The sequence below is a fragment of the Sturnira hondurensis genome, unplaced genomic scaffold, assembly GCF_014824575.4.
Source record: "Sturnira hondurensis isolate 20B ecotype Veracruz unplaced genomic scaffold, ASM1482457v3 Scaffold0020119, whole genome shotgun sequence".
Lineage (NCBI taxonomy): Eukaryota > Metazoa > Chordata > Mammalia > Chiroptera > Phyllostomidae > Sturnira > Sturnira hondurensis.
This window is the reverse complement of record NW_028092750.1, coordinates 4,580,583-4,710,395: the sequence shown is the minus strand read 5'-3', so window position 1 is coordinate 4,710,395 and position 129,813 is coordinate 4,580,583. Positions and strand designations below refer to the sequence as shown.

Genomic DNA, 129,813 nt, shown 5'->3' with positions numbered 1-129,813 from the left:
TCCTGGGAGGGCTGGGTTTGGAGGCAAAGAACAGTGTGCTTCTAGCAGTAGGTTTCTGGGTGCTTGCTTCTTAAAGTGCCTTGGTAGGCAGAGGTGACCCTCCCTCTGCCCTCCAGGCCCTTCAAGGGGCAGCGGGCTGGCTTTATTTTCTGTCAGCTGCTTTAGCAGGAGCCTCCATTTCAGTCCCCAAGTTGCATTTGACTTGCTTCTCCACCTGTGGTTGGGCCCACACTTCTGCCTGGCACGCCTCCCTGTGGTGTTGTGGCCACCTTCCTGCCTGGGCCTCGGGAGCCCTCGCCTCTGTATGGGAGCTGGGTTCGATCCTAGTGGTTGTCCTTCCCTCTTGCTCCTTGGCCAGGCTGTTAGCACGTATCCAAGCAGCTGGGTGGCCACATGTGTGGGAAGTCCCCCCTCTTCAATCACTTGGCCCTGTCTCTGCTGTCTGGGCTGGGGGAGTGCCTCATCAGTTCCTCCAGGTCCAGGCCTGTCCTCTTACCATGGTGGGGACTGGGGGAAGAGATGGGGACTTTTTTATTTTAAGAACATCTACATGTACATAAAAGAGTTTGGTTACCATTAGACTTGTACGTAGAACTTTTTAAAAATGGCCTTAATAAAATTACAAGCAACCTTCCTGGATGCAATTTTCAAGCAAGGCATTGGGGATCCAGTGAGGGAGCCTTGTCAGCCCACGCTCCCCATCTGTTCAGTGCCAGTTCTGGGTACAGATGGGCAGGAGAGACCGGCGGCCTCTGCCCGTGAGAGGCGTAGGTGCAGAGCTGTCCTGGGCTGGGGGTGGGAGGCTGCCAGGAGCTAGAGGCCAGGTATCCCCATGTCTTCCTGGGCCTTGGGAGGCCTCCCAGGGTCTGCAACAGGGAATTTTGGTTTTTTATTAAATATTACTTCTCTACTAACTATTCTTGAGTTGCCAAGACTTTCTGAGTCAAGACAGCCTAAGGGAATCAGCCCTTTGACTTGTGATGTGAAAAATACTGTGATTTCAGGCAAGCTGCGCCATGAGGGCCAGGCCTGGGCCTGTGTCCTGTATGTAGACCCGCCACCCGTGTCCTACTCACAAGCTCAGGGCAAGCCTGGACTTCAGACCTGGACACTGGGTCCACATGGACAGGCTCAGAGGCCAGCCGGGCTGTCCCCCTGCCACACCCCCACTGAGTGCTCCCAGCTTTAGCCAAGCCACCTCAGCTTGTGCAGACCTTTCCCCGGGAGCTTGAGCTGCCCAGCCTATCCCCATTGCTTCAGTTTACCCCCTACCCTTCAAACCGAGGGCTGTAAGTTTGCTCCCCCACGCGGCTTGTGGGCTGAGGATGGAGCCCAGGGCCAGCACCTTTCTGTGTCCTCCAGAGAAGAGGGTTGTGCCCAGGGCTAACTGGAGGGGAAGGCGGCCTCTTGCTCTGGTCACCCATCACAGGTGCCCATGCTGACCTCCCCCTCCATGCTCTTACGGGGAAGACAGGCGGTGCTGTTTGGAGCGTCCTGCAGCCCCCTTCCCTTGACACTTCTGGGCAGGAAGGGTGAGTGCCAGCCACTTGGCGCAGGGGGACCTGAGACCCTCAGTGGAAAGCTCGGGGTAGGTCAGCCCCTCAGCAAAATCTGGGAACCCACAGCCAGCACATTGGAAAGCTGGTGAGGCTCCCCTCTGGGGAAAAGCCACAGCAGAAGTGGCCCTAACTGGGGTGGGTCCAGCTCTGCCACTGTAGGTCACAGGGCTCACTGGGACCAGCCTTTGGGGGCTCGGATTCTTTTCCAGGTGACGCTTCTCTGTGCTATTATCTGCTCTTGGGTTTTCAGAATGAAGGAGGGTTTTGAGTGATTAGTGTGTTGGACCCGATTTTCATCTGCTGAGCTCCTGGAAGGATGCCCAGAGGGATGGTCCATTGTAAGGCCCGTGCGTCACAGTGGGGTGGGTGAGGTCACTTTTGTCAAATGAGATGCTGCATGGAGGGCAAGGGGCCCTATGTCCATTCACGCATCCTGCCAGGGATAGATGTCCAGTATGGGGACCGTCTAGTCTGTTGGGCGTCCTGGGTCTGATGAGTGCCCGTGAGCGACTTTCACTAAGGGGCCTCCGGGACCCTGAGCTGGTTCATAACCAAATATCCTTCCAAACTCCCTGTCTGCCAAACTCAGCTTTCTGCATTTCCACAGGAGGCACCCCCCACTCTGATGTGGGCTGTGTGTGTGAAGTCTGGAGGCACTGGGGTGCTAACAAAGGAGCCCCTGGGTTCTGACTAAGCCCAGTGTAGGACTGAGGTACAGAGGCCACAAGACCAAGGATACTGGGCACCCTGGTCCTGGCCCATTGCTCCTGCAGGTGGCATTCCAGGTGAGGAGGTCTGTGGCTACCTGAGTCCTCCGCATGTGGTCTGCAGAGCTGGGGGAAGACCCAGTGTCTCGCCTACCCTGGGAGGCTTGCCTGGAATAAGTAGGCAGCTAGGTCTATTTCTACCCCCCTTCTCTTCAGACCCTGGGTGCCCACCTTCGGGAGTCCCACAGTACAGATGTAACTAGGGGCTCTGGTGACATTCCTTTAGGGGTACTGGCTGAGTGGGGCTCAGGTCCCTCATTACCCTCCTCTTGCCACAGGCAACTGGCCACTCCCAAGAAGAGGGAGGCAGGACAACCTGCACCCCCAGGCTGGACACTGGGCTACTCCCCCTGAGGGCATGGAGAGCAGAAACATGGCCCTTGTGACCGGGGCCTTAGTTTCCCTCCTGTCACTGGCTCAGACCCATGAGTCTCAGGACCCCCCCCCAGTCAGAGTGAGGGGCAGGGGTTGGACCTCAGGGTGATGATGGCTGCAAATGGCTCCCTCTGCCTTCCACACTCCCGGCCAGTCCCCAACAGCCCATCCCGAGGAGCCAGGGACATGTGGCATGTGCCAGGGCAGGAGGGGAGTGTTGCCTCCATCTCACGGGGTTCTGGGATTTGGGGCAAATGATGCCCAGTCCATCCTAGCCTGTCACTTCTGACCTCTTGCCCAGTGGGACAGGGGACACTGCCATAGCCTCTCCACACAAGGTCCCGGGAGGGCTTTGGCAGCCAAGGTCCATTGCCCCCCATCTGCCCCCCCGAAAACTGCCCCCAAGGGGCTGGGTGGCACCTCTAATATATGCAAGCCCATCAGTCTGAGCCCTGCCCCACTTGTGTCCCTCTGTTGCCAGGCTGGCTCTGCCCCCCCAGCATGTACACTCTGCTGTGGATGTCCCATGGGCCGTGCGTGTGGGTGCCCATGGCGGGCTGGGGCGGGCGGCTCAGGGTGCACTCAGCCGGCCCCTGCCTGTCCTCTGGCGTGGACGCTTTTGTCTTTGTACCTTTGCATCCTTTGTAATGATACCTAATAAAAAACCCAATGTTTTCGTCTCTGCCTCCTCCCCTTTTTTCCTGCCCCCTTTCTCCCCCCTAGAGATGAAATGTGGGTGTCACAGGGACATCTGACGGAGCCACACAAAAGTACATGTGAATATGGACATGCAGACCTGCTCCCCTCACCACCTCCCCTAATAGGCAGCTACTTGGACCTGTGTTTTGAAAGGGGAGCAAGCCACCTTTCAGGGTCCTGGAGCAGACACTCTGGGGTGGGGGTGGGGGGCTGCAGCCCCAGGCCTGGGGCCTCCTGAGTCAGGGCTGGACACTCCTAGTCAGTTGGGAGGGGAGTCAGCTGCAGGCCCTACTCCCGAAGCCAGACCCCACCATCTCCCCAAAGCAGAGACCACAGCGCCATCCTGCCAAACACTTTATTTCATCCTCTCTGATCTCCCTCCCCCAGGCTGGCTGCCCCTCCGTGCTTCCGCCCTGAGGGTGGCCACCATCTCATTGCAGGTCCCTGTCCCTGTCTGTCCCTAGGCCTGCAGCAGCTGCTGGATCTCATAGTCCTCCGGGATGGTGTCTGTAGAGGGAGAGAGGGCAGGAGGGTGAGAAAGGGCGAGGCCAGCAGAGCAGACTCCACGCCCCCTAGCGGGCCTTCCCCTCATCCCCTCTCCTCATTCCCTCCTCTCACCGTTACAGCGGTAGCGCAGGTTGGCCCAGATGATGTTCTCCTGGGAGAAGCAGAAGACACCTAGGCGGCCACCCCGCATGGTTGTGTCCAAGACCACATTGCTGTCAGCCACCAGCTCAGGGCCCTCATAGAACCGTACTCTGTGGGGGGCAGGGGACAGTGAGGCAGAGGACTGTGAAGCCCCTCAGACCGTCCGTGTCCTGCCCTGAAAGATGAGCCCCCTCCTCTCTCTGAGTGGGGGCCACAGATCCCTCCTGTCTGGCCCATACTCAGGGCAGGTAGAGCCCCTGACCTTAAGCTTCTCTGTGGGAGAGAGTAGCTATCCAGGGTCCTGCATACAGGAGGTGCTAGGTGGAGCACCTGGACTTTTCTGCCCAGAGCAGGGGTTGAGAAATGGGGAGTGGGTGAAGCCTCACCTTCTCACTGAGGCCCCACTGTGTGCTGGGCCCCAGGAGGGGTGTTGTGCCCTGGGGCCAGTCACAGTTAATTCTAGCTGCCACATTGCTCCTGCTTTACAGATGAGGGGACCGAGGCCCTCAGAACCTCTCCTGGGAGCCAGGGTGGAGCAAGGACTTAGTCCCTAGGCAGGGCAGGGTCCCCACCTGATGTAGCCCACTTGGGGCCGGTGCTGTAGGAACCAGCGGTAGGATGTCTTGTCCTTCCAGCCCACATTCCGGGGGTCCTTCCAGAGCAGCCGCACTTGTGACGCTGTGTCCCCCGTGTGCCACAATGCATTCCGGAGGTGCTCCCCAGGGCCCGTGGAGGACTTCACAGCCTGCCACGCCAAGAGACACAGGCACAGGATCAGAGACTGCACGGGCCCCTGGAGCCCCCCTGAATCCTGGTGGTTGCTTTAGGTCATGGAAGAGTGATGGGGGCTTTGGGGGACCTGGATGGGAAACCCACAAGGACACCTTGGGCACCACATGGAGATTTCTAGGTGGGTCATGGGGACAGCAGTGCTCCACGGTCTCATAAGAGGATTTGAGAGTCTGAATAGATTGGGAATCTGGGAAGCTTTGCGGGGCTGCAGGAGGATTCAGTAACCTATATAAAGTTTTGGGTGTCTATGGGATAAACCGGGGTCTAGAGGGAAATTTGGGAAATTTGCTGGGAAGTTTGTGTGAGACAGTCTAGTGATTGTGCAAAGGGATTTGGAAACCAAGGAAGAGTTTAGGGCTCCATGAAAGGGTTTCAGGGCCCAAAAGATGATTGGCAGATGCTGGGTGAGGGTTTGAGGGCCTGTGGAGTCTGGAGGAGAGCTGGAAGCAGGCAGGAAGAATTTGAGGCTTATGGAGTGACGCTGGAGGACTGTGAAGGCTTTGGAGGTATGTAGAGGACATGGAACTAGAGGTCAGGTACCCTGGTATTCCCACCACTGCCACGCCACACCCCTCACCACACCTTGAGCTGGATGCCAGGTTCAGCCACGGCGCGGAAGGGGTTAGCCTGCCAGTATGTCTGCTCCATCTGCTTCCACATGACCACGTAGAAGCTTGAGCTGTCCTGATAGCCAAAAATGAAGCCAGCGTAGTCATCGTCTGTGGCAGTGTTCACGTGGAACGTGCCTTCAAAGTCCACCCCATTGAAAGCCGTGTAACCTGGGGAGGTAGGAGGCAAATGGGGTCCTAGACACCACAGAACCACCCCTTCCAGGGTCCAGCTTGGCCCCTGAGCCCAGATTTCCCTTCAGTAGACCCACCCCATCCCCACTCCCTAAATTTAGACACAGCCATGACCCTGAGCCTTCAAACCTGCCTTACACCACCCTGCCCCAACCCAGACCCTACCTGGCCTCACCCCACCCTCCCTCTGGCCCTGCCCCTGAGCGGCTCCCTGCAGAGCTTTCCCCTTCTCCATGTCTCACCCACAGCCAGGCCAGGGTCACTGTTCATCGTCTGCACAATCTCCATCCCCTAATGGGGTCAAAGGAAGAAGGGCATCAGGTTGGCCATGGAGCCCTCGGCTTTCCAGCCCCTAGGCTAGGACCCTAAGAGAGGGTCCTGAGCTCCTCCCACCTGTGGTCCCTGCCCCCACCTGGTTGAGCACCACCCAGTTGGGGTCTATTTGCGCATCACCCTCGGGGTCCAGCACCACGGTCTGGAAGGCTCGAAAATCAGTGAGGGTGACCTCGGCATTCTCCGGACAGACATCAATCTTGTCCACCACCTTGTCAGCGTCGAAGTCGCCCTGGCAGGCATCACCTACACCGTCCCCTGAGAGGTGGTGGGAGACCCTGGGGTGGTGAGGTCAGTGCCAGGTGCCCACTCCATGCCTAGCCCCGCTCACACCTTACACTGGCCCCACTGTGCCCACTCCAAAACCTGCCCCAGTGCCTCTGCATGTCCCATACCCACCACAGGCCCCAAACCCTGCCTTACGATCTGAGTCTGCCTGGTTTGGGTTGGGCACCAGGCGGCAGTTGTCCCGATTGTCAGGGACCCCATCGTTGTCATCATCGTCGTCACAGGCATCACCCTGTCCATCACGGTCTGAATCCTGCTGGGAGCTGTTGGGCACTGTGGGGCAGTTGTCCCGAGAGTCCTGGTGCCCATCCCCATCCCTAGGGTGGGGCAGAGAGACAATGAGATACCCAGAGGGCCCTGTAGGGGCCACCTACCCTGAGCCCCCACCCCCTGTCCCAGAAGGCCTCCTTACTGGTCTTGGTCGCTGTCACAAGCATCTCCCACAAAGTCATGGTCCACGTCCCCCTAGGAAGGTGCAGGGTTCCTGATTCCTCCACAATCAGGGTAGAGGAACTCAAAAGCCTCCAACCCATGCCCAGTTCCAGAGCAAAGATACACTCCTCAGGCTGCTTTGAATGGGCTATAGTCTTATTAACACAGCCTGGGGCTCACGCGGGGGTCTGACCCAACTGACCTGCCCTCACCTGGTCTGGGTTGTTCTTCTGGGGGCAGTTATCACAGACATCTCCTACACCGTCACCATCCCTGTCCTTCTGGTCTGAGTTGGGCACCCTGGGGCAGTTGTCCGCCGCATTTTTGATCCCTTCAGGGAGCAGGGGAACCGGACAGGACCCCATGATTAGGCGGTGCCAGGCTGAGCAGGGCAAGTGCAAGCCTGGGCTGGAGTCCTACCCTCCCCTAGTGCCCAATTACTGCAAAGTTAAACCCAAGTACTCATACAGACGTCATGAATAGATGGCCAGGGAGGAGACTGGCCCTTCTCTTGCCATGTGAATGCACTCACCTGAGATTCTATGCTCAAGGTGTAAAAAGGACACCTCCCTGACCCTAAACCACACACCATGTCCTGCTTTTTCTCCCTGCAGCATCCAACACAGCGGGCACTTTTCTGCTCCCCTGAGCAAGGTCCATGGTTCAAATGGGCGCCCAAGTTAAGCTCATACCCTCAGCTTCTGAGCCCCGTCCCCTGCTGAGTCCGGACTCTCGATGCCTCCCACTCCATACCAGTCCCCACCCCCAACGTGCTCACCGTCACCATCGATGTCGTCGTCGCAAGCGTCCCCTCGGCCGTCCTGGTCTGTGTCTTTCTGGTCTTCGTTCTTTTGGGTTCTGCAGTTGTCGCACGCATCTCCCCACTTGTCGTTGTCCGAATTGCGCTGGTCTGGGTTCCGTACCAACGGGCAGTTGTCCTGGAGGACAGGATCAGTTAAGGTGGGAGGGGAAGTCAAGCCAAGTGGAGCAAATGTCACTTCCAAGATTAGCCCACCTCCGAGGCCCCGCCTCCTTTACAGAGCCCCTCAGCTCTCCAGGATCGGCGAGTCCGCCTCCGAGGCCACCGCCCTACACAAAGCCCCGCCCCGCAGCTCTCCTAGGCCCCGCCTTGGCCCCACCTCCTCGTTGAGGATCTTGTCACCATCGGCATCTGAGTCACAGGCGTCTCCGATGCCGTCGCGATCTACATCCTCCTGCCCTGAGTTGGGCACAGTCACGCAGTTGTCCTAGGGGCCGCAAGGGTAGGCCTGAAGGGCGTTGTTTGGGGGCCGCGCCCATCCCGTGAGGACCCTCCGCTGGCGCCGGCCCCGCACCCTGTGCTCGCCCACCTTGCGGCAGTGGCGCTCGGAGCAGCGCAGCTTCTCGTCGGGGAAGCCGTCAAGGTCCGTGTCTCGGCCGCAGAGAAGCCCGTTGCCAGCCCAGCCGATGGCACACTGCGGGCGAGGGGTGAGTGGATGCTCCGGCGTCACCGACCGCTATTTCCCCATCCCACAGCCCTCCCCGCGTGGCTGCGCTCACCACACAGGACCGCGAGCCGTCACGCTCCACGGTGCAGTCGGCCTTCTCGTGGCACGTGCTGAGCGAGCCGTCTGGGCAGAAGCGCTGGGCGCGCGGCCGGCAGCCGGAAGCTTGGTCGCCCACGAAGCCGGGCTGGCACTGGCCGCACTGGAAGGAGCCCTGCGTGCGGGAGGTGAGCCCAGGCCGCTGCCACTGCGCACACCACCCCACCCCCTGCCCAGTCCCTCCGTCCTTCTCCTCTCCTCCCGGGCCTTACCCGGGTGTTGACGCACACGGAGTTGGGGACACAGTTATGCTGCCCGGTCTCACACTCATTAACGTCAGTGCAAACCTGGGTGGGAGGGAGCGCAGAGGTTACCGCCCGACGCAGTCACCCTCAGACTCAGTCCGCTGTCTCCTCTGCTACGTCTCCCCTCCATCCTCCTCTGACCGTGGCCGTCCCTGACGCGGACCCTTTCCCACCGACTCCCTCTAGACCCCAGTCCCTACTACCTCTTGCTGGAGCCAGCAGGATAAGGGCCGCGCGAGGCTGGAGAACCAGTTTACTAAGCAAAATGCGCCGTCCCCCAACTCCTGGCTCCACTCCCCAAGGCCCTCACCTGCTTGTTGGTCTTGGCGAAGGCTAGCCCCACGCCCTGGTGGGTGGAGCCGCTGTACCCCGGCGGACAGGCCTCGCAGCGGAAGCCGGGGCTAGTATTGATGCAGCGGACCCGGGGGAAGCAGGGATGGGCGTTACACTGGGAGGAAAAGGGCCATGGAGAGTCAGAGGACTCGGAGCTCTTCCCCAGCTCCCCGCCCCCCGCCCCCTCCGTCCAGTGACGCCTTATGGTTCCTTAGGCTTGGAGTTAGAAAGTCCAAGTGTCGTCAGCCAGCACTTGAACGGGGGCGGGGGGGCGGGGGGGGGACGTGGGGCAGAGGTGGGATCAGGAGGGTGACGGGAGCGCCAGAAGGGGTCTGCTGCTGAGACCCGGTGGGCTGGGTGGTCATGGACAGGGGAGGGAATTGTAAGGACGCGTGTCCCCAGCAGAGGGGGAAAGTTGTCCCTGCGTGCGTGCCCGGGTGTGGGGAAGTCGTCGGGGCGGGCTCCCAGCTGTGGTGGACGGGTTGTTGAGGCTCCCGAGCCTCGGAGGTGAGGGGGGTCTTGGGGCGGACCATTCCTGGCGACCCGGGAGTCGTTGGGACGGGCGTCACTGGCAATGGAAGGGGTTGTCCCTGGTGGCGAGGGAGGGGGTGGGGGTGGGTGACCTCCAGTGGTGGGGGTAGTCATCTGGAAGTGCGCCCTTGATGATGAGGGGATCCTCAGGGTGAGCACCCCCAGCTGAAGAGGAGATCTTGAGAGCAGTAGGGAGTTGGGGGATCACCGGGGCGGTGGGGGCAGGCACACCTCGTTGATGTCGGTGCATTGCGTGCCGTTGCCTGTGAAGCCCGCCGGGCAGGGTCCGCAGCTGGCGCCGCTCGCTGTTTCGGTGCAGGCCACTCCGGGGAAGCAGTAGCCGGGTGCGCACTGGGGTAGGGGCCGCACGCTCACGCCGGGGTTTTTCACCTGTTGCATCCCTGGCGACGGGAGGGGGGAGGACCTAGGCAGTCAGGACCTACCAAGCCCAGGGGCGGAGCCTAGCAACACTCTGCCCCTACCGGGGGTTCAGCTCGTCTGGACCCCACCCCGGCCGGCTCCCGCTGCCCTCAGATCTCTCCAGTCTCCCGCGTTTTTCAGCTTTTCCCTCCGCGTCTCTCTACCTCCCTGCACCTCCCTCATGGCTTCTGCCTCTCTGAGTGTCCCCTTCCCATCCTCTCGGTCTCCCCTCCCTGTTTGCTTCTCATCCACTCTCTCCATCTCTGTTAGCCTCGTCCTTTTCCTCTTCTCTTCCTCCCAGTCTCTCCTTTGCTCTCGGTTTCTGTTTCTGTCTTCCCACCGCTTCTTGATGTACCGCCGTCCCTTCTCTGCCTCCTTAGCTCCACTTACCGCACGCGTCACATTCCATCACTGTGTTTTTCAGGAACGTGATTTCCTTGACCTGCGGTGCAAGGGAGACGGTGTACGGTCAGCGGGGATCCGTCCTTCTCCTCCTCCCCTGGGACCTCCCTCTCCATTCTCCCCCACTCACTCCCCTCGGACCACCTACCCTCCCAGCCCCTCTCCCTCCTTGGGACTCCCTCTTCTCCTGGGGGACCCCTACCCTCTTCCACAGAACCCCTTATTCCCGGGGGCCCTCTTACCAGCTACCCTCCCCACCACTACCGGGACTCCTTTTACCTGTCTCCCGCCCCCACGCAGACCCTACCTCCCAGACCCCCACTTCCAGGCCTTTCGCCCATCCTCCGCACTCCTGTACCCGTCACCTGTCGCCCTCACCTGCTGACGCAGCAGCTCCCGCACGTCCTGTAGCGCCGCGTTGGTCTCCTGCAGTTCGCGCAGCATCTGCGGGCCTAGGTCTGCACCCGAGCCAACAGGGGGCGCTGGTGGGGTGTCGGGGCATGAGGACTCTCCCCCGCGCTGCTCCTCACGCTGCCACCGCTGCAGGGACCCCGACACTCAACCCATTCCTTGAGCCTCTGCCCAGCTGCCTGCTTTCTACACCCTGCACACCCCCGCTTACTGTCCCAAGCCCCAGAAAGCCGCGACCCCAGGCCTCCCACGGGTCCTCCTGTCAGTTTGGGCACTGGGGGCACGGTATGGGGGGAGGCGCGGCTCACCTAACCGGATCTGGCCTTGACCCAACACGCCAAGGGCGCCCAGGGAGAGCAGGAGAACGCAGGCAGCTGAGAGAACCATGGCGGCGGGCGGGGAGTTCAACAGCGGCTTGCTCTCTGCCGCCCACCAGGCCCGCGGGGCCTATTTATCCCGGCGGCGCGGCCGGCCCCAGGGACGGCCCACCACCGCCCTGCCCAGCGTCCAGCCGCAACGTAAACAGCCGGCTCTGGCCTCTTCGTTCAAGGCCCCACCCAGCTTGACTGAAGCGGGACCTGGTGAGGAAACTGAGTCACGGGAGCCAGTGCAGGGTCCGTGGGGCGGGGAGTCAGATGGGACCACCCTCCAGCTGTCTCATTCACTTATTCCTGAGTGCCTGCTGTATGCCAAGTCTGGCGCAACTGCTGAGAACACCGCGAACCCCATGGCAGTCCCGCTCAACATCTCACTTGGGGAAACAGAGTCAAGAGTGGAGAAAGGTCGCCCTGGCTGGTGTGGCTCAGTTGGTTGGAGCGTCGACCCTATGGGTTCGATTCTCGGTCAGGGCACATATCTAGGTTGCAGGTTCAATCCCGGGTCCAGGCACCTATGATCCTGGTCCTGGCACATACAGGAAATAAGAAGTCAATGCTTCTTTCTAACATCGATATTTCTCTCTCCCCTTTCCTCTCTCTAAAACCAATGAAAAATCCTTGAGAGGAGATTTTTTTTAAAAGAGTGGCTAAAGGTTAGTACCAACCTCTGCCTCCCTCCCTGCTTTAGGTCAGGCTGACTGACCCTCCTTTCCCTCTCTGTGCCTCAGTTCCCCCCTGTGCCTTGGTGGTAAGTATTATTGTTAATGCTGATGATTACTATAGGAAATGGGGGGTCAGATATAAGAAGGGACTCTCAGTTTGCCTGTCCAGGACCACGGAGGCATGCTCCTGGGCCCCTCACCCCAGAAAGCTGCAGGTGACTCCCCTCACCACTTTGTCATCTCCCCTTTCTCTGAGTGCTGGCGGGGGGGCAGCCTTGTTGCCCACTGGCGGGAGCCCACTCAGTTTCCTAGTCTGTGCAGTGGGTTGCTCATGTGTCAGTTGCCATGGGGGTTGCACAAGTTAAAGGGCTCCAGCTGGAGGTCTGAGAGGGGCCCCAGAGTTCTGTTTGCTGAGACTTCACTGCACCTTCGGAACTCTGCTCCAGCTACTCTGGGAACAGCCTGTAATGAAAATAAAAATTACTGCTAATTAGGAAAATCATCTCTGTCAGCCCAGCCACACTCTTGAGCTACAAAACACATCAGTTTTCTGGAGTTAACCCTCTCCACCCCTACCCTCTGGAGACTTACAGCCTCTATTTTTAAAATGGGGAAACTGAGGCCTAAATGGTGGAAATGATTAGCTTAAGGCCACTGCGAGAGGAGTAGTGAAGCTAGGGTAGGGTTACAGCCTGATCTATTCTGAAAAGCTGCAGAGAAATCAAAGGGGGCTTCCTGAAGGAGATGGCAAGGAATCCTAAACAAAAGGGAGGACTCAGCCCTGGCTGGTGTAGCTCAGTGGATCGAGAGTGGGCCTGCAAACCAAAGGATCACTGGTTTGATTCCCAGTCAGGGCACATGCCTGGGTTGCAGGCCAGGTCCCCAGTAGCGGGTGCACAAGAGGCGACCACACACTGATGTTTCTCTCCCTCTCTTTCTCCTTCCCTTCCCCTCTCTCTAAAAATAAATAAATAAAGTTGTTGTTGTTTTTTTAAAGGGAGAACTCAATTCAGCAGAGGGAAAAGGTGAAGACAGTTCTGGCAGAGGGAAGCATGTGGAGTTTGCAGGTGGGGAAATTTCAGGCACATTTATTTACCCAAGTTTGCACTGAGCACCTACTGTGTGTCATGCCCTGTGCTAGATGCTGGATTCACAAGGTGAACAAACCCAACCCAGCCTCTCCAGCTTGGGAAGCCCAGGTTGGTGGGAGGCAGCTACATAATCATTGAAAGGGGCCATGACTGTGATGGGGGAACTCCAAAGAGGTTCCTGACCCAGCCTGGGGTAGGGGGAGTCTGGGCTGGCTCCCTAGAGGGGAAGAGAACACTGAACTAGGACCAGGAATATGAAGAGGATAAGGCCAGGCAAAGAGATGATGGAAAGCATTTCAGATAGAGGAACATTGTACACAAAGCCCCTGAGGCAGAAATGAACCTGATGTACAAATTGATCTTATGGTGGGGAGGTCTTGGGGCTCAGGAGAAGCAGTGTGGGGCTCAGGCTGTCTTCTGAAGGCAATGTGCAGTCACAGGGGGTAATTGAGGAGGGGTGGACCTGGAGGGGAGGCTGGGTGGGAACAGCTGGCCCCAGCCCGGGCATTTCCAGTGAAGCACCCGCCTTGCCTGCTGCCTGCGGCTGGGCCATGAGCTCACCTCCTGTTTTCCTTGGCATCTGGCACACCTGGGGGCCGGCCCCGGCTGGTGCTGGAATTCTTGGGAAAACTACTGTTCCAGGAGGACCAGCAGGCATGCGTGTGCCTCATGCATCTGGGACAAGAGCACATGGAAGCCAGGCCCCTGCCACAGGCTTGGCACGAGGCTGGGGCTTGGACACACGTGGCCTTGTTCAGGCCATGGGGAGCAGCGGGGAAGGGCACTCCAGACAGAGGGAACAACAAACTAAGGATGTCCCAGTTTGCATATCAGACAACAGATGACCTGAGATGGGCATTCTAGTTTTTTCACGTTCTTGCCTCCTGGATCCTACCAGCCCTGAAATATATTTTCTAGGCAGTGTCCCCTTCCTCCTCATTCTGGGAGTCTTTCCCAGCCTTTGTACCTGCTGTTCCCTGCCACTCTAAATACCTTTCCTCTGTCCTTCTAGTCCTGGATCTGATGCCTCCTCCTTCAGGAAGCCCTCCCTGCTTGGGTAGGGCTCAGGGACTTGTGCTTATGTGACCTTCAGCAGAGGATTCCTGGCAGAGAAAGGATGGCTTGACCCTGGGGATTGTGTTTAGTTGTGTCCCTCCCAGTCTGGGGGCTCGTCAGGAGCCTGGGGGCTGGTGTAGAGAAGGAAGGCTGGAGGGTTTGGTAACCTGTGACACCTGCTACCATAAATGTAACATTGTTATTATTCCCTATAATTAATGCAGCATCATTGCTATTGATAACAGTAACCCTTGCCAGCCCTGTTCTTGAAGGACACACTTGAGAGCCACTTGGCCTGGGTTGGAACTTCTGCTAGGCACAGCTTTGCTAAGTGACCTAGTTAGGTTGCTTGACGTGTCTGTGCCTCAGTTTCCTTGCCTGTAAAACAAGCGTGATCCTTGTTGAGAGGACTGAATGAGCAAACCTGCGTGCAGCATCTGGCTCCAGTGTCAGCCCCCTTATACAGTAAGGGGATTATACACTATGCCACTTACACCGTAGAGTGTTTTTATTCACATTTTCCTGGGAGAGAAGATGAGACACCTCAAAGTCACACAGCCAGGATTAGAACTGGGGAAGGCGGGACCCCTAAGGCTTTCATACACCCCTCCTCCCTGCCCTTGGCCACAGAATCCAGACAAGAAATGCTGGCCCAGGCCCCTCATTAGCTGTGAAGCCTCTATTGCCTGGGACCTCCTGGGCTGAGGCTTTGGCCAGTGCCCCAGCCAGCTAGCTCCCCTTCCCACCACACCAGACCCGTGGTTCCAGGAACCTGGCCAGGCGAGGGCTGAGGGGCTGGGGCCTGTGTGATGGGGCCCCTGGGGCCCCTCCTGGCAGAGGTCTGTTGGGCCAGGAGACATGTGGGCGCCCCCAGCTTGCCCAGCTGCCTCCTCTGGTGAATCCAGAGGGAAAATATGTCGGGAAGGCAGCTGCCCTGCCCTGGGCGGGCCTGGCCACAGGCTCAGAGTCTGGGGAATTCATCAGGGTGGAGACGGAGGCCACAGCCGAGAAGCCTGACCCAGCCTGCCTCTGACAGCCCCACTGGGCCCATCTCTCCAGAAGGATCAAGGGGCAGGGGACAGGCTGCCATGTGGGCACTTGACCCAGCTATGAGGCTGATAGACCCACCCTGACTTGCTGTGTGACCTTCAGTAAGCCCTGCCTTTTCTCCTACCGTTCATTCCATCCCAGGCTTCCTGAAGAGTGATGATAAAGAAAGAAGGTAACAGTAAATGTAGTGGCTACAATTTTATTTATTAAGACCCAAACGCTTAAAACTTTGCCAACCACTTTTGTGGGGTTTTTCTTTCTATCCTCCTCTCCTGTCCCCTCTACGGCCCCAGGAGGCAGGAACCAGTCATCATGGAGACAGCAGGGCAGGGCAGTGAAGGTCTTGGACTCTGGCATTCAGGTTCTGAGTTTCATATTCCAGCTCTGCTGTGGAACCTGAGGCGAGTTGTTTGACTTCTCTGTGCCTCAGTTTTTTCCTTGTGTTCTCTCTCTCTCTCTCATTCTTTCTGGTAGTAGAGAGGATCGCCTTTAAAACTTATTATGCCCTTGCTAGCATGGCTCAGTTGGCTGGAGCATCGTTCCATACACCAAAGGTTGGAGATTTGACCCCCGTCAGGACACAAACCTAGGTCTCAGGTCCAATCCCTGGTTGGGGCACATATGGGAGATAACCAATCGATGTTTCTCTCTTTCTAAAATCAATAAGCATATTTTTTAAAAATTTAAATCTATTATAATGTACATTTTATACTTCTCAAGGTTAGCAAGGAAAGTTGCTTCAGAAGAAAAAGAACCTCTCTAGGAACAGGAGGCCCACTGGATTTTAAAGGCGCAGCTTTCAGTGGGCGCTGATTTCCTGCTCTTCCCCCCTTTGCTCTCACATTTAATGAGAATTTTCTTTTCTTTTCCTTTTTTAATTTGTTGATTTTAGAGAGAGAGGGGGGATTCTTCCTCCCTTTAGAGAGGGAGGGAGAGAGAGAGAGAAACATCAATTTTGCTGTTCTACTTATTTACACATTCATTGGTTGATTCTTGTGTGGGCCCTGTCCGGGGATTGAACCCACAACCTTGGCATCAAATGACACTCTAACCAACTGAGCAACCGGCCAGGGCCAAGACTTTTAATAAAACTACTGTGTCTGTTACAGAGAGACTGCCTGTGGAATAACTACAGGACTGTTTTTCTCTCCCTCCCTTCCTCTCTCTTCTCTGTCTGATGAAGTGAAAAATGGAAATGCCTAAAGATTTTCACACAGTAACAGGAGCAGTCAAAATCAAGGTGAACGTGGATTGCAGGAAACCCACTTCTTATGGTCATTGTGAGAACTGAATGAATTAGTCCGTGGAAAGCGATGAGCCCTCAGTTGGTAACATGCCCACTTTCCAGATGGGCAAACTGAGGCTAAGCAAGCAGGTTCATCCTGTCTGCTCAATTTGGGCACTGGATGCTCAGAGAGGGAAGTCACATACTCCCTTCCCTCCTCATGGAGGCACAGAGCCTGGCCGCAGGAAGAGAGTTCCCCCCCCTCCCAGGTTTCTGGGCCTCTGTCTGGGGATGGTGGGAGAGTAGACAGAGCTTACCTCCTCAAGCTCCTCCTCTAGCCTCTCTCCAGCCCCCATCCCAGCTCATTAACAGGAGGCCCTTGTTCAGCACAGTGATGGATGAATGGAGGCCGAGGGTGGAGTGTGTTTACCCATTAGTTGCCTGGCCGTCAGGGGCCTGACTGGGGCATTGGCCAGGAGGGGAGGGAGCTACCAAGTGGGGAGGAACCCCAGCCTCAAAGTAGGAAGTCTGGCACACAATATGTGCCAAATAAGTGACTACTGATCAGTAGGATGGGCAGATATGGACCCCTCCCCACACGTGGAGCGGGGTGGAGGAGACACCTCTCAGCCCTGTGGTAGGTGGCCTCAACAGCTGTCAAGTGCACACGCTGCATGGAGCACTCACCGCCCAGGAGGAGGGCCAGCTGGGCTGGAGGAAGGAGGGGGCAGTCAGGGAGGCCCCTCTGCAGGGGGGGATGTCAGTGCCAAGACTTGAACAGGCCAATGGCTCTGGCTAACTTCGAGCCCCCCAGGCAGAGGGCACAGCACAGCCAAAGGCTATGGCGGGAAGTGCCTGTACCAACCACAAGGCAGGTACAGCTGAAGCAGAGGGGCCCCGGAGGAGGAGAAGGGCCGGACTACAGGGAGCAGTGCAGGGATGGGGGCCTGTGCAGAGACTAAGCTGGGAGCTGGGAGCCATGCTTGGGCTTCACAGACCTCTCCAGCCACATCTCTTTCTTCCCTCGGGCCCCTTTACCTGGGCTGTGACTGCTCCCTGGTGCACCACTCCCTTTAACAGGCTCACTTTTTATTGTTCTAGCTGGGTTAGTGGCCTCTCCTGGCCTCCAAGGTGCCCCCAGTGTCCTCCATCACAGCTTGGCCACACTGTGTGGCACTGCTGGGTTACATGAGGTGTGTGTCTATGTCACCCGAGCCCCACCATCTTGTTCCCCACCGTGTCTGCAGCGTCATGCACACGTGGTGGAGTAAATGAATGATGGATGGATGTACAGATGGGTAAATGGATGGATGGATGGGTGGATGAATGAATGGGATGGCTGGGGGGGTGGATGGTTGGACAGATGGATGGGTGAGTGGACAGGCGGGTCTGTGGGTAGATGTATACATGGACTCTCTTCGGGACTTCTCTGGCCATGTGGCAACCCCATTCAGAGGTCACTGTGAGGATTCAATAAAAGAGTGAAGGTGAAGCACATAGTAGGCACTTACCTATTGAGCCTTGCTGACCTTGTTTCCCAGTAGGTTAAAGAATTACTAGAGCCAAGGAGTTCCAAATCCAAGAGCTATGAGAACACAGAACAAGGAGCCACGGAACTGAGAAATCACAGATGCACAACATCATGGGCTGATGGAGCCACGGGACCACAGAGTGCCAAAGCCACAAAACTGGGGTCCTAGAGCTCCGAGAACCCCGTGTTAGAGAGCCAGGCATCAGGGTGATATGTCCACCAGAAGCTCAGAGCTACAGGATGGTAGCCACAGGACCCAGGAGGGCTGAGATGCCAAACCGGGGCATCCTGCATCCTTAGGTACCACAGGACAAAGTCTCAGAATTGACCCCAACAGAACCACTCTCTCAGCCACACCCTCACTTGTCACCGGTCCCAGGAAGCTCCCAGGGGCCACGGGAGCTACCAAGTGCTTTCTCCCCCATGTCTGGGGAAACCACAGGAGAGGAGGACCACGCCATCACTGACTCCTGCAGCCAGCCAACCACCACTCAGTGAGTCCCAGTGCCAAGAGAGGCTGCCCAGGTGCTGGGAGACGGTGCCAACCTCCAGCCAGGCACACCGGGACACTGAGTGCTCAGTAGCAAGTGGAAAAAGAATCAACAAGTTACTTCTACATCCATATCCCTTTAAAAGCCAACAGCAACATAGCATAGAGGGGAAACTGTACCCTGGCACACCCGCTCTGGGCGGTGGTAGACTGCTGAGTCGTGCCTCCCCCACCCCCAGCTCAGCTCTCACTTCTGCTCACGCCAGGAGTCACATCCCCGCCTATATTCCACCAGACATGTCCATGTATTAATAAGCTCTCCTGGGACAGCAACTTCTCTCAGCAGACCCCACCCCTGATATCCTAAGCAATCAGTCTGTTTTGGAAAGAGGAAACTGAGGTCCAGAGGAGGAGACTGCTGGCCCAGGATCACAGAGGGCTGGAGACAGAACTCAAACCCCGCTCTGTCGGACGCTAAGCTTGAGCTCATCAGCACCCAGCCAGACTGCCTCTTGGGGCCCCAGCCTGCCTCCTCCTGGAGCCCTAGTCATTTGCTTCCAGACATGGCACAGCAAGGAAGCCAGGGCATGAGGCTCAGTGAAGTTTTCCTTCCACTGAGCTCAGAGCATCTTGCTCATGAGGGCTGAGGTTGGGACAAAATGCGATCACAGTGAGTGCACACTGAGACTGGTATTGCTGGCACTCGAGGACCTTGCCCCCCTCCCATCTTACACATGGGAAAGCAGAGGGCCAGGGAGTGGGGTTCTCCCCATTCTGAGGCCCTGTAATCTTCAGTGGGGACTGTTCTCATCCGGATGGGGACATGGGAGTGAACAAAGGCAGCTGATCTCTGAAACCAGGTTGCAGGGACAGAAAGCCCATCCCTCGCTGCCTTACCCCAGCAGCCGGGCTGCCTTCAGGCACAGCTGGACTTAGAAGCCCAAAGGATGCCTTCCGGATTTGTCTCTCCATCAGTTGTCTTCTTCCTTTAAAAAAGGGGTGTTAAAATATACATGACATATAATTCATCATTTCAATATTTTAAAGTGTACAATTCAGTGGGTTTTAGTACATTCACGCAGTCATGCAACCATCACCTCTATCTACTTCCAGAATATTTTCATCTTCCAAGAGAAAACCTCATCCCCATTAGTAGTCACTCTCGATTTCCCAGCCCCCACAAGTCCCACCCACTCATCTACTTCCTCTTTCTACGGATTTGTCTTTTCTGGGCATTTCATATAAACTGAATTATAAACATGCATCTTTTTGTGTCTGGCTTTTCTCACTGAGTATGTCAAGTTTCATCCACGTTGCCGTGTGTATCAGTCCTTGTTCTTCTTTTTTTTTTATTGTATTTATTTATCTTTAGAGGGGAAGGCAAGGAGAGAGGGAGAGAAACATCAATGTATGGTTGCCTCTCGTGCATCCCCTGCCAGGAACTGGCCTGCAACCCAGGCATGTGCCCTGACTGGGAACCGAATCGCAGTTGTTTGGTTTGCAGGCCTGCGCTCAGTCCACTGAGCCACACCAGCCAGGGCTGCTTCGTTCCTTTTTATGCCTGAGTAGTGTTTCAATACATGCATAGACCACATCTTGTTTACCCATTCACCAGTTGAGTGTCACTTGAGTCGGTTCCACCTTTTAGCTATTATGTATAATGAATGTATGAACACATGTGTGCAAGTTTTTGTTTGAACACCTGTTTTCAGTTTGTTTATTTGTTTGGTTGGTTTTTGTATACACCTGAGTGACATTGCTGGATCATATGATGACTATGTTTAACTTTCTGAGGAACACCACACTTTTTTATGGCAACTGCACCACTGGACACTCCAACTAGCAGTGCACGAAGGTTCTAGTTTCTCCACATGCTTGCCAACACTTGTTTTTTAGGTTTTTAATGATGGCCATCCTAGTGAGTGTGAAGTGGTATCTAGTGATAGTTCTGATTTGTATCTCCTGGGCAGCTCTCTTCCTGCCCCTTGGTGTGCAAAAATTGGTGAGGTTTACGTTTCTCCAGCCCCCTGGTCCGAAGGACTCAGAGCACCTCTCCCCTGATAGGCCCAGCAGAGATCTCAGGGCTGACTCTCATTTGCCCAGCTCAGGGGGCCACCCTCCCAGAACCAGTCACTGTAGGGAGTCGGGGAATGGAAGACTTTGATTGGTCAGGCCAAGAGTCTGAGTCAGCCTCTCCAGATGGGGGAAGGGTCAGCCCGTCCTGGACAGCACCAGACGCTAAACATGTGAAGCTTGGGTCCCTTACTCCAGATTCCTCCCTCAGGGGCTTTCTGCATCACAGGCTGTTGAGTCTGACCTGCTTTAATGGGAGTGCCCTGGTAGTGTGCCAAGACTCTACCCTCTGCCTCCAACTTCATGTGCTACCTTGGAGGCCCCTCTTGCTGTGCCCTCTGTCCTCGGAAAGGGTGGAAGTCCCAGCGCCAGCCCAGGCCTCCCTGGGAGGCTGCTGCTGAGGGCAATTCCAGGCCCAGCTGAGGCCCTTCCCTCCTCTGCTGGCCTCTGGACCTCCCTTGGGTACCAGGCAACCTTAAACATCCCAAGGAAACAGGGTTGGCCCAGAACAGCCGCCAGTCTGTCATTTCCAAAAGACTGGCCGGTGGCAGAGGAGGAGCCAGTAGGAGGGGACTCCTCAACCTATCACCGATTCCAAAGTTGTTCTTAGCCCTTTTTCTGGTCCTGAAGGTTGAAATAGGGAGATGTGGAATAGTATGAATCATCAATGATCAAGGCAGTGACAATGACTCAGAGCTTGGAAGGAGGGTGAGAGGGAGGCAGGGAACAAACGGAAGTCCAGAGAGGGCAAGACATTTGCTCAGGGCCACACAGCAAATGAGTCAAATCTGATTCCAATTTCCACATTTCTAAAAAAAAATTATGTTTTATTGTGAAGACATATGACATAAAATCTACTACTCTCTTAGTAATTTTAAGTGTGCAGTTCAGTGGCACTAAGTGCATTCACAGTGTGCAACCACCACCATCACTTAGTTCCACAACTCTTCACCCCGAAAAACTGAAACTGCCCCCATTACACAACTCCCCTTTCCTGCCCCCAGCCCCTGGCACCGGTCTCCATCTTCTCAACTCACACTTCAACTACTTCCTCTTCGCAACGGGGATCAGAAGACCTGAAAGTGATTTAACCTACCCGAGTTTAAACAGCTGAATTGCACCCCAGCCTGGGTATTTGGGACCACTGGGGTCTTGTCCTTGGTGCTCCAAGCTGAGGTGTGTGATTTCAGATCAATGCCACATGTTCCACACGGGAAACTGAGTCAGAGATGTTGAAATCCCACTTCTGACCCCCGCCCCTCTTCCTGGACAGGCCCCGGAATGGGTCTCAGGCCTGTGGGCTGGCAGGGGTCCCAGGGTCTGTTTTTCTGCCCAGAGCTGGGGTTGATCCTGGAAGGGGCGAGGTGTCAGTGCTGGTGATTATTTTTTTAACCTATGCATCCAGAGACTCAAAACTGAAGCCATCCTCCCCCACAACCCCCCACCAGGCCTGGCCAGCAAGGCCACCCGGAGGCCTAACCCTCTGGATGCCGAGCCTTCCCAAACCGCACGGTCACAGGACTATGTCCAACTGCACATCTGGAATTTTTGATTTGGTACTAGTTTCTAGCTGGAGCAAAAGGGCCTGGGTTGGGGAAAATAGGGGCCCCACCTGCTTGTCCAAAGGTTGGGGGTCAAAGGCTTGGCCCATGCCCCCTGCCTGCCTCTCTCAAGTGGATCACATCCAGGCTTGGCTGTCAAAGGCTGCTCCTTGTCTCCAAGGCCCATGGAGTGGGAAGATTCTGACCCAGACATATGGGTCCAACCAGACACTATAGCACATGGCCAAGGTGGGGCTGTTGGTCCCCGACTTCACCTCTCCAAGGCTTCCGGTCTTAGGCAAGGGCCCTACCATCACTCAGGGCTGGGCCCGAGAGCTGGGCAGTGTCTGAGACTCCTCCCTACCCTCCACATCCAGTACACCAGCGGCTCTTGTTCCCTCCGAGTCCAAAACATACAAGTACAAACACCTTTCTGCCCTGGTCTTAACCCTACTGGGTCCTGCCTGGACCTTGCCCTGGCCTATCCCCAGGGGAGCCATAGGGGATGTCTCAAAATTATAAATCAGGTCACACATCCTCCATGGCTTTACTCTCCAGGTCACACATCCTCCATGGCTTCCCATTACTTTCAGAATAAACCTCATCTCCTCCCCAAGGCCTGAAAAGGCCCGTGTGATCTGACCTCAGCCTGTGCCCCAGCCCATTTTTTTCTCTTTCACTCACTCTGTCCAGCCACGCTGGCCTCCTTTCTACTCCTCCAACAGCCAACCCCTTTCCCTACCCCAGGGCCTTTGCACAAACTGTCCCTTCTCTATGAAATGTACATCCTCCATATCTCCATACTTTCCTGAGTCTCCACTTAAGGATCACCTACTCAGGAGGCCTCCCCCAACTCCTAAGCAAAAAATACATTCACTTAACTTTCTTCCAAATACTCTTCATGTTTTGAAATGATCTTCTTTGTTTGTGTTTTCATACAAATACAAATTGTATTTTACCCGCCCCCAGTGCGTACCATCCTGGCCCAGTATGTATTAGGTGGGGTTGTGTCTTCTTGGGAGCAAGGGGACATGCAGTCCCAATGCCAAATTTTGAAAAACATCTACCTGTCCAAGGTCCCTTGAGCACCCACAGCAATATGCTGGGATTTACAACCCAGAACTTTGCTCTTAATACATGCCAAGGTGGTTGGAGCTGTGATGGGAGTCTCAGAGGCCACTCTAGGGGGCCAGGACGAGGGACCTATAAGTTCCAACTAAAGGAGAAATAGGAATCAGCCAGGTCAGAGGCCACAGAGGGTGCTCAGCGTAGGGGAACAGCACGTGTAAAGGTCTGGAGGTGGTGAACAAGGCAGCGTTCCTGGAACTGGGTGGGGTGGGAGACAGGGTGATGGAGTCTGGGCTCCGTCCCAGGGTGATGGGAAGCCATGACAGGTGTGTGAGCAGAGGGTGCATCAGACTGGTTCCCCATCACTCAGTACTGGGCCCAGGGAGGTTCCCTCCCCAGACCTTAGCAGCCTGTGGGCTCAACATGCTCACACTGGCTGGGAACATGTCAAAATAGCTTTATTTTTCCTATGGAGTAAATGGTGAGGCCATCTGCCATCCCTACCACCACAGGGCTCAGGGGGATCCACCATCCCAGGTAACTTACTGACGGCTACCTGGGCCTCCCAGGGCCCCTCAGGCTCCCCCAGAATGGCTGTGTACCCCCAAGACCCTGTGTCTGGCCAATTCCTGCTGGCCCTCAGTGAATGCCAAAGACCTCTCTCCTTATTCCCCTGGAATTTTCCTTGCAGGCTCTGCCAACATCTCCAGGAACATATAAAGGAAAATGTTTCCAGTCCCAGCAGGCTGTTTTATGGCATTTGGGGCCAGGAGTCTAACTGCAGAGTGGAAAGGCCTTGCCACGCCTCTGTTCCTCCTGCAGAGTCCCTAGGATCCCGCCCACCCTCCTCGGAGGCCCAGGTTCTGCAGGGATTTTCTAGCTAGACTAAGTCCCCCATCCCCCTACCCCCTGACTGGGGAGAAATCCCCTGGAAAAATAGAGACTCGGGTTACAGGCCAGAGATGATGCATTTTTCATTGTTTATTCACTCAACAAACACCTGCTGTACTCCCACCACGAGCTGGTCTATGTGTCAAGTGCTAGAGACACAGAAGGAATAAGTAGGACCAGTTCTGCCCTCAGGTGGGGGTCCGGATTGGGTGGGTGGGGGCTCTGCATTACCCTCAAGTCACAGGGGTGAAAATGGAGGCCAGGGAGGGTGGCAGCTTGCCCAAGATAGTGCCGGGACAAGCAGAGCAGTTCCAAAGGGATGAAATTCACCATTTTGAAGTGGCATTTAGCACAAGCACCATGTTGTACAACCAGCACCTCTATCTGGTTCCAGAACATTTCCATAACCCCACAAGGGGAGCCTGTCCCCATCAGCAGTCACTCCCCTTCCCACCTCCGCCAGCCCTTGACAACCACTGATCTGCTTTTTGTCCCTGTGGATTTGCCTGTTCCAGACATTTCATGTAAAAAGATCATACAGGCCTGACTGGTGTGGCTCAGTTGGTTGGGCGTTGTCCTGCACACCAAAAGGTCTCTGGTTTGATTCTGGGTTAGGGCACATGCCTGGGTAGTGGGCTCCATCCCTGTCCTGGTTGGGGTGGGTGCGAGAGGAAACCAATTGATGTTTCTCTCGCTCTTTCTCCCACCCTTTCCCTCGCTCTAAACAGAAATAAATAAAATCTTATTTAAAAAAAAGGATCAGACAGCCCTGGCTGGGTGCTCAGTTGGTTAGAGCGTCAGCCCAGCACACCAAGGTTGCAAGTTCTACCCCTGGTCAGGGCACATACAAGAACCATATGAATGCATAAATAAATGGAACAACAAATTGATGTTTCTCTCTCTCTCCCTTTATATCTCTCTAAAATCAATCAATAAATAAAATGGAAATAAATAAAAGGATCACGTATGTAGCCTTTTTTGTATAGCTTCTTTCACTGAACATCATGTGTTCAAGGTTACTCTATTTTTAAAAAATATTTTATTTATTTATCTTTAGAGGGGAAGGGAAGGAGAGAGGAAGGAAACATCAATGTATGGTTGCTTCTCGTGCATCCCTTGCAGTGAACTGGCTCCTGCCGGAAACTGGCCTGCAACCCAGGCATGTGCCCTGACTGGGAACCGAACTGCGATCATCTGGTTCGCAAGCCCGCGCTCAATCCACTGAGCTACACCAGCCAGGGCTTAAGGTTACTCTATTTTTAATTTATTATTTATTTTATTTGCTGAGACATTTTAAAGCAACCCAAGGCCCAAAGCCATTTCTCCATTTCTTTGCTACTTACACAGCTCCAAAACCATGGGGATTTCATATGTAATGATGTGTTATTTATATTCCAATTTCCTCAGCTGTCTCAAAAGTTGACTCTTTACCATTGGTGTTTGAATCTGGTTCCAATAGAAGTCCCCATTTGGTAGTCATGTCTCTTAAGTTTCTCTTGATCCCCTCTCTTTTTAAAAAATTGTGGTAAAATAACATAAAATTTACCATCCTAAATATTTCTAAGGGTTCAGTTCAGTGGCATTAAGCACCTTCGCATTGTCGCGCAGCCTCCACCATCTGTCACTAGAACTCTTTCATCTTGCAAAACTGAAACTGTCCCCATTGAACACTAACCCCTCTCCCCCTCCACCAGCTCCTGACAGCCATGATTCTGTCTCCATGAACTTGATGATTTTGTGACTCAAGTAAGCAGAATCACACAGCCTTTGTCCTTTTGTATCTGGCTCAATTCACTTAGGATAATGGTCTCAAGGTTCATCCATGCTGTAGCATGCGTCAGAATTCCCTTCCTTTTTATGGCTGAATAATAAAATATTCTATTGTATGACTATGCTATGTCATCTGTCGATGGACACTTACCACACTGCTTCCGTGTTTTAGCTATTGATGCTGCTGTGAACACGTGTATGCGATCATCTGCTTTCAGTTCTTTTTGAACGTGTTTTATCCGTGGGCCAGGTGAGCTAGAACACATCGGGATGGGGGTTACTTTCTTGGAACCTGGGATTTAACATCTGGGCCAAACCCCCAGGGAATGCTAGTGCCTCTGGTTAGAAGCCTGGAGAAAGCACCAGCCCAGGCTGAACAGAGTGAAAAGCCCCAGGCAAGCTGTCCTGGTAGAAACAGAGGGCGGTGGATGTGCTGGAGTGGATGTGGAAACACCCTCTAGGGTCATGCTCCGTGGAAGGATCCACAGGACACACCATCTCCCAAGGTATTCAGAGAGTGGTGCCAGCATCAGGAAGAAGGCAGGCAATGGCCTTCTCGGCAGGCTGTCCCAGAGCTGGGCTCATCCATGTCCTGATGTACTAAATACTAGAGGTTGGGTAGGCCAAATACCAGAGCCTTCAATTATCCTGAAACAGCGTGATGGTGAGATTTAGGTGTTGCCATGGTAACATTCACAACCAGGTGATCCTAACTAATCAGGGTGGACGTCACCAATAAGCTGAAAGGTCTTAAGAATGAAACTGAGCTGTGGCTGGTGTGCATCAGTGGACTGAGTGCCAGACTGCGAACCAAAGGGTCACCATTTCTATTCCCAGTCAGGGCACACGTGTCTGGTTTGCAGGCCAGGTCCCCAGTAGGGGGTGCTAGAGAGGCAACTACACATTGATGTTTCCCTCTCTCCCTCCCTTTCCCTCTCTAAAAAGAAAAAAATAAAATCTTTATTTTAAAAAACATTGAAAGAATAAAACTTAGGTTTTTCCTAAGGTAGAAGATACTCCACCTTGTTAGAGAGAAACAATGCTGGACACTAAAGTAGTCAGGATAGATTTAAATCAGTAACATACTGCAACAATAGGAAAAGGGTACAGTGTAGCGTGAACTCAACTTTAAGGAGAGAATGAGGGAACAGAGTGGAGATTGAGTGGGGGCCCTGGAGTGTCAGGGAGCTGAGAAATTACAGAAAGCAGGAAGAGGGGCAGGTCCACATGGAACCCACCTGGCCTTGCTAAGGGGCACTCAGGGAAGTTCAGCGGCTCCTCTTCCACACAGGAGGGGAGTAGGGGCCCATCTTCAGGTGTAGCTGCAACAAATAGGCAGTTCTTTGGGCAGGCCCTTTAAGAGGGGTTGGAGTCTTCCTAGAGATGTGGCTTGGGGCTGTTAGATACCTTTTCAGTGTGTTTTTCAAGTCTATATAGGCCAAGGTGAGATGGATGGATGGCCACTTAACTAGCACCCACAATCTGAAAGGGCAAGAGCAGAAGAGTGGGATGTTGAGGGTGGGAGTAAAGAGCTGTGACCCCTTTGCTGGTTAACAGGCCTGAACCCCACTGAAGAGCTAGCTGGTCGGCTGCCAGGAGGGAGGACTCAGTGGTGAGTTTGTACTATGACAACCCCCTACTCTGTCCCTCCCCACAGTGACCTGTGATCTTCTGCTTGAGTGACTGTCTACTGCAGAAGGGGGTGCCCAGATAGTTCGAGGACTAAGAGTCGTGGGATGAGCTGACATGGATACCTGCAGAGCAAGGAATCGCTGCAGCAGCCTGCAGCCTGACAGTACAGAGATGGGGAGTCAGGTAGTGAACGGGCAAAATCCAGCTCACAGCGGACCAGCTCGTCCATCCCCAACTGTGTGATCAGAGGTGATGAGAATGAATATGCTTACAAGTGGGAGAAACTTCCACCTTTGAGTCACTATCCTGGGGATTATAAGAGTGGAAGGGGTAATAAGAATCCTCAGAAGCTGCCCCCACCCCCAGCCCAAGTAGTAAAACGGAAACAATATCCCATCCATGAAGATTAGGCCACCATCAAAGGCCTCCAGTGTGCCGGGAGGGGTCCCTGACTTCTCTGTTTAATCCTCTGGTGGGCCATGCAGGCACCAGATGGGCCCTGGAGAATGGTCTGGACTGCCACAGGCCTGAAGGAGTGGACGCCCCATCCAGCTACTGGATGGACAGGGAGGTCAGGCCAGAATGTATTCCCAAATCTTCAGGTATGTTGCATGTTGCCATTGGTTTGACCACTGAATCCTTTTCTATTTTGATTGGAAAGAAGGATCAGAAACAGTTCATGTACCCATGAGATGGACATGCATTCACTCTTTTCCACAGGGCTAGGATCGCCAGACAAAATATAGATGCCCTTTCTATTTAGGGGGATGATGGAAAAGTTCTGGAACTAGATAGAGGTAGTGGTAGCACCACCTGTGAATACACTAGATGCCAATAAATTTGTACACTTAAAAATGGTTCAGCCCTGGCTGGTGTAGCTCAGTGGACTGAGCGCGGGCCTGTGAACCATGCAATTGCAGTTCGATTCCCAGTCAGGGCACATGCCTGGGTTGCAGGCCAGTTCCCAGTAGGGGACTCACGAGAGGCAACCACACATTGATATTTCTCTCCTTCTCTCCTTCCCTTCCCCTCTAAAGATAAATAAATAAAATCTTTTAAAAAAATGGTTCAAATGGTAATTTTGTTATGTATATTTCACCACAATGAAAAACAAATTAAAAAATACAGGATGCCCAGCTGAATTTGAATTCAGATAAAGAACAAATAATTTTTTAGAATAAGTATATTCCAAATATTACTTGGGATATGCTTATGCTAAATTTTTTTTGCTGCTCCACTTGACTAGTCATCCGGAAAATGCAAATCAAAACCACAATGAGATACCACCTCACACCCATCAAGATGGTTCCTATCAAAAAACCCTGCAGAAAACAACCAATGCTGGTGAGGATGCAGAGCTGTGAGAACCCTTGGGTGCTGTCAGTGGGAATGTAAAATGGTGCAGCCGCTACAGAAAACTGGAGGTTTCTCAAAATAAGAAACTAGAACCCAACCACTTTCTGTTTATCTATTCATCTGCTGATGGGCATTTGGGTTGTCTCCATCTTTTGGTGACCATGAATAATGCTGCTGTGAACAAGCCTGTACAGTATCTCTCTGAATCCCTGCTTTCAATTATTTGGGATATATACTCAGAAGTGGAATTTCTGGGTCACATGGTCACTCTATATTTAACTTTTTGAGGAACTGCTAGATTTTTTCCACAGCGGCTGCACCATTTTATATTCCCACTGGCAATGCCTGAGGGTTTCGATTTCCCCACATCCTTGACAACACTTGTTATTTTCCATTTTGGATTATAGCCATCCTAGTGGGTGTGATATGGTTCATTTTCTATTTGATCCTTTATCACTTTCTTTTCCTTTAAAAAAAAAGATTTTATTTATTTATTTTTAGAGAGAGGGGAAGGAAGGAAGGAAGAAATGGAGGGAGAGAAACATTGATGTACAGGAGAAACAGCTATCAGTTACCTCTTGCACACCCCCAACTGGGAACCTGGCTCGCAGCCCAGGCATGTGCCCTGACCAGGAATCGAACCTGCAACCTTTTGGTTTGTGGGACCATGTCCAACCCAATGAGCCACACCTTATCACCTTCTAACACACTGTACCAGTTACTGAGTCCTGATGACTTTGTCTGTTGTCCCCCTTGCTGCTGGAAGAGGCTGCACCGCTATCTGCAGTTGGACACAGTGACATGGGGTTGGACCCACAGGGAGGTGCTAGCTAGTTTCCTACCCCAACACCTTCTAAAATAGCCACAGTAAAATTCCACTCAAAATGTATGCCAGCATGCAGCCTGGTGCTGGAATGAAGGGGGTCCCCAGGGGGCTGTCTTCCTCCGGGAAACCCTGGATGGCCCCACCACCCTCAATGGCAGCTTTGAGTCTCTGTGGGAGCCAGAGCTCTGAGGCCAGGCCAAAACCATCTCTCCAGACACCTCAGCACATCCTCCCGAAAAGCAACCTGTGATTGAATTAGAATCAAGGTGGCTGCCTGCTGTCCCCCACCCACCCAAGGCCTGCTGTGAACCCATCATCACCTTCAAAGAGACCGTTCAGAGAGCAGAGGAGGCAATAAAACATACATACATGCCTACTGTATTTTTCTTTTCCCACCAGCATTGCTGGGGCCTTGGCCACACATCCATGGCCCACAAGGGGCTCCTTTGAAGCAAGAATGGGGCCGCAGAAGGGCGCCCCACAGAAACCCACAAGTGCCCACTATTCCTGGGAAGGCCCCAGACAGGGTCCAGTCTACAGTCCGGCAGGGCCAGCCACCTCTCAACAAGGGTGTGGTCTCCAGGGCCACATCTGTGGGAGCCGGGAGCCTTACAGAGAGTTTCAAAGAGGCTGGTGGCTAGATGGGGGGAAGCAGCTGCAGGATCCTAAATGTCCTTTTCCTAAAGTCCTAGAATGTCCCTGTGGTAGCCACAGTCTGCTCACCCTCAAGGGATCTCTCTTGCTACGTGAGAAGAATTCCACTTTCCTGGACCTGGAGGCTGGCATGGAACTGGAGGATAGGCTGGACCAGCCCTTGGGCACAGTTGTCAGTTCAAGCTGGCTTAAGTCACCAAGTTGGATGGGCCTAGGATTGGTTGAGATTTACCTGGGCTAAGAGAAACACACCTGAAGTGGAGGCCAAAGGGAACTTTATATGGTCTGAAATGTTTTAGTTTAGCTACTTTTTAAATTTTAATAATGAATTATTAAAATGTAGAAAAAGCAAAAAAGACGGATAATTTGCCAAGAGCTGACATTTGAGGGCTGGTGGCCAGGTGCTGCCCTAAACTCTTACATAACACACTTTGGGTTGTTGGGACCATCAGAATCCCTTTTCACAAGTGAGGCACAGAGAGGCCAAGACATTTGAGAGAGGTCACACAGCGAACCCACAGCTGGGTGAGGATGTGAATCCAGACCTACTCTTGTTAACCCAAATTCAGCAATGGCCTGTCCTACATGGTTAGAACACAGCCATGTGTGATGTTTTTCTTTTTCTTTGATTTTTCTTTGTTAAGCTTTTATTTTGGTAAAATATAACAAAATTTGCCATTTTAACTGTGAAATATAGTGGCATTAAGTATATCCACGAAATGTTGTGCAATTATCACCATTACCTAACCTCTAAAACTTCTCATTGTCCCAAACAGAAACACAGCATCCATTAAGCATCTCCCCCCACCCAACCCCTGGCAACATCTGATCCACTTTCTGTTGCTATGGATTTGTCTGTTCTGGATATTTTATATAAATGGAATGGTATACTCTGTGGTTTTTAGTGTCTGGCTTCTTTTACTCAGCATGATGTTTTCAAGGTTCATACATGTTGTGTGTAGCCTGTATCACTGCTTCGCCCCTTTTCATGGCTGAATAATATTCCATTGTGTAGCCGGGCCATTTTTTTATTCATTCATCAGCTGATGGATATTTGGCTTGTTTCCACCTTCTGGCTACTGTCACTAGTGCTGCTATGCACATGGGTGTGTAAGGATCTGTGAGTCACAGCTTTTAATTCCTTTGTCATTCAGAGTGGGGAGAAAGTAGGTTTACAGTTGTGAGTACAAAAATCAGAATTTATTCTTGTACTATTACTTATTAATTATTGTATTATTTTTCCATACAAACAACTGTAAATCTACTTTTGCCCCACCCTGTATTTTTCTTACAGACATTTTTCATATAATACTAACCGTCATGGACATAACTTTGTAAAACGGTGTTACTGAGTTATGACTGACATACCAAAAACTGCATATAGACTGCAGTTTAACATGTACAATTCAATGGGTTTGACATACACTTACACCTGTGAAACTGTCACCTTTATCAAGATGGTGAACACAGCTATCATCCCAAATGGGTTTCCTCCTGCCTTTGTCATCCCTCCTTCCTGCCCCTCCCCAGGCAACCTCTGACCTGTTTTCTGTCTGTTTACACTTATCAGTTCTCACTTTCTAAAACAGCTTATAGTGTATGTGCTGCTGAAGTGAGCAACTGAATAGCTTATAAATGGAATTTTCTAGTATGTAGCCTTTTGGGTTTGGGTTCTTTCACTCATCATGATGCCTTGGCGATACCTCTGTGTTGTTTCGAGTGTCAGTAGTTTACCCCTTTCTATCAATGAGAAGTATGTTGTTGTGTGTTCCATTCTCCTGTTGATAGGCATTCTGGTTATTTCCAGTTTGGGACAATTGCAAATAAAGCTGCTGTTAGCATCTGCACACAAGGTCTGCTTTCTCTCTGGTAAATACCAAAAGGGAGAAAGGTTGGCTCCCACGGTGGGAGCCACTCCCAGTTTAACTTTTTTTTTTTAGGTATATGAAAATTTTTTACTACTGCGTTCTCACCATCAGAACTTAGGATCTTGGTCTTCCCTTCTTGCCTTTCTATAAGGCCGAAAGAGAGACTTTGCTACTTTGACAACCTTAAAGGGAACTCCAGGAATGTCACCAACAGCATGACCTGTGTGACCAAATCCAGCAACCAGAACTTCATCATTTTCCTCAGTGAAATTCAAACAACCATCACTGGGTACAAAGGTTGTGATTTTTTTCACCATTGTTGGTCAGCTGGTCACTGACATACTTCCTCACAGCAGAATTCGGCTGCTTGGCTTTGACGCCTACTTTTCCCAGCTCTATTCCTGCTGCATGGGAAGCACCTCCAAAAGGGTTGGCCTTCAGGGCTGTGCCCAAATGGGCTTTCTTGTACTGCTTATCATGCCATTTCTGATCTCCGGAGCTTCCTGACAGTATAAGACCGCGACACTTGCCCCATCCTGCCAGGCCATGGGCCTGAGCAAAAGCAAGAAGCAGCCCAGGCCACGTTTAACTTTTGAAAAAAACTGCCAAACTGCCTCTCCAAGTGGCTGCACCGGTTTGCATATCCAGCAGCATGGACAAGACTTCTGTTTACCTCCCATCCAGCACATAATAGTGTCAGTCTTGGTCATGCTAACCATTTCTGGGAGGAGTCATGGGAGAAACGTGCCAGAAGTGACTGGAAACAGAAGATTTTGACAAAAGGTAATGATCCTTTTAGTCGTCCCTTCAACCTATAAACATAGGTATAGTAGGACTCTTTCTTGTTCTCTCTGAGCAGTGACACAGGTTCGTGAGTTGTCCTGTAAAATATTTGTCAAGCACTGTGTGCTCCTGCCGTGCCAGGCCTTGGGCATACAACAGCAAACAAGACTGACACAGTTTCTGCCCTAGGAGAGCTGGCTTTACCTTGGCTTGAATTGGTTCTCTAGAAGCAAAGCCTGAGATGAGATTCAGGGTCATATGAGTTTGGGAGAAATGTATGAGGGAGGAAGGGACGCACGGCAAATTAAGGAAGGATCAGGCAAGGAAGTGGGCTCCGTTAGAGTCAAGCCTCAGTCTGGCCTGGGTGAGAGGGTAGCTCTAGAGCTTGAAACCACCAGAGTGGTCCCATTTTGGTGCAAGGGATCCAGCTTCGTGGGCCCCATTATCATTCAATGTGGGCTTCCCTAGGGTATGTGTATATGTGTGTTTTCAAGGGGTGCGGGCAGACCCTCCCTGATGAGGCAGTTTGATCAAGGGCAATTAACAAGGGGTGGCCGTGAGCTGTTAGTAGGCAATACTTGGAGCAGCTGGCATAGGAGTATACCAGCCAGTAAAAACATTCTGGGTGGGGCACCCACAGCATCCTCTACAAAAAATGGTGCCCATTAGACAAATGATCACACTGACAATAATTTAATCACAGTTACGATGAAAGCAGCCTATGAAGAGAGCTCCATCAGAGGAGGGGAGAGGAAGGTCTGGGGGCAACAGGGAAAGGAGGGCTAAGTAATAGGTCTGGCTACTATGTCATTGGAACCTGGGGGCTTCTCCAGGACACTCTACAAAAAAGGGGGCTGAGCCTCAGAATTTAAGGAGATTAAGGCTCCTAAACCAGTTGTTGAACTTGGACGACCTTTTTTCTGAGCACCTACTGTGTGTGGTTATTATTCTCTGCACGGGGAAGACCCTGTGATTAACATAGCCAACCCCTGTCCACGTGGAACTTTATAAATACCAAGGGAGTGGCTAGTAGCTCATTTTTTCTTTATTCCATCTTACTGATGATTATTTCCCTCTTCCAGGAAAATTGAGGCTCAGACAGGTGAAGTCACTTGTACAGAGTCACACAGCTGACAGGCAACCAGGTGTGGATTTCACCCCAGAGCAAGTGGTCCCAATCGCGTATACAGTGGTTGCTATACATGTCTCTGAATATTATTGTCCAAAGCAGCAGACACCATTTCCATGCACCAGAATCTGTGCTAAAGGATGTCCCCATATGTTTATTCAACAAGAGCACACTGAGCACTTACTATGTGCAGGCACCCCCAGCTTACAGATGCAGAAACTGAGGCCCAAGGGGCATCTCCAAGAGATGAGAGTGCACTGTCCCTGCCACGCCTCCTCAGCTAGGTGTCTGTGGAGAGCAGAACCAATAAAATAGCATTAGTCTGATCAAGATAGCATAAGGTATATAAAACAAGGTAGAGTCACTTATGTCAACCAAAATGACTGTCAGTCAGTCATGACACTTTAGATCAAGAGGGAAAATACCTAAGTTAGAGCAGATATGTCTGGCAAGGAGATGCACCTAAGATACTTGCAGAATAGCCAAGTCTGCAGAGTGGGATCACCCATAGAGAGGCTTCTGGGGAAATTACACACTTACCAGCAGAAGTGTCAAGGAGAGAACAGCCATGTACCACCCATAGGCTCCTGGGCAAATTCCACACTTGGCAGCAGGGGTGCCAAGATACTTATTGAAAAGACCCAGAAGGGCAGAGTACACAATTTTCAAGGTATAACTGAGGCAGGTTCCAGACCACTGCTGAGGCAGCCGAGTTCCACACACCGAAGTGCTGCTCCAGGCCACGCTGGTCTCCTTTGGCATCATCTGCCAGAGGCTCTGCCCTGTTGGACTGGGCACTTGGTCTGCCCTGCTGCCCACCTGGCTCCGGAGGTGCTTCCTTACAAGACCCTGACAACTTCCTCACCGACCGTGCTGTCTCCTGGACCTGCAGCTGAGACTCTGGGACTTGGGTTCGTTATTCCCCATTAATTGCTGTGTGTATGTCATATTTCTGTTAGATTGTTAGAGTGTGAGTAGGATATTAATGCACTTGATGTTCTACTTTGAGTGAACCTGCATTCAATAAAAGCTCAGTGAATAGCATAGTTCCTGTGTGTGACTCCTCCCTATTCCTTAGTGACAGGCTGCTCAGCAGGCACCTAGCTGAGCAGTTGTCTGGCTGACTTCAGAGCAAAGACTGTATCACGAACATACGCTCGTCACAGTATTCCACCTATGTAGAGCATTCAGTTTGTGCTCAGTTAATCCAAGGGATAACATATACCACCACGTTCGCACCGCCTGCCGCCCAGGCGCCACGAAGCAGAAAGCTGGGACGGGGCCACGTGTTCGTGCAGCTGGGGCCAAGGCGCTACAAGCCCCGCCTCTGCCGCCTCCGCCGCCTCCCTCTGCCTGGGTCAGCCCGGTGAGTCTGGAGGCCTCAGAGAGGAGCGCTTGCGCTTGCGCTGGCGTCAGACGCGCGCACGCCCGAGCACGCCTGCGTGAGACGCGCGCGCGCACGTTGGCGGCAGCCGCGGCGGTTCCTGCTGGGGGTTGCTAGCGGCTGGCGGCTCCGAGGGGAACGGCGACGCTGAGGGTCTCACAGGTGGCGGCTGCGGCGGCTCAACACGAGGCTCACGGCCCAGCTAGCGCCTCTGTGGGCGTTTCGGTCCGATCCAGGGGCGCAAACGAGGCGACGGCTGCGGCCGGAGGCCGGCGGCCTAGGCCTCAAAGCGGCGGCGGGCTTGAGTGCGACGCGGAGACGGCCTGCGGGCCCTGCGCGGCGGCACCATGAGCGTGGAGGCGTATGGGCCCAGCTCGCAGACGCTCACTTTCCTGGACACTGAGGAGGCCGAGCTTCTCGGCGCCGACACGCAGGGCTCGGAGTTCGAGTTCACCGACTTCACTCTACCCAGCCAGACGCAGACTCCTCCCGGAGGCCCCGGTGGCCCCGGAGGTGGCGGCCCAGGGGTACCGGTCGGCACGGGTGCGGGCGCTGCTGCCGGACAGCTCGACTCCCAGGTGAGCGGCACATGGCGGCGCCGGAAGACGGGCTGGGCTTCAGCGCCCAGGGACCTGATCCGGCTCCCCCCTCTGGCCGGTTAACCTGCCCGGCCAGCCCCGGAGTAACCTGTTCCGGGTCCCTCACTCCAGTCGGGTCCGGAGTAACCTATCTTGGGACCCCTTACTGGTCAGATTCAAAGTAACCTGTCCTGGTTCCCATACTCCTACTGGGCGCAGGGTAGACCTGCTCCGGGTCTTACGGTGTTCGTCTCTGGTGATCTGCCTTGAGTACCTCTAAGGCTGGGTCCGGAACTAGTTTAGGCCAGGCCCGAAGTCCTCTTCTGAGTCCGTCCGGGGTGACCTGCCCTAGGCCCGTCTCCTCCCTGGTCGGGGTGACCTGTCCCCGAGTGCCCCTCATCTGGGTGCAGGAAGATCTACCCGGATCCTCCTTCCGACTGAACCGGAGTCCTGCCCCACTCCTCCCACCTGTGGGGGCAGCCACCTGGGCAATCTCCGATTCACACCCACCAAGCGTCGGGATCAGATTTCCCCAGGCCCAGGGACTCTGGCTTGGGGAAGATGGAGGCTCCTGGAGCAGAAACGGAATTTTTGCCTCCAGTGGAGAACTTCGTAGTCGCTGGCTACTGGTACTGTTTTAGAGGCAGGTTGCATTTTGTTTTTCTTGCATTGCCTGTTGCTGAAACTGAAGTGTTACATAACTCCGCAGCCCTGCCTTGGAAAAGTTGGGTTTGAGTTTGTTCCTCCAGTGGGCAGTGATAGTGGTTTTGCATAAATGAGTCTGCCACATTGGAAACTTTTGTTTTTAATGATGTGAACATTTACTGAAACCTACTTGGTTATTTTAAATTCGGGTTTGGGTTATGAGAAGTATTAAGCATGCACTTCCTAGACCTGGGTCCCAGCTTCAGTGGTGAGGGAATGGACTGGCTAGAGTCCTGGGGAATGTGGCCATCATGTTCTGTATCTCAGATTCCATTCACCAGCTTTCCCTCTGCCTGGTACCTCCCCCAGGTTTATTTTCCTGAATTCTAAGCCAGGGAGGAGGTACAAGGCTCATCTTGTCACAGGTGTCCCATGGCATGAGGACCCAGTGCCAGGGCTGGGGGAGCCACCCCAACAGTCAGCCAGAGTGAGCTCACACAACCCTTTCTGGGAGGTGGGGGCTTGCATTTTGATTGGGAATCTAGTTGGTTGAGTCACTCCTGTGGGTAGACCACCCACTTGGACTTTCTTTTAGCCCTTAATAGAAGCAGAATACGTTTGACTCATTCTAACCCCAGATTCTTTAAAATAGAAGCCTGATGGATGGGACTGCAGGGAGAACAGGTGTGCAAGAATGGGTGTGTTTTTTAGTTTTTGTTTACATGTGGTGGATGGAGGGAGGTGAGAGGGGAGAGTTTGGAGAGAAGAATGAGCTGTGGGAGGTGTATGATCACATCTCTAGTCTCAGACTCTAGACATCTGTGTTTCTAGAGCTATAAAATGGGACAAAGCAGTTTTGGTTTTGTTACTTTTAAACATATGAAATCTGGACTAATGTATGAGTGGACCTGAGAGTGCTCTCTCTCACTTGTGCTCGGTGTGTCTGGAAGACCAAAGATAAAGATCTCTTGGTTGAGCAGTGTGCCATGATCTGTGGCAGCCCAGAGTTGTGAAAGGTAAGTTTTATTATAGATCTTTTTAACCAGCTAATACAAAATAGGAAACCTGGGGCAGCTCTGGTTCTAGTTTTGTTCCTTGTGTTTTGAAGGTATGTCTTTCAGGAAATAATCGATTTATTTCCCTGCACCTGAACACTGAGCTGTACAAACTAGAAGCATTAAAACTCTCCACAGGAGGTAAACATTGCAGTTGAGCTCACTTGAGTTCTGATGATACCAAAAGGAACTGTCCTTTCTCAATTTTAGTTAACCTTGATGACCTACCCACTTGTAGCCTTTTTTAAAAAAGATTTTATTTATTTATTGTTAGAGAGTGGGGGAGGGAGGGAAAAAGAGACAGAGAGAAACATCGATGGGTTGCCTTTTGTGCACCCCTGATCAGGGACCCAGCCCACAACCCAGGCATGTGCTGTGGCTGAGAATCGAACTAGTGACCCTTCTGTTTGTGGGATGTCATCCAACCCACTGAGCCACACCAGGCAGAGTTGTAGCCTAACTTTTGATTTGTGTATGCGGGAGGGGAGTAATATCCTTTGTGTCACAAGAGGAGGCCCTGAATTTGGGGGCAGGAAAGTCTGAATAGTGGAAAAAAGTTGGTTATCTCCTCTGCCACTTGGTGGCATTGGCTGCCTGCAGTATTTGAGAAGGCTGTTGTTCGTCCTCAGGAGCTGTGTAACCAACTATATGATGGGACTTCCAGAGAGACTGAGAAAACCTCCCATTCGGAATGCCTTTTGATTTGATCTTAGTGGATGAGTGGTTGTAAAGTGTAAATGCTGTGTAGCCACTTGTGTGTGGACAGACCACAGTTTGTTTGCCCACACATTTGTTGGTGGACATTTGGGTTTCCACTTGTACCTGTTATGAACAGTGCTGCTGTGAACATTGGTGTGTAAGGTTCTTTGTGGATGTATGTCTTCAGTGAAATTGCTGGTCGTGTAGTAACTGTGTAACTCTTTCAGGAGCTGCCTGGCTGTTTTTCAGTGTGCAGCCACTTTTGATATCAGTCCCGACTGCCAGTCTTGCACAGTTGGTTTTTACCTTAAAGTTTGTTTAGAGGCAGAACATCTGTCCTGGCCAGGACAGGAGAACGGCAGATAGGAGTGAGTCCTGCTGAGTTCATGAGTTGGTCCAGGTAACACTCGTTTTCTTGTTTATGAAATGAAACTGATATTTATCAAATCCCTGGAGATCCTGGGATGAAGAGTGCTGACTTTGTCCTGCCAACTATCCTTAGGCAGTTTTCATTTGAGCAGCTGGCCCTTTCCTGGGTTTTCCTCCACCCCCAAAGGACAGGGAACAGTGATTTCAGAAGTCCTTTGCCTAATAGTCGGTGTTGGAACCCTTCTGGTCTGTATAGTGGGAATATTTCTTCTTGACTGTTGCTACAATTGTGTTTCCTTCAAAGGTTGGAATTAGGGTGAAAATCTAAGAGTTAGGAATACTACCCAACTAAAAAAAAAAAAGAGTAAACTGTTGATACATGCAGCAGTGTGGCTGCATGTCCCAGTAATTACACTGAGTGAAAGAAGCACTTTGACAAAAGAAAAGATGCTCCTTGACTTACGGTGGGGTCACACCCAGATAAACCTATGGTAAGCTGAAAATATGATTGAAAAATGCACTTAATACACCTAAACTAGTGAGTGGCATAGCTTAGTCTAGCCTACCTTAGGGCTCAGAACACTTATGTTAGCCTATAATTAGGAAAATCATCTCACTATTGCCATCCTGCCTTACAAGTGAGTATTATACCACATATCACTAGCCCAGGAAAAGATCAAAAGTTTGTACTGAATGAACATTGCTTTCTCACAGAAATATCATGTCAGGAACCATCTATATACATTTTATGATTCTGTTCACATAAAGCTCCAAGAGTGCTGGCTAACTTTGAGTAGTAGAAAGCAGGTCTGTGGTTGGGGAGAGAGGAGGAGAGAAAGGAGGAAAGGATGACAAAGGGCACCAGGGGATTTAGGGGTAGTGAGTCTGTTCATTGTCTGATTGTGAGTGTTTACATACATTGACATGTGTAGAGTGTATAAAATTACACACTTTAAACGTCATATATTATGTCAGTTGTATCTCAAAGTAAGGTAAAAACCACATGGACATACCATGGTCCACTCATTTGAGTGGCTCTGGTTTTTTGTTTTGTTTTTTAAGCTGGAAATACCACTGGGAACCCTCATACCTTGCTGGTGGTTCGGTCACCCACAGCTCTTAGTCCAGCAGAGAAACAAGGCAGTCGCCCAAATGTGGAGCCACTCAGAGTGTTACAGCAGCTTTGTTCATGAGAGCCCCAGAGCAGAGACAACCCAGTGGCTTTAAACAGGTATCTGGATACACAAAGGCTCTTACTCAGTTACAGTCCCGAGTACCCAAACTGGGGCTGCTTTCTCCTTTTTCAGTGGGAAGATCCTTGGATAGAGTTGTTACCGAGTCTTCAAAACCATACTCCTGCTGCCTTCAGAATTCGTGGAATGCTGTCTCCACATATCCTTGACCATCAGGGAAACAGATCCTCTTTCAATAACTGGCCCATAGCTTATAATGAGGAGGAATAAGTTTGGTACAGTCCAGAGGTTCCTAAAAATGATGAGTTTAAAATCGCAGGGGGGCTTTTTCATCTGGTTTTGTGGCTGTGCAGTTCAGCTGTGATACAAGTGTGCCTTGAGAAAATCAGAGATAAGACTGGCAACCTTGCAGGGGAGCTCTGGCAAGTGTTCATCTATCATTCCCCTTGTTGGATTTCCCAGGTTTGTTTCCAAATGGTGAGGACTTGACCAGCAATTAGAACAAAGGGAGGTTTTGTGTCAGTTAATGGTGAATAAGTGAAATAGCTTCTTACTCAACTTACCTGTTTCTTTACCCTGCAGATTTAGGAACATAAGGGGAAAAATTAATGCCAGTGCAAACCAATAGTAACTAAATAAAAACTGAAGTCTCTCAGTTCAGCTCCCACATACCAGAAAGAGACATCTTTCCAGTAGCTTCATTGAGATATGATCACATACTGTGGAGCCCTCTCATTTGTAAGTGTGCAAGTCAGTGTTTTTCTAGTAACTTTGCGGGGCTGTCTGACCATCAGCCTAGTCACTTGCTGCCTTTGATTTCTCTTCCAGTTTTGCTCTTGCTAATCTTTGTAGTCTTTGGTCAACAGCTGTAACATGGGGAGATTGGGTGACCTGTGCCCTGCCACTCCTGGTTATACATTCAGAGGCAGGAGGTGAGGCCTGGGAGCCCTCAGGGGTCAGTCTTGGTTTACTTCTGTCCCCTCTATGCAGGGTACAGAAATGAAGGCTAGCCTCTTCACCCTGGTCGCTGACTCCTTCGTTCTCAGCAGTTCTGCTTATTCTGCCCTCTTCATGCACAATCAGTGAGTCCTTTGCCAACTGTAGCTGCTTTGTTAGAAATGACAGGTGCTGTCTAGACTGCTGTTGGCCTTAGGGGTGGTGAGGGCCCAGAAGGGGGAGTGGTCTGCCCTGAAAAGGGAGAGACTTTGTAGTGGTTCAGGAACGTGTGCCCACTGGGTTGTGGGGGGCACGGGGTGCTGCCTGGGGCTTGAAGTAAGAGTGGGTGTGGGCGTGGTCTGATATGCCATGCCGACCGGTTTGGGCTGGATCTGAAGCCTTGTGGAGCTGCTGTGGAGCTGCCAAGGGGTTCCCTAACTTCACTTGAGGGGAGGGGCTCTTCAACACATGGCTGGAGACCCAGTAGAGTGTGGCATAGGCCAGAAGAGTTCAGACAGAGGGTGCTGTGGTTGGATGTGTGCCTGTGTGCATTCAAGTGAATATATAAATTACCATGGTACCAGGCTGCTGCAGTGGTCACTCCTTCTCCAGGGCACCTGCTTGTCCTTACTGGCGCCCCATTGCTCCCAAGTCCCCACAAGGAGTTAATGTCTGGAGCAGGCATTAGTTTCTGCCATCCCCAATTGCTTTTAGAGGAAGAGGAAGGGATAGACAGGAGTGTTAATTGATTGCTTCCCGAACAACCCTGGACCAGGGATTGAATGAACAACCCAGATGTGTGCTCTGACTGGGAATGGAACCCACAACCTTTTAGTCACCAGACAGTGCTCTAACCAGCTGAGCCACACCAGCCAGGGCCCTGTCTGTGGTTTTTATCAGGGCCCAGGATCGTGGGGGCTGAGGCAGGGCTTCCCTTGGATTGGAGGTGTGAATGGGGGTATTGCTCATCAGCATACCCTTTGAGGCCTGAGAGGGGCAAGGTCCTTACTGAAAAGGGAGTGGCCTCAGCAGAGTGACGAATATGAAGTCTGAAGGGTTCATATTCTTGGCAGCTGTGGTGATCACTGTGGCGGGTTGCTCTTGTGCCCAGCAGCCCTGCAGAACAGAGCCATGATGCCCAGCTGTGTTCAGTGGGTCCAAGAGCATGTGGCCTTGGAAGGTGCAGAGGGGGGAGGTGAGTCCAGCCAAGTCTCCAGGTCTCAGGGGGGTCCGTGAACTCTTCTTGGTGGAAGCGCTTTCCTTGAAAGCAGAATGCTGCTTCCTGGGATAAACATGGGAGGCAGAGTGGAGCTGTGGCTGACGGAGGGTCCTGTTCCTTTTTATATGTGTTGGTCTAGTAGCAGCTTGCAAGTTGGATGACTGAGCCAGGCCTCTCAGGATCCCTGTGGACTGTTGCCAGGAGGCTTCTAGACAGAGCAGATGTAGGCTGCCTGCTGAGCTCTGTGAGCCTTTTGTCACCACTGAAGATGGCACCTGCCTGTCTACTTCAACTCCTTGCAGAGCTCAGCTGCAAGGGATGACAGCCTGGGGAGGTGGCTCTCCTCACCTCAGGTGAGAGGCATTTGCTAGAGCTTCTGCAGGTTCCAGGTGGCCACCTGTATCATGTAAAAATGTTTACTGTAGATTCTCTCATGTGTGAGTAGTGAGAGTAAGACCCTGTCATCCATTGCCTTGTTTTGACAGTTGTGAAGATTTTTCTCTCCCCTTTTTTTGTGTTTCTTCACTGTTTTAAAGTGTCACTTCACCTTCCTTCTGAGGTTGTTCCATAAGAATTAGCCATATCAAACCATTGACCTACAGTATTTAATCTGCATTTCTAGAAACATAAAAGGGCATCTTTCCTTCATCTCTGTACTTCTGTTGTCAAGTGCAACAGAAGTGCATAGGGCCAACAGTATTTCGGGACCATCTAATACATGGGGCTTCCTTTCTCCCAGTCAAATTCTTTGTTAGTCAGAAAGTGTTGCATTTGCTTGGTCAGGACCTCTTAGAGGTCCAACGTTAATGTGATTGTCATGTCTACTTGTCTGCTCTCCACAGAAGCCCTTCCCCCTTGTATTTATGCCACTAAACTGGGTTCCAGTTGGGTCATTGTCCTGTGAGGTGTCCCACCTTCTGGACACACCCTGGCTGCTTCTTCCTGCAGGTGGTTGGTGGGTTTCCCCTCAGTGTCAGGCTCCTTTGAGAGCTGGGCAGGCTGGGGCAGCCCAAGGTGGTTGGGGACAGGATCCATAGAGCATGGACATGAACTGCAGGGTGGACTTAGCCTATTGACCAGATCAAGGGTCCACTGTAAGGGGGAGGAGGACAGGTACCTTTTGTCTAGAACCCAACTCTCTGTTGGGTGGGACCATACCTTTGTAAATCTAAAATGTTCAACTCTCGATGTCATGTGGTTAAAAGATGTCATGTGGTTAAAGCTAATAGGTTAGAGGAGGCTAAGAGACATCACTGATGATGTGTGTTTGCTCACTGGATCTTGAATTTAAACAACCATGAAAAATATTAGGACACTGGAAAAATGCGCCTGTGTGTATTGGATAGCAGTATTGTATCTGTGTTGTCTTGAGCGTGATGCCTGTACAGGCATGCCTTAGAGACGGTGTGGTTCCAGACCACTGCGTTGAAGTCAGCCATGCCAGTGTTTTTGTTTCTTGGTGTGTATAAAAGTTATGTGTATAATATACTATAATCTATATTAAGTGTACATTAGCATTATGTCTAAAGAAACAGTGCACATACCTTAATTTAAAAATACTTTATTGCTGCTCTTCCCGAAAGCGACCAGAGGTGACCTCTGAAGATGGTTTGCTATTCACTTGACCCGGAAAACCCCACAAAATCATGCAAATCAAGAGGTTCAAATCTTCACGTCATTTTAAGAACACTCATGAAACTGCCCAGGCCACCAAGGGTATGCATATTTGAAAAGCCACCAAGTGTCTGAAAGATGTCACTTTAAAGAAGCAGTGTGCCCCATTCTACAGATACAATGGTGGAGTGGGTAGGTGTGCCCAGGCCAAACAGTGGGGCTGGACACAGGGTCGGTGGCCCGAAAAGAATGCTGAGTTTTTGCTGCACATGCTTAAAAATGCAGAGAGTAATGCTGAACTTAAGGGTTTAGATGTGGATTCTCTCTGGTCATTGAGCACATCCAGGTGAGCAAAGCTCCCAAGATGCAGCGCAGAACCTACAGAGCTCACGGGAGGTACTTGAGCACTCCCTGCCTCGTTGAGATGATCCTCACCGAGATGATCCTCACCGAGAAAGAGCAGATTGTTCCCAAACCAGAGGAGGAAGTTGCACAGAAGAAAAAGATATCCCAGAAGAAGCTGAAGAAACAAAAGTTTATGGCTCGGGAGTAAATTCAGCATAAAATGAATATCTAGTAAAAGTAAAATAAAAATAAAAATACTTTTGCTATATAATGCTAACCACCAACCGTCATTGGAGCCTTCGGTGACTTGTAATCATTTTGCTGCTGTGGGGAGTGGGGAGGTTTGCTTTCAATTTGTTAAAAAAAGAAATGCGATATTTGCAAAGCGCAGTAAAATGAAAAATGACTCTAAATTTGATCAGGAAAATAAAAGTGTATGTGCAGAGTGAGGAGGAGAGATCAGGCATAGTGATGTCTGAGTGGCTGGTGGATCCTGGTGTCGGATATGTGGGTATTTCAATTTGGAACCTGTTCAAAAGCAGGGGAAGGCTGGACCTTCTGTTACCCTTTTCCTGAGGCAGGTTTCAGAGGCCCTGCAGCTCCTCTCTGCCTCAGGCACCCTGAGGGAAAGGTGATTTCCCACTCCCTCTTTTATATTTAAACCTTGGGAATAAAAGAATAAATGATGAATCACTTCACAGCCTTTGTGTTTTGGATGAGATATATTTATTTCACCAACACCATGAGGGCCTTCTGGGGTGTGGGGTTGCCAGTTCTGGATGCCAGGGTCCCAGCAGGGAGAAGGATAGGCATAGTGGCCTCATCATGTTTCTTCGGATGGAGTCAGAGGAAGTCTCCCTGAGAGTTCCTCTGTGGGCTCAGACCTAAAGGACTAGGAGCCAGCTCTGCAGAGGCCAAGGGACAATGAGTGGTAAGGCCCTGGGGCACCAGCTTACTCAGAGACTGGGGGACAGAAAGGTCTGTTTCCTGTTGAGTGGTATGATGCTTACCAAGTTTGGAATAAAAGCTGTGGTCTAAAAGTTCTTGCCAGCACATTGAGGGGTAGTTTTCAGATGTATATACTTTCCTCTATGGGAATGAAGTTACCTCTCTTCATGCTGCTCTGATGTGCACCGTCTGTGTTCTGTAACAGGTAGTATGGAACACTCTAGGGCAGAAAGTCCCTGCAGGCCTCGATCAGCTCAGCAGCTCATAGGTGAACTTCGGGTAGTGAGTGTTCAGAGCACTGAAGGAGAGGGAACTATTTCCCCAGTGATGTGGTGTCTGGAAGTAGGCTTAGGGTACCCGTGGATGCGGGGTTGCCCTGCCCCTCTTGAGCCCAGCAGGATCCAGTGATCCTGGCTGGAGATGAGGGGTTGATGACCTGGGAGGACTTCAGTCCTATGCAGCTAAGGACAAGGACACCCTGCATTCCTTCCATTGTGTCACCTGACATGGGCTGTGGGTCTTTGCTGTGCCAGGTACTCTCTAGTGCTTTAACTCATTTAATTACAGTTCCTAGGGTCAAGTGTATTTTTGAAGTTAATGTTCTATTAAAAATTTCCAGAAAATAGAGGGAGAAACTAACAACCAGCTATAAAGGCCAGTTTGTGTTGTGGCCAGATTATAGCTGGGTAGGAGTGGGGCTTGGAAGCTAGGAGTGTGTGTGCGCATAGCACACGAGTGAGGGGGACCACACCATACTCACCAGCCAGACAGCCGTAGGGCCCTGGGCCTCAGGGGACCTGTACTTCTCCTCTGCTTTTGTGAGGGTGCAGGAAGTCCCCCTGACCTTGGCTCTGTGTATTCTGTTGTCTCCCTGGAGTTCTGGAAGTGAACCTAGATTTCTGTCCCTTGCTAAGCCTGAAGAGGTTGGTGTAGTTTAGAGAGGGTTGCCACATGGCTGTAGCAACGTGGTCATGGCACAGCTGGTCAGGCACCTGCCATGCTTCTGAGGTGCTTCACCCCCTCCCACCCTTGTGGAAGGGAGGTGAAGGGTAAGGCAGGAGTGAGTAGGATGAGGACCACACAGGTAGTGTGTACTTTCCTTTTACATATGCTAATTTTGATGTTTCAGGAAAGTAAAGATTCAGATTGCACCAAGAATAAATCTTTATGAAGCAAAGAGTCGCTGGTTCTTGTTCCCAGTCAGGGCATATGCCTGGGTTGCAGGCCAGGTCCCCAGTAAGGAACACACAAGAGGCAACCACACATTGTTTCTCTCCCTCCCTCCCTTCCCCTCTCTCTAAAATAAATAAAATATTTATTTTTAAAAAAGAATAAATCTTTATATGTAATAGCTTATGCAACCCGATAAGAGACTTTAGAAGTTTTTCTAGACTAGGAGTGAGTAGATGTTTTATTGAAGGACTAGATAGTAAATACTCTATACTTTATGGGACAAGGAGCAAAATTGAGGCTATTTTTAGGTGTTTGTCCAATCATTTAAAAATGTAAATACCATTCTGAGCCCATGAAGGTAGCCTGCAGGCTGATCCCGTTCTAGACCACCTTCTCAGCCCCTCCCTCCAGCATTATGTATATATGTGTACATGTGTGTGTTAGATAGATAGATAGATAGATATCCCCTTGCTGCCATGAGTTGAAATCAGGTGCCCTAAGCTGGCCACACGTGTTCAGAAAACCAAACAAATGTGCCTAGGTACAGTCACACCAAGAGACATTGTGAGCCAGTAGTTCTGGTCCTGTTGGCAGCCTCACACCAGTGTCGCTACTACATGCGTCAGGACAGGTATTGTCAGATGGAGAGGTAACTCTTTGAAGTGATAACCAGTAACATTTAATCAAATTAAAAATGGGCAACAGACTTGAATAGACATGTCTCCAAAGAGGGTATACAGGTGGCCAAGAAACATGTGATGAAAAGATGTTCAGTATCGGTAGCCATCAGAGAAATGAAAATCAAAACCACAATGAGATACCACCTCATGTCCATTAGGATGGCTTTTTTATTTTTATTTATTTTATTTTTTTAAAATTTATGTATTTATTTATCTTTAGAGGGGAAGGAGAGAGGGAGAGAAACATCAATGTATGGTTGCCTTTTACGCATCCCCTGCTGGGAGTTGGCCTGCAGGGAACTGGCCTGCAACCCAGGAATGTGCCCTGACTGGGAATCGAACCGCGATCCTCTGGTTCGCAGGCCTGAGCTCAATCCACTGAGCTACGCCAGCCAGGGCTAGGATGGCTTTTTTATTTTTAACAGAAAAATTATAGCAAGTGTTGATGAGGATGTGGAGAAATTGGAACCCTTGTACACTGTGATGGGAATGTAAAAATGATATAGCTGCTGAGGAAAAGTCTGATAATCCCTCAAAAACTTAAACAAAATGACCATGTGACCCAGCAACTCTACTTCTGGGTGACTATCCAAAAGAAATGAAAGCAGGGTCGCTAAGAGGTATTTGTATGCTGTGTGCACAGCAGGGTGATTCACAGCAACCAGACGGTAGAGGCTGTCCAAGTGTCCACCGACACATAGCTAGATAAACAAAACGTGGTACATTTCTACAGTAGAGTATTCAGCCTTTTAAAAAAGGAATATTATTGGGCCCTGGCTGGTGTAGCTCAGTGGATTGAGCACAGGCCTGTGAACCAGAGGATCGTGGTTCGATTCCCAGTCAGGGCACATACCTGGGTTGCAGGCAGGTTCCCTGCAGGCCAGTTCCCAGCAGGGGATGCACGAAAGGCAACCATACATTGACGTTTCTCTCCCTCTCTCCTTTCCCTCTAAAGATAAATAAATAAAATCTTAAAAAAAAAGGAATATTATTCTCCTTATTATTATTAAGCCTTAAATATAGGAAGGAAATTCTGACACGTGCTATAACATGGATGAACCTTGAGGACACTATGCTTAGTGGAATAAGCCCAACACAAAAGGTCACATACTGTGTGACTCCATTTATATGAGGTTCCTAGAGGAGTGAAGTTCATAGAGACATAAAATGGAATGGGGGTGCCGGGGGGCGGCCAGTGAGGAGTTAGTGTTTAATGGGGATGGAGTTTGGGAAGACAAAGTTCTGGAGCTGGATGGTGGGAATGGTTATACACCACTTAAATGTATTTAAATGTATTCAACTGTGCACTTGAAAGGGGGTAAGATGCTACATTTTATGTTATGTGTATTTTACCACAATTTTTTTAAAGCGATAAAGAGCCCTGGTGGTGTTGCTCAGTGGATTGAGCACCAGCCTGCAAACCAAAGGGTCGCTGGTGCAATTTCCAGTCAGAGCACATGCCTGAGTTGCTGGTCAAGTCCCCAGTGTGGGGGTGCGGGGGGTGAGAGGCAACCACACATTGATGTTTCTCTCTGTCTCTTTCTCCTTCCCTTCCCTCTCTAAAATTAAATAAATATAATCCTTTTTAAAAAAAATAGGAGATAAAGAATTCACAAAGATGTTATAGCACTGTTTTCTTTGCATTAAAATCTAAAAGTTGAGCCCTGGCTTGTGTAGCTTAGTGGATCGAGTGCAGCAGGCCTGTGAACCATACAACCGAGGTTCAATTCCCAGTCAGGGCACATGCCTGGGTTGCAGGCCAGTTCCCAGTAGGGGGGCGCAGGAGAGGCAGCCATACATTGATATTTCTCTCCCTCTCTCCTTCCTTTCCCCTCTAAAGATAAATAAGTAAAATGGTTTTTTTAATCTAAAAGTTGATTTTGATTTTTTTTCCAAACAAAACAACAGTCTTCATGTAGCTAATGTGGCTGTTGCCTTCCTGAAAAAAGCGTATTAATGTGGCTGACACTGTGAAATGGGGTTCTGATCTGTGCTAAAACCATCACAGACAGGTGTTCCTACAACAGGGTGCTGACTTCCTGATACCCCAAATGTACCTTTGAAATATCCGGAGTGCCCCTCTTGAGAATTGCCGTCCTTAGGCTTCTACAGGTGACTTGGCCAGAGTGTGGGTAGGGGAAGCCCCAGTGGGCACTGCTGACTCAGGCCGTGCTGGATCTGAGTTTTGGTGCCCCTGCTCTGGGTGTCAGGGGCTCTGCAAAGGGTCAGGGCTGGTGTCTGCACTAGGGCTCCTGTCACTGCTCCCCACATTTTGTTACCACATAGTGCTCCTATTGTCTGACCCAGACTTGCATGGGCTGTGGCCCCTGGGAGTAGATGACATGACTCTTGACTGCCACCTGAGGTTCCTGGGATTAGGATTGTGAGTCCCCTGGGGAAGCTGAGTCTGTGTGCTCCTGAATGGATTTGTGAGCTTGGCAGAAGTGCCTGTGAAATTCATGGCTTAGTTACTTCAAGTTGCCTGTTTATGTGTTTTTGCTGTTGTAAAATAAAAGGTAATACATTTAGTAAGATTATTGCCTGAATTTGGAAGGTTATCCTAACACTCAATTTATAATTTATAATCAAAAAGGGCTGCTTTCTGGAGAAGGTGCTGGCAGTAGAAATCTGTAGGAGATAACTGCTCTCTTGCATCTTCAGGGCTCACAACCATGACATCTGGGGGCTCTGGGAGGACCATTCACTTTGTGGAATTCCAGGTCCTCTGACTTGATACTGTGCAGCTGTCCCCAGAGCGGACTTGAGCTTGTTTCTAAAAAGTCATCTTGCTCCTGTGACCCTCGGTGATAGTGAAACATTTTCCTCTGCGTCCTGGTTGTAGTTGTGGCTCCAGGGGCGTTAGGTTCTCCCCCCCCCCATACTGTGGGTCTGGCTACTCAGGAGTAAGGGCAGATGACCAAGGCCACCTGTGCCCTGTTTTGGTGTGGGTAGGTTTGATAGGGAAGGGGAGAGTGTGAAAAGTCAAAGCAGAAGACACTGAACTGTCTCAAAGTGGAGAGTAGGCCAGTGCTTCACAGGAGGGTTGCCATGACTGCTCACTTCAGGAGAAGCCACTTGCTCAAGGCCTGGAGGCTACAGGCTTGCCTGGTGATGCTGCTATTCTGTGGTAGGTTGGAGGACCTGAGGGCATCCTGCAGAATGGGGCTGTGGATGACAGCGTGGCCAAGACCAGCCAGTTGCTGGCTGAGTTGAACTTCGAAGAGGATGAAGAGGATACCTATTACACAAAGGATCTACCAGTACATGCCTGCAGGTGAGTGCCAACAGCAGGGGTGTCCCAGTGCCTCTACATTCCAAGTGTGTCTGCTGGCTTCACAGAGACCACTCCAAGACCAGGGACTTGAACAGTTGATAATAAGGAGGTTGCTCTGGCCTGTGTATACTTGTTATTGGTCAAGAGGATGGGCTCAGCACCCTCTGTCACCTGATTGTTTCAGCAGGTAGGGAAAGGTTCCCTTCTCTGCTTTCACGGCCTGGGGGTGTTTCTGGTATCTGTCCCAGGCACTCATCAGAACTCTTTTCATTGGGTGAGCATTTGGGTCTCTAGGGTAAATAGAGCTTTCTCTTAACAGAGATTTCTCTTACAGAGATTACTGCCAGATTCTTTAAAGTGTCTGCCTCTGATGTGTTCAAGATTCTTAAAAGTTGGAAGTGAATAGTCAGTGGGTAGACCTGCACGTTGACCAAATTTGGAATTCTCATCTAGGGCAGGACCTATCCCTTACATTTGGACTTATTCTTGTTTTTTTGTTACACATACAAGAGGAAGTTGAGACCAAAAGAGGTGAAATGATCTTGCTTAGGGCACTCAGCCATTTGGGGCCACTTTAGGTCTGGGCCTGGGCCTCTCTACTCAGCTCTGCCTGCCCCTTGGGCATGCTGCCCCTCTGGGGTCTGCTCATGGAGGGATTGAGTGCCACATGCCACTCGCACATCCTGCAGAGGTTTTTACATTATTTCGGCTCTTTGTTCCCTCTCATTTACAAATGTTTTTGCGTATGTATGAGTGATGTATTAATGTTCCTGTCATATACACGTTGCCAGGTGTGGTGAAGCTGCATGTGGTTAAAGTGTACAGCCCCTGGCTCTCCCGGCTGTCCCCATGTGTGGGGTGTTGTCGCGGGGGAGGCTCTTGGTCTAAGCACATTCTGGTCTGAGACTGAGTTTTGGTTTCATACGCATACAGAATTCTGTTGACAGCCAATGTTTCTGTTTTTGATGTGTTGACTTTCAGAAAAAAAATGAGGCTTAAGGGTTGGGGGTGGGTGGACTCTCCTAATGTTCTCCTTTTGAGCTGAGCTCTTTCTGCACGAAGACCCTCTGCTGGTCAGTCTGAGTTGAGTGTTCCTGGGAGCATGGCGCCCTCTGCTGGAGTGTGAATGAAATGTGGTCATAGCTCATCTTCCATGTACCCAGAGCTGCACATGGACACTGACTGGTTTCTCTGCTTATAAGTCACATTCCTGACGCTTAAGTCCGCGAGAGTAATTAGATAGCCTTGGGGGTGTTGGGCTCACTTGGCACCTTGCACAGAGCTTGTCCACCACTTGGAAGGGGCTCCACTGCTTTCTGGGGTATCTCTAAGGTCCTCCACAGCACCCCAACCCCTTCCTGCATTTAGAGGGCCAGGAAGCCTCAATAGTTAACTGATCGAATTGTGTTAGTAGGATCATTGGGTTTGAGTATGTGTTTAATGAGAAACATAAAAATGTTGTAAGAGGAAAGAATTTTACATTCTGCCAAATTAAAACCAGAGAATGACCTTCCAGCTTTACTGTTCATGTTTTGACTTTTTTAGTTACTGCGGAATACATGATCCTGCTTGCGTGGTTTACTGTAATACCAGCAAGAAGTGGTTCTGTAATGGGCGTGGAAATACTTCTGGCAGGTAGGTATCAGGCTGCGCATGTGTCTTTAATCAGCCTGTGCTCAGATTGGTGTGTAAATTATGGAAATGTTGAAGTGAAGCAAAATATAAAATCACGCTAACAAACCTGGGTTTTTTCCTCCTCTGACGGGTTTAACTTGAAACAGATGGTGGTGTGTGAATGCCTTCATGTATTTACCCTTGATTTATTCTCTGGTTGTTTTATTATGCCAGTATGGTTGGCTTAATTCTCGTTCCAGTTTTTATTTATATTTTTCTGCAAGATGAGCTCCTGGCACACCCATTCATCTTCATTATGGGGTGCCCAGGGCCGATGAACCCAAGACAGTAATGGGCATCCATAGGAGCTGCTTCCTGAGAAGGCTGCCTCAGTCCTGAGCTCATTGGGTAGTTCAGAGGCTAACACAGACCAGATCCTGAATCAAGTTCCAACCAGTGGTGGCTCTGGGCTCCCTCCCGATCAGTAGCAGTTGTGACTGGGCCTGTGCTTGTGCTTGTGCTTGGCGTTGGGGTGTGAGCAGTGTTTGTGTTCTAGAGACAGTACATCCATCTAGCTCAGATGCTGGAATTCCTTGGCCCCTACCTCTGGCTCACTCCACTGCCACAAGAAGCAGAGCATAGTCCCAGTGGGAAAGGGCTCCAGTCTCCAGCAAGGAAGCAGCATCTTCTGAGGCTCATGTGTGGAGCAGTAAAGTGACAAAAATCCACAGGCAGGTTTGTGTGCAGAGTCCCCACCCACCCTTCCTGTGCCTTGGCAGCCGTGTGTTGAGCTTTAACATCATGTTGCCTCAGGACACAGAGTAATCCAATCTTGGGTCATCTCAGTTGTGGGGTTCTGAGCAAGGCAAGAAAGGAGGCTGACGTTTTTAAAAGACTTTAAAGAAAAGGCATCTTCAGGGTGACCAAAAGAGATTCATGTCCCATTTTCAGAATGTTCTGGGCAGTTTAACTCTCACCATGTTTGCAGTAGGTCTTCTGCAGGAAAAGCAATTAAACAATCCCAGCTTCTGGTCAGCAGAGCCAAGATCTGGGAAGTCAGGGAAGGCTCAGTTAACCAGCATCACATGCGCTTTGCAAGGCTCGAGTGAAGCTGATGGGCGGCTTGTTGTCAGTGTAGTTGGGTGAGGTGGGCACAGAAAGTACAAGAGGAAACCCCTGGTTCTGGTTACATGCCCAGCAGTGGTGGTCCCAGAGAGGAGTGGGGAACTTTGGGGGTTGCTGAGAGCTGTGATTGTTGGTTAGATCTGATGGTGGGGGCCAGAGAATGTTGGCGTCTGAGCTTAAGCTTATGACGAGAGGTTTACTGATGTGAAGGGAGGGCTGCTGCAAGGAGTGTTCCTCAAACCCATAGCCAGGCTGCAGAGAGCCTGAGGCAGGGCTTGTACTACCCATGGGCCCCAATGAGGCTGGCTTGGCATAGACCCGGGTTTAGGTGAGCTGTAGCCCAGAAATGAGAACGACAGCGGGGTTTCAGAGGATTTCATTGGGCCCTTGTGCTTTCTGAGAGTAGCCCTGAGCCCCCTATTTGATATTTTTTTTACTGTCCTCAGGTTTCTAATATGTGTACTTATCAAGTTTCCTGGCCTGCAGCAAATTAGGAGGAGCATTGCTCCTGGCAGCCGGCACAGGGGCCACAAGTGACTTTGAAAGAAGCAACAGAGAAGCCACAAGGAGCAAGAGGAGCTGGGAAAGGGGCAGCAGCTGGGGCCCCAGCTGTAGATCCAGTGAGGCCCAATAAGTTGGATTTAAGAAAGCAGGAACTGAAAGAAAGAAAAAAAAGCAGGAACTATGTGAAATGTGTTAGGAAAATTTTCCTTAACAGTGGTTCAAGGAGGGCTGAGTTTTGCACTCAGTGGGGAGCCGGTTCAGGGGCGGGCTGTTCTCCCGGGATGCCAGATGGATGAGGTGTGACCGCCCTGCTAATGGACCGTGAATGGTACCGGAACTTTTAACGGGGGCTTGAGAACTGGAAGTGGTGAAAAGCCAAACTTTGGGTGTTAACTATTTATCATTTCCTGATTTAAGCCACATTGTAAATCACCTTGTGAGGGCAAAATGCAAAGAGGTGACTCTGCACAAGGATGGGCCCCTTGGGGAGACGGTCCTGGAGTGTTACAACTGTGGCTGCCGCAACGTCTTCCTCCTCGGCTTCATCCCTGCCAAGGCCGACTCGGTGGTGGTGCTGTTGTGCAGGTGAGGGCGCTCCGATTTCTCTGGGGGCTGGCTCTGTCTCAGTGGTTTCTGCTGACCGGCTAGGTGTGAGGATGTTAGGGGGTTGGAGTTTGTTGGAGAGCTGGGAATGTCGAGTAACTGGAGGGGTGTGTTCTGGTTAAATCATAAAAACATTCTGTAAAACCAAAGTCTGTTCTGAATTTTAAGAGTTCAGAGCTCAAGTGTGTGGGGAAATCCAATTTATTACTAACAATTTAAAGGTAATGTGATCACATAATAAAAAGTAGAGACTGGCACCTTGGGGTGAAAGGTAAGTTTTGGGGCAAAGGTCATCCTTACCTGGGCTCTCCTGCCCTCGGGGCTTCTATAGGCAGCCCTGTGCCAGTCAGAGCAGCCTCAAGGACATCAACTGGGACAGCTCGCAGTGGCAGCCCCTGATCCAGGATCGCTGCTTCCTGTCCTGGCTGGTCAAGATCCCTTCAGAACAGGAGCAGCTGCGGGCCCGGCAGATTACTGCCCAGCAGATCAACAAGCTTGAGGAGCTGTGGAAGGTGAGGCCTGCTGAGAATGCAATCTGCCTCAGCACTAGTTTCCTGTAGACCTGGGGGGTGGGGAGTGGGGAGTGGGGAGCTGTCTTCATAAACAAGAGCCTGGAAGGAACTTCTGGGAGACCCTGCAGTCTCTACCTGGAGGGGTTCTGTCAGGAGCTGGCCCTGGACAGCTGTGGGTGAACGTGTTGGGGGGAGCCAGGGCCTGCATAGATAGGACAGTGAGTGCATTTTAAAACCTTGCTGGGCCTTTGATGTGTCTGAGCCAGGGCAATACCAGGCCAGGGCGAGAGTGCAGTGGGAAAGGGGTCGGGGTCCCAAAGGTCAGCGATGTGCAGTGCAGCGACTGAGGAAGAGAGGAGCCCCCAGTTGTGTGGTTGGACACCTGCTCTGCATGCGTTACCCACTTCTCCAGGATAGCCCTTCTCTCTAATGAAACTGTATTACTATGCAGTTTTAATGACAGGGTTAGAAATTTCAATTAGGTGCCTGTATAACCAGAAATCTTAAATGTGAATTTATCTTTACTTCAAGTGCAAATTAAAATATTTTTCAGACATTGTCTACCAAGGTGCCGTTTCACTTCCATTTTCATGTTGCCATATTTTTTTCATATTTCAGCAGCCCGCTTAACTGTTCTGTCCCTGCTGGGAAAGAGCACAAAGCCCTATTAGTGTAGTGTAGGATCAGGAGGAAAGGGGGAGGTGGGTCTCATCTTGCCTTCTGTTTACACAGCCAGAGGAACTGGTCTTTCTGACAGCCTGGAAGAAGTGTCGTCCCTTCCAGTTCAGGGCCAGGTGATTGTGGAGGATGTGGCCATTTGATGGTGTGGGTGTGTTAGTTGTGTACCTGGAGTGTGACTGCCAAGACTTGTCAAGACTTACCCTGTTGGTTTGTTAGGAGCAGGAGCTGGGGCACGAGCGTGGCCTCGGCGGGCATCCAGCCTCCCAGTGCCACATGAACTTCCTGACAGGAAGGCTCTCCCACAGGGTTGACACCATGGACTGTTGGCACCTTTCTTGGTGTTAGCCCAACGTTGGCTCATTCCGAGAGTTGATGGGTGTGCCCCTCTGGTGACTGGTGAGCTTGAATACAGTCCATTTCATACACAGGTGAAACCAGGGATGAACTCAATGTTGTTCTTGTCTTCTAGGAGAATCCTTCTGCCACGTTGGAGGATCTGGAGAAGCCGGGGGTGGACGAGGAGCCGCAGCACGTCCTCCTGCGGTATGAGGATGCTTACCAGTACCAGAACATATTCGGGCCTCTGGTCAAGCTGGAGGCCGACTATGACAAGAAGCTGAAAGAGTCACAGGTGACGTGGTGTGTGCAGGAGAATGTGGTGGTTTTAACACATCTTTCCTGAGATACAGGGAGGGTAGTTTTCCCTGCAGGCTGCCGATGCTGTCGTGACTAGAGATGGAGCTGTGGATCGAGGGCAGATGCCTTGTCACTTAGAGCTAGACACCAGCCTGAGTGTTAGCTGATATTAAATCTAATAAAAGTCCTTCACAGTTGGGTTTGCAGCCTTTGGAGCCATGGTGGGCACTCCTTGTGCTGGTCCCAAGAAGAGCATGTCTAGGGAGCCGGAGCCCTGGGGCTCCTGGGCCGTGTCCTCAGCCTTCAGCTTCCTTTCTCTCCCTCTGAAGACTTCTGAGAGCTGACGTCGTGTGGAGGTTCCTGGCCGTTTTGTGGGGGTTCTGGGTATCCTAATGTCTTCTCTCCCAGCGGTGCCCTTGTTGGTGTTTCAGGCTGCTGGGTGTTGCTCGCTGCACACCAGCGTCAAGGCTCATGAAGTTGCCTTAGGGCACATGCCTGTGGAGTCCCAGACACAGGAGTCCAGGCCGTGTCTGTGTCGCAGGCTAACAGGGCTCTTATTTTTCATGTGCTCAGACTCAAGATAACATCACGGTCAGGTGGGACCTGGGCCTTAACAAGAAGAGAATCGCCTACTTCACTTTACCCAAGACTGACTCTGGTAATGAGGATTTAGTCATAATTTGGTTAAGAGGTGATTTTAAGTTTTAAAATATTTGTGACTATAAGTAGCATAAAATTCCTAGTTGTGCCCTTGTAAAGTGACCCTTAATTTAAACTCTTCATGGTGGTGGCCTAGGCACATGTTGAAAATGATAACTTTCTTGCTGTCTTTTTCCTGGAAGACATGCGGCTCATGCAGGGGGATGAGATATGCTTGCGGTACAAAGGGGATCTGGCACCCCTGTGGAAAGGGATCGGCCACGTCATCAAGGTCCCTGACAGTATCCTTTGTGTGAAGAACAGCTAGCGCAGGAGACCTGTGTGTGGGCCACTGGGGAAACGAGTTGTGGGGCCTTTGTGCAGGGTATGGCCATGGCTGTTGGGGCCCCTTTGAGTTAAGTTTGTTTCAAGCCACTGAACTCTTTCTTCATGGAGACTCTGAGGGTGTACCATTTATATAAAATAACAAGAAACACTACTAAAAAGAACCTGGGTTCTAGATGTGGCCAATCCATCCCAGCATCATGCACCCATGATACACCCAGAGGCTCACGGGGTAGTTGTTGGGGGCTGGCTGCAGGGGACTCAGCTACCGTAGACAGAATCTGTCAGTGAGAACATGGGTCTCGCTGGCTGCGTTGTCACCTTTTGGTGCAAAGGGAGAAATTGTCTCCGTAACCAAGTGAGGGCTCCTCAGAAAGGTACAGCCAGCTTACGACGAGGATGAGCCTTAACTCAGCTGCGCAGATTATGGTGATGAGATTGCCATTGAGCTGCGGAGCAGTGTGGGTGCACCTGTGGAGGTGACACATAACTTCCAGGTGGATTTCGTGTGGAAGTCCACCTCATTTGACAGGTGCGACCGCCTCAGCCTCCAGCTCCTCATGAGTCTCCCTGTGGTGACCTGGTGATCACCAGCCCAGTGAACATGTGGCCAATCTGTCACTTCCCCACAGGATGCAGAGTGCACTGAAGACCTTTGCTGTGGATGAGACCTCCGTGTCGGGCTATATCTACCACAAACTGCTCGGTCACGAGGTGGAGGATGTGATCATCAAGTGCCAGCTGCCCAAGCGCTTCACAGCACAGGGGCTGCCTGACCTCAACCACTCTCAGGTTCTCGTCATTCTGAGGGTGGTCAGGGCCTGGCACAGAGAGCTGCTATGTGGGGGCCCCGGGGCATCTACGTCCTTAACGGCCACTTGTATCTGAAGGTTTACGCTGTGAAGACTGTGCTGCAGAGACCGCTGAGCCTGATCCAGGGACCACCAGGAACAGGGAAGACTGTGACCTCGGCCACCATTGTCTACCACCTGGCACGGCAGGGCAACGGGTAGGGGACCGAGGGCCTGGCTACGGAACATCTTGGGAGGGTTCCCTGCTTGTTGTGTTTTACATTGTTTTTTGTTAGGTCAGGCCTCTGGTTGCTTTTAACAAGCCAGTCTGGTGCTCCTACAGCTGCGCTGGCACTGGTGGGCTCACCCCGGGGTGCTGTGCTATGTGTACCTCAGCTTGGAAAGTCTTCACTGTGAGACGAGGAGGGTTGAGGGTGAAGGTCTTTTATTAGCAGTGCTTTGTACCAGTAGAGTGAAAGCTGGGTAGGGACAGGAAGCTCTGGACTGACTTGAAGTTTTAGTGTCTTCTGCATTGTGTCCTTCCTAGCTTTATTCTTAAATTGAGCTGTCTGCACTGCTTATGGTTCAACACAACAGTCTTGGCACTTAGTATTTTGTGAATCTCCTCTGCGTGAGCACTGAGACGTTCATTTGTCTTATGTTGAAGGCCTGTGCTCGTCTGTGCTCCAAGTAACATAGCTGTGGATCAGCTGACTGAGAAGATCCACCAGACAGGACTGAAAGTCGTTCGGCTCTGCGCTAAGAGCCGTGAGGCCATCGATTCCCCGGTGTCATTCCTGGCCCTGCACAACCAGATCAGGAACATGGATAGGTGGGTGTCATCAGGTACCCCGCTTCAAGTGAGAGGGGTGGGTCTCTTCTCTGTGGCCCTGACACACAGTCCTTCATGCCCCCTGACATGCCCCCATGCTTCCAGCATGCCAGAGCTCCAGAAGCTGCAGCAGCTCAAAGACGAGACTGGGGAGCTGTCGTCTGCTGATGAGAAGCGATACCGAGCCCTGAAGCGCACAGCTGAAAGGGAGCTGCTCATGGTGAGGGCCTGGGCCTTAGGGCATCTGGGCATACGATGGCACTTTTAGTCAGGTTGTTACTTGCTTTTGGAAGAAAGCTTAGATACCCCATTTTGTTTGCTTTCTGAAAACACACAGACATGATTTTTGAGTAGTTTTGAGTAGTAGTTTCTACTCCCTGCCAGGCCCCTTGCTACTGGGAGCCTGGGACCCTGATCAGCATCACCCCCAGTGGGTGGCTATTTCTTGACAAACCAGCCAAAAGTGGATCCCAACCCAGCACTTGTCCCCTGGCTCTGCACTGCCCCTTGGAGGCTGTCTAAAGCACTAAGCCATCTACACTGAGAGCTTTTTCTGTGGTAAGTGGTGGTAAGGCCCCACCACTTTAGATCTTAAAGTTTCCTATCACTGCAGCCTGGACAGTGATCACTGTCTAGGAGAGACAGCTTGTTTTCATGGCTGTATAGAGAGAAGGGACCATAGTGGTGTTCTGTCCTATCCTGCTTGCCTGCCCCTCCGGGGCTGGTAACATGTACTGTTGTAGGTTCCTCTGATGTCACACACTCTTCTTCCATAGAACGCAGATGTCATCTGCTGCACGTGTGTGGGTGCAGGAGACCCCAGGCTCGCCAAGATGCAGTTCCGCTCCATTCTAATCGACGAGAGCACTCAGGCCACAGAGCCAGAGTGCATGGTCCCCGTGGTCCTTGGAGCTAAGCAGGTGGGCCCCGCCACTTCCATTGTGGTCTTGTTTGAAAACTGGTTGTACATTCTCTCTTGTTCCAGTTATCTATAATTCTTAGTGCTGGAGGTTTGGGTGTTTTAACGTCCTTTGAGGCTGTGTAACACCCTGGCAGAACCCAGGGATGCGTGGTGAGCCCTTTTCGGGTTCTTTTTGTGTGGGTCCTGAATGCAAGTCTGAGTGTGTTTCTTGTCTGTGGTGGGCAGCTTTCCCATTCCCAGTCAGTATCTTACTATTGGACTTGACATGGCTGGGGCGCTATGTGGACCCCAAGCCTCTGTCTTCTGAGAGTGGACATCACAGCTCCTTCATATTTGAACCTCTCACCTGTGTGGGCCTCTCATAACAGCTGATCCTCGTGGGCGACCACTGCCAGCTGGGCCCTGTGGTGATGTGCAAGAAGGCAGCCAAGGCAGGGCTGTCTCAGTCGCTGTTTGAACGCCTGGTGGTGCTGGGCATTCGTCCAATCCGCCTGCAAGTCCAGTATCGGATGCACCCTGCACTCAGTGCCTTCCCATCCAACATCTTTTATGAGGGCTCTCTGCAGAACGGTGTCACTGCAGGTAATACTTGGCAGGGGGTGGGTGGGGGGTATGGGAAACCTTCAGTCAGTTCCTTCTTGAGTGGCTTCACCTAGCAGCCACTTGTATGTGGGGGGCACTTCTGAGAGGCACTGTGGTCAGCAGGACAGCATGTCCATTCTGGAGTGTGGGGTAGCCAGTTCTCAGAGCCCATACCCCGGGCTCCATAAAACGGGGGGGTGGGGGGGTGGAGAGGAGAGACTCCTTTCAGAGTGATACTAAACTGGCAGGTACCCTTCACTGTGCTAATGCTGACGGTGCAGAAACAGTTCTGGGGGTCAGTGGGGACCTCAGCATGAGTCTGGATGGTGTCACCAGATTGGTGTGTGTCATCACTGCCACATGCTCATGGCAAGCAGCACCCTAAGTACATATCTTTGTGACACTGGTGGTATGCAAGGTGCTTGAACAACATGTCACAGATGCAGTGATTGTTTAGAATGGGGTGTATTTGTCAGGTGTTTTCCTGGAAACAAAGCAAACTTGTGGCTTCAAGGAAAACAACTGACAGTATTTATCACCAATGATAAAATCCAAGGACTCAACAAAATTAGTATTTTAGAAAACTCATGTCCCCTAGGATGAGCTGACCAAGTGTTCCAAATGCTAAGTGATTTTTCTGATGAGATTGAGGTGGTGACAAAGTTTTGAGTCAGGAAGTACTTCTCATCTCAAGAGCCAGCGAGCATGTTGCAAAAGTCACTCAGGTCAAAGGCTGTCCAAAGCGCAGGATTTCAGCTTTCAGCATAGACCTTAAGGGCACCTCCCAGACCTTTGGTGGAGAATCAAGTGAATCCCACAGTTGTGGGAAAGGCTATAAAACATGTCACTAGCTCACAGGAGCAGATCCCAGTGAGCCAGATTGCGTAATAAATTGTACAAATTCACTGTTTATGTTTTAGTGGAAAATACGATAATTTTTTAAAGGTTTTATTTATTTTTAGAGGGGGGGAGAGAGGGAAACATCAATGTGTGGTTGCCTCTTGAGCACCCCCTACTGGAGACCTGGCCCGCAACCCACGCATGTCCCCTGACTGGGAATTGAACCAGTGACCCTTTGGTTTGCAGGCCGGCACTCAATCCACTGAGCCACACCAGCCAGGGCGAAAATACGGTAATTTTTTTGTTTAAAAAAACCCCTAAAGTTAATACGAAACGGGCTTGTTTTTATTTCATTTTTGTTTTGTTTTGTGATTTCCTTTTTTTGTAATGGATCTTTTTTTTTTTTTTTTAATTATAAAAAACCTCTCTCTCTCTTTTTTTTTTTTTTAGATTTTATTTATTTATTTTTAGAGAGGGAAAGGGAGGAGTAAGAGAAGGAGAGAAACATCGATGTATCTCATTTTGCCTCTTGCTCACCTCCAGCTGGGGACCTGGCCTGCAACCCAGCATGTCCTGACTAGGTATAGGTATTTCAGTTCGCAGTCTGGCACTCTCAATCCACTGGGTCACACCAGCCACGGCTAATTAAAATTTTTTTAATTTATTGATTTTAGGGAGATGAAGAGAAAAACCTCGATTTGTTGGTCAACTTACTTATGTGTTCATTAGTTAATTCTTGTGTATTTTCTGACTGGGGATCAAACCCACACACTTGGCGTGTTAGGACAACGTTCCAGCCAACTGAGCTACCAGGCCAGGGCTAGTGGACCTATTTTTTTTTTTAATTTATTATTTTTTACCCTCACCTGAGTATATTTTTTATTGCTTTTAGAGAGGGGAAGGGAGAGAGAAAATCATTGATGTGAGAGAGAAACATTGATTGGTAGGCGCCCCAGCTGGGGATCAAACCTGTGTCGTCAGTCTGTAGGAACAGGATGACATTCAGCCAACTGAGTCACACCAGCCAGGGCCTAATGGGTCTATTTTTAAATGAAGTAATGGATGTTTAAAATTTTTAGGTTTTAAAAGAGTAACTATCAGTAGATGGAAACAGTAACTGTTTTGCCTCTTCAGCTCTGTTCAGAGTGTACAGGGGCCCTGAGACTGGTATTTGAGAGCCACTGACTGAGTATGTTGTTAACTCCAGCAGCCCCACTTTACACAGATGAAGAGGTCGACAGCACGCCCATCCAGGGCCACGGAGTTTCCATGCACGGAGGTCCTAGGTGTTGCTCCCGCAGTTCTCACCATAGGTGTCCTTACCACAGTTCTTAGGATGCTACTGAGCTATTGGATGCTGGGGCTAGGACAGGCCAGGTCATAAGGAGCTTGTTGTGATTCTCCAGTGTGGTTGGCATTCATTGGAAAGCTGCCGCTTAGCCCTAGTTCAGACAGAGACGGTGGTGGCTCATTGCTGTGGAATCAGTGCCCAGTGTATGATAGCACCCAATAGTATATATATTTTAAATATTTTATCAATTTTTAGAGGTGGGGAAAGGGAGGGAAAGAGAGAAACTTTGATGTGTTCAAGAAACATCAATCAGTTGCCTCTTGAATGCCCCCAGCTCAGGGCTGGCCCCCAACCCAGGCATGTGCTCTCATCAAGGATCGAACTGGCAACCTTTTGGTGTACAGAACAATGCCCAACCCACTGAGCCACACTAGTCAGGGCCACTTAGTATATTTTTTAAATTAAATTTTTAAATAAATAAAAATTTTATTTATTTATTTTAGAGGGGGGAAGGGAGGGAGAAAGAGGCAGAGAAACATCAATGTGTGGTTGCCTCTCAAGGATCCCCTGTACTGGGGACCTGGCCTGCAACCCAGGCATGTGCCCTAGACTAGGAATTGAGCCAGTGACCCTTTGATTTGCAGGCTGGCACTCAATCCACTGAGCCACACCTGCTAGGACTATTTCTAAAATTCTTTTGAAGTGTGAAAAAGCATCCAAACTCTAAGTGTTGTTCAGCTTAGTGTGCTTTCACTAAGTGAACACACCTGTGTAACCAGCACCTGCCCAGTCTCCAGGATCCCTTGTATAGGGGGTAGTGCTGCCACCCAGACTTGCTGATACAGAGCATTTCGACACCACAGAGATTGGCAGGTGGTACAGACCAGTCCCAACCCCATTGGGCATTAGTTTGCCAGGAGCCCCTAGACTAACAGGCCACTGCACTCACCGGCTGATCTCTGTTCTCACTTGAACACTAGCGATGGACTTGACCTCATTTTCACCTTGAGATGAAGGGTATTATTGTATGTTGACATTGGGTTGTTGTGATGCAGAAATAATAGTTTCCTCACACTGATACACTGGTTAGATATAGCTCCTTCAGCTGGGTCTGTGACCAGACAGGTTGCTCAACATTGTCATTCACAAAAGCCAGTTGTAGGGGCTTCTGGGTCCTGTGGGGACTATAGTAAAAATTCTAGAAGGAAACAGGAGAATGTCTTCATGGGGGTGAGTGTAGATTTCTTAAACTAAGTATGGAAAGTACTGACCAGCCCTGGCTGGTATGGCTCAGTGGATTGAGTGCTGGCCTGAGAACCAAACGGTCACTGGTTAGGTTCCAAGTCAGGGCACATGCCTGGGTTGTAGGCCAGGTCCCCAGTAGGGGGCATGCGAGAGGCAACCACACACTGATGTTTCTCTCCCTCTCTCTCCCTCCCTTCTCCTCTGTCTAAAAATAAATAAAATCTTTAAAAGAAAGAAAGCACTGACCAGTGAGGCATGTCGGGGAGTGAGTGGTTCTGTTGTGTGCAAAGCTTCACTCAGTCCTGGCCCCTTGAGCAGAGGGCCCATTCCGGTCGCCTCTGGCTGTGTTTTCCTTCTATGACGAGAAGTGTTGCCTCTTTTCCCTCCCCCGTGACAGCGGATCGAGTGAAGAAGGGGTTTGACTTCCAGTGGCCCCAACCTGATAAGCCAATGTTCTTCTATGTGACCCAGGGCCAGGAAGAGATAGCCAGCTCGGGCACCTCCTACCTGAACAGGTAAGCTGAGGTTTGCCCACCACAGCAGCTGGTTTTGGTGGCAGTTTGGCCAAACTGATCAGTGCATATAACGCTGGGTAGCAATTGCCCCCCTCACTCTGTTCTGTTCACGTTTCTCAGCCCACAGCATATTCTCATTTCGCTTTCCAGTGTAGTTTTTATGTTAAGCAGATGTTTTTTGTGCCCATGTGTGTGAACTTTTTCTGTTCTCCGTGACTCCCTCGGTCCAGGACAGGGTGGCCCATCGTGGGCATAGCTGCCCCTACGCCTCCCACAGCCTCAGGTCTCAGGAGCCCACAGGTGCAGCCCGAGAACTGAACACCTGGTTTCCTTAGGACGGAGGCTGCAAATGTGGAGAAGATCACCACGAAGCTGCTGAAGGCAGGCGCCAAGCCGGACCAGATTGGCATCATCACGCCTTATGAGGGCCAGCGGTCCTACCTGGTACAGTACATGCAATTCAGTGGCTCCCTGCACACCAAGCTATACCAGGTACGAGCTCCATCCTACTCTGCCAGGCTGGCCAGGGAGGTTTGCGTTTGATTGTTAACCATCTTTTCTGCCCTCGCCCTGCACATCAAGGGTCAGGAATGTGGGCCAAGGTTCATGCATAAAAGTGTTTTTCTCAGGATACTTTCCAGATCAAAACTTTAAAAGGCTCCAGAGTTGCCCAGTAGGGCTGTAATTTGTGCTGCCAAGTAGGCAGTGTTTTGTCGTCATCAGAGCATGGCCAGCTCTTGGGGGGTCAGCACCTGGGTAAAGTGTCCAGGTGCATCTGTCATGAGGTTGCAGGGCAACATTGTTATTTCTCCATGTGGAAATGAACCAGAATGGAGGGTAAGGTCTCTGACAGTGACACGTAACTTGGGGAACAGTGTTGGGTTTTCTGTTGAGCAATTATGCTTTTTATTATTGGGAAACAAATGACTGCAATGAAAAACACAACCAAAGAGGGAAAGCCAGGAGAGCAGGTCTGTGAACAGAGCTGCTGGGTGGGATTCAGTGGTGCATTTGTGCTTTGTGCAGCCTACGGGTCCTTGAGGGCAGCCTGCTGATTGACCATGACCATGTGTCTTTTGCAGGAGGTGGAGATTGCCAGTGTGGATGCGTTCCAGGGGCGTGAGAAGGACTTCATCATCCTTTCCTGCGTGAGAGCCAATGAGCACCAAGGAATCGGGTTTTTAAACGACCCCCGGCGGCTTAACGTGGCCCTGACCCGAGCGAGGTATGAGGGCTGGGTCCTGTTGAGGCTTGCATGTTGGTGGCAGATGCTACCATCCTGCTTTAGGGTTCTTCAGAGGGACTTGTGTGGGGCTCTTGGAGGGTTTGCGCTTCCTCTCATTAATAGCCTTCACACCCCAGCTGCACCTTGGGCTGGCGGCACAGGCGCGGGAGAGGGCTTGCCAATGCCTGAGATCCAAGGGCTTCAGCAGCAACTTAGAAAGAAGGGCTCACCTGTGGATTTCTGTGTCCTGGTGGTTTTCTGTGGCCTCATTTCATGAACAGTGTCAGTCTCGGGCCTTCTGACCTGAGATTAAAACCCGGGCGGGGAGGGGTGTTCCTGCTGAGTTTTGAACCCTCAGGTCTAACATTTTGGTCCTGGTTTCTCTTTGCCTCTTGGGTGTAACTCCTCTGAAATGGTGGTAACAGCACAGAAGGGACCTGGAGTACAAAGTGGCCCCCAGGCTTCCATGCCCTTCCTTTCAGGGTCTCCGTAGCTCAGAAAGCTGACTTGACGCTGCAACAGAGAAGCTAGTCTCTGAGCTGTGCTGCCCACAGGGGTGTTTGGTTTGAGCCCCTAAAAATTCACCCCCAGATAAACTGAGTGCCATGTCAGCAGCTTGTAGGGAGAGCTCCGGTGTCCGTCATCATGGGTGGGCCAGACTCTGTGCAGGGAGGCAGAGGCTGGCCCCCAGGAACTTTGGACTTGGGTTTTGAATTTGTTTAGCCTCAGACTGTTTTGCATGTTTGCTTTCCATGTGGCCCTAAACACCACACTCTTTGCACCCACACCTTGCAGATATGGGGTCATCATTGTAGGCAACCCCAAGGCTCTGTCCAAGCAACCGCTGTGGAACCATCTGCTGAATTACTATAAGGAGCAGAAAGTGCTGGTGGAGGGGCCCCTGAACAACCTGCGGGAGAGTCTCATGCAGTTCAGCAAGCCCCGGAAGCTGGTCAACACCATCAACCCTGTGAGCCTGGCTGATAGGAGGGAGGGCTTTTCCCCCCAAGCTCACGATTTAGCACCTGGCAGTGAGCAATGGCCAGTGTGGCCTGTGGCAAGCGTGCGCATGTCAGTGTGTGAAGAGGAGTAGTGTGTGCTGGCCCCCCACACCAGTGTCTTGAGGGCTGGGGATGTATGGGATGCTAAGTCCTGGGGGCATCTTGGAGTCAGACACAGGTGGAGGGGTACAGTGCTGCTTGAACTGAAGCCAAAGATCGAATGTTGAGCATCAAAGGCCAGGTCATTGAGAGAAGGGTGATATTCCTCACTTATCCAAATCCTTCGCAGGGAGCCCGCTTCATGACTACAGCCATGTATGATGCCCGGGAGGCCATCATCCCAGGGTCAGTCTATGACCGGAGCAGCCAGGGTAAGTCCTCTCTGTGGGAAACGGGGCCAGCACTGGGAATATTGACCCTTCCCACGCCTGCACTGCATCCGTCCACAGAAACCTATCTGACAATGAGTTCTTCCCTTGTCTGAGATCAAAGAGTTGGTCTCTGGCAGTTCCTAAGAACAAGATGTTTTTAAATAACACAGCTCTGCCTATTTGCCCCAGAGCTCCACCCCACCTGCCCTGTGCTCCCCTTTTCAATGGGAAGTCACACCTGCAGTTCTTCTAGGTGGCCTGCAACCTCTTTTCAGGTTCTGCCTCCATGAAGCCTCCACTTGCTGTTCCAGAACTCAGAGCTGGGTGCATGTCTAGTCTGTGTGGAGTCTCGGTGTACCCTAAGGCTGAGTCTGACCCTTGCTGCTTGAAACACCTCCTCTTGCCGAGCCCGTGTGTAGACGGCTCCTGCTCACCCCCCAGGTCCCTGTTTGCTTGGACCCTTCCCCACCACTGTGCCCAGAGGCTCAGTTCAGTATCACCTGCCTGCTTTTTTGCTCTGGGCATTGTCCCCTCATGTGCTTGCTGTTTATTCTTTTTTGATCTGAGAAACATTAGTTTGTTGTTTCACTTATTTTTGTTCATTGGTTGATTCCTATATGTGCCCTGATGGGAGATCCAACCCACAACCTTTGTGTATTGGGATGATGCGCCAACCGGTTGAACTACCCGGCCAGGGCTCACTGGCCATCTTGAGGGCAGGTGTACCCCGGCCCCTCCTCTATGCCATATATCTTGGGGTCCCCCTTTCTTTGCCATAATTCCTGGGGCCACTGGGCTCAGATTGCAGACAGTGTTCTCTAGCAACAGCAAACGTCTCACCAGCACATCCAGCAAATTGCTGTGTAGCTGAGAGTGTCCAAGGCCCATAGTCCTTCCTGAGTCCTCAGGGGCCAACTCAGAAGGCCATGCGCTCAGGTCCTGGCCCCAGGGACCCTTGCCTTCAGCAGATCCACTGGTCTGTGTCGTAGGCATTCTGCTGTTTTGTGTGTATAGTGTGCATGTGGTACGATCATAAAATTTGGCACAAAAAGGACTTTTTATTTGAAATACTGTGTGGTAGTTCAGTTTCTCTGGTTCATAGAGTCATGGTTTCCAGAATCCCTTGGGAGAAAAGCAGGTTTCCCAAGCATCATCTCTCAGCAGGTTGGAAGGGGACTGACAGAATCTGCAGCAGGTGGCTCTGTTGTGGGGACACCCCAAGAACCACAGGCAGAACAGTAGCAGAATGGGACAAGCATTCTACTATGGGCAGAATAGCTGACTGGGGGTGGGCAGCAGGCTCACCTGGACACAGTGGGGAACTCGCCATTCACCCTGTCTTACAGGCCGGCCCTCGAGCATGTACTTCCAGACCCATGACCAGCTCGGCATGATCAGTGCCGGTCCCAGCCACGTGGCTGCCATGAACATTCCCATCCCCTTCAACCTGGTCATGCCACCAATGCCGCCCCCGGGGTACTTTGGGCAGGCTAATGGGCCAGCTGCAGGTGAGCAAGCGCTAAGAACCTTGAGCAATATTGCTTGTCTGTGAGGCTCAGACCTCCTTCAAGGAACCCTGGACACTGTCTTTCAGGTCGGGGCACCCCAAAAGGTAAGACGGGTCGTGGCGGACGTCAGAAGAACCGGTTTGGGCTTCCTGGGCCTAGCCAGACGAACCTGCCCAGCAGCCAGGCCAGCCAGGATGTGGCATCGCAGCCCTTCTCTCAGGGGGCCCTGACGCAGGGCTACATCTCCATGAGCCAGCCCTCCCAGATGAGCCAGCCTGGCCTCTCCCAGCCTGAGCTGTCCCAGGTGAGCTGGCCTCGCTGAAACTGGCATGTTACACCTGCAGAAAAGTTAGCCAGCCCAGGGTGCCCTCCACACACACCTCCCCACCGCACAGCACTTGCCAAGGACTCGGGGGAGGATGGCCTCCTTTGTGACTACCCTCAGCAATGGGACTGTGGATCTAGAATGTCCCATCCATGACACTGCCCCTTCAAACAGGCCTGGGTCACCTGTCTCGGTGATGTAAACAGTGGGTTTTCTGTTACTCAGGCTTGAGGACCACTTTTTTACATTCTTCTCTGGGCTGGGGAAGGGTTGGACACACAACAGGTTCTCAGGGATGGGAGCTAGTTCGCTGGCTGCTCATCTCCCCAACTGTGTCTTTCAGGACAGTTACCTTGGTGATGAGTTTAAGTCCCAGATCGATGTGGCGCTGTCGCAAGACTCTACGTACCAGGGGGAGCGGGCATATCAGCATGGTGGAGTGACGGGGCTGTCCCAGTATTAGAAGGCAAGCCAACCCCAGAGGCGGGCCGGGACCTGGGTTGTGGGAAAACTGGGGAAATGTGGTGGGAGTCTCAAGTCCCCGAGGGGCCAGGTCATCATGTGACCTTTAAATTCAGGTCCCTGTGTCGTACCTTCTGCTAAGAGCCCTAGAACTCCTGAGAAAATATTATGTGACAGCCCGTAGCCTCCTGGGCAGGCAGGCAGGAAGGAAGGAGGACGCATCCCTCGCTTTGACTGAGCTCATGAGGGTGAAGGTCCTAGCTTTAGGTACCCGCCAGAGCTGTAGGTTCCCTACAGTTCCCATCCGTCTGGGTGCTGGTGCTGCGGGAGAAGGCGTGCCACTGTTTCAGCACAGGCTCCAGCCCTAGCTCCTGGCTGCCTTCCCGCTGGCTGGGAAGTCACTGGTCTGAGGGCTCCCATTCCGCTGGTGAGACCATAGGTGCAGAGAGGAAGCGGAGAGAAAGCCCCTTGCCTTCCAGGTGGGGGCAGACTCCCACCCTCTGACAGCTTCCTGCCCTTCTTCCTTCTCTGCAGGTGGTGGCAGAAGAGCTAAGCTATGTGGCTTAGTCCATCAGCATCTTACTCTGGGTAATAAAAAATAAAAATAAATGGATACCTGTTTTCCACTGCTAAAACTGAAGCACCACTGTGAGCAACAGGAGAGGGAGAGGAGCACCCGAGGGAGAGCAGCCCGAGGTAGTGAGTGCCCCCTGCTGGCACCACGGCGAGGAGACAGAGGGAGAGCGGAGGTGGGGCCGGCCCTCCGGAGAGCCCTGGAGAGCCCTGCAGCCCGCTCGCCAAGGAGGCCCGGCTCGCCATGTCTACACCTGGGTCTTCGACCAGGTGGAGGGAGGAAGACCCTCATCTCAGAGTAGCCCTTTCCTCTGTTCTTTCTTTCTTTTTCTCTTTTATTGAAAGGGGACTACGTTTTATCAGGAACAACTGGCATTTCTGTGCTGAGCAGGCTCCTTACAGCTGTGCTTGGAGAGCCCCGCCGAGGCGTGGGTACCGTCCATGCCGTCTGAGACCTCGCAGTCACGCTGCGTTTTAGAGGGTTTTCATTTAAAAGAAAATACGGTGTTTGGGGTTTTCTGTTTGTTTTTAAAAGATTATTTCAAAGGAGTACTGAAAAATATACTGAGTTCATCTCTCAAATCTTAGTGGTTGGACCTGGGAGATGCAAGAAGCTTCCAGAAACGAAGTTTAAACGAGCCACACAACGAGGTTAGGATGAACACCTGTGACGTGATTACGGCGAGGAAGATTTTTGTTTTCCGTTTAGTTTCCAGCAGCGCTTCTCCCTGTGCATCGGGGCAGTGAAGAAACGTCACTTGGGCCCACGGGCCCCACTGAACTTCTGAGAAGAAAGGCACTTCTCACACACAGTGGACTCAGTCCCCTGAAGGGCCTGGGCAGAGCTAGCCATGAGGCCAGAGGGCAGGAAAGCAGTTGTTCCTTGCCCAGTGTCTTCTTCCCCAGGGTCCTCCCTGAGGATTTGGCAAAAGACGTCAGCTAAGAAGATCCTTCTCCAGGGAGGCACCCTCAGCCCCTGCAGCCATCAGAGAAGCTGAGCGCCTTGCCCCCCTTACCCTCCACCCCACTCCCAGGTTTGAAGCCCCTCCGTCTGTGTGCATAGCTTCAATGAGTTGGGGTGGTTTCTACTTTTATTTGGGAGAAGTTTCAGAAATAAGTTGATTCTGTGCTGAAAGTGCTTGGAGGAGTTTGTCACTTCAGCTGATACAGACAGGCATTGACCTGGGTCTACATTTGGGAAATTCTTGGGGTTGGGAAAGGCCTTCTGGGGGCAGGTGTTAGTTTCCTTGGTGATTATCCAGTTGAGGGCCGTTTCCTGCCTACCCAGGTTGTAGTGACAGTGATGCCCTAGCATCCTTTCCCCATGCGCCTGACACTGGCCCTTATTCTAAAGCCTCCAGGTGCCATCTGGTAAATGGAGAGACAGGGATACACAGGCACCTTCTGGCAACGCCTCTTACTCCCATTGCTAGAGGGCGTTTGGTCCCCTTTTGGTAGGCCGCCTGGAGGCATTGGGCTTGGATAGGCTTCTGCTGCGACCCTTTGTGCCTGCCCACCTCCCTGTTCCTTCCCTGGAGTGCTCTACCTCGCTCTTTGCTGTTGGCTTTGTTCACCTTCTAGCAGCAGTTACTTTGAGTTTTCCAAATCAAGGAACATCTGTACTGAGGCAATGTCACTTCTGATTTTCGGTCAATTTGTTTTAAGCTCTTTTGTCACCAATAAAATATTAAAACAACTCTTGCCTGTCAGAGGGCTGGTAAACTGCAGGGGTGGGAGAGCACTTGGTCTGGGGCCTACTGTCTCAAGGGCATGTCTGAGAAGGGCTGGGTCTACAGACCGGGGAGGACGGGGCAGCAGTGCCCCTTGCACCTGTGCTTGCAGGGGTGGGCAGGACTCCCAGGGTCCCCTTAGATGTAGAGCCATCTGGATATAGCTCTCTAACATGGCAGATGGCGCCATTATAGGACCCTCGTCTCCACCAACCTGACGTCCATCAGATGGAAGCAGCGGTCCCAACCTGGGTGAGGAAACCCAAAGACGCATAGCTCAAACCACCCTGTGTTTATTGTGTTCCGGCTCATGCCTGTTCCTCAGCGGCAGCCGCACTCATCCACCACCATGTCCTCATAGTGCCGCAGGACCACGTTGTCGCTGTTGTCAAAGAAGAGCACAGAGATGGGTGACAGGCGCGCGGGCACACAGCAGGGCAGGCCCGTGGCACCGGGGGCAGCTGAGTACATGAGCGCTCGCAGCACGGCGTGATTGAGTGCGGGGGGCCCACTGGGCCCAGGCAGCGTGGCGGGGAGCGAGCACTGTCCCTGGCAGTAGTTGGCCAGGAAACCGCGCGGTGCAATGACCCAGCGGTGCCAGCCCACCTCACGGAAGCTCACGTAGAGCCGCCGCGCACGACAGGAGCCCCCAGGACCACCACCCACCGCGGAATCAGCCTCACGCCGCAACCGGGCTAGGGGATGGCACAGGCGCGGGTCAAGGGTCACCAACAAGAGGGAGGCTTCAGCCAGGCGCACGCAGGCGCTGGTGGCCTGGTGGCGCAGTGCCAGCACCAGGTGGAGGCTGCGTGGCACTGAGGTGTTGTGGGACCAGGCGGCGCCCAGCAGCTCAGCGCGCACTGGCGTCCCCAGCGAGACCACCGCCTGTCGGAGCAGCACCGGACCCACACCGGTGCCCTCGGCTGCCTGCGCCACGCTCAGCTCCCAGTCGCCCTCAATCCCCATCGCCGCTTCCTCTGCTGCGAAGCGTAGCTCCAGGCGGGCTCGGCTCGGTTGCTCTGCGGGTTCGACAGCAGACAGGTCAAAGACGACGGTCCACCTCAAACACTGCTCTGCGGCCGCGGGCTCCGGGATCCCGGCGCGCGTACCTAGGGAGGCCGGGAGAGGACTAGGCTTGCACTGCATCCCCACTCTCCCCCGCCCCCCACTCCCCACCTCCGCCCCCAGTGCAGTGCCGCCTGCACTCGAGGAGTTCTCGGTTGGGGAGATGGGGGGAATGTGAGTGCCTGGTGTTGAGGGTAAACCATTTGTTATAAAGCATCAAATGGTGTGAAGGAAGGGGTCGGACGGAGTGGGGGCGGGCATCACTTGCAAAGAAGACATCTGCCCAATGCAGGGTGGCTTGTCTGTGTGGGGAACACAGGCAGGGGGCAGAGATGAACCAACGCCTGGGGAAGCGGTGCTGGAGCGAGGTGTCATCTGCAGCAAGGCTTCAAATGGTGTGACGCAGCGGGAGTGGGGGAGAGTGGGGGCAGGGCTTAAGCTGCAAGCCAGGGCCTTTCCCGGGTACAAGGCGCAGCCCTGTGGCCACTCTCCCTGGTCCCCCCAGGTGTCCATAGAGATGAGGGATGGAGTACGGGGGCCCATTTTGTTCTGGGCTGGCTCCACTGGGTGGGTAGGGACCCTCGGCCGATGAAAGCTCATGGTGGGCTGGGGCGCCCAAGCAGGGGTGGGTCTCAGCCGCCCCACTCACCTCGATCCGGGATGTGGCGCACAATGTTCCCAGCAACCCCCAGCTCCTCCACGTGGCAAGGTCGTAGGGTGGCCCCCGAGGACGTCCGTCGTGGGCTGACCCTGGTCTCCTGGGGGTCCCGGCGGCGGAACAGGCGCCACATGACAGGGGGTACGGGGCGGGGCTTGGGGGCACCCTGAGGTGCGTCACGTAGCCCAAGAGCCTGGAGCAGAGCAGCGGCGGGGCCCGGGGCCACAGGGGCACAGGCCGGGGCCAGCGAGGGCAGCAGCAGGGCCGGGAGGAGGAGAAGAGCGCGGCGGTCGGGACAGCGGAGAAGCAGTGGCATCTTCCTCACAGGCGGCAACCGGACGAGTACTCAAGAGTCCGGGGTGGGGCAGGGTCCCGGGGGGGCGTGGCCTCGGCCCTGAAGCCCGGCAGGGACCGACCCAGGGGCGGGGTTTCGGAGTTGGGGGCCAGGGTCACAGGAGTGGCCCGGGCCGGGAGGGGCGGGACTGGACCAGCTGCGGGTCAGGGGGAGCAGCATAGCCATCCCAGGGGGCCGGGTTGGGCGGGGCTGTGTCCTGGGGGTCGGGCGGGAGTCAAAGAGTTCAGAAGCACTTCTCCTTCACCAAACCGTTCCTCAGCGGCTTCCTGTTGGCCAGAACCCAGCCTAGGAGTTAGCCTAGGGGTCCCACGCCCCCACGTATCCCATCCAGTCCACCTTGCGGTCCACATCCCTTTTTCCAGCCCAGCTCTTTGGCTTCTCCCCATAATTAAACCCTCCCCTCCCCCTTTCCTTCCCCCGCTGGCCCCGGGCAGCCACTGGAGAGCAAATGCCATGTTCCCACCTCTGCCTGACATAACCCCACCGCCTCAACCTAGATTAATCCTGCACTTTTTATCCTCCACCCCTCCCCAAAATGCAGAACTGGCCAGAGGCCCCTGCCACCGTCCAGGGCAGCCCTCCCTGCTCCAGTGGCCCTAGCTGGCTCACAGTCCCATCAGGACAGGTTTCCCTGCCCATCCTTCACCACCCACTGTCCATCTACACTGCTGCAGCTCTTACTTTCATTTCATGTTTTTAGAACAAGTTGCTTGATATTTTAAAACTCATCAATATACTAAGTGTCCAGCTTAAGATCCCACAGAAATGCCCCTAAATTCTAAATATGCGTGGTTTGCATATTTCAAACTTCTATAAAGATGTCTTCGATTTTCCAAACATGTGACACTTTCAGGACTCTCCTGTGCACACTGCTCCGCTCCACAAACTCCACTTTTCCTGCTAGTCTCCGAGCTTCTGCAAGGGCGGGGCCAGGGGGAGGGGAGGGAACCTGTGCCCTGTGGTGTCTGGGCCCACCTGACTGCCCCCCCCCTCCTCATCACCTGGGCCAAAGCTCAGAGTTCATCCTGTTAACTGGTCAGCTGGTCCCCAGATGCCATCTCAGTGCAGCCTAATGCCGTGGCCATTGGCCACTCCTGTTCCCACTTACAGGAACTCCTTATGCCTTTGTACACAGTCTACTGGTCTCTGTAGAAGTGAGCTCTACAATCTAGTTTACATAAGTTTTCTGAGCTAGTAATATGTTCTCATGATCCAGACATCGGAAAGTGTAAAAAAACCATACTCGACCCTAGTCACTCCTGGGGGGTCGTCTTACAGACACTAACAGACACCCTCTCACATTAGAATGGAGACTTGCCTGGGGAAGATGGTCTCGGTCACTTTCATTTGTCCTTCCCTTGGGTTGGCTGTCCCCCTGGGAGCACACTAATCCTGTCCTTGCTGCTCTTCCCTGTGGGTCACCCCTCCTTCTCTCGATGAACCAGCAGGAGCATCTTATCTGTGAGGTTACAGATAAGCCCCACAAGATCTCCGTGTGACGGTTGTCTTTTGGCTTTGCCTGTCGGTCCTTAGACAACGCAGAAGGAGGAGGTTCTTGGCTTTTGGACAGTTCTTCTACATAGTTCAGTTTGCTACAGAACACGGTGTCCCATTTATGGCTCTAGTTGGAGTTCACAGTTTCCACTTCTGTGACATCTTTGATCCATCAGAGTTTGCCCCAGGGCTGATACAAGGTAATCTCCAGATGGTCACCAAGTGTCCCCACCATGTTCCAATAGTCCTTCCTTCCCTCCTGGTGACCTTTTATTTGCTCAAGCGTGAATTGGCTCTGTTCCCACACAGTTTTAATTCCTGTACTTTTTTTTTATCCTCACCCAAGGATGTGCTTATTGATTTGAGAGAGAGAAGGGAAGGGGGGGAGGAAGAGGGAGAGAAACATTGATGTGAGAAACATCAATTGGCTACCTCTTACATACATTCCTGCACCCCAACCACACCCCCTGTGCCCCAACCGGGGACTGAACCCGCAACCCAGGCACCTGCCCTGACCAGGAATCAAACCTGCAACTTTTGGTCCACGGGACAATGCCCAACCAACTGAGCCACACCAGCCAAGGTTAATTCCTGTACTTTCATAGTAAGTTTAATGCTTTCAGGGATCAATTCCTCTGCCCCCGTGCCTTTTTATCAGTTTCCTGGTGATTCCAAATTGTTTTATACACGTTTCCAAGTACCCCTCCTTCATTAGTGTTTCTTCAGTGGAGGGGAGGTTGGCCTCCCTAGGTATCAGAGTTAGACTTCTCAGTGCACCACTGTGGGAAAGAGTCAGGGGAGGGAGGAAGGTGTTGAGGGGAGGGCAGAGATGAGGGCAGCCAGTAACTTGGATGGATTCTGGATGTTTCCTGGAGAATGAGGAGGCGAAGGGGAGCAGGGGGCTTCCCAGGGTTTCCGAAGATTCCAAGGTTTTCTGGCTGAGTTGCCATCCACTGCGATGGACAAATGTTCAAGAGATGTGGTGTTGGGTGGGGATGGGCATTGATCTGAGATATTTATTTTTAGAGAGAGGGGAAACAAGGGAGAGAGGGAGGGAAACATCAATGTGTGGTTGCCTGTTGCACACTCCCTACTGTGGACCTGACCTACAATCCAGGCACGTGCCCTGACTGGGAATCGAACCAGCTACCCTTTGGTTCATAGTCCGGGCTCGATCCACTGAGCCACACCAGCCAGGGCAGATTTGGGACATTGTAGAAGAATGACATTACGCCTAGAGTGTCAGGCAGATGCTGGAGACAGAATGGCACTCAGAGGAGCCCTGGGAGCTGGGAGGGAAACTTGGAAGCTGGGGTGGATTAAGTGAAGGGGCCCTAGAAGTCAGGGACTGAGCAGGAAGCATCAGGAGGTGGGGCGAAGGACATCAAGAAGTGGGGAGCAGACTGGCAGAGGTTAAGGGGGTACTGGGCTGGGTGCAAGGTTTCTTTTGGGGGGTGATGAAAATGTTCTAGAACTATGGTAATGGCTGCACAACTGTGGACTAAAAACATTTCATTATACACAGCAAATGGACAAATCACATAGTATGTGAATTCTGTCTCAAGAAAACTTTTTATTATAAAAAGAAAGAAAGAGAGGGAAATGACCCTGTTTTAGCACTAGGAAGGCCTTGGAGAAACCGAACAGGAGTGAGTGGTCTGGGGGAGGGGTGGGAGGAGGACCCCGGAGGGGGGCGGGTTCGAGAATGGAGGGGTGCTGCTGAAAGGGAGGGAGAGAAGTGGGCCAGGCTGGCACAGAAGGCTGCAGAAAGGGGGTGTCTCTCCTTGATCAGAATGTCCTGAGCAGCCAAGAGGATGGATGCCCCTGGCCCTGGATGGTGACCTTGGAGGAAGATGGACTGTCCACTGAAGCAGCCAGCCAGAGTGAGGCTGGATGTCCCACTTCTGGTTTGGGGGGGGGGACACGAGGCCAGGTTGGCGGCCAAGGGGATGATGGTGATGGCAGCTAACAGCTGAGAAGGAAGAATTAAGGAAAAGGAGGCAGGCTGGCACTGTGCAGGCATCGGCAAGGGCCCTCCAGCCCACAACGGCGCTTCATTATGGGCTAGACGCAGCAGGGGCAGTGTTGGCACACAGTGTGCAAAGCAGCGCCGTATCACGGGTGGGTCAGCAGAGCCAGAACAGGGTGTGGGCCCCTTGGGGGTGGCGGTCCCAGAAGCCTCAGGGGATAGGAAGCTTCAGACCAAGGTGCCAGGTCATGACCAGGGCACGGGGGACAGCCCAGGGGGCTGGACTGGTCCAGGAGGATGGTCAACCAGATGACCAGTGGCCCAGTTGTTGGGGGGATCAAAAGAGAAACCAGAGGGAGGAAGCAGGAGCCCAGACAGGGCTGGGAAAGGACTGGTGCAACTTAGTTGTCTGGCTCATCTCTCCTGAATTACCTCCAAGTTGTTCTCACCTGGCATTTTCTTACTGTTTTCAAACCTAACTGGATTCTCATCTCTATGGTCTGTGAGATCCTGATTTTGAGTTACGCCTGTGGCTTGCTTTCAGAACCTGAAAAAGGTTCTGTGTTTTTTAAAAAGAGTGTCTGTTTGCCCTGCTTCTGAATTGCTGGGTGAGCAGCATAAAGCATGAACTGTGCCTCTCATGGTCCCATCACCCCAACGTTCAGGGCTGTGCTGTTCAGGGCTGTGTGGAACATTCCAGATCAAGAATTACACCTGAGACCCGGCCAGGTAGCCCCGTTGGTTGGAGTGTCGTCCCAATATGCCAAGGTGGTGGGTTCTGTCCCCGGGCAGGGTGTACACAAGAATCAACCAATCAATGCGTAAATGGGTGGAGCGACAGGTCAATGCTTCTCTCTCAAATCAATAAATAAAAATTTAAGGCAAAAAAAAAGTACTCCTGAATTTCTCTTCCTGTCCCTTTCCACTTGCAACTTTTTTTAAAAGATTTAATTTATTTATCTTTAGAGGGGAAGGGAAGGAGAGAGGGAGAGAGAGATCAATGTATGGTTGCCTCTCGTGTGTCCCCTGCTGGGAACTGGCCTGCAACATAGGCATGTGTCCTGACTGGGAATCGAACCATGATACTCTGGTTTGCAGGCCTGAGCTCAATCCACTGAGCTACACCAGGCAGGGCTTTCCACTTGCAACTTTTATGTACCCTGGAGTTGAAGTCTTTTAACTTTTAACAGATAGAGGTAGATTTCAGGGGGGGAAAAAAGAGCCAATCTCGCAACTGTCATGATTATTCATGTATGTTTCTTTGAATGCCTAATATTTTAGATATTAGATATTTTAGATATTAGGCATTCAAAGAAACATACATGAATAATCATGTTTGAGATTCTGCCCTCTTATTTTGCATTACTTACGCTGCCTCTTCTAACCTTCCTTTGCATTTATTTTGCACCTGTTTTTTATTACCCCAACAGTGTTAAAACATAACTACCTAATACAGCCTAAAGGTAATCCCACCCTCTTGCAAAAAAACCCAATCCTGTTTTGATATTTTTATTTATTTATTTATCTTTAGAGGGGAAGGGAAGGAGAGAGGGAGAGAAATATCAATGTATGGTTGCCTCTCATGAGTCCCCTGCTGGGAACTGGCCTGCAACTCAGGCATGTGCCCTGACTGGGAATCAAACCGCGATCGTCTGGTTCGCAGGCCTGAGCTCAATCCACTGAGCTACACCAGCCAAGGCCTGTTTTGATATTTAATATTTCATTTTATTTGATATTTAATATTTTAGTTCTGATTATTTTATCTCTCTCAAATTAGGCATTTAAAATGTTTATTCAGCCCTGACCGGTGTGGCTCAGTCAGTTGGATGTCCTGCAATGCAAAAGGTCGCTGGTTTGATCCATTCCCAGTCGGGGCACAGGCCTGGGTGCAGGTTTGGTCCCTGGTCAGAGCATGTCCAGGACACAACCAATCGGTGTTTCTCACATCGACGCTTTCCCCCTCCCTTCCCCCCTTTCTATAAATACTCTTTATTAAAAACTGTTTATTCAGACATATATCAGTTTCTCTGCTAATCTACTTCTTGAGAGAGCTTTCTTGTTTTCTGAACTATAACCTTCTTAGTGTTTATTTCTATCTCTTGAGAATTGTTTTTAAAACTGTGTACGAAATCCCCAGTTACTGGGCGCTTCACGTTAGCACTCTCGGCGATGCTTTCCTCCACCATCGCCCAGCGTCTGGGCTGCTGTTCGGCTGTCATGGCCTCGTGGGTCGTTTCTTCTTTTCTGCGGCTGTGTCACGTTTGGGGCACGGATGCCTTTTCATTCATCTTGCTTATTACTGCTGTCTTGCCACTTTCTGGAAAACTCTCAGCAATACGTCTTCTCATATTATCTCTCCTCACCTGTCTCCTATTAGAATTCAGCTAGACCAGGTCATTCCTAAAGTTCTAGCTGCTATTGTTTCCATCTGTTTTTGCTGCATTCTGGGTCATTTCTTCACAGCTTTTAATTTACTGATTTTTTTCTTTGGCAGTATCTAATCTGAGCCTTCAGTTTTGGTAGGCTGAATGGCGGTCTCTGAAAAGAGAAGGCCACATCTCTGGAACTTGTGAACGTGACATTATTTGGAAAAAGTCTTGGCAGATATGATCAAATGAAAGCATTTAACACAAAAAAAAGGCCTGAGAGAAGAGAAGGCCATGTGAAGAAAGAGGCAGAGATCAGAGTGATGCAGCCACAGCCAAGGACGCCTGGAGGCCCAGAAACTGGAAGAGGCGGGGAGCGTCCTCCGCTAGAGCCCCCCGCTGACACCTTGATTCCGACTTCCGGCCTCCAGAGCTGCCAGAGAACACATCCTGCTGCTGGACGTCGCCTGGTCTGCGTGTCCTGGTTACAACAGCCTCAGGAAAGCGGCAGAACATCCCATGCTTTTTCTGATGGTCAATCATGCCTTTTAATGTTTAGATAAACTTTATTTTGGAATAATTTCAGCTCTGCAGAACCGCTGCAAAGATAGTACAGAGAGCTCCAGTGCAGCTCTCACCAGCTCCCTGGATGCTAACACCTTACAACTCCACGGTACATTCGTCACCACGAAGCAACCGAGGCGGGGACGCTGCTACACACGAAACGGCAGACTGGATGTGGATTTCACCAGCTTTTCCACGGCAGTCCTTCCTCTGGCCCAGGGCCCCCGCCCAGCCACCCACCCCCCACCGCCACACACACCTGCATTCAGTCCTCGCTGTCTTCTTGTTTTCTGTGACCCGGTGACTTTGAGGCATCCTGACCGCCCACCACGGCTTACACTAACACTAGCCGTCCATGGGGAATCGAGCTCTGCTGGTGGTGGCCCCGGGGTCGGTCCTGGCAGCGTGCTGCACGCTCTGCCACCCTAGTGGGATGCTGGCAGAGTGCCAGGCCCTCAGCCCACATTCTGGCCACTCTCTGGGAGACAGAGCAGGGGCAGCACCGGCGGGGCTCGGGGTGTGGCCTTGGGCTTTGCCTGTCCCAGGACTGTCCGCCAGAAGCTTACCGTTCCACAGCAGGAAAAGCTTCCAGATTTTTAGATTTTTAGATTTGGGGCTAGCAGCTGCCTCTCCTCCCCTGCCCATGGAGTTGTCTTAGCCACCACTGTTGCTGGACGCTCTGAGGGTCGGGCAGACTCCTTGCTAAACTGATTTCTCAGTGGAATTCCTGACTCATGACCCCCTGAACATCGATGATCAAACATCCCCCCCAGCAGACGCCTACCCGTCCCCCACTGGCACAGAGCCCTGCCTGACTCCCATTTTGGTAAATGCCAGCTTGAGTCAGAAGTCTTGGGTCATCTTTGATTCTTTTATTTCAGTTTGACCTACATCCAAAGCAAGTTCGGTCAGTTCTACAACAGCGCTGGGATCTGGCCCCTGGGTTCCCTCACTTGCTTCTTGTGTCTGTGCTTTCTGTCCGCTGTCTGAGCCCTCCCTGCCCTGGGTGCTGGCCTTTTGGCCCAGGCATACCCTGCCTGTAGCCCCTAGTTGGTGGGTGAAAAGTGCTTCTCCGTCTGAGCAGGCCTCGAGAGCCCTCCCTTGATCCCACTCTGCCCTTGTTTTCTGCTTCCCCTCTTCTGTCTTTCCCAGGGATTTTAAGGTCTCTGCCCTCTCACCCTCCTCACCAGCCATCCTGACCCCCTCACTGAGCCTGGGCCCAGTGCTTCCCCACAACCACTGTTCCTCGGCTGGCCACTGCTGTCTCCCTGAGGCCAAACTGGGGGTCTGCCTGGTCAGCCCCTGATTCCCCGCTTGCTCAAACACCCCCAAGGCTGCCTCTGGGGCACTGCACACTCTGGACCCTGCTTATCACCCCTGCCTGCCTCTGTTTGCTCCTGTGCAGGCAGGGGTTCCAGACACTACTGGGCTCACATCCCGGGGCTGACAAGTCCCAGGTGCCCTGCTCCCAGGATGCCTGATGAGGCCCCTTTTTCTCTCCTTCCCTAGGACCCCCACCTGGGCCAGACTGGGTCTGAGCCCCCAGCTCCCATCCCATCCCCTGTTTGGGGGGCTAGGGAGCACTAGCATGGACAGAGCACGGGCTCTGTGGGCGGCCCGTGGCACCCCGTGGCGCCCCTCCTCCCCACTGCCACTGCCTGCCCAGCAGCCCCTCCTCACCACCCCAGGGCCCTCACTTGCCTGCTCCGGCTACACCAAGCACGCCAGCCACTCGGCTCGGCCCTCGCTGATCACTGACAGCACCCTGCCTCTTGCCCCTCACCACTCTGCCCAACACCGACCTCCCTATCGCATCCTCAGTATCTGTCCTTATAGCACCTAACTCCATCGCTACGTCATCCACGCCTTTACTGCAGTCTTTGTTTTGGACGTAGGCTCCGGCGGCAGCGTCCACTATGGCTTCATCCGCTGCTGTGTCTCCAGGGCCCGCCCACAGTGTGCGCTCAGACTGTCAGATGTGGCTAAAGGAACGAACCCGGGGCGGCAGCCCCTCCACACTCACTCAGCTTTGCTGGGCTTGGGGCTCAGGGCCTCTGCTGCATCGTATTCCCGTACATCCTTCAGCTCCCGTACCTGGCCTGTTAACACCTTGGCAGCAAAAGCCACGATGTACTGTGGGAGGGGAAGGCACAGGTGAGAAAAGAGCCTTTCTACGCCATACTGCCCTCCTGATGGCCATGCACTCCTGCCGCAGGCCCTTTGCATGTGCTCTTCCTGTTGCCCAACATGCCCCTCCTGGGGTATGCCTGAGAAGGGCCTGCACCTGGACCACTTCCCTGGGAAAGGGGACCAGGATGGACTCCCAGCTGAGGAAGCAGGTGGGCAAGGAGCTGTGGGAGGCCGACTCACCAGGAACCAGTAAAGGTTCATGAGGGTGAGAAGCAGCAGGAGTGCGTTGAAGAAGAAATAGAAGGGAATGTCAGGCACGGAGCGCAGGCTGCAGTGGCACGTAGCATACAGGACCTTGAGTGGGAACCAGTAGAGGCGGAACCAGAACCTGTGGTGGGGAGGAACAGGTCATGGAGTCTGCGGGGCCAGAGAGGCAGGGTGGCCCACCCAGTCCCTGTCTAGTGCCATCTGGCCTCTTCTATCTGTCCCTGCTCATCCCCACACGTCCTTGTCTGGTTGCCCCATCCTTACGTGCCCCTGCTCTGTCTTTACTGCCCAACCAAGCTCCTTCCCCACTTCATTCATCTCCTCCCCTTCCCTGCCAGGCCCCTCTCACTTCACCAGGCCCCACCCCTTCCCTGACTGGCCCTGCCTCCTTCGTCAAGCTCCGCCCCTTGCTTGGCTGGCACCTCTTCCCACAGACCTACCTTCTTTCCTGCATAGCTCCACCATCTTCTACCAGGCCCATCTCTGTCCCTGACCGCCCTGCCCCTTCCCACCAGGCCCACCTCCTTCCCTGTCTGACCCTGCCCTTCCAACAAACCCTACCTCCCTCACTGCCTTGCCGCCCCCCTTCCCCATCTGGCTCCGCCCATTCTCATAAGCTTACCTCCATCGCGCCTGGCATGCCCCTTCCCACAAACCCCGCCCCTCCCGCCTTTACCCAGCCTGCTCACCAGCTGAGGCTGAAGCTGAGGCAGCCCAGGTCGGCAGCCATGGCGTGCAGAGGATGGTGAGTGCCTCCGCGGGACTTGAAATAAACATTGAGCTTGGTAAACTCCAGCTGCACGTCGCTGATGTCATGCAGGAAGAGCACCAGAACACCCACGTTGTGGTACCTGAGGAGGGAAGCAGGTTAGGAGAGGCGAGAAGGCCAGTCACAGAAGGTCCAAAACCCCGCACTGAGGCCCAGGAGACAGGCTCCTTGAGCATACCTTCCCTGCCTTTCAGACCCACCCTCCCTGGCCCACCTGCCCTGCCCCTCTCCCCACAGGGCCAGCTCAGCGGCAGCACCCAGACTGTACTCACCTGGTGGCAGCACCACCCCTGGGCCCTCACCGTCCCCACCTCACCATCCTCACATGGCCCAGAAGCTTTCCTGATTAGAGTTTCTTCTCTAATCTTTCCTCATCTCCATGATTTCTGACTCACAGGCCAGGACCGCTCTGTGTCCCCATTCCCTGTAAACTTGCTGACATTCCCAGGTCTATACGATTAGCCTGAACTTTGCTGTGGGCTGCAGGTGCCCAGGAAACACAGCATTGCTACTAGGATCTGAGGAGGTCTGAAAGCCCACCGCCCCCCATCCCTCCCCAGTGCTCCCTGTACCGCTGCTTCAGCCAAGGGTCCTGAATTCAGCCTGGAGGGCGCCACGGGTCTCTCCCACCCTGTGTCCATCCCCATTGAGCCTTCCTGCTGTAAGTCCTTTGCACGTGCCGTCTCCAGGACCTGACACTTACCTCCCCGTCTTCACAAGGCCTTCCTCCACCTCCTTCCGTCCTTGCTCCTGTCCCCCCAGACCCCACCTAACCCTCACCACCCCTGCAGCCCGTATCCTCCCACTTGATTTTTCTCCATAGCTAATACCTTCAAACAAATTGTTACTTCTTTTCCTTTCTTTTTCCTTTTTTTGAGGAGGGGGGTTGTTATCATCTGAGTTTACCCTCTACAGTAGTGCTAATACAATTTTCCAGAACAAAAGGAATGTTCCAAACCTGCATTATCCAATAAGGGAGTTGCCAGCCAGATGTGGCCACTGCGCAGCTGAAATGAGGGTTGTGTGGCTATGGAACAGAATGTGATTTTATTTAAGCTTAATTAAATTTGAAATAGCCATGGGTGGCCAGCAGCACTGTACTGGACAGTGAGGCTAGTCTGACAGGAACGGAGCAGGAGTGTGTGCTTCCTGTTAGATTTCCTATCAGCCATGTTTAAAAAAATAGAGGGAAGTTAAAATAATATATTCTAATTAACTCAGTATATCCAAAGTACTGTCATTTCAACATGTAACGGATACAACAAAGGCACTGGCAAGATATATTCACTCCTTTTGCCTTTGAAGTTGGGGTGGATTTTAAAACAACCAGCAGGTTGTAGTCGGGACAGGCTCAGTGGCCATGTGTGGGCTCTAGGACGCCAGCGTTTGTCTGTCGTGTGCACGGCTGTGCTCCTAGCAGCACCTGCCGTGTGGCAGGTGTTCAGGAAACACTGGCTACGTGACCTGGCCAAGGGTGCCATCTGGGCGGAGTTGGAGGGGGTGGATGAGGGTGGATGGGGTGGGGGCTCCCTGCACCTTTTCACCCCATCCCTCTGGAATCTCTCTGGGACCCTCCCCCACGGACACCCTGATGCCCCTCCCCAGAGACATTAGCCCCTTCCCTGGGCCAGCCTCCCACCCTTGCTCACGCGGTGCCCTCTGTACTTTGGCACTCACCGGAAGGCATAGGAAGAGACGATGAGGACCAAAGTGACCACGTGGTGGACGATCATGACCACGGAGTCCTTCCGCCAGGCATCCATGTACAGCGTGGCATAGATGGAGTGGCCGTAGAAGCTTCCCTGCAGTAGGTAGGCAGCTGCAATGTCCCGTGGCACCGCCATGCCTGGTGTCCAGTCTGGGGAGAGCCAGGCCGTGTTGTCAGGGACCTGCAGGGCCTCTGGAACCCCCAGGTGACCATGCATGCTCTCAAGCCAGGCGTGAGTCCTCCCCATGCCAGGGCAGGCCACGTGTCTCTGCAGGTTTCATGGCCACTGTTTTCTACCTGTTTTGTTTTTTTTTTAATGGGCAGGCATTATTTCCTAAAACTGCTTTATATTATAGAAAAGGGTGTCCTTACTCCTGCCCTGGCTGCCCTTCCCATCTTCTCTAGTTTTCAGGCATTGTCCAGCAGTGGTACACCCTTGTTCCAGGCCCCGCCCCTGCCCCCAGCAAATTTCCAAGTGGATCAAGGCTGCGGGCCCACCCTGCTGCCGGCAGAGCAGCCGAAGCGGCGGTAACAGACCCTGCCAAGGCTGAGGAGTGCAGGCTCCCTGCACGGCCCCATCCACTCCTGGCACTTGTGCCCACCTTTGTGCAGGTCTAGTCTAACCCTCTTGGCAACACTGACCCTCTCCCAGGACCTCTCCACCCATCACCGTGGCCAAGTGCTCTGTCCATTGACCTGGAACTCTCTGCTCATTGGCCACCCCTTCTCTGCTCCACCCCTGCCTCAGGGACCTGGAGCCAGACCCTCATGACCTCTGGGGCTGTTCCCCAGACTCCACTCATGCCCCTGCCTCATGACAGCCCTTCACCTGTGCTGCGGTCCCTCCTGAAACCAAAATACACTCAGATCCCTATCCGGGGGCCCCTCCTCAGCCCACATCTTGGCTCACTTTCTCAGCACCCCCACCCCCACCCCAGTCCAGGCACCCAGCGCTGCCCCAGCTCCTCTGGCCTCCGAGCATGCTCCCGACTGTCCACCCTCCCCATGGTGGGCTCCAAGGCTGTGAAGACACAGACCCCATGATCCAGCAATGCCATTCCTGGGCGTGCACTCAGGGAACTGAAAACAGGGACTCAAATAGGTACTTGTCCGTGCACGTCCACAGGGGCACTGGCCACAGCAGCCAAGAAGTGGATACAACTCCCCATAGGAGGATGGACAAACACAACGTGGCCCACCCACACAGTGGAGTATCGCTCAGCCCCAAACAGGAAAGGCACCGACACACACCACAGTGTGGACAAGCCTAGAAAATACAATGTTCAGTGAAAGAAACCAGGAACGAATGGTCACGTCAGCTTCAACCTCCTTAAGTGTTTTTAAGCTCAGTCGCATTGGGTACATGCACACTGTTGTGTACCCGTCCCCGCCATCTATCTCCAGGGCTCTTTCCACATTGCAGAACTGAAACTCTATCCTTGTTGAGCTCTGCCCCCCCCCCGGCCCCCCCCCCCCAGGACCCTCTCTCTGTGACCCTGTGTTCCGCCTCTCTCAGTCCGACTCCTCTAGGGACCTCCTGCAAGTGGAGGGACCTCCTGTAAGTGGACTCCCAGTACTTGTCTTCACCTGTCTGGCTAAAATAGTAAATTGTATGTTATGAACATTTTATCTAATAAAAAATGCACAACTCCCCGCGGATTCACTCTAATCTTCTCTGACTTTCACACGTCCAGAGGCTTCTCAAAGCAGGCTGGCAAAACCACAGTGCCAGCTGCCTGCCCCCGGCCTCAAGCTCCGTCCTCGGCTGGGCGAGAACGCTGCAGTCGGTGGAGGCTTCCCACAGATGCACGCAAGTGTCAGGTGCCTCTCTGTCTCTTTAAAAGGAAGGTGTGCAGAGTGTCTTGATGTGCAGGGCCCACTGTGGAAATGGGACACCAAATTTTCCATCTACTACACAAGACTTACAGTGGGTGAGCATATGCCCTCCAGTCTCTCAGGCCCCAGATCTGAGGCAGCGGGGAGAGGCGGGCGTACAATTCAGACTTCACTCACTGAGGGGCCCCAGACCCTGGTGTGGTCCTCACCCTCCTCTCACATCCACCTCTGGTTTGGCGGCAACAGTTCTGCCTTTAAATCATTTCTCAAATCAACCACTTCTCTGTTCAGCCCAAGGCTGGAGGCCCCTTGAGTCCAGTTCCTGACCCAGGCCCCTCCTCTGCTCCCAGACCCTGGTAAATACCGGCACTGCACACCTGCCCCCTCCTCACCCTGTGCCCTGGCCAGGCGAGCTTCTCCCTGTTCCTCATCCACCAGGAATGTTTCCTGTCTGCTTTAGGCTCCTCCAGGTCCCATTCAAAGGTCACCTTACTGGGGCCATTCCCAAGTGGTATAGAAAATGCCCCACCCCCCTCTCACAGATACCCCATACTCCTCCCTTTTCCCCCAGTTTTCTCAGCAGCGCTTATCCCTGTCAACAGATTTTGCACTTCACTGGCCATTGGGGGTTTTCTCTGAACTGCTCACAGCCTGGTACACAGTTGGTACTCGAAATACGAGCAGCTAACTGCCCCAGCGGGTGGCTCAGTTGGTTGGAGCACTGTCCCTTATACCAGAAAGGTGGGTGTGATCCCCGACCGGGGCATGTACAGGAGGCAACTGTTTGATGTTTCTCTTTCTCGCTCTCTCTCAAATCAATGAAAAACATATCCTTAGTTAAGAATTAAATAAAGAATAGCCCTGGCTGGTGTGGCTCAGTGGATTGAGTGCGGGCCTGCAAACCACGTGATCATGGTTCGATTCCCAGTCAGGGCACATCCCTGGGTTGCAGGCCAGTTCCCAGCAGGGGACTCACAAGAGGCAACCACACACTGATACTTCTCTCCTCCCTTTCCCCTCTAAAAATGAATAAATAAAAATCTTTTAAAAAATAAAGAAAAAAAAGAAACAGCCACCGTATTTTGCCTCGTCGAATGTGCACCTTTTTGCCGAAATTTTTGAGGGAAAAATAAGGATGTGCCTTAAACATGAGTAATATTCATTCTGTTTCTGTATAAATGTTTTTGTTTTGTTTTTTAAATTTTTTATTTATTTTTAGAATGAGGGGAAGCAAGGGAGAAAGAGAGGGAGAAAAACATCAATGTGTGGTTGCCTCTCGAACTTCCCCTCCTGGGGCTCTGGCCCACAACCCAGGCATCTGCCGGGACTGGGAACTGAACTGGTGACCCTTTGGTTCACAGGCTGGTGCTCAATCCACTGAGCCACACCAGCCAGGGTTAAATAAATGTTTTCAATTCTTACATTTATGCTTATGAGTTAAAAGTGTAACTCTAAAAAAGCAATAACAATATCTGTATGCAAAATAATACCCTAGAATACAATAATCGGTTTTGTTTCTAAATATAAATAACAAAAATTGAATTAAAAAATTAAAATAGAGGATTTTTTCCCCTGAAAGTTCAGGCCAAAAACATGGGTGTACATTGGACACAAGAGCACACTGTACATGGCAAAACACAGTAACTTGCAAACATGGTAACACAGCGTAATGTATAAGCCAGAGGTGACTCCATGCCTAAAAATTTTTAAGAGTTCAATTATGGTTCATTTGCATAAAGGAAAATTGAATGACAGCTAAAACCTCTCCTCTAGAAATTCACCACATGGGAAATGCACACAGGAAAATGGCCATGTGAGTAGCACAGTCCGATGGAGACAAGTCAGGGCCCAGTAACCCCAGCGCTGTTACCAGGACCCTGCAATGCAGGGGCTCCATTCTCAGCCTTCTAACGGAGCCACCAGGAGCCCTCTCAGGCTCTTCCTGTCACATAGCAGAAAGTATGTCCATGATACACAGCCTGGGTGCTCAGCACAGGAACAGCGGACCCTGACCCCCCACCACAGGTGACCTGCCTGTTGGTGATAGAGGACCCTGCAGCCAATCTCCTGCCCATCCCACCCAGAGCTCAGGCCTTGACCGCCTCCACATCTACCCCAATCCATGGACACAGTCACTTCTCTCCATCTTTTATCTCTTTGCCAAGCTTGTCCAAACCACACTGGTCCCTCCCCTTCTCTCCAGGGCCCTGCTACCATCCTCACCCAAGACCTTGCTGTCTTCACAGGGCAGCCAAAGGGAGCTTTTTATAATCCTCAAACTTCTGCCACTTTCCTCTGATTCTCACACACCAAGACTGTGCACACCCCAGGGTCTTTGCATGTGCTGTTCCTGACACTTGGAGTGCCTACCTGGGCGCACTCAAGGGGTCACCTCCTCTAGGATGCCTTCCTGAAACCTAACAGGGCCAGATGCCCCCTCTCCTGTCCCAAAGGCCCCTCGATCACCCAGTATGGGACGGCTGATGAGTGCTGGCTCACTCATGTACCCTTCTCAGCGTTTAGAGCAGAACCACCCCTCCCACCATAGGAACCCTACCATAGAAGACAGAAGGTGGGTCGTGAAAGAAGGGGTAGTCGGTGCCAAAGAGCAGGTAGGCACTGTAGCTCCAGGCGCCCAGATAGAAGAGGAACTTCCAGGCGCTCTCAGGCATCTTGGCAGCATCTCTAGGCTGGAGGCGGCACCGCTTGGCCAGGGGCTGCGGGGGAGAAGGTGGGTGGCCATCAGAGCGGGGAGCCGCTCCTCCAGGGTGAGGAGACTAAGGCCCAGGGATTCCCCAACCTGGGTAATGCTGGGGAGGGGCAGCCTGGTACCCACAGTCGCCTGAGTAACCAGAGCCCACGAGCGCCTGCCAAGGGCTAAACTTAGCACCCAGCTGTCTGGCCGAGGTGTGCAGAGGGGAGTGGGAAGGGGACTGAAGGAAGTGTGAGGGCCAGGTGGGAGACATGTGGGCATAAAGCAAAGGCAGTCAGTGGGGTCAACACAGGGCAATCAAGGGGCTTGGGGGTCACAGGGAGCTGGGGGGTATGACAATGAGGAAGGGATTAAAAGACATGGAGGGGACTGGGGGTGAGCCAGTAAAGAGAACATGGAGGGGAATATGAGGGCATCTGGAGGAAGTGAAACCCCAAGTGTGAGAAATTTGAGGGAAAGGGTGCCTCAGAGGAGGAATCTGGGGAGACCAGAGAGGAACAGACACCTGGGGAAGATGGAGTATTTGGGGGAGGACATGGGACATTACCTCTTTTGTAAAAAAAGATAATGAAGCAGCGAATGGTTGACACAGTGAGATGCGGTGACCTTAGGGGACAACAGGGAAGACATGAGGGATGTGGGAGCATGCACTGGTGAGCTGCAAAGAAATTTAACTCTGGGGTCCCCGGTGGGGCGGGGCTACAGAGTTGCTGGGCTAGGCCTCGCCCCCTTCCCAGAGGCTGAGGGGGCTGGAGCACCTCCAGTTGCCATGGAGACAGCCAGAGCCAGCTCCGGTAACCCCTGGCAACCGGTCTCCTGCCAAGATGAGTGTTGGAGAACCGCGTAGCCCCTCCACCTATTCTTGGGAAGGGCGAGCCTCGAATTGGGGCAAGAGACTGGTGAGGGAGGGATTAGGGCAGGAGCGCGACCCCCTGGGATTCCAAATTGGGTGGGGGTGGGGGGCGTAACCTTGCTTTTCCCGCCCAGCTCCCTCAGGAACGTGGGGAGGGAGCCCACTCTGCCCTGGTAGTCCCAGAGCCACCACATCCCCCACCTGAGCACTGGCCCTCATCCTACTGGACCTCCAACTTCACAGGTGGAAATTGGGAAAGAGGGAGCAATAAAGCCCAAATTTGGACCAGGACTAAGCATGGAGAGGACCTTGTCACACTTCCCTTCCTCTCCCTGAGCAGGGTGATAGGCGAGGTCTCTTCCCTACTCGTGATGTGGGGATGGGGGTGGGGACAATGGCAACCAGACAACACCCTATGCCGACTTAACAAGAGCCAGCCTCTTCCCGGCCAGCAGAGAAAGGCCCCTTTGTTGGCGCTGGGCACGCTGTCCCTGTACCCCTGCCACCTCCAGCCAGACTGGGGCAGGGTGACTCCAGCTGGTCCACGGTGGAGTTGCAGCTGAGCTAGGGGACCAAATACCTTCCCAGCAGCTCCCACAAGAGACCCCGCCACGAGGATGGGAGGGAGGCCAGACACCAATGTCACCCCCATGGTCACTTTCCAGCCTCCAGCTGGGGCGGTGGCCTCCTCCGGCTCATTGGAAACTGGACATTTCCATCGGGGCCCCTTGGAGGCAGCACAGCTCAGCTTTTAAGACCCAGGCCCCGCTTAGAGATTCCTCTGGAATCTCCCAGAGGCTGTGAACACCAGTGTGGCGGGTGAGCCCAGGCCTTTGCTTCCCTAGAGGCAGGGACGGATTCCACACAGGCGTGAGGCAGCGACCAGGCAGCTCCAGCCCCTTCCCTGCGGCAGCAGACCAGGGAGCCCTGCCCACCGTGCAGACCCTGGACTCCGCTCCACCTCGGGTTCCAAGGGCCACCCTCCTCCCCATGCCCATGCTATGAGCCCTCCCCCGCTGTCCTGCTCTGTACGGAATGGGTCGTACTCTGCTTTCCCTCACATCACGAACACCCACCCGTGTCGGGGTCCCCACGTCGCAGACTTCCCCCAGCACGGCCACACCACGACATCCATTCCCACCCGCACCCCACACTGACAGAAAGGGGCACGCGGCCGTGGCAGCCCAGGACCCTGCGTCCGAGCTCCTACAGCGCGAGGCTCTCCCACGTTCAGTGACCCAGCCCTCAAAGACAGGAAGGGGCGCAGTTCAGTCTTCCAGCTGGGGCTCCCACGACTGACCCCTAGCCGCACTGACCCGAAAGAGGCGCGTGGTGGCCGCCGAACGCAGCACAGTCCAGCCGAGAGCGCAGAGGGCAAGCAGCAGCAGCTCAGGAGGCGCCAGGTGCGCGTGCTCCGCCAGGCCGCGGCGCGCCAGCCCCCAGCCGCAGTCCACGCAGCCCCTCGCGGCCGCCACCGCGCTGCCCCAGCCGCGCTGTACTAGCTGCGCGTAGCTCGGCATGGGCTCGGGCCCCGTGGGGCCCGTAGTGGTCCCGGCCGCCGCCATGCAGCCCGCTCACAGTCCGTTTGCGCCGCCTGCGTTTGACCGCGCCGGAGCTGCGCGTTCCGCGTCACGCGCCGCAGCTGGGCCTGGGGCGCGCGGGCCAGAGCCCTGGGGGCGGAGGGGCGGGGCGGACGCAAGCTCCGCCTTGGCGGGGTACGCCCGGTCCAGGCGTGGCGTCCTCGTTCCGGGGGTGGGCAGGTGCTGGGACCTCCAGCGGGAGCGGCGTGGACCACTGGCATTTAAGTCCTGGCATTGTCCTGCCGCATCCTGGAGGAGGGCCCGCGCTCGGCCCCATTTTCCAGTGGGGGGAAACCCAGGCGAGGAGCTCCTGGGACTGTGCTCCCGCAACACTGTGTCCGCAACAAGGGGCACAGTGGTCACCAGCAGGCAAGTGTCCTCGACTGGGCACTGTCTCCTCACCAGCCCTCCAGTCTGTCCGTCCCATCCCCGGACCTTACTATTCCTGGAGTGCGGGCACACACCCGATAAATCCGGTGGCCTCACTACATTAAGTTTAGCGTAAATAAAGGTCTCCGCTCTCGTTCTAAAAGGACACTGCCCACTCAAGAATGAAGCAACACTCGGTGGAGACTCTGCCATCCATTCCACACAGGGCTGTTGAACTAGGGACCCGTGTATGGAACTTCTCGGAACTGCTCTTCTGGATCCACCCAGGCGGTAGGGGTTCCAAGTGTGAGATAAGGATTTCAGGCATCACGGGGCTCTCTAGAGGGGGCCTGAGAGGCCAGGATGTGCCGGAAGGCAGGCCACCTGATGCTCTCCATGACTCTGGGGACCTGGCAGGACCCCCCTGCAGCAGGTTAACACAGGCCTGCAGGGAGGCCGAGGGAGGGAGTGCACACTTGGAGGTGCGCTCAGAAGATGGATCAAGACCAGGCTTTATTGGGACCACCCCAGGTAACCCTCTGGCACCCACTGACTAGGGTCTATGCCTGAAGCCCTGAACAGTCATCATGGAGGGCGCTGGTCACCTGTTGGGGACATTACCTCACCTGGCACTGACAACCCCAGCCCCAACCCCAATGACTCCTGCCCACCTGTGTCCCCCCCCCCACCCCAAGGATGTTATCACCTAGCCTTTGAGGTGCACAGTGCCAGGAGTTGGGCTAGGTCCCATGCAGCCATTAGCCTGACCTGCCTGCATGGTGCACAGGTGAAAACAGATAGGAGTCAAGGGGACCTCGTTTCTTCTCTACCCCCCACCCCATCCCACCCTGCAGTACATTCTGTGGCCCCACCCCCAAATGTTCTTGAATCCTGCCACTTCTCTGCACCTGTACTGCCTCAGGTGGTCCTGGGCCACCTTCTGCCTGACATCCTCCTGACCTCACAAAGAGGTCAGAGGGAGCCTTCCCTGCTCTCAGTCCCCACGATTTCCATTACTCAGAGTAAAAGTTTGACTCCTATGACTCACCATCTGCTCTCCTCTCCACTTCTTCCCTCTGTTACAGCCACACTGGGCTCCTCCCTGTTCCTCCAACACCGAACACTGCAGACACAGTTCTGCCTCAGGGCCTTTGCACTGGCTGTTCCCCCTGCCTCCAGAGTTGTTCTAGGTACTGGCAGGGCTCCTCTTCCTCCAACTTCAGGCTTTACTCACAATGTCACCTGCTCACCGTACCTCCCTTAGCACCCCGCCCCCCATCAGTCTTCTCCTTGGCACTTCTCACCAGCTGTCCTGCTGTACCTCCTACTATTTTTGAATGTGCATGTGCACAGGGGGGGTTCATCCTTCCTATTGGATGATTAATGCCACAGCCAATCTGGCAGGCAAAGGGGCTTGGAGGTCCTGGGCTAGCTGGACACTCCCCCACAGGTCCAGACCAGCCTGTGGACCAGCCCTAGACCTTCCTAACAACCCATCTCTGTCCTCCCACCCAGCACTATCTGGTGTCCATGGTGCTCATCAGTAATGGGAGAGGGCTCCTGCCCACCGGCCTGGCCCAGCCCAGCCTCGAGTTTCATTCTGGCAGGGCACGGACAGGAGGCCGCCAATGGATGGGTGTAGGGCAGGAATGGAAAATAGCTCCTGGTACTGGCAGTTGGGGACCAGGGCTCCCAGACACCAGGAGACTGGTAAGGGGATGCTGAGGTCTCTGGGCTGGTACCCCTTTCCTGCCCCACCTGAGAGGGAAGGTCTCCTCTTGCTGCACTGATGCCCCTGCCGGGGGAGTTCTTCTCTGTACCTCCCTCCCCCCCCGCCCCCCCCCCCCCGCTGAGCTCTTGGCCAGCTCCACTGATGGGGGTTCCTTGCTGTGTGTCCTGTCCTGGCAACCAGGGACGGGGTGTGGACAGCCACCTCTGAGGCAGGCGACGACAGGTACTGGGAACCCAGGTGTCTTATTTCCTCCTGGGAAGGACCCAAACTTGGTCCAGTAACAAAGGACAGGAAGCCCTGTCAAGCACATGCAGCCCAGTGTGGGCTCAGAGCCTTCGTATGGTTGGTTCCTGCTGCCTCAGATGCTCATTCCCTAGGACCTGGCCTGGCAGCAACTTCTTACGGTTTTCATGGACACAGTTGATGGTGACCTCATCCCAGAGGCCCCCTAACCCACCCACCCACCTCCGTCTGTTGTTCTGCTTCTCCCTATCTTGCAGGGCAATCACCGTGTTTCTCTCTCCCAGCAGGAGCTCAGTGCTTTGGCGACCACGACACTCCAGCACCCTCAGCCCCCAGGACAGTGGGTCTCAGATTTGGCGATGACTCCCTGCACAGCAGCAGCAAGGAGCAGAGCAGGGGCCTGCGGAGCACCAGCCTGGCGGGGGCTGACGTTTACTTCACAAGGACCCATCACACACCTTCCATGCTCAGCCAAGCTGAGACCCGCATGCTTCCGGCCCCTCACCACCTACAGACCAGCCAGGGATCCTGGGTTTGAGAATTCTAATGTCTGTCACGATGACCGTGACCTCTCTGTGCCTGTTTCCCTGGCTGCCAACTGGGCTTGGGGGACATGGCTGTGCCGCCCTCAGCTCAGCGGCACAGAACAACTGTTTTGAGGGCCAAGGGCGTCCCTGCAGCTGCTGTTCATAGATCCTGGTCTCCAGGACCCTGTGCCCAGGACCTTCCTGCCCCAGCCTTCTTTCCCACACGCCCCCCTCCAAGTGTCTAGAGCAAACATGGATTGGGTGGGGATACATGTGAAGACATTTATTGACAGAAGGGGGCTGGGCTTCTAGCCTCTGCCTCTGGCCAGCCAAAGTGAGGGGGAAAGGATGAAGGCCGGTGCCCAGTGGGGAGGGCAGCATAGGTGGGCCTCACCTTCCCACCGCAGAAACTGCATCTGGGGCCAGCCTCAGGCGCTGGGGGCGTACTGCAGTACTAGGCGGTCAAAGTCGTTTTCCTTCGGCATGAAACGAGAGACAAAAAGAGAGAAAGGGGAGCACATGTGAGTCGGGGCCCGAGTTCTGGTCCCTCCCTGGCAGGCCTAGGGGGTGTGGGGCTCACCTTGGCCTGGTACTCCTTGATGAAGGGGTGGGACCTGTGGGCATCCTTCAGCTGGGACAGGTAGCGGTTTGTCACCTGTGGGGAAGGTGAGGCTGGGTTAGCTGAACAGAGGAATCCCTGTGGCTCTGACACACAGGGCAGGGGTGGGTGGGATAAGGACCACCCAGCAGACTCCCTGCCAGGAGACCTGATCTCCCTACATGCCCTCCATTGCCCCACCTGAACAGGACCTGGCCTAGAACCTGGGCTTGACATGTGGATGGGCTATGCAACTCAGGGTTCACAGGAGTGGACAGGGCAGGGCCCTGGGTCCTGGGCGAGAGTGGGAGGCCAGGAAAAGTGGAGGGCAAGTCAAGGCGGATGGGGTTGGAAAGGGAGATGGGTCTGAGGTACCCAGAGTCCTGCAGACTGAAACCTGGGCCCCAGCAGAGCCTTTGCTGCCAGGCTGACCCTGCCAGTTAGGCCCAGCTCTGACCGTATGGGGCTGGGGCACCTGTCTGGCTCTATCTCCCTGAGACTAGGCGTCTAGGCCTGTTTCTGGAGTGGGAAGGTCATACTACCTGTCCTGCACCACCTTGGCTGAGGCTGTTGGGAGCCCTCCTCCAAGGGCCAGGAAGCAGCTGCCCTGAAGCCCTGGCTGGGCCCTGGCCAGCTGGGCCAGTCACCTGAACGAGCAGCACTCCACCATCCATCTCCCTCCCCACCCTCAGGCAAAGTGGGGTCACTCTCCTGGGCCCCTTTTCCATCCTGTTGCCTACCCCACACCATGAGGCGGCACAGGCTGGGGTCCCAGCCCAAGTGCCTTCTCTGAGCCTCTGACCACTTGTCCATAGGACCCATGGGAACAGTTGACCTGTGGCCCTGGCCAGGGTGGGGGCCTGGGGGAGCACCCACAACTCCAACTTCCCAGGGCCCATCTGTGGGGAATGGGTTTTTGCCCTGACCCCAGGCCAACCGAGGTGCAGATTCTGAGGCCCTGGGCTTCCTTTGGAGCCGAGGCTAAAGCACAAACCTCTGCCCACCCCCAAGATGGCATCATGAGGGCCGGATAACCCCCTGTACCTGGCTGGGGGCAGAGGGCCTACCTCAGGAGGCTTGCCCAGGTGCTGGGACAGGACGATGAGGTTAACCAGAGTCTCCGGGTGGCCACTGTCCTGAAAACATGGGGACACCAGGCAAGAAGGGTTAGCACCTCTAGACCCTGAATTTGACCTACTTACTCCCATCTTGGGCAGGATAATATCCCTCCCCCCCTGTCCTGGGGCGGGGACATGACCTACATAAGGTCACAACCTCAGATGTGGGACAGGATCAAGGCTCCAAGACCCTAAGTGCTTCCCACACCAGCCAATCTGTAAGGCAGTGATCTCAGAGATGCCCCTCCTGCCCTCCCACATGCCCATGCCAGCTGCTTCCCCTCTGAGCTTACTGCCTCATTAGATCAGACTGGGACAGAATCCCCTTGCCTGGCACAACTGGGGAATTGGAGGGGCCTATTTATCACAAGAATCTCAAATCTCAAAGTAACGCCAGGCCAAAGGCAGCCTCACTGACCAGCCTCAGGGCTGCCACAAGTGGACCCCACCCACCCAGCCTACTCCCTGGAGGCCTTGGCAGGAAGTTGCTGGGAAATTACCAGAACCTCCAGGAGGGTGACATCACCCCGCCCGCCCACATTGGGCTCTGAAGCATAGGGAACCCTGGGAACCGGCTGTCCACTGCCTTGGCCAGAAACCTAGGCCAGGCCCTTGGTGGCTATGAGGCAGGGACATGGCGGGGAGCCCTGCTGAAGCAACGGAGGCAGAGATGCACCACCCAGGATGAGCGACCTGTGCAGGCACGCTCCACCCAGGCCGCCCTTCTTTTTGGAGACCCAGCTCCTCCTGCCAGCACAGGCATCCTGACAGGATACGGTAGCTCCACCAGTGCAGCCTAAGGACACCGGCCCACAGGACCGCCACACTGACACCCTTCTGGCCTGTTCCCACTCCGCAGATGACATTCAGATAATTCGTCCCTTCGCACAGAGGAAAAGGGAGAAAAGTTCCGACTGGTGTGTCTCCTTATATTAACAGGTGTTTTCCAAAAATGGACAAAGCTTTGATAACTTTTCTGGTTATAAAAAGACAAAGAAGCCCTGGCTGGTGTGGCTTGGTGGATTGAGTGCCCGCCTAGGAACCAAAGGGTCACCTGTTTGATTCTTGGTCAGCACCCATGCCTGTGTTGCAGGCCAGATCCCCAGCTGGGGGTGCACAAGAGGCAACCACACATTAATGTTTCTCTCCCTTTCTCTATCCCTTCCTCTTTCTCTAAAAATAAATAAATAAAATCTTTAGAAAAAAATAAAAATACAGTGAAGGACCTCAGATGTTGGTGGAGAGAAGAGAACTGTAGCTATTTCAGTGGACAATGTTCTTGGTCTTTTTTTGTTTGTTCTTTTGACAGGGTCCAGTCACCTCTGGTCTGCAGCCTGCCACCCTCACAGTGAATAGCAGGTGTCTCTTCCAAATACAGACCCGGTGAGGCACCACAATGAGGCTCCCAGACCAGGCAGCCAAGGTGACAGCAAGGAAAGGCTGGGGCACGCATGTCCACTCAGCTCGGGCTGACTCAGGCCCTAGCTGATGAGGTCCTCCCATCGCCAAGGAGAAGCTGGAATCAGGATTTTTGTCTGAATCACAATTTTCAGTTGATCTAGCATTAAAATCCCCATGCGGCTGTGTCACCTGCCATCCTCCCTGGGAGCCCTAGGGCGTGGGCTGGGCCTGCCCTACCTTGTCCAGTGCCTCCTGCAGCACGCCCTCAGCGGCTTCCCAGCGGCCCTGGGCCATGTGGCAAGCCGCCTGTCCATTAAGCAGAAGCAGGGTGGGCAAGCACTTGTCAGCCAACTCCTGGAAGATGTAGTAGGCGTCCTGCAGCTTCTCACCACCCTGTGGGGATAGTTCTGACATCACAGCCTTGTCACCTGCTGCCAGCCCTCCCCCAGCCTGCTCCCTCATGGAGCAGAGCAATTCGAGCACTCCGCAGAGACGATCTGGCCTGGCCAGCCCACGGCAGGCCCTCCTTAGACACTGCCCCCTGCAGAGACCCCCCACAGCCTGCACTCTGCTGGCTGGGCCAAAGTGGCAGACAGGCACTTCACTTTGGCCCCCCAAACCCTCAGGTTACAGACTTCAAGCTGAAGCTTCCAAAGGTAGAAGTGGCCCATGGGCATCCAGGCTGCTGTCAAGTGGAAACCACTGGGTCACATGATTCATCAAGGGTGGTCTCTACTCTAGCCCTGCCCCTGTCTGCCAGGTTCTGAATCCTGTCCTCTTGCTAAAGATGCAGGGTCACACTTGCAAGGGAGCCTGAGACCAAGATGTGCTTGTGAAAACAGGTAAGGCTACCAGAGAGAGTTGTTGGGGGCTTGTCCCACTAAACTGAACACATACTGGAAACCAGCCTGGGTGAGGCCTCAAACTCAAGGGCAGTATAGACACGCAGATGGGGAGCACATTTTAAAAGGTTCATACAAAACAGCAATTCAGAGAATGGGAGCCAAGTGCCAGAAACCAGAAAAAGGCTGTTGCCAGGAGATGGAGGATGAGGTGCCCAGGCATGTGGGGGAAGGTGCCAGGGGGATATTGGCAATTGCCCAGAGCTAGGAGCACAGAGAGCAAGCTGAGCAGTATCCAGGCACAGGGTCGGACCCTGGAGGAGGGGGCATAACCCTGGGACACATGTGGGCAGAGGCACCCCAAGTCTGGCTGGAGCCCCTAGCCAGACTTGTTCACTCTGACTCTGGCCAAGACACTCTGCTGCAAGAAGCCTGGAATGGGGTTAAGGCTGCGTGAAATGAGAAACATGCCAGAGACGGCCTGGGCTGGAGGGTTCCTCTGGGGGGATGGGCCCCTGGCCCGAAACAGGCAGCAGTCCAGTGTATCCATGGAATCCTACACCCGTACCCCCGCAATGGGAGCAGCAGCTCTAGATTCAGGGGGCCACCTCCTGGTACTCTAATGTTCCTGCAAAGTCTGGCCCCCAGAAGGGCCAAGGGCTCACCACAGCTAGGTTGACCCAGGCAGTGGCCAGCTGGGTGAGGGTGGCGTCCTCGTCTTGGTCCTGCATTTTCTTTAGCTCCTTCCTAGGGGTGGAGGAGAGGGGTGGGAGAGAGTCACGCGGCTTGGCTGCTGCCCCCTTCCTCATCCTGCTGCCTGCTCATGGGGCACACACTCATGCTGGCTCACAGGCTCTGGCTCAGACACCCCCAACCTTTGGCTCAGACATGACTGCACCACCACACTGGTAAAGCCCACCCCAACTCTGCCCACTACCTGAATCACAGATGGAAACTGAGGCAGAGACAGTGCCACCCCCCCCCCCCCATCCCTGCATAGAAAGGTGGATAAGGATGGTGTGTCACCCAATGGACTGGAATAAAATAACTAGAGAAACGATCATGCCACCATGTTCTGGGTCTCAGGGAGGGTTCTAGGTCGGTCCTCATGCTGAATGCCCCCTGAGGGCAGAGACCTGGTTTCCAAAGAACATGGGATCCTGACCTGGCCTTGTCACTATGCAGATGACCCTGATGTACAGACCCCAGCCCAGAAGCCCTGGGCGGGGACAGAGTGGGACCTACCGGGCAAGGTCCAGGCGGTCCAGCTTCAGCAGGATCTGCACTGTCATGGCCATGCTGTGGGACAGGGCAGAGAGTCAGTGGGCACCTTCCCACTCTACTCCCATCAAAGCTCATTTCATGTGGGTGCCACCTTCCAGATCATTCCTATGAGTGCTTGGGCCACCAGCCCTGCCTTGGAGAGGGGGACACTGAGGCTGACCACCAGCCTGGCAGAGCTGATTTCAAACCTGGGCATGGCTCAGTGGGCCCAGCCCCTCTCCACTGCCCAGGGCCCTGGCTCTCACATCTCACCAGTGATCACCCTTGGGCTGGGAGCTCCCGCAGGGTCCCGAGGGTGCAGACTCCAGGCCCATGGGCACCATGCCCAGGCTGAGAACCATATCCGTGCCCCACCACAGCCACTTCCCAAATTCAGTCACAGAAGCAGTGCTGTGTGGGGCATGTGATGACCCCTTCAATTCCCACACCCACTGCCTCCGTTTCAGTCCTCAACAGTTGTCACTGCTTACTACTTACGTGGCTGCTCGCATCCCAGTTTTCCTGCTAGAACGTGACCCAGTACCCAGAGCAGCCCTGGTAGGAGCCTCAGAAACACTCATGGACTCCACTGCCTTGTTGACCCTGCACCACACCTGTTTCTAAGCTGCTGCAAACCCCTTTCCAGATTGAGGTGGGACAGATATTGAGGTATGAACAGATATGTAACAAATGTGCGGTGACAACCAACCAAGGGAGGGTGGGCACCAAGAGCTCACAGGAGTGGGCAGCTGCAACCTCTGGGGCCAGAGCTCTGGACACGGCACTCTGGATGCACTGCAGGCTCAGAGTGGCCTCTTGGGGTGCATGGTGGAGCTGACTACATGCTGAGCTGGGCTCCAGAGCCCCAGCCCTGGAGTGCCCTAAACAAGGGTCAGCCTCAGGGAAGGGCCTGCAGGCAGAGGGAACGCAGGGAGCTCTTGGAACAGCTAGGACCAGAACACAAGGGGGTGTGTGCAGAAACCGTGAGCAGAGACAAAAGTACTTTCTGTTCTGCCCTCAAAACAGGGTTTTTAGCCCTGGGCACTGTGTCCTTAAAACAGTGGCCCAGGTGTGCAGAAAGGAGTGTCTACTGAACCAAGAATGGGAGCTGCAGCCTGAAAGGAGGCCTGGACCCTGTAGACCTCTCAAAGCAGCCTCCACCTCACCATTCCCATGACAACAAAGAGGCCCTGAGCAACCCAGCGACTGGAAGGGCTACTCACCCCTTCAGGCCGTTCCCCCTCCAGGCCACTGCCCCAGAACAGGGTATGCACTCACCACTCCAGGCTGTCCCCCTGGTGCAGTGCACGCAGGGCAGCGTCTGGGTTCTGGTCATGGAAGTAGATGGAGGCAGCCATCAGCAGGAAAGTGGTATTGGTCACATCCACACTCCTGCTCATCTCTCGGTCTAGCTCGGCAATAATTATGTCCCTGTTAAGACACGACACTTAGGGCCCACAGCAGGAAGCGGTGCTCTCTCTGTGGGAGCAGACACACCCAAAGAGGGTGAGGTAGGCCCTCACGGATGCCCACCAGTGAGGGAGAACAGGACCAGCTATTTAGCGCCACTGCATGCCAGCCTCGCCACCTTCCCACGAGGCACTTCTCACCTCACACAGACAGGGACACCAAAGCTGGGCACTCCAGGCCTCATGGGGAGATTCAGTGCAGGAGGGGCCGTGGCCACCAAACAGCATAAATGATAGCCCAGACCCAGGATCCCCTGGACCTCAGAGCTAGCAGGTTGCTGTGTCCACTCTGCCCTGGCATGGAGGGACAGGCTGGCCTGTGGGAGCAAATGAGGCCGCATAGATGAATCGTACACTAGTGATGTCATTGTATTTCTGAAGAGGCCTGTGTCCTGGCCTAGCTTGTCAGGTGGGTGACATGCTAGGCTGGGGGCTAGGGGATGGCCACCCAGCTGGAACCAAGGTTGGGACAAGGATCAGTCGGACATCCTGCAGCCCCAGGGACCCTAAGCCATGGTCTGCTTAACTGGAAAATGGAGCTGAATCCCCATGTTTTAAAGGTCTGCTGAGCCCTGGCTGGCGTAGCTCGGTGGATTGAGCGCAGGCCTGCAAGCCACAGGATTGCGGTTTGATTCCTGGTCGGGGCACATGCCTAGGTTGCAGGCCAGTTCCCAGCAGGAGACTCACGAGAAGCAACCATACATTGATGATTCTCTCCTTCCCTTCCCCTCTAAAGATAAATAAATAAAATCTTAAATAAATAAATAAATAAATAAAAATAAAGGCCTGCTGAGCAGATAACCAGAGAAGCGAGATGTGGGTCCAGCTTGCATCGCCACTGCTATTCAGGGTCCAGTCTCTACAAATGCATATCTACCATACAGGTCCTAGGGTACTACTGGACAAGTGCCTGTGTTTGGACCCCTTCTAGGGGTCTGGGGGCCCCTAGAAGATAGGGACATGTCTGTCACTATCTCCACACTCACTAAGGAAGTGCCTGAAGGACAAATGACTTCACACTGACTTCACACTGGAGCCTGTCTCCTGCTCTGCACAGTGGGCTTGTGTACAGGGGTCACTTGGGGTTGGTGTGAGGAGCCTGAGCCACCTCCTGAAGTTTCCTGCCTGGTCCCTGGCACACTCCTGTGTGCTGACATGCTGCCTGCTGTTGTCATTGCGACATTAGTGTTGTATACTGTTCCCACCATGTACTGTAGTTATCCTCATGGCCTCTGGTACTTTCTCCATTGTTTGCTTGCTGGCCATCTGCAAGGGCAGCAGTTTGTGCTGCTGGGATGGATGTACCACACGCCCCTCTGCTTTCCTGAGCACTCACCCGTGCCCCGTGCTGCCTGTGGGCTCTTTTTTGTAATGATCACAGCGACCACTGCTCCTGGAGGGTCCCTGGGGTTACCTCCCCTTCCATATGAGAATGGGGCTTGTCGCCCTGGCTAGTGAAGTACAGAGCGGGAGAAATGACGGCCTTGGGAGGCCCCTTATCTTGGTATCCTGGGGCTGCCGACACAAAGCACCATGAAGTGGAGAATCAAACAGGAGTTCATTCTCTCACAGGTCTGGAGACCAGAAATCTGAGATCGAGGTGTGGGCAGGATCTGCTCCTTCCGAAGGCTCTAACAGAGTCTGTCTCAGGCCTCTCTCCAGCTGCCAGGGGCTGCAGCAGCCCTCGGTGTGTGCACGTTTCACCCTAATCTCCGCTGCCGTATTCTCCTATCTCTTATTTTGTCTCTTATGAGAACACCAGTCACTGGACTTGGGGCCCATCCTACGCCCAGGATGATCTAACTACGCACATCTGCAAACGCCCCACTTCCAGAGAGATCACATTAAGTTTCTGGGAGCCAGGACACGGACATGTCTTCTGAGGGGTATATTCAGCTGCTACTGGTCATAAGTAAAGCCCCTGAGCCTTGGGCTTCATGGGCGAAGGAGCCCAACAACAGGAGATGGTGACAGGGTGTTGCTGAAGCAGAGGTTGGGGCAGGGTGGGTCACAAGAGAGACCCTCACCTACAGCTGCAGTGGCCCATGAGGGAAGCATGGTGGCGCCAAGGTCAGGACCACACCCTGGTCCAGGAAGCTCCAAAGGGCAGAGACTGGGGAAGGCCCCTCTGTGAGGCATCAGATGCTATGAGTGGCAGGGCAGGGTCGGGGTGGATTCCTGGGGCTGCGACAAGGTGGGGCGGCTGCTGGCCCCAATGCGGAGCACAACAGCTCCCTGTTGTGGGCCTAGGAGGCCGCCAGTTGTGTGAATGCTCCTTGCACAGGTAAAGTGGAGTTACCTGACTCCGAACCACAGCCAGGTGTGAGCTCACATGCCCCTGGATGAGCATCCTGCAGTGCAAAATAGCCCGAGAAAAAGAAAAGCAGGAATCGCCTGAGGCCAGCACGCTGAGTGGCCAAGCACAGGCGGGTCCAGTTCTGTGGAGCTCCGTCCTGGCCCGAGTGTGGGCATGCGAGGCCCACCCTGGGCCACAGGAGGGCGTGAGACTTACAGGTCCTTACCGCCCCTCCCCAACCTCTCCTGGCCACTGCTCTCATTAAGTTTGACAATTGTTGCTCTGCATTCTGGGGCCAGGGAGGACCCACAACTTAGGGTGAGGTTTGGTGTAACTCCACCTGTACTCCACCTGACCCCCTCCTAGAAAGACAAGCAGCAGGTACCGGGGAGGTATAGCCACTTCCCCTGTCCTGTCATGCTAAGGCCTCCTCTGCAATGCCCAGGGCTGTACATTCCAAGGGAGCCCCTTGGAATTCCTGAGGGCATCTACACACATGGCCTACCTCTGATCCCCCAGACGCCTTTGAAGCGCAATCCATCACTGCTCCCCACTGTGCAAGCGAGGGAAAAACCAAAGCACAGGGAAGTAAGGGAGCAAGGAGGAGGGACTCCCCAACCCTTACCTCTGGCTGTCGTTGGCCAGGTACTCCGCAAACATGCGCACAGCCTGGAGCTCAGGGGCCGAGGAAGGCTTGATTTCGTCCAGAACCACGCCGTACTTCCTCTGTGGTGAGACAAGCATGCTGTCAGCTCCACCTGTCCTCGCCTGCCATAAGGTTTCTATGTCCTGAGTCCCTGGAGCACAGAGGGCTTCTCGGGGCTCCACCATCACTCAACGAAGCCCCAACACCAGGAGCCCGCACCCACCACACCCAGGTACCTCTCATCCTTCCAGATGCCCACTCCAACTCAGCATGTTGTTCCTTACTCTGGCATCTCAGGGACGGTGGTGGTCACAGCCCATGCTCACCTGTGCGAGGTATGCTCTGTACAGGAAGACATCCCTTTCCACATCTCTCTCCGGACTCGACAGCTGTGGAAGCAGATGTGGGTTAGGATGCTGAGGGCCATGTGCTGGACAGGGTCTCCGAATACAGGAGCAAACAACTCCCCCGAGGGAGTCCAGGCCCTGGCTCCCAGTTTCCTATAACCTTGGGCAGCAGGAGTGACCTCCACTGAGGACACATAGCATGGTGGGCACCTGATCCCATCCCAACATCACCTGGGAAGGGGGCTCAACTGTCAGCTATTCATCCAGGCGAGGAACTGGCCACTGAAAGTGTCACAACTGCTCCAGCCACAGGACAAGAGAACGAATGATGCTGGAGCACAGATACTTCCATGTAGCCTGCTCCTGTCCTGCTTTTGTTTTCAAAATACTCTTTCAACAAGGCACACAGAAGAGATGAAGGTTTGCCTCCCTTCTGAGAGGCCTTAGCTTTGCTGTCCCAGCACAGTGACGTCTGTGTCTAGCCTGGGCCAGGTGAGACCTCGGGACCTCCACGTACTTGGGTGCAAGGTCCATAGGCTGCACCCCCTCTGCCCAGCCATTGCCCAGGGCTGAGAAGCAGAAGTCACCTCATATGTCACTCACTGTGGGGCTGTGAGGAAGGTCCCAGGAGGATGCACACAGATGAGGGAGCCTTCGTGGGAGAAAAGTTTTTGGACCCCAGGGTGCTGGCCAACTTCCTAGAGGCCCTTTGGTGCCTGGGACAGGGGTGGGGAGCACAAGCAGCTGAACCCAGAGGGCGGCAGCACTGGGACACACCCCGGGGGGCTGGGAGGGAGAGTGAGGCAGAAAGGGGGCCCAGCCGCCTCGGAGTGGCCTCTACAACAGCCTCATAGAGACACCTGCACAGCTGCCAAAGCACAGGGACAAAGGGTCTGGAGTTCCACAGGTCAGGGTACGCCAGGACTGCCCTCCCTCAGGGTGAGAACCAGATTCCTTGTCACCACACCTTCTCCCCAGCCTGAGGGGTGGGGGTGAGGAGGGTGAGCACCGGGAGTGTGTCCTCCTCCCAGGCCAAGGGAGAGAACAAACAGGAAGCTGGCTCCTGGCCCCAGCCGTCTCAGCCCACCTTCACCACAGAGCCGCAGTGGGTATCTCTGGCCTTAGTGATCGGGCTGGGGATCTGGCCATGATTTGGAACACATCTGCTAAATAAATGACTTTCAAATGACCCTCAGAGGTGGATGGTGGTGAGGACAGCCTATCTGGGTGGCCCCACACCACCCTCAGTAAAAAAACAGACATACTGGCTCTTGGTGTCTTCAAAGCAAGGACACAGTGGGAGATCCTGAGGAGGACCTTGGGTCCCAGAGGTGATTCTGGGCCTCAGCTGCCGCACCTGTAAAACAGGCACCACCGACCCCCCTGGACTGCCCAGGTCTCACCTAGAAGCTACCTGTGAATGCTCAGGACCCTCTCAATCAGCCAAAGAAAGAAGAGCTTCTGGAGGTGTAAGAACAGGACAGATGTACAGACAGATGCATGCCACCAGGTGAGCTCCCGCGCCCCCAGTACCGACAGTTCATCTGAATCACCTGGGAGCTCAGAAACCAGCAAAGCCAGGGGCCTATGCCTACCAGCACTGCCTGACACCAGCGCGCACCTTCTGGCCCCCAGGCAGTGCACCCCTCAGGTGCAGCCAAGCCTGAGAGCAAGAGGTCTATCTAGAGAGGCTAGTGATGGAGTGGGGTGCAGGGTCTGCATCCCCTCCCCTTACTGTCTTTGTAGCCATCAGTCTCCTGACCACACAAGATGGTCAGCTCCTCTGAGGCTTTCTTCTGTTTCATCCCCAATACCTGGGTGGTGCCTGCCATCTTGTGGGCACTACAGAAATATCTGACAAACAGGGACACGATGGGGACATAGTGTTAAGATACATCAGCCTTCCTCCTGGGCCATCTCAGTTCGTGTCTGCCCGAGGTAGCTGGGGCCACTGCACCAAACTACCACAAACAGGGGGCTTAAAACAATGGAAGCTTATTTCTCACAGTTCTGGAGGCCAGAAGTACAAGATCAAGGTGTTGGCAGGGCCACACTCCCTCCAAAAGTTCTAGTTGAGAATCCTTTGCCTTGTCCAGCTTCTGCTGGCTCCTTGTTTTATGGCTGTATCACCCCAACCTCTGCCTTCATCTTCTCTGACTTGAACCTCTCTGTGTCTTTCTCTTAGAAGGACACCAGTGTTTAGGGCCTTCCTAAATCCTGTCTGATCTCATCTAGAGATCCTTCACTGACTTACAAATGGCCCTGGCCATTTAGCTCAGTTAGAGTGTTGTCAGTTAGAGTGATACACCAAGGTTGTGGGTTCAATCCCTGGTCAGGGCACATACAAGAACCAATCAGTGAATGTGTAAGTTAGTGGAACAATAAATTGATGTTTCTCTCTCTCCCCTGTCCTCTCTAAAATTTAAAAAAAAAATTTAAGTTACATTGCAAAGACCCTTTTTCCTAATAAGTCACATTATCAGGTTCCAAGTGGACATTTTTTTTTAAAGATTTTATTCATTTCTATTTTTAGAGAGAGGGGAAGGGAGGGAGAGAGGGAGAAAAATACCAATGTGTGTTTGCTTCTTGCATGCCCCACACCGGGGACCTGGCCTACAACCCAGCCACGTGCCCTGACTGGGAATCAAACCAACGACCATTTGGTTTGCAGGCTGGTGCTCAATCCATTAAGCCACACCAGCCAAGGCGACATATCTTTTTTGAGATAGTATTCAGTGCAGTATAGACCAGAGTTAAATGACATGAGTTGGCTCAGCAGGGACAGTGCTTCCATTCTCTGGATGCCTCAGGGATAATGTCTTGGCATGTCCATGGCTCAGATACAGAGTTGTGCGTGCCTCTAGGCAGAGTGACCACTGGTATGATTTCCTTTGTTTTCAGTCACTCCCTACATACAGCAGGTCACACTGGTTCTTTCAGCAGCCATGTAAAATCTGCATAGCATGCTGTAAGAAGACTCACAGAACACATTTCTATGGTGTAAGCAGCACAGACACACGGCAGAAGCCAAAGGTGAACATGAGCACAATGCTGAATCTCACAATGACCCTACTGAGGTAGGTGTCATTGTTCCCATTTGACAGGAGGGGAAATTGAGGCTCAGAGAAGTACAGCAACTCAGCCCTGGTTGCAGAGACAACATAGGAGAGCTGGCACTGAGCCCAGGTCTACCTCAATCCTCTTTCAGACTATACTACCCCGACAAGGAGGCACAGACAATTTTGGTGGTGGGCCGAATAAGGCTTGCCAGATATGTCCATGCCAGTCCCTGGGACCTGTGAAAAGCTTACATCACATCATAAGAGATTTTGCAGATGTGATTAAGGTTATGGACCCTAAAATGGAGAGAGTGTGCTGATTGTCTGGGAGGGCCCAGTCTAATCACAGAAGACTTAAGGCGGAGACTAGGCAGAAGGAATGCAACAGAAGGGGAAATTCCAGAGACTTCAACTGTGAGAATCCCATGGCTGGTTCTAAGATGGGGGAGTGGGGGGGCACATTCAAGGTTGAGGACTGGAGACAAGCCTCTAGGAGCTAAGAGTGGTCCTAGGCAGAGGGCCAACAATCTGAATGAGTTTGGGAACAGATTCTTCCCTAGAACCTCCAAAAAACGATACAACCTGGCTGACACCTTGAAATGAGCATGGTGAGAGCTGTATTGGACTTCTGACCTACAGGAACCCTGAGAGATTAATAGCCGTTTGTTGTAACTTGTCAAGGCAGCCATATAAAATTAATACAGTTGTGCAAATGTTATCTCAACAAATCTTAACAATTTTCTGAATTCTGTTTGAGGTTTTACCTCTGTTATATAGACACTCAGAAACACCGCGTTCACTACTGAAGGTAAGAACCATGGAAAGCAAGCCTTCTTTACTTCAGAGTCCAAATTCCTCCCAATCATCTGGCTGCTTCTGTGAAGATGTCTGCCACTCCCTCCCGTGGTGTCCTGATGGCACCCTACACCTTTGGAATAAAATCCAAACTCCTGCTGTGGCCCCAAGGGCCTGCCCCTCACCCTGACGGCCTCATTCTCCTTCTCCTCGACACCTCCCCCACTTCTGCTACACCAGCCTCTTATGCCTTGACTACTCTGAGCTCATACCTGCCTTAGTGCCTTTGCAGCAACTTAGGGGGTTAGATGTTTCTCCAGGTTCACTCTCTGTTCAAATGACAGAGAAGTAAGGTCTGACTGGATCGCCCCCTTGTAAAGCCACTCCTCCCCCAATTTCAGACTAAACACTTTCTATCTCCCCTTGCCCATACATAGTGCTCAAGTTGTAACTACTGTTCACTTGCTTCTTTGTATACTCTCTTTGTAACACTAGGCTGTCATGCACCCTGCTCTTAAAAATTCTCCAATGGACCCTGGCTAGTGTAGCTCAGTGGGTTGAGCGGTGGCCTGTGAACCAAACAACTGCGGTTCGATTCCTAGTCAGGGCACATGCCTGGGTTGCAGGCCAGTTCCCAGCAGGGGACTCACGAGAGGCAACCATACATTGGTATTTCTCTCCCCCTCTCCCTCTCCTCTAAAGATAAATAAATGAAACCTTAAAAAAATTTTCCAATGGTTCACTCAAAGTGACAGAACACCCATGTCCAAAGGTCCTGCTAACAGCCCCAGTTGCTCCCTCTCCTGTCATCTGGTCCTCACTGGCTGGGCCCTCCCTGCCTGAAGATTTATTTTCTAGCTCTCAAATTGCCAGGCTCATTCCCACCACTCTCCATCACACCACATCCTCACGTGTTTATTTACCCATTTACTCTGTCTCCCTCGCGAGGCTGAGATGTGCAAAAGACAGTTGAGAGTTTTGTCTGTATTGTCACCGTTTTAAGCCCAGCACGAACACACTGCCTGACCTAATAACCGGGCTAATGGGGCAGGTAACGTCACGGAAGTCATTTCTTTCTTGAACGTTAGTATTCTCATCTGCAAAATGAGGACAAAAAGTTTCTACCTCACAGGTATTGAGGGTGTGGCGGCCAGTACGGCGCCCAACAAAGGAGAATTATCACCGTTCTTATTACTACAGAGGCATAAACGCCTCCCTTATTGAAATGCCTTCCAGGCTGCAGAGCGAGCGCTCTGGGAAGTAAAAACTGCCACTGCTTTGGGTTTTGTCTTAGGACGAGGATTAACTCCTCACTGTCTCTGAAGACAAACGTGGGGAGTAGAAACGCGACCACGAAAAAAATTTTAAAAACAGAGCGCGATCCGCGGCCACCAGGAAGCAGCCTCCGCCTCCGTTCCCAACGTTCCCACCCCGGAACGGCCGCACCTTCACCCGTTGCGCCTCGTTGATACACTGTTGGTAGCTGCCGATGTAGAAGGCGTTCTTCACATCGAACAGCTCGTCCACCTCCCCAGAACCGCCGGAGGACGGACCGGGGGCCGGGGGCGCCATGTCGCTTTACTCCTAGCCACTCCTCTTCCTGAGAGACACGTCGGCCGGAAACAGGGTGACTCCGCGGGCACGCCGGGCAATGTAGTTTGCTCCTTCAGGCTCGAAGAAGAGCCAAAGAGAGGATCTTAATCGAGAGTAGTAAAGGTCCGGGAGATGCAAGTGCGTCTCGCAGGGCATTTCGGGAATTGTAGTTTGATTTGATTCTTGAGCGAATGGAATTCAGGAAAACACCGTAAGGAGATAGGCGAGGCTGGGAATGGCTGGAGTTGAAGAGGGTGGGACCACGCACGAGTCGGATCCAATCAACAGTAAACTTTTCATTAGATCATTGACACGCGCCGGAAGTGAGACTCACATGGGTCCAGCGGCTGGCGGTGACGATGGCCGGGTTCGCGGAACTTGGGCTGTCTTCGTGGCTTGTGGAACAATGTCGGCAGCTGGGTTTGAAGCAGCCTACACCCGTGCAGCTCGGTTGTATTCCTGCCATCCTGGAAGGTGAGTATGGCCCGGCGTGGTGTGGACACCACGTGTCCCCGGCGTGGCCCAGGAGTGGTGTCCACTCCTGTCGCGTTACCCCTTCCGTTTCCCCTTGTTGCTCCTGCGAGGCGAGGGGCAGCCTCGGGCATTTCAAGGAACTTAGGTTCAGGAGGCAAGTTAGGCAGTGTTGTTGGCCTTTAGGCTGCCCTACTGACTCACTGCATGTCCGCTCACAAGTGATGTAATCTTTGAAATTTCCATAGTCTCAGAATTCCGGGAGGTTTTGCTGAATTGCTAACCGATAATAGTGGGAAATTTGAGTAGAACTTGCACTTACTGTCTTCATTTTACAAATGAAAATTGAGGCTATCGAGATTACTAGTAGAAGTGAAAGCACGGTTGGGTGGAACAGCAGTTTGATTTGTCTCTTTCTCAAGACAATTTTAAAAATTACTGGTAGGTTCAGCACTCTGGTTCCAGGACTGCTCTTCTCCTACTCTTCTGGCCCAACTCAGATTTGCCATTACAGAGCTACTGGCGGGAAGCCTAAGATGTGACAAGTTGACAGGTTAAATAAACATAGGTGAGAGAATGTCCAGGGAGCATAAGATGCAGTTTGGAAGAGGCATTCCAAGTTCCCCAGTTCAGATGATGGTGGTGGGGGTTGTCAAAATGGGGTAATGGTTAGTAGCATTTTGGGTTGTGGGTGTGTGTTCCAGTCTAGCTTGCTACTCACTAGCTGTGTTTCTGGGCAAATCTCTTGAGTCTTGGTTTCCTTGCTATTAAATGGGAATAATAATGGTCTCTTTCTCTTAGAATTTGTCAGTTTCCCACAATGGAAAGTTGTTGGTATGCCCGGAATGTAAAGGGCATAGACCAGTAACAGGCACACAGTAACTGCTCAATGGAACAGCTGTTTACACCTAAGCTCTTGTCATTGCTTTGCCCTCCACCCAGGTCGGGACTGCCTGGGCTGTGCTAAGACAGGCAGTGGCAAGACAGCAGCATTTGTCCTGCCCATCTTACAGAAACTCTCTGAGGATCCCTATGGCATCTTCTGCCTCGTCCTGACACCCACCAGGTGAGCACTCCCCAGGCCTCCTGCGTGAGTTAACCAGCTGCATTCTCTTGGGCAAGCTTCTTTACTTCTCTGAGCCACACTTTCCCTGTATGCAAAATGGAGAGAGAAATCATGCCTCCTCTTAGGGGTGCTGCAGAAAAGTGAAAAATGTACTCAGCAAGTGAAAAATGTACTCTGTACTCAGCAAGTGAAAAATGCTGAGTACAGAGCTTAACTCAGAGCAAGTGCTCGTCAGACAGGAGCTGTCAGTAGTCTTTAGCTTAAGAATAGGCACATTTTACTTGGTCAGACAGAGCTGATAATTGATATGAGAAGTTCTATAATGACAGTAGAAGTAGGCAATGAGATGCTATGAGAGTGTGGCCTGCCAAGGGGTGGAGTCAAGGAAGGCTTCATTCAAGGGCGCCTTAAAGAGAAAGGTCTCTCAAAAGGATAAGTTGGGGGAAAGGTCACCTAGGCAGAGGGAACTGCTAGTGCATTCATGCAGAGTTGTGAGAGAGAGGCAGGGAACTGAAAGGGTACTGAGGGCCAGGCGGATTAGAGCCAGCATGAGAAGGGCCTGGAATGCCAGGTTAGAACTGATTTTGAGGGAGTATGAGCAGGAAATAGCAAGATAGGCCAGGAAGTGGGGACATTGGCAGAGGGGAGGCCCAGTTAGAACTGGGGCTGAAGGACAGAGAGGAGGGGAGTTGGACACTAACCACCACTAAGGGAGGAGAGACTGATGTTTGGGTTTCAGGTTTTGGTGACTGGTATCAAGGCTATTGCTGAGAACTTGGAAGGAAGAGAGGCCAGTTTGGGTGGGACTAGAAGGGGAGGGGCCATGGGCTGTTGTGAGGTCCAGTCTGGTGAGTGGGCAGGGCCCACACAGGCCTCCAATACTGATTGTCAGAGCTTTTGTCCAAAGGAGACTGGGAGCATGGAGGACGTGTGAACAGGAGAGTGAGTTAGGAAGCCCTGGGGGTGGAGATGGTAACGGGAGGCAGGCACGGAACCTCTGTGTAACCCAGCCTGGCTCCTTCATACCCACAGGGAGCTGGCCTACCAGATTGCAGAGCAGTTCCGGGTCCTGGGGAAGCCTCTGGGCCTGAAAGATTGCATCATCGTTGGTGGCATGGGTATGAGAGCTCCAGGGAGGCCTCTCCAGGGAATGGGACCCCTGCAACCTCGGACCACCTGCCCAGCCTCACCTGTTGTCCTCCACCTGCAGACATGGTGACCCAGGCTCTGGAGCTCTCCCGCAAACCACATGTGGTCATTGCCACACCAGGGCGCTTGGCTGACCATCTCCGCAGCTCCAATACCTTCAGCATCAAGAAGATCCGCTTTCTCGTGAGTTGGCCTTGGCACTGATTCACCCGTTTGGAAAATGTGTCCCACAGGCCATCCAGTAGAATGTTAGAAACATAACAGTTCAGAGACCCACCAGATGTGGCTTGTATCAATGTAGGTGGTTGGGAGCAGGGCCTCTCTGAGGAAGTGACATTGGAGTTGAGATAGGTGATGAAGCAGGACCTCCATGACCTTCAGGGAGAGTGCTCCCAGGCCCATGACCAGAGCTAGGAAGGGAGGCAGACCAGCCTTGGACAGCGCCCTTACCTCAACCCCTACCACTACCCGCTGCTGCGGGCATTGCAGGTGATGGATGAGGCAGACCGGCTGTTGGAGCAGGGTTGCACTGACTTCACAGTGGACCTGGAGACCATCCTGGCAGCTGTGCCAGCCCGTAGGCAAACGCTGCTCTTCAGTGCCACCCTGACCGACACACTCAGAGAGCTGCAGGGCCTGGCCACCAACCAGCCCTTCTTCTGGGAAGCTCAGGCCCCGTGAGTCCACAGCCACATTCCAGGCTTGGGGGGACAGGCAGGAGGAGGTGGTGGAGTTATAGCCACTGGTGGTTGTTGCCCATATGTGGGGCAGAACATTGACTGAATTCAACAGAAAGGGGAACTGAGGCACCCCCCTCCCCAGGGTACGCACAGTAGAACAGCTAGACCAGCGCTACTTGTTGGTGCCTGAGAAGGTCAAGGATGCCTACTTGGTCCACCTGATCCAGAACTTCCAGGATGAGCATGAGGACTGGTCCATCATCATCTTCACCAACACATGCAAGTGAGCTCGGTGGGGCTGACTCCCCCTGCCCTTTATGGAGGCACATGGCCAGTCTCAGTACTCTAGGGCCTCTGTTCAGACCAGAGGTGTTGGAAGATTTGCTCAAGGAGGCTCAGAGAGATCAACTGATTCACTGGGGTCACCTCTTCTGAAGGCAGAGCCAGGATTTGGGGGCTCTTTTATCTGCTCTTAATGGAAGGGCCAGGGGCCCATGGTTGTCCCCAGCCTTAGAGCAGCCTATTTGCTGTGGTCTAAGGTTGTCACTGAGGCTCAGGGCAGCAGCACCCATACCCAGGGCTGTCCTTCCCATAGTCCCAGGGACCTTAGAATTTTCTGAAGCATCTTGGGGGATTGCCAAGAAGCTGTAGGCTGCTGTTATAAATAGGTAGTCCATATCATGTTGAAAGGACACCCTAATTGGTGCTGTCCCACCAAGAATTTATTGGTTACCCAAAGAAAAATGTCTGGGTGTGGGGCCGACTCTTGTCGGCATAGGCTAGAGGAGGACTCAGCAGAGAGGATGTCAGTGCACCTTTGCTTGTTCTTCCCCATTTGTGCAGGGCAACCTGCTTGGGCTCCTAGGCAGGGGCAGGGGTGGAAGCGGAAGCACTTTCCCAGCACCCCAGTTTTAGAGGGGCTGACAGTGTGTCCTTCCCACCAGGACCTGTCAAGTCCTGTGCATGATGCTACGCAAGTTCAACTTCCCCGCTGTGGCTCTGCATTCTATGATGAAACAGGTAAGGAAACCCACCAGCCTTGTCTGAGGTTCCTCTCAGCCTCAGGGTCTTTTCCTAGGCTCTTCCCTCTGCCTGGAACACTCTTCCTGCTACCCCTGTCTATCCCAGTCTGGCTTTTTCACTGTCATCTTCCTCACTGGACTGTGAGCCCTATGAGGGTAGGACATCCTGGCCTCTGCCCTGTCCGCAGACCTCATGTAGTAAGTGCTCAACCATTTACCAAGGTGCTACTTCCCAATTCTCTTCCTCAATCTGGCATAGAAAGAACGCTTTGCTGCCCTGGCCAAGTTCAAGTCCAGCATCTATCGGATCCTGATTGCAACAGATGTGGCTTCCCGGTGAGCAGCCCAGGGGACTGCCTCCCATGTATTGGCTCAGTGATGCCCCCACAGAGGGGCCAGAGGGGAAGGCTGGCCTCAGGCAAGGGTTGGACAGCCCCAGCTTCACTGCTAAGTGACCTTGGATGAGTCCTAGCCTCGGTTTCACCATGTGGGCACTGGTGCTGACCAGCCTCTGCCTCTAGGGGCCTGGACATTCCCACAGTGCAGGTGGTCATTAACCACAACACCCCCGGGCTCCCAAAGATCTACATCCACCGAGTTGGCCGGACAGCCCGTGCAGGTGAGCAGACAGGGTGGGGTGGCCTTTGGGGACCCATCCCTCCCGCCTGCGCATACCATGAGCAGCCAGAGTCATGAGCTAGTGGGACATGCGAGGATACAGCCCACAACAGGTGAGAGGTTTCAGAGGCAGTGTTTGCAAGTTGGGGAATTGTCCTTTTAAAAGCAAAAGGGATGGTATCTTGGCTTCTCCATGTGACCCATATGCCGTCTCCTGAGGACACGGCACACTGCCCCAGTCCTCACTGCTCTCTGTTGCTTACTCCAGTCCTCTTCACTTGTCAGAGCTGCCAGTCAGGACTATGCAGTGAGTGGGTTCATGAGCCTTGGTGGGTATGGTGTTGCCCCATGGGATTTGGTGTCCAAGTTTAGCCCCTCACTGTGACCGTAGCCAGGGGCCAAGGAGGCATCCATCTCTCTGCTCCCAATCCTGCCAGGGAGGGGCACTGCATTTGTGAGATTTTTCTCATGCCTGGAGTGGAGAGAGATTAGCTTCTGGGATGTACTGAGTCTGTTCTTTCTATGCTATAGCCTTAATTAAGCAGGTCCCATCAGCATTGTGGGCCTTACTGCTGCAGGGGTCTTGGGCCTCGTCAGCTGTTGGTGCTGGTGCAGCACTAGTCACTGTTTCAGAAACAGAGAACTGAACAACTGGCATGCAGAAATGCAGGCTGAGGCCTGTCCGGGCTTATTGCTCATATAACTCACCCTGGGCTCCCGGGCAGCCATGCTGAAAAGGAGACTCAGCCATGTCACCTGCCTACATGTAGGGTCAGGGTGGCAGGAGAGCTGCCCCTCCCTGGTGTCCTACAGCCCCCCTGGACAGACCCACCCACTGCACAGGTCTGGCTTGGGGGTCAAGCCCTGATATACTGGGCTTCCTCCACCTGCCCACATCTACTGACCAAGTTCTGCTCCCTTTAATCGAGAGGCATCGTCACCTGCCTCTGTTGATCCCTCACCCTGGCCCTGGCACTTAGCAGGTAACTGTGGTGTGTCTTCACAGGGCGGCAGGGACAGGCCATTACATTGGTGACACAGTATGACATCCACCTGGTACACGCCATCGAGGAGCAGATCAGTGAGTGAGGGGGCAGGGCTGGGATGCCCACCTGCTTTCTCACGTGAGCAGCACTTTCCTTCCTATACAGTCCTCAAAGAAGTTTCTTTTGCCCAATTATTTTTTAAATTTTGTTTATTGATTTTTAGAGAAAGGGAGAAATGTTGGTTTGTTGTTCCTCTGATTTTTGCATTCATCAAACTTGCAACCTTGGCGTAATGAGACAGTGCTCTAACCAACGGAGCTACCCGGCGAAGGCCTCTTTTGCCCAATTATTGAATGAGAATTTCCCCCTCATGGCCTTCAGCAGCCAAACGCCACATCCAGTGGGCAGGACCTTTGGTTCCTGAGACCATGCTGTGGGGATGCGTCAGAGCCCTAGGGATGGGTCCTCAGTCTGTTTAAATCCTCCCTTGGGTGGTTTAATGTGTAGCCAAGACTAAGAGCCACTAGGGCGTCTCCAGTTACCACCCTAACTGTCCTAAAATTCAGAAACATCTTGGCTTTAAAGAACAGTGTCAAAAAAAATTACTCCTAGTCTAATTCCTAGTGTTGGCAACCACACACACACAAAGGAGAGCAGTCTATACCGCAGGTAGGCCAGAACTCCCAGATCTTGCCTGGGTGACTTCACTGATACAAACCCAGAAGGCATGCGTGCCCCACTGCACTGGGAACTCACTGTGGCCAGAACCCCCCTCCCTGTCATGTTCGACTTCCCTGCCCCCACCCTCCCCACAGAGAAGAAGCTGGAGGAGTTCGTGGTGGAGGAGGCTGAGGTGCTACAGATTCTCACGCAGGTCAACGTGGTCCGGAGGGAATGCGAGATTGTGAGTGTTGGGCAGTTGAGCGTCAGGGCCCAGGGTGCTCCCTTCAAAACGGGTCTGCCACCCACGACAGCCTCTCTCCCTTGTCCCCATCCCAGAAACTCGAGGCAGCCAACTTTGATGAAAAGAAGGAAATTAACAAGCGGAAGCAGTTGATCCTGGAGGGGAAGGTGAGGGCTGAGCCAGTGGTGGGAGGGACAGGGCTCCTGAGGTAGAGGATGATCTGCTCAGACACCTCTCTGTCCTTCCCGAGACAGGACCCCGACCTAGAGGCCAAGCGCAAGGCTGAGCTGGCCAAGATCAAGCAGAAGAACCGGCGCTTCAAGGAGCAGGTGGAGCATGCGTTGCAGCAGCAGAAGGCTGGTGGGGCTGCTTGCAAGAGGCGTCTAACAAGGGCCCAGCCTGAGGCCCGCTTGGCCCCAGCACCCACCCAGGGCCCAACCTAAGGCCCACTCAGCCCCTGCCTGCCCAGCCTCAGATTCCTTCATCCAGCTGAGGGTTGGAGAGTCGGAGGGTCTTCTCCTGTTGACAGTCCCCCCGCCAACCTGCCCCACTCCCCTCAGTGGAGCCATGGACACACCCATATGGTGTAGTACACAGCTCTTTGACCCTGTGGCCACAGCTGGCCCCTTCTCAAAGCCTTGGCCAAAGGTCAGGCTGTAAAGGGAAGAACACTAATGACTGGGCCCATATCCACAGTGACCCCACTCCAGGGTCACCACAGGGGGTGCCATGGGATCCAAAAGTGAAAATGTGTCATTTCCTAGAGGCACTTAATAAATGAGTCTGTCAGCTTACCCAGTTTGACTTGCAGGGGTGGGAGAGGAGGGTACGGCCTCTTGCACCTTTTAAGTCTCCTGGAACCCCATGTCTCTGCCCACCCACAGTTCTCCACTCCTGCTAGGCCAAGCCCAAAGCCTTGAACTGCAGTGCTGGCCGTTCCAGCTGGTTGGCCCTGGGGTGCCTTTTGTAAAGCCCCTTGGGGGCCTCAGTTTCCTCATCTGGAAAATGGCCATAGCATTTGGACCTCTCCAGATGTGGCCATGAGGTCAATGAGGTCATTCCCTTCCCTGGTGAATTTGGCTGTGGTCTAGGAGCTTCTCTGCCTGTGTACTTAAGATTAATTTTGGGGTTTGTAGCCGGGGTGAAGGGCTTACCAGGGGCCACCTAAGTCCAAACTGGTCTAGACAACATGGGCTGAGCCCCAAGGGATGGGGGCAGCAGGACCAGGCAGAGCTATGTGGCCTGGGCACCCCCTCAGGCTCTGCGCTTCACCCTCCTCACCTGTAAGTAGCTTTCCAGCCCTACACGGACAGAGGGCAGCTAAGGTGTATCTGAGAGGAGACAGGAGAGGGTCTGGTGATGACATTAGGTGCCCATACATTATACACATACACACAGCCATGCTTAGAAATGTAATCTCGGCACTAGCATGTGCCCTGGGGATTCTAGAAATCCAATACAATGAAAAGCCCAGGCAGCCCCTGAGCTGTGAGCTGCCAGGCCCTCCTGGGGGCTGAGTTGCCCCAGTCCCTGCCAGAGCAAATGGCCTGCTGGACCGCCTGCGGCCAGCCCATGCCCCAGACAGAAAGCATCTGTATAAAACCTGCTCCCATAGCCTCAGCTCCTATGAGGACTGGCTGCCAGGTTGGGCTCAGGGTGTACCCTCAGCCAAGCGGGCTAGGCCCTCCCGAAGCTCACTCAGCTCGAACAGCCTGACATCCAAGAGCTGTGCAGCCCGACCCAGCTCAGCCCTTGTCCGCTCCCGATCAGCCCGAGCCTCCTCGAGGCTGCGCTCTGTCATCCGCAGCTGGTGCTCCAACTCCACGTTTCGGGTTTCCAGGTCCTGCAAGGAGAGGATTGGCAAGGTTGGCGGTCCACACTGGGCCAAGACCCCTGTTTCCTGGTCTCCTTGCCAATTTGAACATCACAGAACTGATCACATCCCTTTTCTGAACTGAAAGCCCTCCTGTGATCCATCAGGCTGGGGGTGAAATCCACACTATTCCCCCTCCTCTCCTCTCACTGGTCTTGTGGTTCCTTTTTATTCTTTTTTTAAAGATTTTATTTATTTTGTTTTTACAGGGGAAGGGAGGGAGAAAGAGGGAAAGATCAATGTGTGGATGCCTCTTGCACGCCCCCTACTGGGGGCCTGGCCTGCAGGGAGTCAAACCTGGGACCCTTTGGTTCACACGCAGGAGTTCGATCCATTGAGCCACACCAGCCAGGGTTGGCCTTGTGGGTCCTTGAACACACTGATGTCCTAACCATCTCAGGGCCTTTGCACATTCTGTACACTCTGCCCAGGAAACAACAGTGAGCATTTCCCTGATTTCTCTCTTCCGAGGACACTTTGGGGGACACCAGATCCTTTAATACCTCCACCTGTAGACTTACAGGGCATGCCCCATGAATGTTCCTTGGATAAAGTTTTTCGTGAGAGGCCAACTAGACCTGGGTTCAAATGCAAGCTCCTGACCTTAGGCAGAGGATGTGTGAGGACTTCATGAGGGTCAAGAACAGGGGCTCAGCAGGGACTCAAAAACTGCATTTTGCCCTGGCTGGTGTGGCTCAATGGGCTGAGTACTGGCCTGTGAGCTGAGGGCAAATTTGATTCCCAGTTCGATTCCCAGTCAGGGCACATGCCTGGGTTGCGGACCAGGTCCCTGGTAGGGGGTGCGTGAGAGACACCCACACTTTTCTTCCTCCCTTCCCCTCTCCCTAAAAATAAATAAAATCTTAACAAAAACAAAAAAACCTGCGTGTTAAATAAATGGATGGATATAAACCCTACCAATAACAACCATTTACAAACCACCTCATACCTTCCATGCATCTGGTCTTCCCAATGCTTCATAACTTTAGGTAGATGTCTTCCCAACCCAGTTTGTAGGTGAAGAAACTGAGGCTCTGGAGGACCCGCCAGAAAGGGAGGATACCAAGTCTTTTCCACACTAGAGGCTGGCCGCCTACATGCAGTCACCCAAACCCCTGGCCACCACACACACCTGCACCTTCTGCTGTGTTTCCTCTCGCTCCACCACATCAGAGGCTTCTCGGGGCCCACCAGCCTGGCTCTTCAGTGTCTGGATCTCCTAGTGAACAGTTCCTAGGTTGTTCTGTGGGTCCCAACTCCTCCGAGAGAGGTCAGGGAAGCTGAGGCCTGGGGACACACATGCACACACATACTCTCACATGATCAGTGCTCACCTGGTCCTTGGTTTGCACTAGGGACTCCAGCTGCTCCAGCGCCTGGGCTGGCCCCTCCTCACTCACTGGGGTTGGTTCTGCCGCTGCTTGGGTCTCCAGCTCAGCCACCTGCGTGGAAACATCAGCACCTTTCTGAGATCTGCCTTCTGCTCAGCCCCGCCCTAGGTATTCATCCCCTCTGATTGGAGCTACCACCCCGCCCCTGGCAGAGAAGACTTTAGGGTCTGACAACCCTCTGAGGCGGGCACTATATCAGACCCATTTTACAGAGCACGAAACAAGGCTCAGGGAAGTGATCCGTAGAGATCATACAGCCAGTCGGTGAACCCAGAACAGACAGGACATATGCAGGAAGGAGCTCCAGAGTTGTCCGCGCCAAGGGTCTAGAACAGAGGTCCCCTCACCCGCTGCCGCAGCCGCTCGGCCTCTGCGCGTTGGGCCTCCAGCTGCTGCCTCCACTGCGCGGCGGCTGCGTTGGCCTCTCGCAAGGCTCCCGCCAACTTGTTGTTGCTGTCCTGCAGCGCGAAGAACTCGGCCTCCCATTGTACCTCGCCCACGGAGCTGCGGGGACGCAGGGATCGGCCCGCTGTTCAGCCAGGCCGGCCAGAGTTAGGCTACGGGTAGGGCTGCCCTGGGTCAGGGATGCGGCCAGGAGGCCGTACTGGGAAAAGTAACATAATTGCAGAGGCAGGGTAGAGGCAGAACAGGACGCAGCCCATGCACGGAAGTCTCAGGAAGGCGGGTCATGCTGGAGACGCGGTTAGGGCTGGGCGACGGATCCTCGTTGGGGGCGGGGCCAGAGTGGTGCTCATTCAGTGAGACAGTGCAATACCCCGCGGACTGGGCGTCAGTCCACTGGGATCTAGGCCGAACCGGGTGGGGCTGGGAGGCACCTGTGGGTTTATAACTATCCGCGGGACGAGTGAATGAGGAGGGGTGGGGCCATCTTCTGTAAGGCGCGGGCAAAAGCCAAAGCGCGTGGAAGGGCGTGGTCAGCTCCAGAACGGAAGGGGCAGGATTGCGGTTAGCCACCTCCCACTCCCAGGCTTTGGGGCTACGGCCCGATCCACCACCGGTAGCACTCCTGCGGCTCCTCTGGCAAACCCTCCGGCGGCAACCCTGTGCTCCGCCCTACTCCCTCACCCCTCTGAAAGCATCTTCTTGAGCCGCTCTCGTTCTGCTGGGCCAGGAGCTTCAGCGCTTTGACTGCGGAACAGTTTCTCGTCGCTGGGCGGGCCATTGGCGCTGACTAGCGGGGTCGGGGGCACCTAAGGATATGGGCAGAAGCTGGGTCACCGGGGGGGCTTCAGTCAAAGACCGGTTAGAAGGTCATGGTTAGGGTCGGGGCTGATGATACTGGGTTCATGACTGCAGGCAGGCTTCACTCCCAGCACGGGATCCGAGGGCGCCCCTTCCCTCACCCATCCTCTCTGGTTTCCCAAGGCCCCTGGATTGGAATTCTGGGTCCTGGCCGCCAAATTTGCCTGCCTGGGTTCTCACCAATTTCCCAGGAGCAAACCTGATTGCAGGCCAGTTTGAACCCGCTGAGATACTGGAAATCTGCTGCGATGGCAGGGGTGGGGGCAATCTGAAACCCTAGGCATAGTACCCCTCTGGGGCCAAATTTCAACATTCATTTCAGATTCTGACAGAAAGCCCTTTCCACCAGGCTGAATTTCTTATAAATCCACCTCATGATCCCTGAGGGCAGGGGCCAGCCTCCTTTTTCATCTCTGTAACCCCAGTCCAGCCCTGGGCCACCACCCCCCACCCCACACACAGTAGGTAGTTAATTAATTATGCTGAATAAATTAATGGGGGAAACTGCCCAGAAGCAGTTCTTTACTCTGCCCCTCTTAGCTACATCAACTTCTTCCTTTCGACTTGGTCATCTGAGCTGGCCAAAGCTGGGCCAGATTCCCCTGACATGCTCCATGGCACCCACATTCCTCTTCCATGGTCCCTGCCACAATCTGTGAGCATTTGGTTCTGGGCACCAGCACAACACAATGCAGGGAGACCACCCCTCTAATATCGCCAGACAGGCATGGGGCAGAGAGTGCTGACCTGGTGGGCGGACAGCCCCAGGGCTGGACTGGTCAGCTCCCCCCCATCCTGAGATTTCTCCCTCGCCAGTCTCGCTGCTTCCTTCACTTCCTGGAACTTCTCAGCGAACTGAAGAGGGGTGACAGGAACAGACAGTCAACAAATCCCTGGTCTCCTCCCCTGGGGCCCCACCCAGCATTGTCCCTGTCACTTATGAAGGGGCTTTAGGAACTTTGTGCATCCACCCATCTCATGAACTGGAAGAATGGGAGGCTTGGAAAACGACGTCTCAACGAGCAGAATGGGTTTGAGGGTGGGCGTGGGAGGCTCACTGAGCCACCCTGAGAAAAGGATCCCCTTTCCTCTCATCCAGGCTTATTTCAGCAAGGAGAGCCTTTGGAGGGTGCTAATCTATCTTCAATGCCTGGGGCACCTGTAAACATCCTTCCTTGTAGGACAAAGAGATCCTGGGGTCTGAGCTCAGCCAGTGAGAAAGTTATTGTCCTGTTTCCATTTGTTGTATTAATGTTTATATTTCCAGTTAGGGTAGAATACACATTTTCCACTTTAAAATAAATTTATAGTTTGAAAATATTTTTAAGGAAACATTTTCAGATATACAGCCACTTATTTTGTGCAAAGGGGCCAGTGCACTTCACTGGGGGCAACTGGTTTTTTAAAAAATGGCCCAAGTTCAACTGGATACTCATGTGGGAAAAAATACTCCTACCTTACACTACCCACAGAAATAAATTCAAGATCTAAATGTGAACAGAAAACGAAGGCTAGTTGAAGAGAAGAAAATTGGAAATGGCATGCCCTCGGCAGCACTCGGGGAGCACTAACCAACCATCCAGGAAAACAATGTTCAAAACAATTGTGTGGAGACAGCAGAGGGTGGAAGGAAGCGATGATGTAGTGCTACCAGGTGTGGGAAAGCACCCAGCCCACCCCAGGAACCCAGAGAAGGGCAGGCTGTGTTGAAATTGGAGCAGGTGGCCTACAGAGCACAGATGTGAACAAGGGAATGAACTGGGAAAGGCTTCTGGCTTGTCCAATTCTGCACCTGGGAAGTGGAGGCCCAGCACCTGACCAGGGCCCCCTCCCCTCCATGTACCCAAGAGAAAGACCCAGGTGCAATCTTGTTGCTCCCACCACGTGTTCCTGAGACCCACCTGTGTCAGATGCTGTTCAGAAGCAAAGCCAAGGCCGTAGACAGTGTTAGCGCGACTGTCTGCCCACTGGCCAAACTTCTGGGAGGTTTTGGTAAAGGTCATGTTGGGGGTGACAGTGCTATTGATAATGGCCTAGGGAGAAATGAGCAAAGATCGAGGTCAGTGGGATTGCTAACAAGAACATGAGATCACTGGAGTACCCTTTGTACGAGTGCCTCCAAGGTCCTTGGTCTGAGCCATTTCAGGAGGAAGAGGGACTGAGGCCCCAAAAGGGTCAGCACAACACCAACCCTTGGCACACAGCAAGGCGACAATCAGACCCAGGCCTATTGCTGAGACCCCTTCCACCTGCCACCCCAACCAGGCCCCGCCAGGACCTTGGCGCCCCCAATGCTGATGATTCGGTAGACATTGCGGGTGGCATCATAGAAGTAGGACACGGTGAGTGCGTGTTTGCCCGCAGGAATCCAGTTCCGCTTGGTGGCTGGGTCGATCTGGAATACATGCGCCCGTGTGCTGAAGATGGGCTGTTCCCTGCATGGGGAAAGGGCACTCAGTGGGAACCAGGTACTCCTGTAAGACTCAGGGCCAAGCCAGGGGAGGCAAGGGCTCACCTGGCTGTGGACATCGGTCAAGCTGGCCTGGGTGGGCTCCAAGGGGCAGCCAGAGGGGTGGCACAAGCTGCTGTTTTGGCCTCTGGGGTAGAGGGAGCTTGTGAGTATCCCCACAGGACAAGCTGAGGGTGGTCAGGCAGGTCCAGTCGCAGGACCTGATGCAGCATTCACAAATGGACCATTCACAGAATTTCAACAAAAAGATAACAGAATCAGTAGATCACTCAGAGCAAGTAGTCCCCAACCCCTCTACCTAGAAAGGTCCCCACAACAACCTGGACAGGAGACAACTCTCTAAAAGGAGCCAGGTGGCCGCTGACATCTCAGCATAAAACTCTCATTATCTGGGTTAGCTGATCCCCAGTGACACTCCCTTAATCTCAGGGTGGGTTGAGGAGGCCAAGGTTAGCTCCCACTCCACACTTTCCCACACAGTCGTCCATCAGTCCCCAAAGCAGGGTCTCCAACAAAAAGTGTGGCATCACCAGGCACCTACTGGGTGGGAGACCAGTCTCCACTGGCCCACAGAGGGGCCTCTCCATTTCCAGTCTAGGGCACAGGCACAGATTTAGTGTCAAAGTCCAATCAGGAAGCCCCTATCCTTGTCAAAAAGATAAGATGTAGCGAAACAGGACCACCCGGTGCCCACCACCGGATCGCCCATCACCACTCACTCCCAATACCACGGGGTGCTGGGTGGAACCCAGGACTGGGAGATGGGCTCTCTAGCTCTCTGCTGGTTCCTCTAACCAACACCCACAGAAGCCAGGAACAGCTGCCCGGGAAGACTTCCTGACCTTCCCCCTGCACTCTCAAACTCGCATCCAGGGCATCTGCAGGGGACTCAGGAGGGACCTGGGGGTGGGGAAGTCAAGTTGGGGGATAAGACACCACAGCTTAGCGGTCTCTGTGGCCAGAGGGTGACACCCCCGCTTCACACACACCCGCCCCTGCACACCCCCCGCCCCCAGTCCTGGGCAGCTGCTGTTCTGGTCACAGGGTCTGAAACCGGAGCCTCTGCTGGGGGAGGGGCGGCAGCTCTGGCCGAGTTTGGGGGCGATTCCTGGGGATCTGGGGCTCAGGGGTCCCAGGAACTTTGGCCCTTCCGGCCCGGACGCTCCTGCCGCTCCTGCCGCGACTTGTGCGTTTTGGGAAAGTTACTCACCAACCAGTCATGCGCCTCCGGCGCCGCCGGCCACGAGGCTCTGGAGGGGGCCCTACCCCGCCCGACGCCCGGGATCCCTAATCGCTTGTGCGGCTGCAGAAGCCCCACCCCATGCCCCCAGTCCGGGGTCCTGATATTCAGTCAGGCTCGAGTCCCCACATACGTCAGGAGTGAAGAGCCCAGTGCGTGACTCAATTTCGGAAAGCTCCAACCTTGGAACTTCCAAGATCTCCGTGATCCCCCAAATCTGGGTCCAGAATTTTGGGGACATATTATCTGCATCCTCAAGCCCATGTCCATAACTTCGGGGATCCTCTGAGCCGCCCCGATTCCTGAACTTCGGGGATCCTATGCCACCCTTCCATCCCAGTTCCGGAATTTCGGGGTCTCCTAGCGGGGCCCCTCATCCCCAGGTCTGGAACTTCCAAATACCTTCGCGGCCTCCAGCGACGCTGGGCGTGGAACTTCGGCAACCCCTAGCACTATCTCCACCCCGACCCGAGCTCCGGAACTTCGAGGTCCCCGAGGCCCGGCAAGACCTGGTACTTGGGAACTTCCCGGGCTGCTCCCAGCCTCCGCGTCCAGAACTTCGGGACCCCTACGCCAGGGCTCAGGCTCCGATGGCTGGGCTCACCCTGCCGGCCGGGCGCCCCGTGAGTGTCCCGGCGGAGTCCGGTGCGGCCCACAGCGCGGACTCCCCGCACCCTCCAAGCCGTCCGCGCCGCCAGCGCCTTTGTCTGCGCTGCCGCAGCCGCCGACGACCGCGCCGCCTCCGGTCCCATCGCAGCCGGTCCCGACGAGGCCGCCGCCCGCCCCGCCTCCCCCGCTCCCCGCCTCCCCGCCACCCGAAGGCCAGCCACAGCGCCCCCTGCGGGCCCTCTTCGGAGGGGAAGTGGGAAGGGGGTTGGGGAAGCCCGGGAACAGGAAAAGGCCTGGATGGTGGAGAAGGGGACTGAGGGTGAGGGTGACAAACTGACCCAGACCCAGAGACAGACGGGAGAGAGAAGCAGAGACACAGGAGAGGGACAGACAGAGAACTGAGAGGCAGAGACAAAGGAGACAACAGGCAAAAGACTGTAACTATGTAACAAGATAATTGTGACAATGCCAACGATGGTTGGATGACATGTGTTACAAGGTCCCTGAATCCAGGATGCAGCGAATGAATGTTGGTGTCCAGTTCCCACCAAATGGGTTAGTCCCCTGGAGATCCGCACACCTGGGCTGCACCTCTGGTCAGAGGAAGCCCACCCCTTCATACACTTGCCAGGAGCAGGTCCTTCTGGGGCTGAACGGTGATCACCCCCCAGGTCCTGGCCTGCCCGGGGTCTGCGGGTAGAGGCACCGATGCTCTTCAGACCGAAGGCCCACAGTTCCCAGGAGCTCTGAGCCTCACGGTGGAGCTTTCTGACAACCTCCTCTGCCACATCTCGTTTCCCTCTTCTTTTATTTCTGTTTCCTGACGACAAGAACCACACATCCGAGCTAGAAGCTACCTTCAAATTACCTTTAGGTGAATCCTGGATACTTATTCCCAGGCCAAGTTCTGAATTTACTCCCTCCAGGACTTTGCCCAAGCTTTTCCCTCCACCAGGAATGCCCTTCCCGCAGGCATGTGTTTTGCCTTGTCCTTCCAGGCTCTGCTCCACTGCCACTCTTCTAGAAGCTTGTCTGACCATCCTGGGCTTGGGAGGGATCTCACCCTACCCTGCCCCGTGCCCCATCCCTTTCTGTGAGGTTTCTGATGTTTGTTACCTGTTTATTAGTTCAACTGTGGCCAGATCTGGGCTCCCCTGGAGGGCCGGCCCATTCTGGACCCCCAACCTTACTGGGAAAATGGAAGCAGATTCCGTTTCCTGGGCTGCTTCTAACTTCATGAAGCATCTGCACAAGCAAAAGATTTGGCTTTGCTCTCAGGCCCAAAGCCACAAAATGCTTGAACATTATGGGGAACAAAGAGAATACCGTCTGTTCTATGCAAAGAATGACTTTTCCTTATTACCAAAAAAATAATTTAAAAAAAGTAACTGGAAAGGGCCCAGGAGAGGCGAGGTTTCTGAAAGCCATTCGTAGTGTGTTGAACGCTGGACTGCTACAGCCCTGCAGCTAGGGTCACAGGGCCATCCTGTGGGGGGAGTTGGGCAAAGGGCCCAGGGCAAATTTCCTCCTGCGTGGGCAGAAGGCAACCGCATGAAAGAGAGTGGGGAGGTGAATCCTTTCCTGGATCCCCCTCATGCTCCAGGAGGGCCTGGGATGGTGCTGGCCTTGAGCAACCCTGACCTGACATTGTCTTAGTCAAGTCCAAACAGAGAAATGGCTTTGCTGGTTCGGACTTCAGTTTTCTCAACTGGAGAATGGGCTGATGCTCACAAGGCTGAGGTGGAGGAGAAGGCAGGGAGGGTCCAGGTGACACCAGTAGCTCTTCTTTGTCCCCTGGATATAGACAGGTGGGGGGCTGTCCCCAACCATGGACTGAGGCCTCTTCTCCTTAGGGTCATCTTTGCAGGGCCAGCAGAGGCCAATACCCCAGGGTGGCTGACTAGAAATAAGAGCTTTCCCTTCAGACTGAAGAAGGAAATGAGGGAGTGAGCAACCTATCACAGGAGGGACCAAACAGAAACTAGAATGGCTTGTTTGACTCTAGGGAAGCACTTTGCAGAATGGCACTTATGACCTCTGCCTAGTTAAATCTGACCCAAGCTTTGAACTAAAGCTAAATCCTTCCTGCTCCCTGGAGGGTTCCTGTCCCACCAGACCAGGGGAAATCTCTCATCCTCTCCCAAAGTATCATGCCCAACCATGTGGTATGGATCACCATGGCCACCTTGATCTGTTATAGCATGATTTAATTGCTGTCCACCTCTTCTATAGCTTTGGCTCAGCACCTAGAGCAAGCCTGGCCTGCAGCAGGAACCGTGTAAATGCTTCCAGAAGGAAGGGGTCCCTAGGCTCCCACTTTGATCCTTGGTGGTCTCCAGAGTCACATGAGCCAGAAAGTGACTCCCAACCCTGCTGCCTCTTTCAAAGAAACCACTTTCCCTCTCTGTGCCTTAGTTTCCCTAGTTATAAAATATGTATAAGAACGCTGCCCACTTCTGAGGTTTCCTGTAAGAGTCCTTGAGTGAAGAGGGCACAATCCTAGGAGTTTAATAAATGCTCACTGTGATAAACATTATATTCATTCTTGGCAGTTTGGGCATATGGTTTTGATCCTGAGCCAAATTCTTAAGATTTTCTCTTTTAGGGGTTGAAAGGTCCCAACCCAGCATGAACTCAGGTCCTACCTGGTGTGATATCCTCTAAATCTTTTGCTCTGAACCCCTATGTACCCCTCCAATCATCTTCCCGCTCCTCCTCCCCATTCCCCCATAACCATGCTAGTTGGGCTACCCACCACACCCTAGTTTGGGGGAAAACTCCTATTCATCCTTCAAAGCCCATCTACACTGCTCTTTTCTCTGAGAGACCCTCCCTCCTCCTCCAGACCCTCTACAACACCCTCCCTCATTCTGGGCCAGTCCTGACCCCACAGAGCTGGGGATGTTTGTGTCTGACTCTGACTCCTGCAGCCTGAGGGCACCTCAAGGACTGGGCTGAGGTGTCCCTTGGGCTTTCCAACCCCTGGCATTAGGTGAATGTACGAGGATCACTGCAGGGGGGAGTTTGATTACTTGATATTGGTGAAAGGGACACTTACTTAAATTTAGATCCAACTCAACTTCTACCAAAGGCCAAGGTTAATTCATTAAACAGACAGCACCCAGGAAGAGACGGAGCCAGGCAACTTCAGGCCCAGGAACAAAGGGGCTCTGGGATGGGGTTGAGCACTGGGTTATGGACTCAAGCTCCCAGGACCAGGAAGGGTCGGGAGTGGGGTGAGGTGTGGTGCCCTTGCACCCGCTCCTAGCTCCAAGCCTGTATCTATGGTCTGGATCCCACAGACCTAATTACCCTCATTGCCACGTGCACTAATTACCTCCGTGATGCCAGGTGGCTGGGCAGGGCTGTTCCACTTTTGAGAGGTAGGTCAGCCTGATTATTTTTGGCTGTGCCGTCCTTGAAGGCTCTGGCATCTGCCGGCTTGAAGGACAGAAAGTGGGGCGGAGAAATTGCAGCCTCTTCAGGAGGGCACTAGGAGATGTGGATATCGGGTTGGGCCAGGAGCTCCCTGAGTAGGGCCTTTGGGCCTGAGGCCTGAGGGTCTTTGGAACATAGCTGGAGGTGGTAAGACCCAGAGGGGCTGAGAATCATCTCTGAGGTGGACTGTTCTGGAGGTCTATTTTAAATGTGGTACCATTGGTGGGAGAGAGCTAGGGGCGGGGAGGTGGTCAGATGGGTCTGGGTGGGAACAGTGGCCACTACTGACTTGCTATGTATTTCTGGGCATATGACCTTCTCTCTTTGCCCCTTTCCTGAGGGATTAATCAGGGATAATAACTCACAAAGAATACTCTGGGCAGAGGGCACAGCATGTGCAAAGGCCCTGAGGCAGGGATAGGCTATGTGCATTGGAGGAACAATAGGGAGGCCAAGTGGCCAGAGCAGAGTGCGTAGGAGGAGAGTAGGGGGTTCTGAGGGTTGAGGGGCCAGGTCAGGCCTCATGGGCCCTGAAGAGATGTGTGGGTTTTGTTTCAAGGGTACTGGGGAGCCTTGGGAGAGTTTGGAGCAGGGGCGTGGGGAGGCAGTGTGATCAGATTTACATTGTTAGCTCCAAACTGCTTTAGCTCTTAGGAAAGAACTGGTTATGTGCACATGTACAGAATGGAGGCAGACCCTCCCTTTCTCTGAGCCTGTTTCCCGACCTTGGACAGCATCCTGAGGCTCTGACAACCCCAGCACACACTAGACCTTTAGCCGGAGAAGTTCCCTTCCCCAAAAACTCCCGAATCCTGGCTCAGCAGCCTACATGGCCTCTCCTTTGCCTGCCCTCTCCTCCTACTCTCCTTCTGTGGCCTTGGAGGAACAGCTGTGGGAACAGAGAGCAGGAGGCCTCAGGGAAGGCAGCGAGGAGGGACTCCAATGTGGAGGGGGCTGTGTTCCTGCTTGGTGACGGCCCACATGGGGCTACCCAGTGCCGAATGTTCTTGCAGGAACTGGGTGACTCAGATGTGGCAGCCTCTTCTCTCGATCTACTCAGAGAAGCCAGTCCTCGTCTCCAGGCACAGGTGGAGTCAGGATTTTCTTCTCTGGGCCACCCTCAAAACAGCCCTCCCTCTGCTCCCCAGGATTCACTGAACTGGTTGCATTGCTCACTTTCCTGTTCTGACACCCTCCATGGCTCTCCTGAAGGTTTCAGAGGATGAATCCAGCACCTTATCACCATTGGCCATGCTGGTAGACCCCACATCTGGGCCTTTGAACTCAGTTCCAACACCTCCTCCTCCAGAGAACCTTCCAGACTCCCTTC

The 129,813-nt window shown here is 53.2% G+C and overlaps 7 protein-coding genes, 2 long non-coding RNA genes and 1 pseudogene across 20 annotated transcripts; 4 read left to right on the top strand and 6 right to left on the bottom strand.

The window, feature by feature from the left end:
- Window positions 1–3,750: 3,750 nt before the first annotated feature.
- COMP (cartilage oligomeric matrix protein) lies at window positions 3,751–11,357 on the bottom strand. 3 transcript variants are annotated; one of them, XM_037028868.1, is made up of 19 exons: window positions 10,930–11,357; window positions 10,589–10,767; window positions 10,199–10,250; window positions 9,620–9,789; window positions 8,835–8,972; window positions 8,492–8,566; window positions 8,236–8,394; window positions 8,046–8,150; window positions 7,836–7,943; window positions 7,475–7,634; window positions 6,909–7,027; window positions 6,677–6,729; window positions 6,400–6,581; window positions 6,056–6,234; window positions 5,886–5,934; window positions 5,423–5,619; window positions 4,621–4,793; window positions 4,019–4,158; window positions 3,751–3,907 (listed from the first exon to the last, which is right to left on the bottom strand). In XM_037028868.1, the coding sequence occupies exons 1-19, from the start codon at window positions 11,006–11,008 to the stop codon at window positions 3,861–3,863; spliced, it is 2,364 nt and encodes a 787-aa protein (XP_036884763.1). In that variant the 5' UTR covers window positions 11,009–11,357; the 3' UTR covers window positions 3,751–3,860. The 3 variants fall into 3 exon arrangements, with proteins under 3 accessions (XP_036884763.1, XP_036884760.1, XP_036884761.1); XM_037028865.1 differs by having other exon boundaries at window positions 10,589–10,692; window positions 10,930–11,356; XM_037028866.1 differs by having other exon boundaries at window positions 10,589–10,668; window positions 10,930–11,356.
- On the top strand, window positions 8,339–19,094 carry LOC118975133 (uncharacterized). The gene is made up of 2 exons (XR_005064010.1): window positions 8,339–8,407; window positions 17,624–19,094. It is a non-coding gene; the product is annotated as an uncharacterized LOC118975133 (long non-coding RNA).
- Window positions 19,095–34,428: 15,334 nt separating this feature from the next.
- Window positions 34,429–52,987, bottom strand: LOC118975145 (uncharacterized). The gene is made up of 3 exons (XR_005064011.1): window positions 52,900–52,987; window positions 42,904–42,907; window positions 34,429–34,439 (listed from the first exon to the last, which is right to left on the bottom strand). It is a non-coding gene; the product is annotated as an uncharacterized LOC118975145 (long non-coding RNA).
- Window positions 35,153–69,010, top strand: UPF1 (UPF1 RNA helicase and ATPase). Of its 2 annotated transcripts, none has more exons than XM_037028891.1 (24): window positions 35,153–35,656; window positions 49,664–49,806; window positions 51,352–51,441; window positions 53,467–53,634; window positions 53,984–54,164; window positions 55,315–55,476; window positions 56,055–56,139; window positions 56,324–56,422; window positions 56,889–56,997; window positions 57,098–57,257; window positions 57,356–57,474; window positions 57,924–58,088; window positions 58,194–58,308; window positions 58,865–59,008; window positions 59,379–59,592; window positions 63,366–63,483; window positions 63,819–63,975; window positions 64,566–64,708; window positions 65,504–65,678; window positions 65,999–66,080; window positions 67,427–67,588; window positions 67,675–67,892; window positions 68,257–68,379; window positions 68,910–69,010. In XM_037028891.1, exons 1-23 carry the CDS (start codon window positions 35,426–35,428, stop codon window positions 68,374–68,376), a joined length of 3,360 nt encoding a protein of 1,119 aa, XP_036884786.1. In that variant the 5' UTR covers window positions 35,153–35,425; the 3' UTR covers window positions 68,377–68,379; window positions 68,910–69,010. The 2 variants fall into 2 exon arrangements, with proteins under 2 accessions (XP_036884786.1, XP_036884784.1); XM_037028889.1 differs by having other exon boundaries at window positions 56,055–56,172.
- LOC118975144 (60S ribosomal protein L17-like) lies at window positions 43,314–43,974 on the top strand (annotated as a pseudogene).
- A 1,387-nt stretch (window positions 69,011–70,397) lies between the features above and the next one.
- On the bottom strand, window positions 70,398–72,738 carry GDF1 (growth differentiation factor 1). Its single transcript, XM_037028892.1, has 2 exons — window positions 72,393–72,738; window positions 70,398–71,787 (listed from the first exon to the last, which is right to left on the bottom strand). Exons 1-2 carry the CDS (start codon window positions 72,715–72,717, stop codon window positions 71,000–71,002), a joined length of 1,113 nt encoding a protein of 370 aa, XP_036884787.1. The 5' UTR covers window positions 72,718–72,738; the 3' UTR covers window positions 70,398–70,999.
- A 212-nt stretch (window positions 72,739–72,950) lies between these two features.
- CERS1 (ceramide synthase 1) lies at window positions 72,951–91,099 on the bottom strand. The gene is made up of 7 exons (XM_037028893.1): window positions 90,742–91,099; window positions 88,417–88,576; window positions 83,993–84,173; window positions 82,236–82,397; window positions 81,520–81,667; window positions 81,173–81,282; window positions 72,951–73,022 (listed from the first exon to the last, which is right to left on the bottom strand). The coding sequence occupies exons 1-7, from the start codon at window positions 90,988–90,990 to the stop codon at window positions 72,980–72,982; spliced, it is 1,053 nt and encodes a 350-aa protein (XP_036884788.1). The 5' UTR covers window positions 90,991–91,099; the 3' UTR covers window positions 72,951–72,979.
- Window positions 91,100–94,140: 3,041 nt separating this feature from the next.
- Window positions 94,141–109,327, bottom strand: COPE (coat protein complex I subunit epsilon). Of its 2 annotated transcripts, XM_037028946.1 has the most exons (10): window positions 109,157–109,327; window positions 103,836–103,898; window positions 103,489–103,589; window positions 100,377–100,529; window positions 99,081–99,134; window positions 98,501–98,582; window positions 97,231–97,386; window positions 95,542–95,610; window positions 94,457–94,531; window positions 94,141–94,352 (listed from the first exon to the last, which is right to left on the bottom strand). In XM_037028946.1, the coding sequence occupies exons 1-10, from the start codon at window positions 109,280–109,282 to the stop codon at window positions 94,305–94,307; spliced, it is 927 nt and encodes a 308-aa protein (XP_036884841.1). In that variant the 5' UTR covers window positions 109,283–109,327; the 3' UTR covers window positions 94,141–94,304. The 2 variants fall into 2 exon arrangements, with proteins under 2 accessions (XP_036884841.1, XP_036884842.1); XM_037028947.1 differs by lacking the exon at window positions 97,231–97,386.
- A 293-nt stretch (window positions 109,328–109,620) lies between these two features.
- On the top strand, window positions 109,621–116,993 carry DDX49 (DEAD-box helicase 49). The gene is made up of 13 exons (XM_037028936.1): window positions 109,621–109,777; window positions 110,717–110,840; window positions 111,873–111,958; window positions 112,051–112,172; window positions 112,479–112,666; window positions 112,812–112,952; window positions 113,614–113,689; window positions 113,951–114,027; window positions 114,213–114,310; window positions 115,316–115,390; window positions 116,111–116,199; window positions 116,295–116,366; window positions 116,454–116,993. Exons 1-13 carry the CDS (start codon window positions 109,663–109,665, stop codon window positions 116,640–116,642), a joined length of 1,452 nt encoding a protein of 483 aa, XP_036884831.1. The 5' UTR covers window positions 109,621–109,662; the 3' UTR covers window positions 116,643–116,993.
- A 605-nt stretch (window positions 116,994–117,598) lies between these two features.
- Window positions 117,599–125,200, bottom strand: HOMER3 (homer scaffold protein 3). Of its 8 annotated transcripts, none has more exons than XM_037028937.1 (11): window positions 124,839–125,200; window positions 123,925–124,096; window positions 123,242–123,396; window positions 123,005–123,161; window positions 122,628–122,759; window positions 121,474–121,581; window positions 120,550–120,674; window positions 119,811–119,967; window positions 119,407–119,514; window positions 119,205–119,291; window positions 117,599–118,042 (listed from the first exon to the last, which is right to left on the bottom strand). In XM_037028937.1, exons 3-11 carry the CDS (start codon window positions 123,253–123,255, stop codon window positions 117,851–117,853), a joined length of 1,080 nt encoding a protein of 359 aa, XP_036884832.1. In that variant the 5' UTR covers window positions 123,256–123,396; window positions 123,925–124,096; window positions 124,839–125,200; the 3' UTR covers window positions 117,599–117,850. The 8 variants fall into 8 exon arrangements, with proteins under 8 accessions (XP_036884832.1, XP_036884839.1, XP_036884836.1 ...); XM_037028944.1 differs by having other exon boundaries at window positions 123,242–123,323; XM_037028941.1 differs by having other exon boundaries at window positions 124,946–125,200.
- Window positions 125,201–129,813: the final 4,613 nt, after the last annotated feature.

Coding starts and splice junctions, on each gene's coding strand:
- COPE (XM_037028946.1), bottom strand. CDS start 109,282: ATGGCGCCCCCGGCCCCCGGTCCGTCCTCCGGCGGTTCTGGGGAGGTG. Junction 103,590..103,835: donor ACAGAGCATACCTCGCACAG/GTGAGCATGGGC, acceptor GTCTCACCACAG/AGGAAGTACGGCGTGGTTCT. Junction 98,583..99,080: donor GACCGCCTGGACCTTGCCCG/GTAGGTCCCACT, acceptor CTCCACCCCTAG/GAAGGAGCTAAAGAAAATGC.
- GDF1 (XM_037028892.1), bottom strand. CDS start 72,717: ATGCCACTGCTTCTCCGCTGTCCCGACCGCCGCGCTCTTCTCCTCCTC. Junction 71,788..72,392: donor GCGCCACATCCCGGATCGAG/GTGAGTGGGGCG, acceptor CGGCCTCCCTAG/GTACGCGCGCCGGGATCCCG.
- UPF1 (XM_037028889.1), top strand. CDS start 35,426: ATGAGCGTGGAGGCGTATGGGCCCAGCTCGCAGACGCTCACTTTCCTG. Junction 55,477..56,054: donor AGAAGCTGAAAGAGTCACAG/GTGACGTGGTGT, acceptor TCATGTGCTCAG/ACTCAAGATAACATCACGGT. Junction 56,173..56,323: donor AGTCATAATTTGGTTAAGAG/GTGATTTTAAGT, acceptor TTTTCCTGGAAG/ACATGCGGCTCATGCAGGGG.
- COMP (XM_037028868.1), bottom strand. CDS start 11,008: ATGGTTCTCTCAGCTGCCTGCGTTCTCCTGCTCTCCCTGGGCGCCCTT. Junction 8,151..8,235: donor ACGGCTCGCGGTCCTGTGTG/GTGAGCGCAGCC, acceptor CCTCGCCCGCAG/TGTGCCATCGGCTGGGCTGG. Junction 7,944..8,045: donor CCGAGCGCCACTGCCGCAAG/GTGGGCGAGCAC, acceptor TGCGGCCCCTAG/GACAACTGCGTGACTGTGCC.
- CERS1 (XM_037028893.1), bottom strand. CDS start 90,990: ATGGCGGCGGCCGGGACCACTACGGGCCCCACGGGGCCCGAGCCCATG. Junction 88,577..90,741: donor CCACCACGCGCCTCTTTCGG/GTCAGTGCGGCT, acceptor TCTCCCCCGCAG/CCCCTGGCCAAGCGGTGCCG. Junction 84,174..88,416: donor CCCACCTTCTGTCTTCTATG/GTAGGGTTCCTA, acceptor GGCTCTCCCCAG/ACTGGACACCAGGCATGGCG.
- DDX49 (XM_037028936.1), top strand. CDS start 109,663: ATGGCCGGGTTCGCGGAACTTGGGCTGTCTTCGTGGCTTGTGGAACAA. Junction 111,959..112,050: donor CATCATCGTTGGTGGCATGG/GTATGAGAGCTC, acceptor CTCCACCTGCAG/ACATGGTGACCCAGGCTCTG. Junction 116,367..116,453: donor AGTTGATCCTGGAGGGGAAG/GTGAGGGCTGAG, acceptor TTCCCGAGACAG/GACCCCGACCTAGAGGCCAA.
- HOMER3 (XM_037028937.1), bottom strand. Junction 119,292..119,406: donor TAGTGCAAACCAAGGACCAG/GTGAGCACTGAT, acceptor ACTGTTCACTAG/GAGATCCAGACACTGAAGAG. Junction 118,043..119,204: donor AAACACAGCAGAAGGTGCAG/GTGTGTGTGGTG, acceptor CTCTCCTTGCAG/GACCTGGAAACCCGAAACGT.